We start from the raw sequence: 143340 nt of genomic DNA, 5'->3' as shown, positions 1-143340 counted from the left end.
TGGGAAGCCCGTTTCCGTTGAAGAAGCCCCAGACGACTCAGACGGGGGTGGGGGGCGGGGTGTGGGGAGCCGGACCAGGGACTGGAGCCGCGGGCGGCGAGTGGCCTCGGGACCTGGGCGGGCCCCTGGCCGCTCAGCTCACACAGTGTGGACGCCTAATAAACGTTTCCTGTTTGCTTGAGCAGTTTCACTGCTTTCGCGCTCCTGGGAACCAGGCCTGTGAAGTGCAATGAAACGAGGGGCGCAGGCAGAGCTTCTGACAGTAAAAGCACCGGGGAGATTAATTCGGAAAAAGGGCTGGCGGTTTGGGAGGCGGAGTGCCGGCCGAGTGGGTACGAGCGGGCTGGTAGAGGAAGAATCACCATAAAATACAGGAGTGGATGGAATTTCAGCAGAACAGGAGGCTTTCTGAGGAGTGATTGCCCTGAGCTGAAGATTCAGACAGGCGGGGTGGGGGGGGGGGACCCGACCCACCCCACCCCAGGAAACCTGCAAGGGAGCAGTTTAACCTGGAGAGACCAGTGGTGTCAGAAGGGGAGCTTTTTCCTCCGTGGGCCATGTGGGCTGAAGATCACCAGCCAGAAGGTGATCAGTGGATTCAAGGTCATGTCTCTTTGGACATTTCTTGCATCTCCTCTCGCCTGATGGCATTCTCCCCTGCAGCCTCCATACTTGGTGGTTTTCACACGCTCATCCTAAATCCAGAAAACTGTGGGTCAGGGGGCTGGGGTCTGTCCCTTTAGCGGGAACACTCTCCCCCCTGCTTCCTCCTGGGGCCAGGATTCTCAGCATGTGTGTCCGGCCAGCATTGTCCCCGCGCTGGTCTGAGTCACCCACCAACTGCCCAGGCGTGAGAACCAAGGGCGTGGGGGGGTGGGGGGAGGGGGTGGCCAAGGAGCCCAGAGACGGGTCATAGGCAGGACCCCGGCCGGGGACCACTGAGTCGTGGGAAGGGATGATGGGATGGGCATGTGGGGCCCGCCGGTCCCCCGGGATGACATTCATGGGCGAGTAGGACGTCCTGGCCCCTGATGTCTTTGCATTTACAGCACGGGGAGGGTCAGTGGACTCCGAGTCAAGGTTTGCGTTTATTTTTGATGGATTTCCTAGGCTTAGGTTTTCCGGTAAAATGATTTTACTCGTTCATCCTCATTGAGTAGATTTTGTCATTTCCTCCCTATTTGAATGATTTTCATTGTGTTCATGTCTCTTAAAAATATCTTTTAAAAATTATGGAAAAAAAAAAAAAAGGAGTTCCCGTTGTGGCGCAGTGGTTAACGAATCCGCCTAGGAACCATGAGGTTGTGGGTTCGATCCCTGGCCTTGCTTAGTGGGTTAAGGATCTGGCGTTACTGTGAGCTGTGGTGTGGGCTGCAGACGCGGCTCAGATCCCGCATTGCTGTGGCTCTGGCGTAGACCAGTGGCTACAGCTCTGATTCGACCCCTAGCCTGGGAACCTCCATATGCCACGGGAGCGGCCCTAGAAAAGGAAAAAAAAAAAAGACAAAAAAAGGGACAAATATATATATCTTTTGAAAATTGAAAAAAAACGTTTTGGCCATACCTGCAGCCTGTGGAAGTTCCTGGGCCAGGGATTGAACAATACCCGATCCTCAACCTGCTGTGCCACAAGCGAACCCCCATGTCCTTTGTTAAAAGGCACCTCCAGCATCTTTTGGGTGTGGGCTCGGCTCTGGTCCAGCCCGATGTTTGTTCATCCTTGCCCCCGAGGTGCCCCGTCCGCTCCCTCCATCTGAGAGGCCCTCCTCCTCCTCCTCTTGTATCAAAGACCCCTTTTCCTCAGCGTCTTCTTCCTGTGTGTGGTGGACGTGGGGACGGGCTCTGCCTCTGGAAACTCTGACACTCACTCTCCAGCCTTCTCCTTTGACCCACAGACACAGGTGCCTCTTTTAGGTGAGACATAGCCATGAATATCGCTGAGGTGTGGGGTTCAGACCAACTGGGGTGCGGCCAGAAGGCATCGGTCCAGTCTGAGTTGTGGCATTCAGTTTCATAACTGAGGTAAATTTGATTTACAGTATATATATTTACACTATATATTTCACTTTTTTTTTAAAGGGCCCTGCGGCTTATGGAAGTTCCCAGGCCAGGGGTCAAATGGGAGCTGTAGCTGCCGGCCTGTGTCATCGCCACAGCAACTCAGGATCTGGGCCACGTCTGTGCCCTACAGCACAGCTCACGGCAATGCCGGATCCTTAACCCATTGAGCGAGGCCAGGGATCAAACCCACAGCCTCGTGGATACTAGTTGGGTTCATAACCCACTGAACCATAAGGGGAACTCCCTGATTTACAGTATTAGTTTCATGGAGTTCCTGTTGTGGTGTAGCAGAAACGAATCCAGCTAGTATCCATGGGGATTCGGGTTCGATCCCTGGCCTCTCTCTGTGGATTAAGGATCCGGCATTGCCGTGAGCTGTGGTGTAGGTCACAGATGTGACTCAGATCCTGCATTGCTGTGGCTCTGGCATAGGCCAACAGCTGTAGCTCCCATTTGACCCTTAGCCTGGGAACTTCCATGTGCGGCGAGTGTGGCCTTAAAAAAAAAAAATAAATAAATAACCACCCCAAGACAACAGTAAAAAACCAATATTAATTTCAAGTGTACAACATAGTGATTCAAAATTTTTAGGGCTGATACTCCATTTACAGTTATTATAAAGTGTTGGCTATATTCCAGGTGCTGTGCGATACCTTGTAGCTTATTTATTTTACGCATAGATATTTGTACCCCTGTCGCCCCTCCCCCTTCCCTCTTCCCACTGGTGACCACTGGCTTGTTCTCTGTATCTGTGAGTCTGCTTCCTTTTTGTTATAGTCACTGGTTTGTGTTATATTTTGAGCTTCCACATATAAATGATACCATCCGGTGTTTGTCTTTCTCTGGCCTTTTATTTCACTGAGCATAATACCCTTCGGGTCCATCCATGCTGCTGTAAATGGCAACATTTCTTTCCTTTTTATGAGTAATATTCCCTTACAGCCTTCTTTTAAACTGTGGTATCACCTTTGGTTTACACAAAACACTAGCAGAATATCATCTGTGCATCATGCAAACTGCAAGGCTCTGTTTTAACGAATGAATGGATCGGTAACAATGATTTGTATTTGACTTTGGCTTATTGTATATTAACTGCTTCTTCTAATATTAAAAAATAGTCCGTTCTATTCAATTAGATACATGTATTAATTATCACAGATAACATACAGTAAATATGTCAATTATTATAATTAAAGTATTAAATATGCATCCTGACATTTTGCTTATACTCCCTCTTAGCAAATTTCTTTTTTTAGTAATAGCACACTTACAACTTTCAGAAAACTCAAAGCTAAGTTTTGTATTTAATTTAATTTTATTTAAATTAGAAAAAACTTTTTTTCTGCTTTTTAGGGCTTCTCGTGTGGCCTGTGGAAGTTCCCAGGCTAGTGGTCAAATCGGAGCTGCTGCCGCTGGCCTACACTACAGCCACAGCAATGCAGGATCCAAGCCGTGTCTCAGACCTACACCACAACTCATGGCACCTCCAGGTCCTTAACCCACGAAGCGAGGCAGGGATCGAACCTGCACCCTCATGGATATTAGTCAGGTTTGTTACCCCTGAGCCACAATGGGAACTCCTGATTTTAAAGTTAAGGTTAGTGTTTTAGGAGCCAGTTAAGGGCAATGGTCACATATCTCAAATGAGTCAGGTCTGAGAAATGAGAGCTTGTTGTCCCAGTTCAGGCTCTGAAAAGGAGGCCAGGCTGGGGAGCTGGGGTGTTTACATCTGGTTCTCTCCTGCTCTCCCCACGCTGAGCCGATCCCTTCTTTCTGCACTGAGCAGATCTGAAGGCCACTAGGCGCCTTCTGGGTCCATAAATGGGGACGTGTCTGAGGGGACCTTCCAGGAAGCAGGATCCCACACCACGTGGGGCCCCAGGATTGCAAAGACCCAGCCAAAGGCTGCTCTCATGGCTTCTTCCCCACAAGGGCGTCTCCTCATTTGGGGTGTCCTAACTGTGGCCCAGCAAGGAACACTGCGCTGGCGGTCTCACCCAAGTGCCTCGTCTCTTCTCCCGGGTCTGTTCTGGCTGCTGGAGGACACATGGAAGTGGCCGGGGCCGGTGTGCGCTTGACCGGCGGGGCGCCCCTGGCAGCCCGCGAGCTCCCATCAGCGTGGGCGCAGAGGCTCCCACCTGACCAAGAAACACCGCAGCTACTTTGTCTCCAAACTGCCTTCTCAACAGCAGGAGCTGTGGTTGCCTCCGCTCCTCCCAAAGGCCCTTCTGTGGTTGAAGCAAAAGAGAAGCAATTAAACAATAAATACAAATTACCGGCTCTTTGGGAGTTCGTGGTGTATTGATTGGGGTCCTAGACGCACAAACTGTCATATCCTCTTTGACTTATTTCAGCGCTCATTAAAGTTCACCGCAGCAACGTCCCCTTGAGCGGAACGCGCACTTGGACCCTAGTAGATTCTAGAAACTGTCGCTTTGCCAAAGGAGGGTAAGGACCTCTTGCAGCTGAAGGTCTCTGGTTCCGCAAGCCGCTTGCACGCGTGTGTTGTGAGCCCTTGTGGGTTATAAGCGATGTGTGTTGTAAGCATTTGTGCATCGAGTGACACTGTCGACATTGCTCGTTGCTGCTTTCTGCGGATTCCAAAAAAGAGGTGATCTAACCAAATGCACCCAGCGTCCTCAAAGCACAGGGAATTTTCTTGGCCCACTCTGGCTGGAGGTTGTGTCACTGTTGATAGAAAGCCCCGCTGCCGGATATTTTTTCCGCAAATGGTGTTGCCATCGTATCTAAATGGCAGAGGCGATAAAGTCAGCGCCAGTTGGTGCTGGCCATAGGCTGTCTCGTTATTGGCAGGAGAGACTGCTTCGAAGAGCCGGGCCGGGATAACGTCACCCTCTATTTTGTCAGAGCAGTGATGGCGCCTTGATGAATTTTAGCACCATTCGGTTTACACGCAGCTGTTAAAATAAATAATTGCTTTGCTGCGGGCCGAAGTTGAGCAGGCTGAGAATAGCACCCTGTTAAGCACATGGAGAAGATGGATGTTTTAGAGGAAAACGCGGCGTGTTATCAGTTATTTCATGTAGAAGAATTAGCAGAAGAAATGCGCGTTATGGTGATGGCCTCTTCCCCAGGCTCGGACGAGGAGGCCGCTGTTCACCTGACCTGCAAGGCGGCGTGATCCCTCCTGTGCCCGGGCTGGGTCGTGTTCTCACACTTAATGCAGTTTCTTAGGCACAACATGGCTCCTCTGTGTGTGTGAGCTGATGAGCAAAGACCTCGATTTATGTGGGGTACGCCTGTGTTTTCTTTCTTCCCCACAAGACGCCATCTTCTAGGCAAATTTCATTTCTATTTTCTTGTTTTTTGTTTTTTTTTTGTCTTTTCTAGGGCCGCTCCCACAGCATATGGAGGTTCCCAGATTAGGGGTCTAATCGGAGCTGTAGCCACTGGCCTACGCCAGAGCCACAGCAACGAGGAATCTGAGCCGCGTCTTCGACCTACACCACAGCTCATGGCAACGCCAGATCCCTAATCAGTGAGTGAGGCCAGGGATCGAACCTGCAACCCATCGGATTCGTTAACCACTGCACCACGACGGGAACTCCTAATTTCTGTTTTCTGAATGTGTCTTTCACCTGCAGGCTTCCTATCTGCACAGACGGGGGCAAAGCCCTTGGGGACCTGCTCCATCTGAGTCCTTCTTCTGAATGATGTGCAGACCATGCCTAAGGGGACCAAGGGGCAGAATTTCAAGATTCAGTTGACTAACTTGCCTTTTTTTAAAAAAAGTTTTTAGGAGTTCCCGTTACGGCTCAGTGAAAACTGCCGAGACCAGCTCCGCAGGATGGGGCTGAAGAACAGGTGCTGTGGAACTTAAGGAAAAGAGTTAACATAAAACAAGATGCAGAGACAGTAAAGGTGGGAACCGGGGGGACTCAAGGTCTCAGGGACCAAGAGCCCCGCCTCCAGAAACCACACCGCTTTTATTGTGCTCTTCAGATGAGATCAAGTGAGGGTATAGGGTTTGTTAACTATTTTGTAAGTTCTGCCACTTAGGTGGTAAAAGGTTAAGCTTTTACTCTGACCTTTAGGCACATAACAGTCTTTGCTCTTAAGCTTAAGTCATTTACCAGCACTGTGAGTGTTTTTCCAAAGCAGGAAGATGGGATAAAGTAAAGAAGGACAAGGTGGAGATTTCAGAGAAACATGTCTGCGACAGAAAACCCTGCTTTGTGTCCGTGAGGATGCAGGTTCAATCCCTGGCCTTGCTCAGTGGGTTAAGGATCCCGTGTTGCAGTAAGCTACAGCGTAGCTCGAAGATGTGGCTTGGATCCAATGTGGCTGTGGCTGTGGCTGTGGCTGTGGTGCAGACCAGTGGCTGTGGCTGTGGTGCCGTCCAGCAGCTGCCGCTCTGATGCAACCCCCTAGCCCAGGGACCTTCCATGTGCTGCAGGCACGGCCTTAAAAGAATCATTTAACAACATTTTTGTTATAGTTATTTACAGTGTTCTCTGTCAATTTCTGCTGTACAGCAAAGTGACCCAGTTATACATATATGCATATATATACATTCTTTTTCTCATATTTTCCATCCTGTTCCAACACTAGTGAACAGATATAGTTCCCTGTGCTATACAGCAGGATCTCATTGCTTATCCGCTCCAAATGCAATAGTTTGCACCTACTAACCCCAATTCCCAGTCCATCCCACTCCCTCCCCCTCTTTTTAAGTTTTTTTTTTATTATAGTTGATTTACAATGTTCTTGCTTTTTATTTTTACTTTCATTTTTTGACTGTGGCGTGCAGCAGATTGATGGCTTGACGTGGGATCTCAGTTCTCAGACCAGGGAATGAACCTGGGCTGAATCCTAACCACCAGGGAACTCCCATTTTTTAAATTTTTTTTTTTGTCTTTTTAGGGCCACACCCATGGCACATGGAGGTTCCCAGGCTAGGGATCTAATCAGAGCTGCAGCTGCCGGCCTATACCACAGCCTCAGCAACGCCAGATCTGAGCTGCCTCTGTGACCCACAACACAGCTCACAGCAACGCCGGATCCTTAACCCACTGAGCACGGCCGGGGATTGAACCTGCAACCTCACGGATGCAGCCAGGCGGTGCTTGGTCTCTGAGCATCTCCATCCCTCTGACTTGGTCCTAGGACTCTCTACATTTGCCCCCAGGGAGCCCTGGGGGCTGGGGGGTGTCCTGGCTCTGCGAGGACCCACCCCCATTCCTGCTGCCGGGAGCCAAGCTGGGATGTCTGATGGTACAACAGGAAGGCCAAGTGTGGGCTGGACGAGCCCTGGAGAGCTTGGCTCTGGGGAGGGGCCTGAGCTGGCGTGTGCGTCCGGGCGGTGTGTGGGTGCCTACAGGCTGCCCCTGCGCTCCAAAGCCCGATGTTACCATTATTTGCTCATCTGACATCGTCTCCTCTTCCTTTCTGGATGTTTCTTCTGCTCCTCGGCCTCTCGCCATCCTTTCCTTCCTCTTGCTGGCAGATTCCCCCCATTTCGGGAGGTAGGGAGGGGCAGGGTGGGTCAGTCTGGGTGAGAGACCAGAACCAGCCATGAACGGATGGGGCATGGGGAGGCTTCTGAGTCCAGTGGAACTTGAGGCGGGTTCCTGGGGGATCAGGTGAGGCAAACAGGCAGAACGTTGTAGGTGGAGGGCCAGACGTAGGATAAGCAAAAACACAGAGAAATATGCATGGGAAAGTGATGAGAAGAGGGAGAAAACCAGTTGCTTAAATCTGGAGCAGAACCCAAAACATCAGTAGAAGGTGCCGCTGGAAGGACCAGCTCACAGCCTCCTGCTCTTTCCGCAAGGCATTCCCAGTCTGTCCCCAGGGCTCAAGCTGAAACAGTGTCGCAATTGCAGAGAAAAAGCCAATGAGCAAAGAGACCTGGAAAGAAAACCCCCAGCTCCTGAAGCCTTTCTCATTAGACGAGCTGTACTGGCAAAGGCGAGCTCGGCAGATGGAGTAAGGAAGGCCCTATGCCCGGTGCTGCCAGAGGATGCAGGTTTGATTTTTTTTTTGTCTTTTGTCTTTTGTTGTTGTTGCTATTTCTTGGGCCGCTCTCGCGGCATGTGGAGGTTCCCAGGCTAGGGGTCGAATCGGAGCTGTAGCCACCGACCTACGCCAGAGCCACAGCAACTCGGGATCCGAGCCGCGTCTGCAACCTACACCACAGCTCACAGCAACGCCGGATCGTTAACCCACTGAGCAAGGGCAGGGACCGAACCCACAACCTCATGGTTCCTAGTCGGATTCGTTAACCACTGCGCCACGACGGGAACTCCCAAGAGGATGCAGGTTTGGATGTCCTCTTCCGCCGCTCAGCCCCTGCCATCCTTCGGGGAGCCGGGCGGCCACCTGACATTCTTACGGTTTGGGAAAAGAACAGGGTGCCGAGGTGGCCCAGCCAAGGAAACTCTGGACCGCTTTCTTCCTGATCCTTGGCCCCCGGCTTCCCCGGCATTGTGCATTTACCTGGAAACTTGCATTGGTAAGTTCTTGCGTAATTGTAAATTCTTCCTCTTCCTGTTGGAGATACAAGTCTTTCCAAGGCCTTTTGCTAATTCACAACCCAGGACCAGAGCCATCTTTGAAAGGTCACCTTCAAGGGAAATGACATCTCTAGCTTTGGTTTCCGTGGGAGGGTGGAGTCCTAACTTCGGTAGGCACCTTGCCCCACGGGGTGGAACCACCTCCTGCCATGAAGATGCGAGAAGCTAACTTTCCTTTTGGGTGGAGGCAATCGCAAAGAGGTGGACCAGGCGTCGGGGCTAGGGTTCCTTCACGCCTGTCGGCCCTTCTTCCTTGCTTGTTCCTGCACTGTCTGTACCCACATTCCTGGCCCCGTGGCTCCCCATCGTGTTCCCCAGCCTGGCCCCATCTTCAGAACTTCCGCATGGGAATCCCAAGAACCACCAATGCCTGGCCTTGCACCTGGGCTCCTCCTTCTGCCCAGTTTTGCCTGGCACCTGCCTGGACTTCGGGAGTCTGGAGACCCCCTCTTCTATTCTTTTTTTTTTTTTTTGTCTTTTTAGGGCCGCACCTCCTGCATATGGAAGTTCCCAGGCTAGGAGTCAGATCGGAGCCGGCCTACACCACAGCCACAGCAACGCTGGGTCCTTAACCCACTGATCGAGGCCAGGGATCGAACCTGCAACCTCAGGGTTCCTAGTCAGATTCGTTTCTGCTGCACCACGAAGGGAACCCCCCTGTCTTCTGTTCTGACGTGACATTTTTTTTTTTTTTTGAAATATTTAGATGGAAGAAACGCTCCTCTCATGAGGCAGCTGTATTTCACGACAGTACAACATTTGGAATTATTTTCTTGTAGGTTTTGGATTTGCTTTCAGTTGAACAGATTGAAAAATAATGGGACAAGTGGGGAAACAAAGTTTTGTTGCAGTCCGGAGGGAGTTAATTTATCCCTTCGTAAAGGAAGATTAGATCCAAAGAGTATTTTTAGCCGGAGGTTTTCTTCCACCTTGTAGAATTCTTGGCAATCAGACATTTGAAGTGGTTTTTTTTCCTCTCTTTGTTGAATTTCTTTTTGTTATTTCCTCACTGGATTGAGGCACAAACAGATGGAGTGTTTGCTAATGGTCTGGCTCATGCCTGAACACAATATGCCTTTTCTTCTTCTTCCGAGGAGTGAAAACAGAATCAAAGTGCCTTTTAGGAGTGGGGTAAATTTACAGTCAGATCAGTGGGAGTAAATAACCCGAGTCCCCGAGGAGGTGTTGAGGCTGGTGCTTAAGAGCAGACTCTGTGGCCAGAATGTCTGGGTTGGGGTTTTCACTGCTTATTCGCTGTGTGACTCTGGGCAGACGATTCCTTTCATTTCTCGGTTCTCAGGTTTCCTCATCTGTAAGATGGGAATACCCGTGAGGCTTCTCTCACGGGTTGTTTTGAAGATTAGAAGTAATACTTATGACTCTCTTAGAATGATGTCCAGCAACGGCAGGAATAGAATAAGAATTCTTCTTTTGACCACGTGATTGCTTTTGCGGGAAATGCTCCCGAAACTTGGAGGACTAATCACCGAGGTTGGCAAATTCCCCGACGGTGACCTGCCCCAGAGCCACAGCCATGCCCGGTCCGAGCCCCGACAGTGACCTACACCACAGCTCATGGCAACACCAGATCCTTAACCCACTGAGCAAAGCCAGGGGTCAAACCCGGGTTCTGCCGGACACTATGCGGGTTCTTAACCCACTAAGCCACAATGGGAACTCCCAGTCGACTGTTGAATTTAGAAATAATTACAGTAATTCCTGACCTGACTTGCTCTCCAAGTTATGCCTGTTCTCAGCCTCATCAGCTTTAATTAAGGAAAGTCCACGGCAGGGAGCACCTTTGTTCCATTGGAATAACAGACGGCCCGATGGGGAGAACCGTTGGCCTGTTTACACAGTGCTCCTTTGTTCCTTTATTCCATCAGTGTGGACTCTCCACGCCTGCTGAGTGTGCTCAGGCCTCGAGTCTGCAGCGGGGCGGGTGGGGGGAGGCAGAGAAGGGTGGGCTTTGTCCCTCCTTGTGGCACCTGCCACACGAGCAGAAATATCTTCAGTGGTGGCCAGATTCTAATGAATTTGAGGAATGGGGATTTTGGTCCTACCTTTCTGAATTCCCACAAACCAAGCCATTTCCTGAGAACTGCTCTCAGCATAGTCGGCTAAGCCATTCCCACTGGGCCTCCAGGTACGGAATTTCCTTGCCCTCACGCCCACGGAGCTCTGTGGAACGACGGGCCAACGGGGACCTGCTGTGAAGCACAGGGAACTCGATCTGAGGTTCTGTGGTCATCCGTGTGGGAGAAGAATCCGAAAGAGGCTGGGCGTGTGTGCGTGTATAACTGGATCCCGTCGCACAGCAGACATGATCACCCCTGTAAGTCGACTCTACTTCAAAAATATTAAAAAAAAAAAAAGAATTTGGTTGCCTTTCAATGTTTAGGTTTGGGAACGAGCAGTATTTCCTGGACGGTGGGGTGTGTTCCCTGAAGCGGCACCATTTAAGGCTCCTGAGGACCCAATGACTGCAAAGGCGGATTTCCACCGTGCAATTCTTCCCTCCACGTGGCTTCTCCATGTGGTCCAGGCTTCCTCCAGACATTGTGGCTGAGTTCTAAGGGCAAGAAGGAAGAGAGACAGAGAGAGAGGAGGCCAAGAGAGAGGAAAGAGAGAAGAGGGGAGAGAGAGGGAGACAGAGAGAGGAGAGAGCGAGAGAGAGTGGCCTTTTCAGATGGCTTGCCAGGCACAGAGCATCGCTTCTGGCTTCCATTTCTTTCAGCAGGCACGGAGTCCCTCCCAGGGTCAAGGTCACAGACTTGCCCACTTGATGGGCAGCAGCAAGACAAGGCGGTGGAGTAGCACATGGGACTGGAACTATTTTGTGGGTGTTTCATGAGTGTTTTGGAGGCTGCGTCCTGCCACGCACGTACCTGTGGCTCCCATCGCTCCCTGAACCTGCTCCCAGCCTTGCATCTCCTTCATGCTCTGTGACGGGCTCAGACTCACGGGATGGATGGGGCATGTCTGTTCTTATGGCCTCATGTCCAAACAAAGTGATCAAAGTGACAGCATCAACCTGACAGCCACTGGTGGGGCATGCCAAAGCCAAGGAAAAATGTCTGCTAAGTCTGGGCCTTCCAGATTTTCTTCTCTTGTCAGCAAAACAGTTAGATTTAGGGACTTGTAGTTAACCGTGAGATTTAAGATGTTTGGTCCCACAAATCAAAAGCCACAGCCCGTCTTGGGTTAACCAGGACAAATTTATGATGGAGAATTATGTTTTTTTTTTTTTTTAAAGAAGACTCTGTGAGATGAACTAAGATTCCTCTGCCAGCAGGGCAGTTTTTCCTTTTGAAATTTTAAATTTCTCAAGGTGAGAGGCCCAGTGGGCGACCTTGTTTATGATGGAAAAAGTAATATATTTGCAAAGGGAAGTTCTTCCCGGGAAGTGAGTCTGTCCCTGACTCTTGTTGCAAAGTTGCTTTGATTTATATCCACAAGCCAAACTTTCCCAACAGGAGGGATGATTAAACCGGCCAGCCACTGAAACATGATCCCGAGGAATCCTGGTTGGGTGGAGCCATGTGATGCGGACAAAGATTCTCCACCAGCACCTGGTGACCCTGGGCCAGGTGTTTTGAGAACATGGGTAGGATGAATGGAAAAACAAAGAAGATGGATGGAAATGGAAAAGAAAAATCCATGTTCTGAAACCCCAGAAAGCCAGAGAGTTGCAAGAAAATTCTGAGATAAAAATGAATGCCTCACCAACATGTTTCTAAGTGATGATGCAACACATGGTATAAAGCAAATGATATCTTTGTATGGAAAAGCGACCAAGGACCAGCCAGGGACACTCAAAGGTAATGGCCTTGATTATAGAAGTAGGGGTGCATCAGTTCACTCATTTATCAAACTCTGCTGAGTGCTATTTATCTTACAGGGCTCTGTACAAGGGTCCTGAATGTACAGAGTTCCCTGGTGGCACCGTGGGTTAAGGATCCAGCATTGTGGCTGCTGTGGCTGGGGTTCAATCCCTGGCCCAGGAACGTCTGCATGCTGTGGGCATGGCCAGAAATAACGAAATCAAAGCCTGTTCTTGTCCCTTAGGAGCTCATCGTCTTGCAGGGGAGCGCGTCAGCTGAATCATGGCCCCCAAACATACCCTGATCCCGTGGCTCGTACCTTAGAGCAAAAGAGGCTCTGCTGATGTGCGTGGGCTGAGGATTTGAGTTGGAGAGGTTATCCTGGATGACCTGGGCGGGCCCAAGGGCGGGACCACAGTATCCTTATAAAGGGAGGCAGAAATGAGGCTGGAGGAGGGGGAGGCATCAGGACTGGGCAGGAAGCCTGCTTATGGGGGTCCCTAGAACTTGCGGATTTTGCTTAAGGTCGTACGATGTAAAATCCAAGCATCGCATCTCTGCGAGGGCCCTATTGCAGGCATTGTAATTTATCATGTCGTGAATAAATGAGAGCCAGAGAGCAAAGGAAGTTGCTTAAGGTCAGACATGTGCAAGGACATCGACCCTTGACCCAGAGTCCGTAGGGCTATCATTCTGATCTTTTTTCTTCTTTCTTTTTGTGGCGATGGGATGCATGGCAGCGTGCTCTTCCTAACAGTGTTTGAGAAGCAGAAGCCTGTGTGTGCATTTCAAGCAGGCAGACAGATCCTTCTGCTCACCGTGGCGGTCCCTGCATGGTGGGAGATAACTGCCGAGGAGGCGGTTATGGATGTGCAATTCCAGTGCCCCAGCAGAGGGTCTTTGTGTGTTCAGGGGAGCGTTTTCCAATGGTAATTGACTTTGCGGATGGCCCAAGACCATTCTGTTTCCTTCCTTTACTCTCTCCTACTTGTTAATTTATCCTCAAATGTTATCCCCAATAGGAATGAATCCCACTTTTTTTTTTTTTAGAGCCCTTTGAAACGCTTTCATTTACAAACCTAATTTGCAAGGACTGTTGATTTAATTAGCCCAGGTCACTTATTGGATTCCTAACATCTCTGTGTTCTCTGCTGGAAGCGGAGACGTGGGAGTTTTGGTGGAAGGCGAGTTTATTAGCTCGGCTCTGGTGAGCAGTTCAGCAAAGGTCTCTGGTGACGTCGACCCTGCTTTTCTGTCCTTACCGAAATGCTTTATTTGCTGACGCCTGCAGAAGGCCCATGCATTATTCGTAAGCACTGAAATGCATGAAGGAACAAGGGTGTCCCAGGATACCTTGCATCCCGCTCACGAGCAAGTTGACGTGGGCAACCTCATCCTGAATGAGCTATAGCCGAAGAATCTTAAGAGGATTTGCATTCTCTAAAGCTTCAAGTTGCCAAGGGTACTAGTTTCCTAGAAGGCCATAGCCAAGTACCATGAAGTGGGTGGCTTCAAATAACAGACGTTTCTTCTCTCTCCATTCTGGAGGTCGGAAGTCTGAGTTCAAGGCGTCGGCAAGGCCGTGATCTCCGAAGGCCCTCGGGGAGGATGCTTTCTGGTCTCTTCTAGCTCCCCACTGGGCCATCCGTCCTTGGTCCTCCTTGGCTTGTGGATGCGTTCTTCCATTGGCTGCCTCCATTGTCACGTGACCTTCTCCCCTGTGTATGATGTCTGCCTCCACATCTCTCATTCGTTATGAGGTCACCAGACGTTAAATTTAGAGTCCACCCTCATCCAGTATGGCCCCATCTTGGTTACACCTGCAAAGCCTCTTGGCCGTGAAAGGTAACATAGTCACAGCTTCTGGGCATTAAGAGGTGGATGGCCTTGTGGAGGCGGGGGGCATGGTTTTGCTTGCTGGTCCATCTAATATCAAAGTAGAGAAATACCTAAAAGCAGCAGCATGATGGCCATCGTGGTACCTTCCCCGTAGTGGACACTGGATGTATGTTTTTGAAGGGAACTGGAGTTGATGCTGATCCTGTGCTCTCAGGCTCCCTTGGCAGGAGGAAAGTTTGGCAGGAACTTGTTGACTTTCCTCCTGGGAAACAGTCGTGGGTGGGGCCATGCGGGTCCGGCCTTATGGGTTGTGAGATGGGAGCTGAGATCCCTAATGGAACAGTGATGGAGGGCTCTGGGGAGAACAGGTACAAAGCATAGGGACCACGGCCAAGGCAGCGGAACAGGACCAGGGAGGGCAGGAGAGCCAGAGGAGGGCAGAGTCTGGAGTGATGAATTAGAATGTCGGTAATAATAATTCATCGTTCTGTGCAAGTCCTGCGGGAACTGCTGTACGTTATGATATCGAACCCTTGCAAGGACTTTATGGGGGGAGGTACGTCCGTATCTGCCCTGTACAGATGAGGAAGCCGAGGCGAAGAGGAAGAAAATTAACTTGCCAGAGATACAGGGCCAGAAAGTGGTAGGATTTAAATTGAGGTCCGTTCACCGCCGAGGTCATAAGATCAAACCACTTCCGCATGCCTTGGTCACATTTCTGATGTTCTGAGTCTTTGTCTATGGTACCTGCAGCTTAAGCTTTTTGCACAGGCCAGGCCCCCCAGAAAAGCAAGCCTGAGGGGGCTCCATCCAAGATGCCTGTTCTCTTTGCACCAAATTCTAAACAACTGAGCTGACTGCATGCAGCTCATTGAGAGTCATTTGGTTTGTATCATAACAGTCAGTTCTGTATTAGTATTATTATTATATTATTATTACTGTTTTTATTGTTGTTATTTTCCAACGGCAAAATGTCTCTTACAGTGTTATTTGCAGCTCTGATAAACCAGTATCTTTTAAATTAAGCCCAGCCCAGGCCGGCTGTTACGAATTCTCCTGGCACTGCCCAGTGCATTTTGGCAAGAGCACCCAACTGGGGTGAGCCCTGTATTAGCATTTTAATTGCTGGCTGATTGCTTTCCTGTTGCAAGACTCAGCCCACAAAGGTATAGCAAGCAAGTTTCAATTAGTTCTTATCCTTGATTTACTGGGCCTGTAAAGAACATCTCCCTGTAGCTTGGAAAGAAATACCCTTAATGCACTGAAGGCAATACGGAACATGAAAAAAAAAGAATTGCCTTTACCAAAGGAAGGGCATCCAGGGTCCCATGGAAAATTCCTGTTTGAATGATATTAAGTTTTCTTGGGTGGGGGTCTCACTGAAACAAAACAAAACGAGCAAAAAAGAATCCCGGGACTCCTCTAAATGCCACGCTAGGTCTTATCTCCTCAAGGCTGACATGGAGACACCACTACTGCGATTCCTCACCTGCCTGCTTTATTATACAGGGGAGATAGTTCATCAAAATGACATTTATTAAGCTCAGCAAATTAATACACCAGATTTCTAGTTACTTGGGCTATTAGACGTAAGCCTTGGAAGTTTGGCGCCTTTTGGAAACATTCGGATAGCTTGTTAAAAAAAAACAGATTCCGGAGTTCCCGTCGTGGCGCAGTGGTTAACGAATCCGACTAGGAACCATGAGGTTGCGGGTTCGGTCCCTGCCCTTGCTCAGTGGGTTAACGATCCGGCGTTGCCGTGAGCTGTGGTGTAGGTTGCAGACAAGGCTCAGATCCTGCGTTGCTGTGGCTCTGGCGTAGGCCGGTGGCTACAGCTCCGATTCGACCCGTAGCCTGGGAACCTCCATATGCCGCGGGAGCGGCCCAAGAAATAGCAACAACAACAACAACAACAACAACAAAAGACAAAAAAAAAACAAAAAACAAAAAACAGATTCCTGGGCCCCGTCCATGCGAATCAGGTTCGAGAAGTCTGGGGAGGGACCCAAGAGGGCCTTCACGTTCCCGTCAGTGTGACAGACCTTTAGACAGCTCTCTTCCTGGCTCTTGCCTTCTGCCCTCCCTTCCTTAGAGCATTTACTTCAGCAAACATGTCATTGTCATTCTTTCTCTGCCCCTTGAGATATGTATCTTCTTCCAGCCTCTTGCCAGTTTCCCAGCCCAGGCGTGTCCTGCTCAGGACCTGGGAGACGTCCCTTTGAAATGCCATCGTCAAGAAAGAGCGCGCTCTATTTCCCACTCTCCTCGGGAGGGTGGGTGTCTCACCACAGCAAGTGCAAATTAGCAGCCTCAGAGACCTCCTCGGGTTGACCAGCTTCCCCCTAACTTCTTCCAGTGCTTTCCTGCCTGTTCACCCCAAGGCTTAAAAACTCTGCTGCCGTGGTTTAGCTGAGTTTGTTCAGTCTCCCTCCCTGAGTGCAACAGTCTTGAAAAAAGTCTTCCTTGCTCATTTAGTTCTGTCAAGGGCAACTTTTCTTTGATGTTTTAGCCGGAGTGTCTGTGTTTCTCATACACGCCCGGGTGATGCTGGGCCATGGGCCACACATTAAAGAGCAAGAGTCCAGAGATGACACACAATGGAAAGAAACACTGCAGTGTCCCGGTGAAGGTTTAGTGCCCGCGTCCCGCCTCCTGCTCTCAGGGCGTGGGTAGAACTGCTTCAGCCGCTCCAGCCAAAGAGAGGAGGCATCTGTGAGCGGGGTGGGTGAGAGGCGGCCTCACCTGTGCTGTGAGCTCACCACTGGTGCATCATCCCGGAGACAGTACGGCTCACCTGGTAGGTCAGGCGGCCCTGCTAAGACGTCTCATTGGCTGGAGGCCCTTCGTACCACCTGACGTTTTTGGTTCTGGACTTTTCACTCCTGCTGAGGAATAACTGCACCTACTACCTTAGTAACCGAAGCCCTTTTATTTTTAAGACTATGAAGAGACCCGTATCCCAGGGCCTCCTTTCTGCAGACTTCTTAGGTATCCTCCCGTCTGGATGGGAAACAGGTGCTTGTTCATGGCTTCGTCTTACTGTAAACTTTTATTGCTGCCTTCAAAATATCTACTGATCCCCTAGAGACCCCCTCTGCCGCAGCCAGTCCATGACTTGGTGCTCACGCTGAGCTGCAAGGGAAAGGGAAGAGAAGCGTCTGCATGTATTGAGTTAAGTGATGTTTAGATAAGCTAATAAAGAGGGGTGGTGCTTAAGACGATAGCGGGTTTTGTTGTCGTCGTTGTTGTTGTTCCAGTTCTCGACTTCTCTTTGAGAAGTGATCACAAGATCTCCTTAACCACGGAGAGTTTAAGGGACACGAACAACAGTGGTGAGAGTGATTTTGTATAAGTTAATCTTCCAAATTTGGATTTTCTTCAAATTACAACTATAATTTATTTTTTTATTGATTTACAATGTTGCGCCAATTTCTGCTGTACAATATGCTATATAGTATATGTATTCCTCGTATTACCTTCCATCATGTTCTATCCCAAAAGACTGGTTGTAGTTCCCCGTGCTGCACAGCAGGATCTCATTGCTGATCCATTCCAAATGTAAACAACTGTAATTTAATAATACACGATTGGGGCTTGTCGGTAAACACCACAGCACCATAATCAGATTTGTGTATTGATGGTTATGGCCAGGGGGCCTCTGTGACTAGGCCAGTTGTGATGTGTGAATAAGCTATTTCTAGGTCATTTTCTCTGTACTAGTCAGACCTCTGGATGTGTTCATATATGAGTGGCTGAAGATAATCCTAAGTGGTTGAGTGAGAACCAGTTCTAAGAGTAAAAACTATAAAACTTGCAGGAGAAAAATTTTGTTCCATTGGGGCTAGGCAAAGATTTCTTTAACAGGATACAGGAAACATGAACCCAAGGAAAAAAAAAATAAAACCCATTGCCCATAAAGGCACAGTTAAGAAAATGAAGGGCAGGAGTTCCCGTTGTGGCACAGTGATTAACGAATCCGACTAGGAACCATGAGCTTGAGGGTTCGATCCCTGGCCTTGCTCAGTGGGTTAAGGATCTGGTGTTACCATGAGCTGTGGTGTAGGTTACAGACGCAGCTCGCATCCCGTGTTGCTGTGACTCTGGCGTAGGCTGGCAGCTATAGCTCCGATTAGACCCCTGACCTGGGAACCTCCATATGCCGGGAGTGTGGCCCTAGAAGAGACAAAAAAAAAAAAAAAAAGAAAAGAAAATGAAGGGCAAATCAAAGACTGGAATAGCATACCTGCAAAATACATATTTGACAGGGACTTTTATGTAAAATATATTTAAAAACTCCTGCAACTAAATCATTAAAATTCAACCCCAGAGTTTCCTGGTGGCTCAGTGGGTTAAGGGTCTGGTATTGCCACTGCTGTGGCTCTGGTTACTGCTGTGGTGTGGGTTTGATCCCCAGCCTGAGAATTTCCACATGCTGTGGGCAGGGACCGCCCCCCCCCCCCCAAAAAAGAGTCAATCCCGTGAAGTGGGCAAGAGATTTTCATAGACTCTACACCAAAGAGGGTATTGGAAAAGGCCAATCAGCATAGGAAGAGCTGCTTAGTTACTGCTGGTAATCAGGGTATGAAAATGCAAAACACAGTGAGCAGTACCTGGAATGGCAACAAGAAGAAGACTGACGATAGTCAGTGCTGGCGAGGATGTGGCGCCACCGGAACTCCCATCACTCCCCCTGGAGCGGGAAGTGGTGCAGCCGCTTGGGAAAACAGGCTGACGCCTCTCTTAGGGTTAAAAACACACTCACACGCGGGCCAGACATCCCACATGGAAACGTGTCCACACAAAGACTCGTGGGTGGGTGTCCAGAGTAGCTTTATTGATAAGGGCCCAAGTGGGAATGACGCAGATGTGCGCCAGCCGTAGAACACGCAACCACGTTCAGTAGAGCTGCACGGTAGGAAACGCCCAGAAAGAGGAGCTGTGCTACTGACCCGCGCAGCAGCACGGATGAGCTCAAAGTGCTTTAAGACAAGGGAAAGGAGCTGGACCCAAAAAGCACCCTGTGCTTCCCTTTATGAGAAATTCCAGGACAGGCAAAACTGCAGTGGCTGAAAAATCAGCTGCTGCCTTGGTCCTGAGACAGCAGATTGATGGGAAGGGGGCGTGAGGGAAGTTCTGGGGAGACAGAAATGTTCTCTTTCTTAATGGTCATGGTGGTTTTATACCTATATAATTGTCCAAACTAATGGATGGCGTACTTAAAATGGATGGTTTTATACTGTATTTATTTATACAAATGAATCTCTCTAGACCTGGGAAAACACGGAGAGGAACTGCAGCCTGAACATCAAAGAAAGGCTGCCACAGGAGTTCCCTGGTGGTGCAGCGGGTTAAGGATCCAGCATTGTCCCTGCTGTGGCTTGGGTCACTCCTGTGGCATGGGTGTGATCTATGGCCCAGGAACTTCTGCATGCCGCAGGACATGGCCAAAAGGAGAAAAAAAAGAAAGGCTGTCAAGAGAAGCAGTTGTCACTATACATAAAATAAACCGGAGCTCCTGTTGTGGCTCAGTGGTTAACGAATCCAACTAGGAACCATGAGGTTGCAGGTTCGATCACTGGCCTCGCTTGGTGGGTTAAGGATCTGACATTGCCATGAGCTGTGGTGTAGGTTGCAGATGTGGCTCGGATCTCACGCCGGTTGCTGTGGCTGTGGTGAAGGTCGGCAGCTACAGCTCCGATTGGACCTCCGGCCTGGGAACCTCTATATGCCGAGGGTGAAGCCCTAGAAAAGACAAAAAAAAAAAAAAAAGAAAGAAAGAAAAGTCACAAAGATTTATGGAGAACTACAGTCACTAGTTTGCAATAACCTATAATGGCAAAGAATCTGCAAAATTCATATATACATAGGCTGGATTCTGCAGTCCTGATTTCACTGATGATTTATATATGATTTATATGTTACTTTGCTCTACACCTGTAATTATCACAACATTATAAATCAACATTGTAAACCCAACTATACTTCAATAAAATAGAAGAAAAAAACCTCTTAAACTCAAAAAAAAAAAAAAAAAGAAAAGAAAAGAAAAAGGAAGCATTTGTCAAAATCAGCTCAGTGGTCAGGGTGAAGGCCTGGAAGCGAGGCTGCTGGTTTTCTCGTGCAGGTGTGGCTTTGGGCACGTTTCTCACCTTTCTGGGCCTTAGACTCTCAATCTGCAGAATGAAGATAATTGTATCTGCCTTCTAGGGTTTCCTAAGGATTAAATGGATTAACACATGCAAAGCACCTAGATGGAGCTTGGCCTCTCTGGGCTGAATAAGGTGTGACCCCTGTGGGCTAGTTTCTTGACAGTCTAGAGGTGAAGGCAAATTTCCCTGGGAGCTGGGAGGAGAGTTGAGTGGACATCTTTTCTTTTCTTTTCTTTTTCTTTTTTTTTTCTTTTTTTTTTTTTTTTGCTTTTTAGGGCCGCACCTGCAGTATATGGAAGTTCCCAGGCTAGGGGTCTATTTGGAGCTACAGCTGCTGGCCTACATCACAGCCACAGCAATGCCAGATCCGAGCCCCATCTGCGACCTACACCACAGCTCATGGCAAGGCCAGATCCTTAACCCACCGAGGCCAGGGATCAAACCCGCAACCTCATGGTACCTAGTCGGATTCATTTCTGCTGCGCCCCAATGGGAACTCCTGGATGTCTTGTATTAAAAACGTTGTCTCAAAGCCAACTTTTGGTTTAGAATGAGGAAGAAGCTGCCTGTAAGGTGTGCAGACAGATTTTATCGTATGCAAATGAGTCTCTCTTTGTTTAGAGAAATCTTTTTTTTGTTTGTTTGTTTGTTTTTTGGCTTTTCACCATTTCTTAGGCCGCTCCCGCGGTATATGGAGGTTCCCAGGCTAGGGGTCGAATTGGAGCTGTAGCCACGGACCTACGCCAGAGCCACAGCAGCATGGGATCCAAGCTGCATCTGCAACCTTCACCACAGCTCACAGCAATGCTGGATCCTTAACCCACTGAGCAAGGGCAGGGATCAAACCCGCAACCTCATGGTTCCTAGCTGGATTTGTTAACCACTGAGCCACGACAGGAACTCCGTTTAGAGAAATCTTCACTAGAGTTTTGGGAGGCAGATAACCAGAGACGCTGGGTTTGTAAAACCTTGGCCATCCTTGCTCTAGAGCAGAGTGTCCCAAACAGGCAACCTTTGAATCACTCGTTCATAGAACCCTTTGAGAAAGGATTTGTTGCCCAGAGAAATTTGGAGACCATCAGATTAAATGGAATTTCAAAGGTTTTCTTTGCGGCTGGATCCTACAGTCCTGATTTCACTGATGGATATTGCAAATCTGCAAAAGGAGCATGAGATAGGCAGCCCTTTCCAAACTTTGAGCTTGTGACTGCTTTTTCTTAGAAAATCTCCAGTGGAACATTGTCTGGGAAAACCGGTGCCCTGGAGATGCCTAGATGGCCTACATCTACCTAGATGCACTTTGTAGTGTCGACAGGGATTCCGGGTCATTAGGAATGTCCTGCTTCCATCAAGATGGAACAACTAACCACGAAATTCAGGGACTTCCCTAAAGAGAAGAATCTACATGACACGTAACCACAGGAATTCGTAGAGAAGCGTCCTTCTGGTGAAAGGGATTTTCGGTCATTTACAAAATCACCACCTGGCACCTTTGGACCTGGGCGCGGGTAGCTATGGGTGTACATGGGTGGGTGACACCTGAATGAGCATGCGTTGTGTGTCCGGGTCCTCTGTTCTTTTAATCAGTACTTTCATCATTGATCCTGCCTTTTTTCACATGTGCAATAGTTCCTCCGTGCTCAGGTGTCTATACAATGTGCCTTTAACAGATACTACACAGTTTCCTGCCACCGAATATGTCTCTTGCTACAATGTCTCCCATCAAGCTCTTCCTGGGTTAAGTGATCATTTCTAGAAGGCTCGGGGAAGAAGCACACCTTTGGGCACTGTTTCACATGGGATGGTTGATGGGGTCAGCCTGGGCAGAGTGACTGCTCTTCAGTGGAAGAGAAAGGGATGTGGGTAGGGGGCTCTGCATCCCGAGAAGCCTGGGACAGCAGCAGGCCTCCCGTCCTTGAGGGAGGGGTCGGGCACGCCGTCACCTCTCGCCATGATCTTGCTTATCTCCACCGCTCAGGACCCCCCAGCTTCACACCTGCCCTCCACGTCATCCCGTGTGCAGAGGTCACCCCTTGACCACTTCCTATAGGATATCTATTCTTGGTTGCTGTGCTCAAGCCTTGGGTCACTGAAGACTCAGGTTTGGGGAGGAGATACCAGCTTCCGGCTCCACCCCAGGCTCCCCGTGGGCCAGCACCTGCCTCTCTAGGGAAGAGACTCGGCCCGCACACCTGGACCTGGCTTCTCACCTTCTGTCCTAAGTGCTTCTCAAGGATTTTTTTCCTCCAAGCAATTATCATTCCTTTCCTACAAGCACCTCTGGAGCCAGCTACGAAAAATGTGACTGCGTCCTCCACCCTGTCCGTTAGGATCGGCCAGAGGAGGGGAGCACTTAGCTTGGTCAAAGTAGGAGGAGACCTCATTCCGAGAATTACAGGATTCAACTACCATGAGAAGGCTGAGGAGCCGAGGATCAGAGGGGTTTTGTTCAGGACGTCTCCGAGCACAGAGTTTGCCGGAAATCTCACCTTCAATAGCATTAACATGGGAAACTGCTGGGAGGACCCCCCAGAGAGGTGGGGGGGGTGTGTGCTCCCAATGACCTCAGGACAATAGCAGAGAGAGGTGACCTCAAAGTCCCACCAGGGTTAGTCTGTCAAAGTACAGCCACAGAGAAGAAAGGCTTTCGCTGTTCAGCCGGTGCGAGCACACCTCCTCCGGGAAATCACACCAGAATCTGCCAGGAAAGGCAGTCTGGGAAATGTAGTTTCCAGTACGGGGAGGGGGGCTCAGGCAGGGCGGGGGTGCTGGGGATCCCTGCACAACAGCCAACACACCTACTCCTTTACACACAGTCTCAGCAGGTGAAGGAAAGGATGGGAGGGGTCCAGGCAGGTAGCCGGTCTTGAGCACAGGAAGGTGAGGTGTAGACAGGGCCGTGCTATCCTGACAGCAGCTGAAGTGCCTACCCAGGAGAGGGGGCTGAGCTTCGGGGGGTAACTGGCTAGTGGGGGCTCCTGAATGCCGGAGTCGGGTCCATAGAGACCTCTATGGATTAGGAGGGTCTTAGGAAGACGCACCTGCTGGGGTTCGGGGAGGCCTGGGCGGCTTGGACGGTGCTCGAGGAGGGGCTGGTCTCCCTGAGCGCCCTCCAGCCCGGACTGGTCCCTCCTCGAGCTTTTGGATTCCTGGTTTGGAACGCTTCCCTGTGCCACTCACCGAGGGGGTGACCACTTGAAGGCAACAGTGTCATCTGAGCCGGAGCCGTCAGGGCTGTCGTGAAGCCCCATGCATGGACATCTGTGGACTTGTCGCCAAAGCAGCAGGGCTGTGGACAAGGTCAAAGGAAATAGCATTTCCCCCCAGTGAACTGCTGATGCGCAACACCTGTTGCAGTCGTGGGCGAGATAAATCTACTTTTATAGGCCGTTGGCTTTCAAACGCAGAAGCTCTTGGAAATTACATTTGGGTCGATTTTTCTGTCGCCTTTTGACAGGGCCAAGTGAGCGTTTTAAGGATTGCGTCGCTTTCCTCATCGGGTCCCTGATTCTAACCCAGCCCACCAACTGGTCAACCAGCCCATCCTGCAAAGCTTAGAAGGATGCTATTCCCTTTGGGATAAAGTGGGGTGAACCACCTTATGGATGGTTTTGAATCTCCCAGCAGCAAGGCTAGGCTGAATTCTGATGCGGTGCTAAGCCTGGGGCAGGGGGGCAAGGGGCAAGGGTGGGGGGGGGGCGCATCTCTGTCGGATGCTGTGCCATGAATTCTCAGAAGTGGTGGGAACCCAGGTTCCAGAGCTCTGTATGACCTCGTTTAGGTTAATGAAGAAATGAAACGGGGTGCAACAAAACCAACCCAAACAACCAAACCAAACCCAACCCAACTTGCCTCTGTTGGCTTCCCTTTGCTTGTTTTCTACATGTATCCTCTTCTTCCGCGCTTTTTAAAATCCAGTCTTTGTTTTCATCCTGTTTTATTTACTTAACCCCACCTCACTGAGTTAGCCACGACCTTTTTTTCTCCTATTCTTATTCCAGTTTCCCCTTAATTTCTGTGATGGTTTTATTTTTTCTTCAATTTATTTCCCAAGTTTGCCCACGGATGATTCATTCTTTTCTTGCCTTCTCGTTTTCTCATTGCTGGATGATTTTCATGTTTGCCGGATGCTCTTCCATGACAGAGGCAATTCTTAGGATTTAACAAAATACGTGTGAAATGTTAGGTCACTATTTTTGACTCTTCCACGGCAACGTTTTTCCAGTTAGTGTTCTTTTTTGTTAATGTATCTGGTTGCTCGTTTCCTTGTCACATCTTTGAATGTTAAATCTTTTCGATTCTCTTGTATTACTCATCCGACACTAGCTAGGCTTTCCTAGAGACATGAGGGGTCTTCTAGACTCTTCTCTGCTATGACGGAGGCTAATTGGTTCCTGAAAAATATGACTTGTCCACCTGGTGAGCTTTTGGCCTTAACCCCAGGCAGTTGATACGTAACTGTGGATGGAATAAATAGGAGATTCTAAGAAGGACCTGGTAAAAGCGTCGTACTCAGTGACAGCAGCTCAGCACTGATGGTTAGGATCTGGGTTGGGCTCTTCTTCTTATTAGAATGACTAAACCTCCGAGAATAAATAATACGGTAAGAGCATTTCGATAATATGTACGTATGTGTAAAAATAGCTCGAAATCGTATTAAAAAGACAAATTTAAAGCATTTTCTTCTCCGTTTGTAACATTAAAAATGGGAGATATAGGAGTTCCTGTTGTGGCTCAGTGGGTTAAGAATCCGACTAGTATCCACGAGATGCAGGTTCCATCCCTGGCCTCCATCAGTCGGTTAACCATGCGGCTGGGATCTGGTGTTGCCATGGCTGTGGCGTAGGCCCACAGCTGTAGCTCCAGTTTGACCCCTAGCCCGAGAACTTCCGTATGCTGCATGTGTGGCCCTAAAAAGAAAAAAAAAAGGGAGATATAAAATTTAGCAAACAGGAGTTCCTGTTGCGACGCAGCAGAAATGAGTCTGACCAGCATCCATGAGGATGTGGGTTTGATCCCTGGCCTTGATCAGTGGGTTAAGGATCTGGTGTTGCCCTGAGCTGGGGCATAGGCTAGTGGCCACAGCTCCGCCTGGGAACCTTCATATGCCATGGGTGCAGCCCTAAAAGGACAATAAATAAATAAACAAAATAAAATTTAGCAAACAAATAATTAAAATCAACCCTCAGGAGTTCCCATTATGACTCAGTGGTAACAAACCCGACTAGTATCCGTGAGGATGGGGATTCAATGCCTGGCCTTGCTCGGTGGGCTAAGGATCCAGCATTGCCGAGAGCTGCGGTGTAGGTCGCAGATGCCACTCGGATCTGGCATTGCTGTGGCTGTGGTGTAGATCAGCAGCTGCAACTCCGATTCGACCCCTAGGCTGGGAACTTCCACATGCTGCAGGTTTGGCCCTAAGCAACAACACCAACAAAAACCAGCCTTCATATCCGTGCTGAGACTAGTTAACAGAAACTGAAGAACCAGAGGGCATGTGGAAAGGGATGGGAAGATGTGTTAGTTTCCTGGGGCTCCTGGCGAAGGTTGATTGTGGGTCTGGTTGAAGTTGCTGTGGTGTCGGGCTCAGTGAAAGCACTAGATTTCATTAGGAGGTTTTCAGGAAAAACAGTCTAAAGCTTCCAAACTGTCAAAAATGTGGCTTCCTGAGCTTTGATAATCACACGCAAGCGTTTAATAAGCCCACCTGACAGTCGTCCTCCTGTTCTGGACCCACAGTTGACTAAGATAGAGATGTTTTACAGCCTAGAAACCGAGAGGTTAATTTGCAGAAAACGGATGAAGTGTGCCCATCATTTTCCTGACTCGTAGTGAAGATAACCTCACAGGTTAGAGTTTTATTGATTTGAAGATAGTACCCTGGTTTTTTAAAAATACGTAACTCAGCAATCTTATTTCAGTCTATCCTTTTCCCGCTGATGGCAGAAATTCCATTTGTTTCATATCCTCATTCAAGCAGCTCTTTGATCCTGCAGGTTTTGTTTTGTTTTTCCTCATTAATGAGTTAAAGGGGGATTTCCCTTCTGGCTGAGCGGGTTAAGAATCCAGCATTGTCACTGCTGTGGCTGTGGCTCTTGCTGTGGTTCAGGTTCCATCCCTGGCTCAGGAACTTCTGCATGCCTTAGGCCAAAAAAAAAAAAAAAATTTTTTTTAATAGGAGTTAAATAAAACTTTGACCCAGGCTGGTGATCGGCTGTATATTGGGTTTTTAGCAGGCCATTAGGGCAGGCATTGGGATAGAAGGGGCACTGGCTTGACCCGGGTTTGCACTTGCTTTAGAAGCCCCTTGGGGAGGGGGTGCTAGGGGGAGGGGGGAGGGGAAGACCCCTCCCCTGGGCCCCCCACCTCCTGGACCAGGCTGTGCTCCCTCCCCCGCCCTCTTCCCCTCACCCCTCCCCCGATTCCCTCCTCCATCCTTTGCTCTCTTCCCCTCTCCCTTTTCTCCTCCATTCTTCGCCCTCCCGAGCCCTCACCCCTCTCCTCCTTGCCCCGATCCCCCCCATTCTGACTCTGCTTCCCAGAGCTCACGCCGCCCTCTCAGGGAACAGCCACCCGGTGGCCTGACAACTCTGACTGCTCCTTACGGAGCCACGGTGGAGGCGGATGTTTCCAGTTCCAGAAGGTCAGCGTGTCCTGGAGTGGTAATTGAAAAATAAGGATAGCAAAGAACAGGGCCCGGCTGAACCCTGGCGCATTGAGTCCATACGCACCATTCCCCGGCAGAGAGCATGAGGGGTCCGTGTCCCTAACCAGCCCCCGCCGAGCAGGGCAAAATAAGAGGAGGACAGCGAGGAATAAATTGCAGGATGGATGGAAATAGACATAGGACCTCTGCGGTTTTGTCTGAATCAAATGCTAGCTTCTAATCAATAGAATGTATTTTTTATTATTAAATAGCCCATTATAATATAATAGAGCAATAAATACTGATAAAAGTGTTCCTGGTGAGTAATTCCTTTTGGAATAATGACTATTTGATTATGGGATGATTTGGCTTTTAATTTACACCAGCGCTTAATGGGTTCCTCTCAACTTAATATTCTCCCAGCTCCGACTGCAGTCCGTCAGAGACAGTGATGAATGGGGACCACTGGGGAACTTCATTAAGGAGCCTCCCATGGGGGGCCGCTCTGATTCCCACGGTCCACAGGCTTCCCGCGCCATCCCAAGTGAGCCTTGCTGCTGGGGCCTGGCAGGGGCCTGGGGTGGGGCACCGCATGATTCTGTGCTGCTGATCTTTCTTTATCCCTGGACTCTGCAGAAGGTAACGCCTGGACATCCCATCATGCAAAAGAGCTTCTTTAAGAGCTGCTATTGCCAGGCATGGACGAAGCACTGTTGAAGGGCAGATAAGCGTGGCAGGGCGGGAAGGTCGTTTGGGAAGTTGGGGCTCTGGGTATTTACCATCGGGTGTCTTAGTCCATTTGGACTGCTTGAACAAGTACTCCAGACCGCGGGGCTCGAACCAGACCGTCTAGAGGCTGAGAGTCCAAGGTCAAGGTGTTGGCAGACTGGGGGTCTGACCAGGGCTCTCGTCCTTGTGGGCAGATGGCTGACTTCTTGGAGAGACTGCGCTCTGGTCTCTCCATCCTTGTAAGCGCCCTGACCTCATTCCCGAGGCCCCGCCCTCATGACCTAATCACCCCCAACCACCCACCTTCAAACACCATCCCGCTGGGAATTCGGCTTCAGCATGTGGGTTTGGGGAGGATGCAGACAGAGGACATAGCATCTGGTAGGGGAACATTTCACTATTTGATCAATAGGTACGGCTGTGCAGGTGAATATAACCCCAAACCTCACCCCGACACCAAATCTGGGACCGAGCTCTCGGAGTATCTTGGGGTTGAGCCAAGGCTGTGGTCGTGGAATCCAGCTGCTTGCGCCTCATGGGGCCTTGCCCTCTAGGGGTTCCCAATGCCCAGGGGTCCCTGGCTTGTCCATGCCATTGGCTTTGGCTCTGGTTCCTATGGCACTGCTGTGCCTTCTGGAGACTTAGCTCGCCGTCAGGTGCTGATTTATGGTTTTATTAAAATGTGATTAAGAGGTGCCCAGCAATGATGAATCACTCCTGCCACTTGCCATCCAAACCCACACAGCAGCTGCCAACTGTACGGAAAAGACATATGGCGTCGTGCTAGGCAGGCCTGGGCAGCCTGGGCCTCGGCCAAGGGGTGGCTCTGTTGTCCCTCGAGGATGCCTTGAGGGCAGGGAGCTCCGTTCCCACGGCCCAGCCCTCCATCCTGCCCTGACCTACAGGCTTTGACCTTTGAGCTTCCGCGTATGTCAAATGACGTCATCTGTACAAAGGTACCAGGATGTCCTGCTCATCATTCATGACACTTTTCCTCTGTAGAAACAATTTTATTTATATAAAAATAAAAGTTTAAAAACCAAAACAGCTCAAGAGAGCAAAAGGTAGACATTTTTAAAAGGCGTATTTCCTTAGATAAATATCCAAAGACATCTATTTCTTGTGTTTACTTTGGTGCCTTTCCTTTTTTTAAAAAATATTTTCTTGAAGTATAGTCACTTTACAATGTTGTGTTAATTTCTGCTGCGCAGCAAAGTGACTCAGTTATGGAAACATATATTCTATATTCTTTTTCGTATTCTTTCCTATTATGGTTTATCACAGGGTATTGGATATAGTTCCCTGTGCTGTACAGTTAAACCTTGTTGTTTACCCATCCTGTAATTTTTTTTGTTTGTTTTTTTAGGGCTGCACCTGCAGCATATGGAAGTTCCTGGGCTAGGGGTTGAATCGGAGCTGCGGTTGCTGGCCTACACTACAGCTGCAGCAATGACGGATCCAAGCCAAGTCTGCAACCTATACCACAGCTCACAGCAATGCTGGATCCTTAACCCACTGAGTGGGGCCAGGGATCAAACTTGCATCCTCATGGATACTCGTTGGGCTCTTAACTCGATGAGCCACAATGGGAACTCCTATTCCTTTTAGTTTTGAGCCTTGAAATGTGCACTTGCCACAGCCAAACCTTTTCAAAGGCACTGAGTTTGTCCCATGGATCCAGTAGCAACTTCAGTTGCTTAAATACACACCTTTGGACCAGGTATCATCTAGCATCAGGTAGCAGGTAGCAGCTGTATCAGCCCCATTCAAGGCCCCCCTTCAAGCTGCCCTTGCTCCTACCCTTAACTTGTCACAGAGCAGCCTCCACTCTGCTTCTGCCCTTCCTCCAACCCCTCTGTTTTGTATCCACCACTTCCTGAACCCCAGGCTGCGATCCCCGTCTCCAGAACTGCACGCGACCTCCTGGTCTATCAGTAAGTTCCGTCTGGCTGCCTTGTTGCCCGGCAGGTGCTCCTTGGCTGCGACTCTACCCACGTGTCAGGTCTTCCTTATCTTCCCGGTAACCACAGCCCATGAAGGCTGAGCTCACAGAACAGAGTTCAGTGTTGATATCGAATACAACTTACAACAAAGCTAATCAACCATGTGATTAATTACATGCACTGTGGTTAGTATGCACTGTGGTTAGTAGGCACACATGATAAGGGCTCGTAAGCGACTGTGATTAGTTTTACTCTAATGTGAGTCTTGCGCGTGTGTGCACGTGTGTGCGTGCGTGCACGTCTGTGTTGATGGGGGCAGAGAGGTTGGGGGAAGGCCTTTTGGAGAGATGGTGAGTTAAGGAATAAATGGAGAGGGAGGTTGTGACCCCCGACAGCGGGAGGGACGGGAAGTGTTCCTTGTGATGGTGCAGGTACGACTCGGTCCTCTGTCTCCCGCCTTCTGCCTGCCTCCCCGGATTGCACACCCCCAGGGCCGTTCCCCATCCTCTTTCTTTTATTTTTCTTCTTCTCTCCCGTGACCCGGACAGAAGGGGCGGGGGCTGTAAATGCCGGAGTTCCTGCTGGCTGTTACAGTGAAAGACCCTCTCCACTTAAAAATTTCTCTGTGCAGTCGCCTGAAACTCTAGCCACGGATTTCGCTGGTCAGCTCCAATGACAAGTGTCGGCAGGGCTATTGGCACCTCAGGCTAGATGATGGGACATCCTAAAACAGCAATCCCAACCCGCAGGTGGAGGAGTTATTGCCTGGGGTGCAAACAGTGTCTAATTTGAATAACCGTCTTGCCCATATTTACCCAAACGAAAGAAAATATGCCCAAGGATGCACGGTGATCAGTAAACTCTCTGTCTAAAGTATTCATTGAATTGATTTATTTATCTGTCTTTTGAGGGCCGCACCTGTGGCATATACAAGTTCCCAGGCTAGGGGTCAAATTGGAGCTGCAGCCGCCACAGCCAGGGTGACACGGGAGCCGAGCAATATTTGTGATCTACACTGCAGCTTGCGACAACCCCGGATCCTTAACCCACTGAGTGAGGCCAGGGATCGAACCTGCGTCCTCATGGACACAATGTCGGGTTCTTAACCCGCTGAGCCACAACAGGAACTCCTATTTGTTGAATTTGTGGTGACCCTTGGGGCAATTAGTCAAGAGCAAGTAATCCCACTCCACAGCCCAGGGTCACGGAGGTGCAGTCACATATTTTCAGTGGCTGCGTGAACACCTGTGCAGTTCCCCTACGTGTCTGCAGGGAGGTGCTGGGGTCAGCTTCCTTTAGGAGGTCATTACATGGCTTCTTAGAAATTTCTCTGGCCAGTTCTGGGGAACAGGGTTGGACCGATGGCATGGCCATATCTCACCCTCATGGCCACTCTCAGCACCAGAGCCACACAGATGACACCATCTGTTCCCTAAGGGAGCCCAGGGCCACAACGCCCATGGGTCACAGCAAGTCTGTGCCCGGTTCTTGTGATGCTGGACTGCAGCCAAAAGAACAGGACGCATGGCAGGTGCCCAGGAATGAGCTGTTTCTCCTGTTCAGGTGTAATTGAAACCCTCTGGCTGTAGCATCCTGTCACCAGAAGTGATGGCAAACAGCTGGTTATCCTGTCCTGGTCCTCGTAAATTTAATCACACTCACACCAACATTTTTCTTCCTTGTCCACCTGTCAGTTAGTGAGAGGGACTGAGCCGCACGTGGGAAGGGACCAGGGGGCAGCCTGGAAGCGGACAGATGTGGATTCTAAACCAGCAGCCTCCTTGCCAGGTGGTCACGGTGTAAGAGGGAAGAATAAATCTGACTCCACATCGGAGCTCTTTCTTTGCCGTTAACCTTTTTTTATTCCGTTGCTTTTGCTGCAGGAGTGCTGCCTGGAGCCAGAAATATACAGGAGCGCCCATGCTCCAGGCCCTGGCCTTTAAAGGGATAACACATTTCCATTCATAGCTTCTAGACTCGCTGGAGGCCAGAGGCAGAGTTGCCCTGATTCTTGTCTCCCCCTTCCTGCCCCTCCCCCATTGAAAGCAAGAGTGTCTCAAGGAGGCAAAGACTCTAAAAACAGGTACAAAGCTGATTGTTAGAGACACAGTCCCGCATGTGGGAGAGCCCACAGAGAACCATCTATTCATCTAAGGCAGAAGCAAAGCAGTAACACCCCCCGCAAGGAGCGCGGGTATGGGTGCCCCCTGAATGAGGTGTGCGCCAGAGAGGCGCTTTAAATCGCTTCCATGGGGCACTTCTTCCAGGTCCTTGTCTTCCTTTGGCCAGTCAGCTTGTTTTATCTTCCACATGGGACCAGAGCCAGGGCCCTCCCTAATCTGCATATGCATTTTTGACCAAGATGGATTCCAGAGCAAAGCATGGTGGGAAGGTTGTCTAGACTTATTATGGGCTGGTGCCCCCTCCCTTTCTGACCCAGCGGGGTCTCTCTGCACATGTGGAGTTGGGGTCTCCCTGACCCTGAGGATGGGGGGTATGTGACCTCTTGGTCTTTTGCCCAAGCAGGGCTCAGCCCCTCTCTGCCCTGGTCATGACGTTTGTTTAACAAGTGCATGGACGACAAGGGCCAGGATTTTGCCTTGTGCCTGTTGTTATTTCTGTCCTGAGACAACCGCATAGGTGGCCCGTATTTCTGTGTGGTTCCAGTGTCTATCCTGGAGCCCACCTATCTCCTGCCACACAGGAAGCTTCTTATTCTGAGTGGTTACCTTACAGGTACTTTCTGAGGGTTAAAATGGCCTCCTTGAGTTATGTGAGCTTCTCCGAAGGTGCCATTTGGACGGAGGGTAATTTTTCCCCACAATATAAGTTGTTTTGACATGAAGCGTGTGCTTTTCTAAGACACTTTTGAACCGAGTGTTTGCCATCAGCCTTTGACAAAGCTGCATATTATGGGACATACCAAAGCAGCAGGCTCACACTCCACTATAACTCAGGGAGCATATTAGGTCCTGAAATTCGAATGCCTCGTTTTCATGACAAACGATGCAACAAGAGCCCAGAATGGCCGCCTCGAAGCTCTGATCCTGCCCGCAGCTGCCCTGGGAGAAGGAAAGTGCCAGACACTTAACCTCCTCTCTGTGGCGTGCGGTTGCACCAAGTGCATGGGGAAAGTTGCCCACAGGCTAGGGCTGTTGCCAAAAATCTTGGCTGCCTCTGTGCACCCACGCCAAATAGAAATGTGGAGACAGAGTTGGAGGAATTGGGAAAAGAAGCTTTAATTGCCAGGCGGAGAGGGAACACAGTGGGCTAGTGCCTCAAGGACTGTGCCCCTCCCCCGGGGGTGGGGTGGGGAGGTGGTGAGTCAAGGAGTCCAACGGTGTCAAGGAGCAGGGCGTGGTCAGCTCACGGACCTCTTCCTGATTGGTGGGAGGTGAGGTCATTGCGAGTCGGCATCATCAACCTTCTGGGTCCAACCTGTCTGGGGTCTGTGTGCTTGTGGGCAGCACACAGTTGACTTCTCCCACCTGGTGGGGGCTTCCGCACCTGCAACACAGCCCCAAGGACATGGCTCAGGAATTTATCCGTAGTCCTTAAGGAAGACTTAAATGTCCTTGGCTTTATTGAATGGCTCCATTGTTTTATTCTGTCTTGCCTGACTGTTTTCCTTTTTCCCTGTATTTCCTCACGTCTCCGATGGAATTGATGCTTTGATTAAGTTCTTCTGTGGACACAAGTCATGTGGAGCACAGGAGTGGGAGGTCCCTCTGGGAAGGCCTCGCAGGGTCCTGCTCGGTTACAGGGCTGCCATTTGTGGGATGCTGGCGCCCTTGATACCATGGAGTGGACTCCGTCTTTAAGCATGGGAACGCGTCAAGAAACCAGGATTTTAACAGTAACACTTGGCATTGCCCTGAATACAGAGGCCTTGGTGAAGGGGCAGTTGGCAGCCACGGGCGTGGCAACATCCCATCCAAGTGAGCACGTTAATCACAGTTAAAGTTAGTTCTCCAGGACTCGGTAGGACTATCAGGAAGTTTGTGAGCCTTCCTGTCGTGCTCCCTTGAGGTGCACGCGGGAAAGGGACTCGATGGCCCCAAGCGCGTTCAAGCTCAGTTATGACGATTTTCACTGCAGAGCAGGACGCAGAAGTCGAAAGCAGGCGAACCTGACCCCCGTCTAGAAGATGCTAGCAACGAACATCCAAGGGGCTTATCTTAGGTTTCCACAGAGGAGCGGCACTGAGAGGATGTGTGTGGGGTTACATGGGCGTGTGTGGACATGTACGGAGTTGGGGCATGCGATTCTGGAAGCTGGCAAGCCCTCAGAGCTGCAGCCAGCAAGCTGGAGGCTCAGGAAGAGTGGATGTTTCAGTTCCACTCCAAAGGCAGGAAACAGCTGGATGCTCTAGCTTGCCAGCAGCCAGCCGAGAGAGACGCCCTCTCCCCCAGCCTCTATGCTCCATTCAGCGTGCCCTCTTGACTGGGTGAGGCCCACCGCATGAGGGAGGACAGTGGGCGTTACTAGGTGGACGGGTTCAAACGCTAACCTCATCCAGAAACATCCTCACGGAAACACCCAGAAGAGCGTCTGACCCCCGCATCTGGGCACTCCATGTTCGGTCAAATCGACCATGCAATTACCCATTCATTCCAAGTCTGCCCTTTGCCAACCTGGCACCCATACGCATCTCCTTAGCCCATCCTTAACCTCCAAAGAAAGACTAATTCTGGTCATGATTCTGCCTAACGGGATATAACTGTCCTGATCACGGGCTCCAAAGGCACTGACACTCACCCCAGAGGAAGAGGTAGAGCCCTTGAGAGAGGTTTATTCGCCTTCAACACTGAGAGATAATTTAACAACGCCTAAGCGCTGTGATGTTACATGATAAGAGATAAAGGGCCGGAAAAGAAGCTCCTGTGCTTGACACACGCACATCCTGACAACGTAAGGCGGATACCCCCAGGGCAATTACATCCTTATTTCTGTAATAACCGGTGACCTGGTCCTACCTGGGCTTTGTAACTCCCTTCTTCTCCTTCCCCCGCTGTAGTCCCTTTGCCTTCGGCCATCACCTCAGCTGGTCATGGCTCTTTACCTCTTGGGGTGAGACTCGAACCTTCATTCCTCAAGGGTCTGGGCCATTCATAATTCTGCCTGCATTGAACCTTTGTAGTTTTGCCCTGACCTTAATCACAGGCCATGGAAATGCTAAGAGACGCCCTCGGGAATCTCCCGCATTCCAGACCTGCTATTCCTTGCCTCCAAGGTGGAACCGGAATCCAGTTTCCCCCCAGGCAGTCAGCATTCGGTCACCTCTGCCAGCACAGCAACTCCCTTCCTTCCCTGTAAATCCAGAGGCATGAGGGACCCAAAGTGGCCGGTGGGGTTGAGGGGGTGGGGGGCACCCTTAACCTCGGGTTCAGTGGGATCATGGTTGTGTCTCCTGGTAGAAGCTTTGCTCCCCCTCTACCCACGCCCCTAGACCAGCGGAGCAGAAGTCGTGGGTTCAGGAAGTGGATATTTTGCGAGTGGGCCATCAAGGATGATAGTGGTGCCACTTCGCTTCCACTCCTTGATTCCTGGACCCGTGGATCCAGGTCACGGGAGGATAGACAGTGATTCAGAGCACGTACAGCCTTCTGGAGAACCTGGCTCCAGCCGTGCAAGGTACTGCCATCCAGCTGGTGCTATAACTGAGTCTTCAAATGGCTCTTCCACCATTCTGTCGAGCCAGCTGCTTCCGGATGGTGGGAAACATGTTCGATCAGAGAATTCTATGAACTTGGGTCCATTGCTGCTCTTCTTTTGCTGGGAAGTGAGTTCCTTGATCAGAAGCAATGCTGTGTGGAGTGCCGTGTTGGTGGCAAGGCATTTGGAAATCTGCAGATGGTAGTTTTGGCAGACACGTCACATGCAGGAAAAGCAAATCTGTATCTGGTGTAGGTATCTGTTCCAGCGGGGACAAATTGCTGCCTCTTCCACGAGGGAAGTGCCTCAGTACCTTCAACCTGCCACCAGGGGGCTGGCTGATCACCGTGGGGTGTGGGGCCTTCTTGGGAGCTCCCCGGTGGTCTCTGTGCTGGCAGACGGGGCACTCGGGGGTGGCTGGAGCCAGCTCAGCTTTGGTGAATGCCAGTCCATGTTGCTGAGCCCACTCGTCGTCTCCGTCCCTGCCACCATGGCCGCTTTGTTCGTGTGCCCATTGAGCGAAGGCAGGGGTGGCTGGGGAACGAGGCTGACTGGTACTGACAAAGCAGATCATCTAACCAGTCGATTATTAAAATCTTCTCTGCTGGGGTCACTTTCGGTGAGTGTTCACATGGGACGCAAATATCTTTAGGTTTTTGCCTATGCAAAGAGTTTGATCCCTGTATCTCTTCCCCAAATGTCCTTGTGACGAGTTTTCCATTCATGTTCCTTCCAAGTCCCTGACCATCCAGCCAAACCACTGGCCACAGCCTGTGAATGTATAATTGCACATCTGGCTAGTTTTCATTCCAGGTGGAGTGAGCAGCCAGGCGCAGTGCCCAAGTCCTGTCCACCGAGAGGATTCTGCTCCGCTGCTGTCCCTGGGAAATGTCCCAGGGAGAGGCTGTGGGGCTTAGCTGTCCACTTGGGGGCAGTGTCTGCACATCGTGTGGAACCGTCTGGCCCCAGGCCCAGTCTTGGGTCCTTTGCTGGCTGATCGGGAGGAACTCCCCACGAGGCCATGGGTGCAGGCAGGGCGGGGGAGAAGGCAGAAGAGCTGAGAGGGGCCATGGACATCTGGGCCACTTCTTCCTGTGACTTCCTTGTGCCTGTGGGGCCTGCTCAGGCATGACCGTGTGTACACCACGTCCGGCTGATGTCACAGTGTTGCTGCACATGCCCTCTTTGTGGCTTGGTGGGTCAGATAAAGATAACACCCAGTTCATGACGGGCAGCTCGGGTTGCATGGTAACTTGCTGGCCATGGCCAAGTGTTCGGTTTTTGTGAAGGCCTGACAGCAAACCAAGAGCTTTTTCTCAGAAGGAAGAGTTATCTGCAGAGGATGGCAGGGCTTTGCTCCAAAATCCTAAGGCCCTATGCTGTGATCCACCTCGAGGGCTGCCAAAGGCTCCAAACAGCATCCCTGTCTGCTGCTGACACATCAGGCACCGTTGGATCTGCTGGGTCATAAGGCCAAGGGCAGAGCAGCCTGGACCTGCTGCAGAGCCTTTGCCTGTTCTGGGCCCCACTCCAAACCAGCAGCTTTTCAGGTTGCTGGGGAAGTAGCTGGAGCAACACATCCGGCGGGGGAGTGGGTGTTGACATCAGTACCCACGGGTCTAAAGTCGTCACCCAGCTCCCCGCCCCCACCCCACAGAGAAGGGGGCCACACGGTGACGGATAAATAAGCGAGTCTTGGCCCAGGCTGGCTAACAGTGGGCTCACTGAGTTTGGATTCACCCTGCAGTTAATTTCCCTGTCCTTGAATTTATAATGGGACTAGGTAGGATATATGGTAATTAGCAGAATTCCCTATAGACATTTCATCCCACGGGTAAGAGCTGCCACTGAGGGGAAGCCAAGCCAAAGCTCTGACACTGTCCTCCTGTGGCCAAGATAAAAATACCAAAAGCAATGTCACACCCTAGGAGCGTGGTAGGGTTTAGTGGAACCTTAAAAACCGAGAAGATGCACAGGTTGTGATACCCATCATGTGTTCATTTAGCAGCCTGGCCCTTACTAAATATCTATCTATCTATCTATCTATCTGTATCTCTCTATCTACCTACCTACCTGTCTGTCTCTGTTTCTGGGAGTATGAAAGTGGGCAGTTGCAAAATTAGCCAAGTCATAGCCCCACATGCAACCGCTGTGCTGCACACAGCGTCAGTGCTAGAGCAGGTGAACACCGTGCATGCAGGTAAAAGTTGGCCTGCAGTCATTGATCTGCATTGGTCCTTATCAGAAAAGGAGTATCAGATCTTCTTGCCATTGACTTGAGAAGGACAGTGGTATAGAGTTAGTCTTATCACATGGTTACATTAACTTCCTATTTTCTCAAGGAACGTGAAGGGTCCCGAACCAAGTGGCAAGTGGCTTGGGTAGTTGGGGCTCTGGCACTGTAGTGGGGAGTCAGGAGCACGGAGCTCTGAGTAAGAGGTGAGTAGATGGACGTGGCAGAGGACAGGAAGTGTGAAGAACTTTACACAAGGCAGTGCTCACCAGAGAGAAGCTACTTCAGAAGACTCATTAAGCAACTGGCTAGACAGAGGCACGTGGCTGGTTGATGTCAGCCAGGCTTTGTCACGTGCATAAAATGGCCATGGAAGCTGGGGTGGAGACCAGAGAGCATGGACTCCTACTGGCCAAGGCTGACCGAGCCTCTGCTGGGGTCCCTCAGCAGCAAAGACAAAGGCTAAACCCCAATACACGCCCATCCCTTAAAGAGAGCAAACAGGATTTTGGTAGCAAAGTGACTGCGTTGTCCCACATCTGTCCCCGAGAGGGGAGCCATTAGTCTTTCTAGAATTGACACCCATCCTACGTACGTGTTTTTCTTTCCTGCCTGCAGGGTCTCAGTACCACTGGCCAAGGCCTTGCAGAGTATTTGACCCACCACATCACACAGTTCCAGACCCAAGGACTCACTTCCCAGTAAGGGAAGCACAGTAGTGTCTACACTGCAGACACTGGAACATGCATCCAGATGAGTGATGCATTTTCCAGGTCCAGGGTAACTTGTCGCAAATGTATCAACGTATGAAATGAAATCATGGACACTGGTTGTGGGATAATAAAAGCTGGGCCTTGGCATCCAGCTCGGATACCCCACCTGCCCACACCTGGGGTGGGGTCTGCCTCAACCCTTGCTCTCATGCACACGGAACTCAGCTCCTGTCCCAGGAAGGGTGAGCACAGCATCCTCTGCTCAAGGTGCTCAAGGGACTTGGGCCCCCTCGGGGCTCCTCACGGTTCGCAGTTGCTTTTCTCCATCGCTGTTTGTCCTCAGCATCACCTGCGAGCACCTTCACAACGGAGGCCCTGTCGATAAGTCTGGAGAGACGGAAAACGCATTCGTTATTTCTCAGCCCCGTTCCAAAGCTTAGCTGAGTTTATTAGATTTGATAAAAGGATTGTATGTCTGGCTGATGGGAGAGACAGGGATTAAGCAGCAAGGCGCTTTTCCTCCCCGGGGTCTCCAAATCCGTCACCAGACTATAGGGATGCTCTGGCTTCTTGGCTGCTTTTCTTAAACTGCCAGCCTCTTTCCCTTCATTTATATGAATGAGATCAGTCAAAAATGATGAAGCCTTGTGCGGTTTTGTAAGCCATAAATGATTGAATACCAAAGCTGGAGAGAAGATTAGGAAGAATCGCAGCCCCAAACTCCACTCTATAGATATGAGAAACCGAGAGGTTCACTGACTCGTTCGAGGTCACAGGGCAAGTTCCAGGCGGAGGAGTGAGTAGAGGCCAGGCCCCTTTTCTCCTAATCAGTCTGCATTGTGTACTCTCTTGCCCCCAGAAATGGAGACTGAGCCACACAGGGACTGGACGGCGAGAGGAAGGGACAAAGGGAAGGTTCTTCCCATGCTTTTGCTCTGCTTGAAACAAGATAACACCGTTTCAGCAGCAAGCAGCTCTGACATCTTACTAGAGGCACCAGGGGAGTGGCGTTACGGGGTTATGAGCCGGGAAGAAGGGCAAAGGACGACGTGAAACTGTGATGAGAAAGTGCTCCTGGGGATCGAGAGTCTGATGGCTCTGATTGGGTGTCCTGTATTTCTGGCCACCCCCCCACCACCTCCCAACAATGGACTCCCTGCATGAGGAGGTGCCCCTGCCAAGCTCATGGGAGTCTTTCCTCCAGAGAGCTGAGAACAAAGGCACATGAGAGCCTCAGACCTGGGAGGGACTTTGGATTTTAGACAAGACTCATTGAGATTTCTGTCTCTTTCACTGTGGTTTTCCTAGCTGTGTCTCTCTCCAAGTTATGCTGTCCTTGAATCGGCTTGCCTCATGGTTCCAAAAGGGCTGCTAGTAGCAGTCAGGGCAGCATGCTTCCTTGAGCATCTTCAGCAGGAGAGAGTGTAGTGTCCCAAATCTGTCAAACAAAAATCCTAACCTGCATTTTAATGGGGTCATGCCTGAACCCACAGCAGGCTGATAGTCTCGGCCAGAGTTAGGGGATGCTAGGAACTGATTGGAGCTGGGTGTGAAGTCAAACTGCATGGCGTGAAACAGTAGGGAAATTGGAGAGCATGCTGGAGAAACATCACGACTTGGGCTAGGTAAGAACAGGGACTTGAATTCGGTCTTAAACAGTGGATAGGATTGGGGGCTGGCCCTGACACCATCGACCCCGATCCACCTGCCTTGTCTACTGAGGACAAATTTCCATCCAATTGATGTTACCTTAATTTTGTTCAGCCCATGCTCATAGTGAGCTAATCAAAGCCAAGGGAAGCAGATGAAGCCTGGGCAGGTGGTGAAGGAAGAACGGAGAAAACTAATGACATAATCGGATGGTTCTCTGGCTGAAAAAAAACCCCTTCTTCCCCCCACCCCTTCAGAACATTATCGTGATTGGCCAATTACATGCTGGAAGATCAGACTAAATTCCACAACGAAACACTTGGATGGAGAGAATTGTAGGTAGAGTCATTTTATTCGTATTCCTAAAGACCTCCGATGAGGAATAATGATGGTAAATCATTAATATATATTTTCGGCTGCTTTAAAAATTAAATCTGTTCCACAATGTGTTTCACGATTTTATAGCCATTATACCGAGCCCTTTGGGAGAGTCTCATAAAAGGCATTCCATAAATTTCATCTGTCCTTGTATTGCATTCATTTTATAGCAATAATCTGGCATTTGAAAGGGCTCCAAGCTATCTTTCAGAAGCAGCAATGGAGGGAAACGCAGGAGGAGGAACAGACAGCTTCTGGGGAAGGCAACGCCAGTCTTCCTTTAGAGCAGTATGAGAAAGAGGTCAGGTGTCATCAGTGGTTTTTGGAGAGATATATTCTGCTATTCCCCGAGGCTTCCTGTTAAACCTTACTGGATGTGTCTCTTCCTCAATCGTCTCCCCTGCCACCCCCCTCCCCAAATCCACCAGAGATTCCTCTGTAAGACAGTGTGTAACGTGGATCCCTCCTGCCTTATTGCAGGGGGGCTGGAGGGACATAGTTCTGATGAGCCCAGCCCAGAATGGAGGCAGGAATTCATCGCCTTGGTTGCCTCAGCCTGGGGTTTATGGCGTCACTGCTAGTCCCCGCCCAGGCTCTGTTTCCATAGTGACCGTGATGCCTGGCACACGTCTCCAGGCAGTTGGAAATTCAGATACGAAATTTATGGAGTACTGGAAGGGGAGGTGAAGGGGGTCCTAATCTAGGGCAGTAGTGCATTTTGTCCCTCCTCTAAGTACTATTTTAATTTTAAAATAGTTTGGAAAACCTAAAAGGTGTCCTTGAGTGGAATTGAAGTCAATTGAATCACATATTCCTTTTTTTTTTTCCTAGACGCAAGTGATCTTTTTTTTTTTTTTTCTTTTTCTATTTTTAAACTTTTGTTAACGTGGGAGTTCCTGTTGTGGCTCAGTGGTAACAAACCCGACTTGTATCCATGAGGAGACAGGTTCTATCCTTGGCTCTGCTCGGTGGGTTAAGGATCCAGCGTTGCCGTGCACTGTGATGTAGGTTGCAGGTGCAGCTGGGATCTGGCATTGCTGTGGCTGTGGTGTAGGCTGGCAGCTGTAGCTCTGATTCGACCCCTAGCCTGGGATCCTTCATATGCTGCGGGTGCAGCCATTAAAAAAAAGCAAAAAAAAATTTTTTTTTAAATTGAGGTTGCGATAATTTCTGCTGTACAACAAAGTGATTCAGTTATACAGGTACCCACATCCATTCTTTTTCAGATTCTTTTCCCTTATAGATGATCACAGAATATTGGGTAGAGATCCCTGCGCTCGACAGCAGAGGGCATCACGCATTTCTAAACAGAAGGGCCCTGAGGACAGTGCCTAGGAGACCGGCACTGACTTAATTTGAGTTCAGAGTTGATTTATGCATCAGTTCTTGGGGCTACAGTGTTGCCAAAGGAACTCGGGCTCTCCCAGAGACCTGAGCAGCATTCCTCTGACTGCGGTGATTAGAAGAATGAGTGAAAGAAGATGGGAGAAGGAAGCAGTTCATGGGAGGGAAGGTTCACTTCAAGAATCTTAAATGCAGGAGTTCCCGTCGTGGCGCAGTGGTTAACAAATTCGACTAGGAACCATGAGGTTGCAGGTTCGATCCCTCGCCTAGCTCAGTGGGTTAAGGATCCGGCGTTGCCGTGAGCTGTGGTGTAGGTTGCAGATGCGGCTCGGATCCTGTGTTGTTGTGGCTGTGGCATAGGCCAGTGGCTACAGCTCTGATTAGACCCCTAGCCTGGGAACCTCCATATGCCGTGGGAGCGGCCCTAGAAAAGGCGAAAAGACACACACACACAAAAAGAATCTTAAATGCAGATGCAAACTATTGCCTTTGGAATGGATAAGCAATGAGATCCTGCTGTACAGCACTGGGAACTATATGTAATCACTTATGATGGAGCATGATAATGTGAGAAAAAAGAATGTATACATGTATGTGTGACTGGGTCACCTTGCTGTACAGTAGAAAACTAACAGAACAGTGTAGACCAGCTATAATGGAAAAAATAAAAATCATTATAAAAAAGTCAAAAACTAAAACAATAAATAATAATAGATGAGGAAAAGAAAAATCTTAAATGCTTCATGGGAACAAGACCTGGGCTTTACAGTGGGAGGGCTGCTGCTTGTGAATATATGGGTGGCTGTGGCCTGGGGGTCTTACGGTAGCTGATGTGCGCTTTTGGGCTTTCTCCACGTGTGAGCTTTCACTAGGCTATGTGGCTCTCAACGCCAGTACTGATGCTCATCCCTAATGAATATGCTGTAATTCAAAAAGATACCTGCACCCCAGTGTTCATAGCAGCAGTATGCACAAGAGCCAAGCCATGGGAGTGTCTATGGACAGAGGATTGGATAAAGAATATATGGTGCATATATACAAGAGAATATTACTCAGCCATAAAAAGAATGAAATAATGCCATTTGCAGCAACATGGATGGACCTAGAGAGTCTCATACTAAGTGAAGTAAGTCAGAGGGACAAAGAAAAATACCATATAAGATCACTCATGTGTGGAATCTCATAAAATGATACAAAAGAACATATTCACGAAAGAGAAACAGACTCAAAGATTTTGAAACCAAATGTATGGTTACCAAAGGGGAAATACTGGGGGGAGGGATAAGTTAGGAGTTTGGAATTGGCATATGCACACTGCTAGATACCAAATAAGTAAGTAACAAGGACCTACTATACAGCACAGGGAAATCTACTCAGTACAGTGTAATAACCTTTATGGGAAAAGAATCTGCAAAGGAATGAACATAGACATATGCGTAACTGATCGACTTTGCTGTGCACCTGAAACTAACACAATGTTGTAAGTCAACTACACTTCAATAAAATTAAAAAAAAAAGCAGGCATATCTAATGCTCATCTTCTTAGGCTCGTGGAAGTTGCTACTTCTCAGACCCCCTGCAGTTAGGCAGGGTCATGTGACTAGTTCTAGCCAATGAACTGTCGGCTGTGGTGACGAATGTCATTTCCAGCTCAACGCAGTGACCTTCAGCTTTCCCGTCATCCCCTCACCCAGGACCACGAGGGTCTTGTGCTGAAAGAGACAGAAGCAGCTGAGGCTGCTGAGTGTCTGTGTGACGTCCAGCCCTCTGGACCATGGCCCGCACGCTCAGAGGATTTTAAATGAAGGCAAATTCATTTTTGTGGCTTAAACTCACGAGATTTTGGATTTTTTTTTTGGGGGGGGTTCCTTTAGCATAAACTATCTTATCTTGACTAGTTTAATAACTGTGTATAGGTTGAGATTAAAATAAGAAGGGGAGTTCCCGTCGTGGCACAGTGGTTAACGAATCCGACGAGGAACCATGAGGTTGCGGGTTCGATCCCTGCCCTTGCTCAGTGGGTTAACGATCTGGCGTTGCCGTGAGCTGTGGTGTAGGTCGCAGACGCGGCTCGGATCCCATGTTGCTGTGGCTCTGGTGTAGGCTGGCAGCTACAGCTCCGATTCAACCCCTAGCCTGGGAACCTCCATATGCTGCCAGAGTGGCCCAAGAAATAGCAAAAAGACAAAAAAAAAAAAAAGGGTAAATTCTCAACCGAATATGTAAAGTAGCTGAGTGAAACCTTGACTAATAACTGATTCTTGTTCATTTCAAAGGCTTCCGAGGGCAACAGGGAAGAGATCTCAGACCCCTAGGGGTGAGATGCTGTCTCGTGGGCCCTGGAAGTCGCGTGGGAGCAGCAGTAAGGACCACATCTTGAGGGAGGACAGAGGGAGAAAGCCCGAGTAAGTCTGGCTTTTAGTCCCACTGGTGACGGAGTGAAGGACAGCACCTGGGGAATCGCCTGCTTTAATACAGCTCAAGGCACCAGCCGAGCAAGGTTGCAGGTCAGGCTGGTTGGTCTGGAGCTCTGGGAGCCCCAAGAGCTCTCGCCCCTGTTAAGAACCTCTTGATAGGGGTTCCTGTTGGCTCAGCCGGTGAAGAACCCAACGTAGTATCTGCGAGGATGCGGGTTGATCCCTGGCCTCGCTCAGTGGTTTAGGGATCCAGCATTGCCTCAAGCTTCGGTGTAGGTCGCAGACGTGACTCGGATCTGGTGTTGCCATGGCTGTGGTGTAGCCCTCAGCTGCAGCTCCAGGAACGTCCGTCCATATGCTGCAGGTGCAGCCATAAAAACGAACAAACAAACAAATAAAAAAACACCTCTTGGCAGTCTGTCCTCGCAGTGGTCACCTCTGAGGCTCTGCCCATGTGTGTGACCCAATGTCTGGCACTCTGTGGCCCTGGAGCAAATGACGGATGCACACAACCAAAGGCCTAAGCCTTGGAGGAAGTTTCTGTAGCACTGGTTTACAGGTGAGTGGTCACCGAGGGGTCGTTTCAGCCAGGCCATGGGTGGGAGGTGAAATGGTGCAGGTGTGGCAAAGAGAACAGCTCGTGGTGACATCCACGTCAGGCTGGGTGGTGACTCCGTCCTGCCGTCTCAGCGATGCTCTCCATGCGATTGTGTCCTGTACCTGGCAGCTTTTATCCTTGGAACAAACCCTATTTTCCTTCCTTTGCTTCCCCACATCCTAAGGTTGTGTTGGATTTCCTTAGAAGCAGCAGGAAATTCTTAGAGGAAAAAAAAATATTCTCTTTATTTATGATACTATTACTCTATTCTGGGGACCCAGCAGAAATCAGTCAAGAGAAGATTTTGCTTTCCTCCCGAAACTGACCACTGGTGCGCAGGGGCTTTTAAGGGGCGTTTCAGGGCTATATAGGTGGAGGGAGGGGGCTGCAGGCAGAAACAGCAGTCAGCTCCGACAGACCTCATGAAGTTGGACATGGGTGGTCTCCCGGGTCGTCCTTATTGTCTCCAGCCCAGTTCATCTTCACTTCCAAGGTCCTTTTGTTTCCCTTTCCTTGAGGCCATTTCTCGGAATTGTGGCAGCGTATGTCTTGGTTATACTGGCCGTCATGGCACTAACTTCTCCCACCTGGTGGGGGTTTCAGCCTCTACAAGACAGCGCATGGGACATGGCTCAAATATGATCTGTAGCCCTGGAGGAGGAACTAAAGGTCCTTGACTTTGCTTAATGACTAAACTGTAACTATGTGGTCTCATTTGACTATTTTGCCTTTGCTTCTGCATTTTCTTATTGCTCTGATTAAACGTATTCTTTTCTGGCTGCTCCTCGGCACATGCAGTTTCCAGACCAGGCATCAGATCTGAGTGGCAGTTGCGACCTAGGCTGCAGCTATGGCAACTCCTGATCCTTTCATCAGGATGTGGCTATAGCTCATATTCGAGCCATATCCTGTGCGCTGTCTTGTAGAGGCTGAAACCCCCACCAGGTGGGAGAAGTTAGTGCCATGACGGCCAGTATAACCAAGACGTAAGCTGGGTTGGGGATTGAACTTCCCTCCTGGTGCTGCAGAGATGCTGCTGATCCTGTGGCACCTCAGTGGGAACTCCTGATTAACTTACTCTTTTTCTTTTTGAAAATGAAAATGTATGTATGTATTTATTTATTTTCCCGCTGTACAGCATGGGGACCAAGTTACACATACATGTATACGTACTTTTTCCTCCCATTGTTGTGTTGTGATGTAAGTATCTAGACACAGTTCTCCATGCTACCCAACAGTACATTTATTCTTTGACTCAAGTTTTTCTACAGACAAAAGGCCCGTGGCAGACATGGGGAAAGAAGGGAAGGATCTGAGGCTCCTGCTCGGTGTCAGTAGCAGGACCGGATAAAGTGCCCCCTTGTCAGAAGAGACGTGAGAGGAGTGTTTATGGTGGAAAAGGGGCTCAGAGCCCTGGTAGGTAGGGGCTTGTGATGCACATGAAAGTGACCCTGCAGGTGCCTTTCCTCGGCTATTGTTAAAGTCAGAGTTATTTATTTATGTTTTACATCAGAGCATAGGTCACGTCCGGCATTATGTTTCAAGTGCACCATGTAGAGATTCGACATTTTTACAAAATGATCCCCAAGGTACATCTAGAAACCGTCTGTCATCAGACAAAATTCATACAGTGTTATTGACTCCATCCCCTCTGCTGCACGTGCCGTCCCTGTGACTTATTTATTTTATAGCTGGAGGCTCGTGCCTCTTAATCTCCTTACTCTCCTATGAGTCCGTTTCCCTTTTGTTTTATTCCTTTGTTCTGTTTTTTGGGTCAAGGTGAGATGATATGGTCTTTGTCTTTGACTTAGTTCACTTAGCGTAATACACTCATCAGGTTATTCTTTTTTATGACTGAGGAATATTTCATTGTCTGTGTACATAAGACAACTTCTTATTCCCTTGCTTACTTTTCTCTTGCTGTTATCCAGGGCTCTGAGCTCGCCCAAAGGGCTCGTGCATTCATCTGTGGATGGACTCTTAAGGTGCTTCCACTCCTTGGCCACTGGAAATGGGCTGCTATGAACACTGGGATACAGCCATCTTTTCAAATTCGTGGGTCAGTAGGCAGGAATGGCATTTCTGGGTCAGAAGGTGGTTTTATTTTTATTTTTTCCCCAGTGGCCGCACCAATTTGCGTTCCCCCCAAAAGTGCAGGAAGGGCCTCTCTTCTCTGCATCCTGGATAACACTTGTCATTTGCTGTCTTCTTGTTGATGGCCATTCTGACAGCTGTAAGGTGGGTCTATGGTTGTGATGTGTGTTTCCCTGAGGATTAAGGATGTCGAGTATCTTTTCATGTGTCTGTTGGCTGCGTGCACATCTTTTTGGAAGATACATCCATTTTAAATCACATTGTTTTCTGAAATTGAGTGGTATGTCTCCTTTATATAACGAAGATCAGGAGGAAATGATCAAGAGGATGAAGAGAATGACCATGAAAAAGATGAAGGAAGGGGAAGAGGAGGAAGGAGATGAGGAGGAGAATGAGAAAGTAATGCTTGAACTTGGGACGTCACTACAGCTTTGAACCTCAGTTCCCTGATCAGCCACAGGCTACTGTACTTGCCTCTCTTTTTGTGATGATAAAGCGACGCTATGTATGAGAAGGGAGCTCAAAAACTGTGAAGAGCTACACCCATGGAGGCAGGATGATTTAGTAAAGACCGTATGTATCAGTAATGATATTACGTATCATGTGACCTTCCTTTTTCTTTTTTTTTCCTGCACCCACAGCATCTGGAAGTTCCCAGACCAGAGATTGAACCTGAGCTGCAGCAGTGACAACACCGGATCCTTAACCACAAGGCCACCAGGGAAGTCCCATCATGTGACCTTTCATAGCAGGTCACATGTGACATAGCAGGGGGCGTGCCGAAATGCTGTGGGGGTTGGTGTTCACCCTGTAAAGTGATGCAGATTCGAGCCCGCTGCTTTGGCTCTCAGATTCCATAGGCTCGCACCTGCCCTGCAATAAACCAATTGGAGTCCACCGTGTTTGCCACGTTTCACCCAGTCAACCAGAACTTTCCATCCTTGTCAGTAGTTTTAATCGGAGCGATGAAGCCAGATCAAGACTGTTTAAATATGCTAGTAGGCAGACAGGAGATTAAACGGGTCCCTAAACAAATGACTCTCCATCCAGCCCCCCAGTGTCCCCACCTGACATAGCCACACCTTAATAGCCCTGATATTCCCGCCTGAAGGAGACGTTCCACACACCCCCAGGTCGTTGCCCTTGCTGTCCACCCGTGAGCCTGTGACAGGCGGAGAATTATCATGCCTTCTTTGCATGTTATCCCTCTCTTTCTCGGTGGCCATGGAGGTGGCTTCGTGAGGCTGCCCAGAGAATCACTGCCTTGCTGATCTATCTGTTCCTGGGCCACTTTCCTGGGCTAGTGACAAATTGCTCTCCATTGGGAAAAACCACTTAGAGCATTAAGACAGTGGTGACAAATTTCTCAGATTTGGGGTTCATTTAAAAAGCTCTAAGAATGAAAGTTTCTCCCGAAGCCTTGAAATGTACAAGAAGTTGAGTACTGAAACTTCAGAGGTCCATTTGGAGTGATTCCTGACGCATGCCCGATATTTGGGGAAAGATGCCGTGGGGTAACTTAACTAACACATCTGCTCTTCATTTCGCTTTGGTTGGTGATCAGGCTGATGGGCTCTGTGCTCCAGGATGGTGTGCATGACGTGGGCGCCCTATTAAGCATCTGCTACTCCCCATGTAATCCCCACTTCCTCTTCCACTTTGAAATCCTAGGTCCTCCTGCAGCCCCCAGGCAGGAAAAAGCAGTACAGTCCCTCTTCCCAGAGGATGCTTCTACCATCTCCCGGGGACCATGCGGAAAGCCTACCTGCACTGATGCTGGAAGATGCTTTTCCTCCTCGAGACTTGCCCCTGCCCCCGCCTGGTCTCCAGACCAGTAGCCACATCAGAAACTGTATGGTCCAACTGGGGAAACACAGTTTCTGCTATGGGAAGAGATGCCTACTCAACAAAAAACTGTAGGACCTGGACCATATGCACGGATAGGAAGCAAGAGAGCACATGGGAAGGGGTCTTGAAGGTGATGGTGGGAGTGAGCGAATACAAGGGGAATGAGGGCAACTGATGAATGTGGGAGCATCCTTGTGCGATTCATAACTAAAGCCCTGGCAGGAACTCTTGGACCTCATCCTAATGCACGGTCACCATGACCCCTTGAAGTTTGAATATAAGGAGGAACACAGGCAATAGGAGGAGGCTCCAGACATCCTTTGTCAGGCATTTATAGGGCAGGTCGGGAGGCCCAGACAAGTGTGCGATTTGGAGCAGATTTATTGCATGAGAAGGAAATCCTATTCTTGTTCCCTAAAAGAGCCCAGAGGACACCCATTCCCCACGGCGATAGGGCGGCTCGAGTGAGGGGCATCATTGGCATCTTTGAGAAGCCAAGGGTGGCTGTCTTCGGTTGGCCAAAATTAATAGTAGAAAATACTGCCCAGGAGCTGGGGTGCCTGTAGCCAATAGGGTGATAGGATTCTGGAAAAGCAGAGGCCAAGCGGCAGCGTTACCTGTTAAGGGGCTCGTGGACCTAAATACCATAAGGGGCAACACGGCTGAACAGGTGACCGAGTGACCCAATCCCCAGGGGGCTCTGGGGATGAAAATGTTGGACTGGCCACCATTATTCTCTGACCCATAGAAATCTGTGGTGATGGCCAGTGTCTCATGATTATCTTAGGATAAGATGTGTTGCGTCTGACTGTACTCTTTGACTTGTGTGGTCAGAAAAAAATATGAGTCCCCCTCATGAAACACTTCGATCCCTCACCGAGTTTCCATATGCGAGCCAACTCTCACGCTTGGATCTTACAGATGGCATGGGAAAGTTGAGTTCTTTTGAAGAGAAATCTTGCGATTTCTTTACACATATTTAAAATCATATTCCCTGACCCCTCTCCGAAGGGACGTGTGGCCATTTCCTAGAAGAGCTGTACACGGGGGTAAGAGGAATACGCAGTATGGGGCCGACACAGATGGGACGTCTAAATAGACTGGAGGTGCGGGAAGCCAGGTGAGCATGTGGGGTTGCGCCCAAGTGTATCCACCTCACAGCTCACACCTCAGACTCACTCATCTTATCTCCACTCTTTACACGGGGGCCACCTGCTGAAGCCACTCAACCTCCCACTGTTAGACAGAGTTGGATGATGACACCAACTGCTCGGTTCCCAGTTTTGGCTAATTGCGAACTGACCTCTCAAGGGCAAGTGTGTGGGTAAGCGTGAGGGTGGAGCAGGTGCAGGTGAGGTGGGGAGAGATTTTTGTTTTTTACTGAGATTTCACTTACCTTAAGGTTAAAAAAAAAATCCATCTTAAGGAATCTTTCCCTCTTATCCATCAAATGGCAGCAGAAACAAAGCTTGTTCTTCTCCTTTTTTTTTTTTTTTTGACCTATTAGGGCCACACCCATGGCATATGGAGATTCTCAGGCTAGGGTTCGAATCTGAGCTATAGATACCGGCCTACACCACAGCCACAGCAACGAGGGATCCAAGCCACGTCTGTGACCCACACCGCAGCTCATGGCAACGCCGGATTCTCAACACCTGGACCCAGGCCAGGGGTTTGAACCTGCGTCCGCATGAATTCTAGTCAGGTTCTTAACCACTGAGCCACGACAGGAACTCCACGAAGCTTCCTCTTGAATTAAGCTTTCTTTTCTTGGAGTTCTTGAATGCATAAGAAGATAATATTATCTGGCCGCAGGCTATTAAGAGAGCTCTTTACAACTGATTCTCACCCGAGACCTTAGCCACCAGGAGTATCACCGAATCTCATTTGTCATTCTTCCATGATGTGACAAGCTCTAGTGTATTTAACTGGCAGTCATGCCAAGGGGAAGCTTCCTTATTCATTCTGAGGGGAGGTTAACAAAGCTCTTCCCAGCACACTTCTGCACCAATGCAGTTTTTTGGGGTGCTTATGTGTAAGGAGAGCAGTGGATCCACGTTGGGGAGACAATTAGCCGTTCCACTTCGAGTGCCCTCTAGGGAGGTGGAATGAATGACCTTTGATGATCTTGTCCAGGGGTTTCCAGAGGTTTTTTTTTTTTTTTTTTTTTTTGGTGCTCTGCGTTTGTTTTCCACTGGGTGCAAGGCCCAGAGTTATGGGGTATCAGAAAGGCTCTCGTGTGGCTTGGGATCGTGAAGAGCCGGGTTCTCTCACTTTCTTTTTGGTGCTGTTTTGTTATTAAAGAACCCAACTGCTGCCTCTGGCTGCAGCCCTTTAGTCTCAGGAAGGGGAGTGGAGGGGAGGGGCTCTGATGAGCCCAGCGCCTTGGAAGGAAGCCTGGCAGCTGGGGGTGGCAGATGGTGGCGGCCGCTCAGGACGGAGGCCTGCAGTTGGGTGTGCCCGGCTGGCTGCCAGGTTGCTGCTGCCCCACCACTTCCCGAGCCAGGTCGCAGGTGATCCTGTGGGGGAGGCCCCGGCAGATTCCGAGGGCCCCGGGGACTCCGGCACCATGGCCAGGAGTGGGAGCGTGGGCTTCCCGAAAAAGAAGCTAGCCCACCAGTGTCCCGGGTCACCTTTGGGGAGACCTGAGAGCAGCAGAGTGAGGTCAGGCTGCTGCAGCCCACTCCCCCGACAGTCCCACCGGTACAAAGGGGAGCAGAACTGCACTCACCCGGGGGGCGGGGGATGGCTTCTCCGGGGCACTGGGCACGGCTGCAGGAGCTGTTACTGCAAGTGGCGCCCAGGTGGCAGCGGTAGTGGTTGTGGGTGGCCACGAACGAGCGGCTCGAGGGGATGGCTGCCGTGCTCTTGCTTGTGGGCTGCTGGGAATCTCGGCGGCGACCCCTCGCGGGCCTCAGCGCAGGATCACCGACAGTGGGGCCGGGGACACGAGGCCACGGAACCCATCTGCGCTGGAGACCGCAGACGGGCCGCTCCACGACTCAGACGCGCCGGCCACACACGCGTGGATGCGCCCCGCCCCCGCCCGCCCCTTATCTTCCAGATTTTTTTGGTCTATGGTGATAATACCAAGTTGGTCATTGTGACAGTGATTTCATACATACTGATTTCTGCCTTAGGTTTGCTAGAATTTCCACTGCTCAGAAGGGAGAGGAGGCACTGCGAGAAATGTTATTTTGAGAACAGATGACGAGCAGACAGCACCTGGGGCCAAGTGCCTGCGTCTTGGAGAAATTCATAAAAGTCTAGGAAGGGCATTGACCCACACCTGCCCTGGAGCTTAGCAAAGCAGCGCCAAGTTATAGTTGATCTACACTGTCGTGCCAATTTCTGCAGTGGCAGAAAAGTGACTCAGCCACACATTCTCGTCTATACTCTTTTCCATCATGGTCTATCGTGGGAGCTTGGATGTAGTTTCCTGTGCTCTACAGTAGAAACTTGTTTATTCATTCTAAATGTAATAGTTTGCATCTACTTACCCCAGACTTCCAGTACCTCCCACTCCCTCCCCCTCCCCCTTGGCAACAAGTCTGTTCTCCATGTCTGAGTCTGTTTCTGTTCCGTAGGTAGGTTCATTTGTGCCATATTTTAGATTCCATATATAAGTAATATTATATGGCATTTATCCTCTTTCTGACTCACTCTACTTACTATGAAAAGCTCTAGTTGCATCCATGTTGCTGCAAATGGCATTATTTCATTCTTTTTTATGGCTGTGTAGTATTCCATTGTATATATGTACTGCATGTTCTTAATCCATTCATCTGCCAATGGACATTTAGCCATGTCTTGGCTATTGTGAAGAGTGCTGCAGTGAACATAGGGATGCCTGAATCTTTTTGAATTATAGTTTTGTCTGGGTATATGCCTAGGAGTGGAATTGCTGGATCATATGTAGTTCAATATTTAGTTTTCTGAGGAACTTCCAGAATGCTTTCCAGAGTGGTTGTACCAGTTTATACTCTCACCAGCAGTGTAGGAAGGTTCCCTCTTCTCTGCACCCTTTCCAGCACTTGTTATTTGTATACTTACTAATGATGGCCATTCTGACCGGTGTGAGGTAATACCTTACTGTAATTTTGATTTGCATTTCTCTGATAATTAGCGGTGTTGATCATCTTTTCATGTGCCTCCTGGCCGTCGTCCGTGTGTCTTCTTTGGAGAAATGTCTATCTAAGTCTTCTGTCCGTTTTTCGGTTGGGTTGTTTTTTGGTTGTTGGCTTGTAAAGACTTAAATATGACATAACACCATAAAAACTCTCAGAAGAGAACATAAGCAAAACATTCTCTGACATAATCCATAAAAATATTTCCTTAGATCAGTCTCCCAAAGCAATGGAAATAAAAACAAAAATAAACAAATGGGACCTTGGAGTTCCTGTCATGTGCAGTGGTTAACGAATCCGGCTAGGAACCATGAGGTTGTGGGTTCGATTCCTGGCCTTGCTCAGGGGGTTAAGGATCTGATGTTGCTGTGAGCTATGGTGTAGGCTGGGATCTGGTGTTGCTGTGGCTCTGGCATAAGCCGGTGGCTACAGCTCCGATTAGATCCCTAGCCTGGGAACCTGCATATGCTACGAAAGCAGCTCAAGAAATGGCAAAAAGACAAAAAAAACACCCAAAAACAAAAACAAAAAAAACCCCACAAATGGGACCTAATCAAACTTACAAGCTTTTGTACAGCAAAGGAAACTGTAAACAACACGAAAAGACAACCTGCAGAATGGGAGAAAATATTTGCCAACCAGGCAACCGGCAAGGGTTTAATCTCCAAACTATGGAAACTTCGTATTTTAATTTAGTCTTTTGCAGATTTCTGATGATGGAAGGTAAGTTGAATGAACAGGTCACGGGGAGCAAAGACTGAACACTCAACTCCTCTTGCCTTCAAGCTCTTGTTTGCCCTTGAAAGTGATGGCACGTTGGAGGCCCACGTGAGCGGCTCTGCATCTTGACTCGACGACGGTGGCTGTTATGTGACTGCTCTTTTGATCCTCAGGGCCTTGGAGAATATGCTGTTTCTCAGAAAGGGTGTGAAAGGTGTTCAAGTGAGTTTGGGGTGGGGCTTCTCTGAGGGGAGGAGGTATATTCTGGGACCAGGGTTTCTTTTTTGAGGACGTAAGTGGCAGGCAGTTCCTCAGGATCTCAGGGCTGCTGCTCCCTGTGTCTGAAGGTGTTTTGCCTTCTCGGTTGGCCTGAGAAACCCACAGCACCGCGTATAAGCTTCTAAAATGCAGCTAGCTTTTAGGGAACTCCACTTTCAAACCTACAACAAGTGTTCGGCAGAGAAAACCCCCAGTTCTTTGCTGTACATACAGAAGGCAAGGCAGTCCGGCAGCCATGCATCTCAACCTGCGAGGAATGAAACCTAGTTTTTAGTGGGGGGTCCTTTTCTTCCCTCTTTAGGGATCGTTTAAGAAAGAGCCCTGTAGTCACCCCGAGATGCTTTTCCACTGGGCTTCTCAAATGTTGGTGGACGCATGAACGCCCTGGGAACCATGTTAAATGCAGGCTGTGACCTAGTGGGTCTGGGGGCGACCTGGGATTCTGCATTTCCATCAAGCTCCTGGGTGACACCAGTGCTGTGGTCTTGGGACCACTCATTCATCAGTAAGGCTCTAAAGTGCTGCTCTTGTCCGTGTGTCTCCTAAACTTCCAGGATTTGTCAGCCTGTGACTAGCAAGGCAGCTACTGTAGCACCATTAATTCCCAAATAGAAATCTATTTGTTAATAGGTTAATTCCCCTGAGGCTTGTGTCCAGACCTTTATCTCCGTATCCCTTCTGTTTGGGGTTAAATCGTGAGCCAACCTTAAGGATATGTTTGATATTAATGCCCAGTGTCCCCAAATAGGGTCTTTGCTGCTGTCATCAAGTTAAGATGAGGTCACTGGGGCGGGCTCTAATCTGCAGGGACTGATGTCCTAATGAAATGGGCAAATTTGGGCAAAGAGACAGCACAGTGGGAGGATGATGCGAGGAGAGACAGGGAGAAACGCCCCGGGACCATGTTCTGGGCGCCCCTGCATGAAACGCCTCCCGCAGCAAAACTGTGAGTCACACGCTCCGCTGGGCCCCTCTTTTCCTGGGTCCGTGGGGCGTAACTCCCTGGCCGTCACCCTCAGTAGTGGCTCTACTAGCTTGGGGCTGGGAGGGGAAGGGCTGAGAGTCTGACTCTGGCTTTGGGGGGCCTTTTAGGGGGGCAGCTTGCTTCTTCCCGGCATCTCACAGTCACCTTTTTTCTCTGCCCCCCTCTTTCCTTGGGTGGTCATTCCCCTCACCCCCTCCAGCTTCACAAAACCCCTCCCAGCTCCTTCCTTGCTTCTTAAAATACTGTGCAGAGTCATTCATTTACTCAAAAAGTATTGATGGATCACTTGCTACATTTCAGGCACAGCTTTAGGCATATTGCAATTAAACAGGACACGGGGAGGTCTCTGACCCCACTCATCAGAATTATCCAAGCCCAGGAGTTCCCGCTGTGCTGCGTCTCTGCAGTGCCAGGATGCAGGTTTGATCCCCAGCCCGGCACAGTGGGTTAAAGAGTCTGGTGTTGCTGCAGCTGCAGCTTTGATCACAACTGTGGCTCAGATCTGCTCCCTGGCCCGGGAACTCCACATGCCCCAGGGCAGCCAAAAAAAAAAAGAAAGAGATCTCCAAGCCCAGACCCCTGTTGACAAGGTTTGGGGTCCTCAGCCGAGTAAGTTATTCTCTGATGGTTGGACTTTGAGATGCAGACGCTGGTCCAGGGCTGTGCTCTGGGCGTGAGGTGGGTCATTGACTTGCAGTCAGGACATGGGCCACTCAGTGTGTTCACACCCGCCTTCCAGGGCCTGCGGCCTTGAGCTTGTCCAGCGCGCGTGCGAGCGCGCGCGCACACACACGCACACACACGAATAAGTCTTAGATACTTTTGTTTCTTGCTCTTAAAAATACTTAAATCTGTTCATCTTTTTATTTGTATACGTTTCTCAAAATATTCAATGAGGAATCCCATCAAGTGTTTGATTAAATTTAATGTTTCTTTATTGATATTAAAACTCATTTCCAGGAGTTCCCGTGATGGCTCAGTGGTTAATGAACCTGAGTAGTATTCACGAGGACGTGGGTTCGATCCCTGGCCTCACTCAGTGGGTTAAGGGTCCCGTGTTGCCCTGAGCTGTGGTGTAGCAGATGCGGCTTGGATCCCGCATTGCTGTGGCTGTGGTGTAGGCCGGCAGCTGCAGCTCCGATTCGACCCCTAGCCTGGGAACCTCCATATGCCAGAGATGTGGCCCTAAAAAGACAAAAGACAGAAAAGAATTCATTTCCAGGACTGATGTTAATATTCATCACATCAGACATCGTGACCGAAACCCCAGTCTGGAGTGCGAAGTGTATTAATTGTTTTAGGGTCCTCACGGTTTTCTTCTTCTTCGAAATCTTAACAGGAGGAGTTCCCTGGTGGCCTAATGGTTAAAGATCTGACATTGTCACTGCTGGGGCATGGGTTTGTGCCCTAACCCCAGAACTTCTGCATGTTGCAGGCAGCTAAAAAAAAATCTTAAAAAGAAATACGTTTTCGTTCTTTCTTTTCTTCTCTTTATGGCTGCACCTGTGGCATATGGAATTTCTCTGGCTAGGGGTCAAATCGGAGCTGCAGCTGAGGCCTAGGCCACCGTCATGGCAAGACCAGAGCCAAGCCACATCTGCAACCCATGCTGCAGCTTGTGGCCACGCTGGATCCTTAACCCACTAAGCGAGGCCAGGGATCGAACCTGCCTCCTTACAGAGACAACAGTCAGGTCCCTAACTCACTGAGCCACAATAGGAACTCCTACATTTTCTATATTCAAGACTTTTCTCTTTCTGTTTCACTGAATGATGACGGTAGATTTTAGTTCCCAGTGTCTGCCCCAGGAACCAGGCCTGGAGATCGTAAAAGTACCACCTTCTGGAGTTCCCGTGGTGGCTCAGCAGTAACAAACCTGACTAGGAGCCATGAAGACTCGGGTTGGATCCCTGGCCTCGTTTAGTGGGTTAAGGATCTGGCGTTGCTGTGAGCAGTGGTGTAGGTCACAGGTGTGGCTTGGATCCAAAGTTGCTGTGACTGCGGTGTAGGCTGGCAGCTGTAGCTCCAATCAGACCCCTATCTTGGGAACTTCCATATGCTGCAGGTGCAGCCCTAAAAGAAAAAAAGTATGACCTTCTCCTTCCCCTAACACTCCGTATCTCTCTTTCCCCCCGCACAGAGGAAGGTGCTGTTTTACAAGGATTTGAGATGTGGAGCACGAAGGGGGGCTTGGGAGGAGGTGATGGGGTTGGATGGAGCAGAAGGGGCGATCCTGGTGTAGAGTAACTGAGTAGCCCTGGAGATGCACTTAGCTGTGAGGTGTGGTCGCTAATACTCCATCCAGCCGGGGAGTAAATGCCTCATCTTTGGAAGGGAAGCAGATCAGTGCGGCAGAGCCTCCACGACAGGGAGAGCCAGGGCAACTCCACCGAGCACAAGGATGTCCTGTCCTTGGTGGGACCAGGGGCTTGTGTCAACGCAATGCTTCCTTCGCGGGGGGTCTGAAAGTAGGTTAGCCGAACTAAATAGCGTTCTTAGGGATGTGGTTGACGTAGTCTGCCACAGACTCCTTATCTCCTCGTGAACTGGAGGAATTTGCAAACCGGCACGGTCAGCAGGCCACTTTGAGTAGCAGTGCCGTGGCCCAGCTCTGCTCCCGTCCACTGGGTCATTTCCTATCAGCTCTCTGTGCAGTTAAACTTCCGCTGACGTCCAGCGTCTGGGAGCATAAGCTTTGCCCCCACTCTGCTCTCCTAACACACTTTTTCTTTTTCTTCTTTGTCCCCCCAGGGTGGGGAGGTTGATTCATCTTAGTAGATCTTGACAGGTTGCACCTGACTACGTGTATTTCGTCTTCCCAGATGTCCAATCTGTGTCAGCTAAGAAACATCTGAAGTGCTGACAAGGCTCTTACAAACATCACAGCTATCACTTCAGAGTCGGGAGGATTAATTCTTCTTAATTATGTGTGTGCCACGCCATCCTTCATATTTATTGATGCTGTCTGGTCATGTCCGGGAGATTTATAGGCATGTAAAGCCATCCTGCATAGAAGAAACCACAAACAACCTGGCTACCTTTGCTGTCTTTTTGCACCAGACAAACATTATGCAATTATTACCGAAACTCCTTAATAAATAGGCACTGGCTTCTCTACGTTTCCTCTTGGGGGCCCTGGAAGGGGAGTTTGGGAATTTAGGATTTTCTTTTCTGCAATTCTTATTTCTTTTCTCCTGTGGCGGAGGTAAAAACCCACTCTCTCCTGTTAAAGCGTTTCACTTCTGGTTCCGGGAATATTCTTGAGAATCATATCCAAGGTCACTAGGTAGAACTGAATTTTTTTTTTTTAATATAGAGGGCCACAGGTTTTCAGATCCTCAGGTGTGACATGGCCGACTTTCAGACAATCGGAAGGAAACAGACTGTAGGATAACAGCCTCACGGAGATTGGAACTGAAGTGAACATCAGCCAGCCCAGCGTTTCTTCCTCCTGGCTGCCTGTCACCACCCTTCAACACCGAGGGATTCGGAGTCAGGAGTGATGCCCCAGCATCTGCAGTCTTTAAAGCCTGATGGAGGGGTCTTGGGTGCATCTGGGTTTAAAGACATGGATGAGAGCCTCTCTCCCTCTAGGGAGGAGAGGGGCTCTGGGTGTATGTGCCGTGATGTATGAGTCCAAGCTTTTATCAGTGGGGAAGCCCAGGCCTTGGAAAAGGACCATGCAGCCGAGGTGCTGGGGTTCGTCCGGTCCAAACATTCTCACAGTAAGCACTTGCGTGGAAACGCTGTGCTAAGTTCTTAATGTGTTATCTTCCAAAAGATCACTGTAATTTATGTAATTCTGTGCAGTGGGAGTCCTTGTCATGATTTTGTAGATGGGAAAACTGAGAATCAGAAAGTTTTGGTAACTTGGAGTTCCCGCCATGGCTCAGTGGTTAACGAACCTGACTAGTATCCATGAGGATGTGGGTTCGATCCCTGGCCTCACTCAGTGGTGTTGCCGTGAGCTGTGGTGTAGGTCGCAGATGCGGCTCGGATTCCGAGTTGCTGTGGCTGTGGTGTAGGCTGGCAGCTGCATCTCCAATTCTACCCCTAGCCTGGGAACCTCCATATGCCGTGGGTGCAGCCCTCAAAAGACAAAAAAAAAGAAAGAAAGTTTTGGTAACTTGACCAAGATGACGTAAATCATCTTAAGCAGGAGTCAGGGTTTGAACCCACGCCTCCTGTTTGAAGATTCTTGTTCTTACCTTCCTGCTGGGGGGAAAAGACCAGTTAGGGGGCTTGCGGTGGCGGCAGCAGGACCCCGGGGCTTTTCCTTGGAGGGCAGATCATGTAAGGTCTGCGTGTGAGCAGGCACACACACTGAAGCGTGGTGGTTTGGGAAGTACAGTCTGATTATCGTTGCGGAAGAAAACAAACCCAGATAATGGAACGGGAGGAAAAAGAAGGGCTAGAGAAAAACAAGTGGGGGGACTATGATGAAGGGTGCGGGGTCACAGGGAGATGATGACCAAGAAGAGATGGACGGGGGGCCCTGGACCCACTAGGTCCAAGCAGTTTCCTGGTCCCGCAGAGTCTCAGCGAGGGTGGGGGTCGGGAGGGATGGGGGGAGGACAGCACACCCCATGCAGGGCCACCTGGGGCCGGGGAGGGGCAGGTGCAACCTGGGAACAGAGTGGCCACACAGGGGCTGCGGGAGGCAGGCTTTCTAGTGACAAGAGGGTGGGGTTCCCCCCATTTCCCATGAAGCCATGAGGTTGGCTTGTCTAAATCATTCCCCGGGCAGGTGGGGAACCAAAACCCCCTCCTCAAAGGTCAAGCAGCCACCCAGTCGCTGTTTGGCCACAGGACCTTCTCTGCGGGAGCTGATTGGTTGGGTGCTTCTAGTGAGGCCACTGGAAGCCGGCCGCCCACTTTCACCAGGGGTCACGTCAGCACATCCCACTGCACCTGCACTTCAGGCCTCAGCCCTCAGCTGGTCCTTCTTCAGAGGGTTGCGCTGATGACAAAGCTGGGGTCACTGACGTGAAACTAGAAAGCACACCATCAATGGAGAAGGTGTTGAGGAGGAGAGCTGGAAGCTGGCTAGTTGCTCATTTGCTTTCCTCCCAGAGCTGCGCGGAGTTCTTCAAGTCTGACGTTTTAATTCTGCTTTACAACCAGGCATTAATTTTTCCAAGTCTACCCGGTGTGGGTGAGATTGCTCAGGCCCACTCACTCCTGGCTCATCTGTGGGTCAGCTCGTCCTTGTGCCTGTCGGCCAAGTCGGCGCAAGACCGAGGCCGTGATGGTATGGAAGGATTCCATGCTTAGATTTATTTTTTTCTTGAAAAAAATCCTACCTGAAGAACTGGCGGGAGAAGTCACATTAGTACCAGAGGTAAAATATAAGGACTAAATACAATTTCAAATTTTCACAAAAAGATCATTTTTACGTTCAGTCGTCATGAATCTTTCCCTTATTGGAGTATTCTTTTGGCGTGACCACGGGATGTGGGAGTCCCTGGGCCAGGGATTGAACCCACGCCACAGCCGTGACCTGAGCCACAGCCATTACAATGCCAAGTCTTTAATCTCCAGGCCACCAGGAAACTCCTAAACCCTGTAAAATGAAACCTAAAGTGTAACTCTACTCCCCAAACATGATGGCCCTTGCGATCCTCTAAAGGGTGGCAGCTGCTGATGCATTGTGTGGCCGCGGGGCTGGGCGCGATGGGGGCATGTGCACAGGTGTGGAGCACAGAGAAATCGAAATGTAAGCGTTGGTGAAGCATTTTATTCCGGCTGAAGGGGAAGTGATTCAGAGCCTTGTGTGGAATCTGCAGTCACGATTTATAAAGGGAGATTAAAAAAGCAAGAAGCAGTGAAGCCAGGGTTTATGGATTCGTAGATGAGGGGATAAACGGGAATATAAAATGAGAAACATTGCAGTCCAAAGTCACAGGCCTGGATTGGAGTCTTGACTCCATCAATAACTCGCTGGTCAGATATTTATCCTCTGCCAGCCCCAGTGTCCTTATTTAAAAAATGGGTGCATCCCCCCCGTCTGCCCTGTAACCTCCCTGGACTGGGATCAAAGGATGAACGATAAGAAAGAAATACTGTTTCAGAGACTGTACACCAGCTTTTATTTTTTATTGTATTATTTGCAATAGCAGCTGCGGCGGTTTGGGGGGGGGCTATTCGTGTGGGAGTCGGGGGGCCGGAGGCGTGATGATTTCGTCTCCACCTAAAGAGCCTCAAGCATCCCCACATCAGGTGTTTCCAAAGGACGTTCACTTGGTGGGGGAGGCGAGCAGAGAACGGTCAACACCGCGGTGCGCAGGTGACACCTGGGCACTTACCAGATTGGGGGGGCGGGGGCGGGCAGCCCTATCACGTGTCCCCGGGGCCACGTGATACGTCGGGGGCGGAGACACTGCACGCGCAGGAGGCCATGTTCCAGCAGGGAAGCCTGCCCTCTGGTCTCCCTTCCGAGGGGACCCCGCTAGTACCGCACGTCGGGGAGGCCAAGGCCATCCCGGGGCCAACAGGCTGGCCTCAGAGGCGGCGGTCGCGGGAGGAACCTGAGAAAACCAGCTGTCCCAGCCCCTCCTGCCCAGCAGGGGCTCCCCGTCCCGCTGACGGCTGATGGCGGAGCGTCCTGCGTGGCGCCCCACGGGTGCCCCGGCCACTGGGGCTCCGGGACTCAGGGCTAAGGAGGAGGGCCGATGCAGGAGCCGCTGCAAGGGCCCGAAGCCCGCACTCCGAGGCTTGCACACTGGCAAACGCTACTTAGCGGCCGCGTGGAGGGCTGTCCGCAAGGTGTTTATTCCTGCCCCCAGTTCACCGAGCTGCCCACTGGCCTGCAGGCTGGAAGGTAAGTGGGTGGCATGGGCTCCTGCTGGAAGAGAGTCCCCGGGGGTCTGGATCCCAGCTAGGAGCAGGGGGAGCAGCAAGGCACTGCAGCCCTGACTCCCCATCTGACCTGGCCTTGACCTTGAGGCACTATCCAGAGGCAAAGCACTGGGAGGAGTGGACTCTGGGTTTTCCCTTCTGGAAACCACAGGGCACATCAGCACAGCAGGGAGCCAGGGACGCAGAAGCTCAGGCCCAGGGGTGCCGTCCCCCGACCCTACCCACCCCAATTGTGATCTGAAAGAAAGTCCACACCGGAGTTCCTGCTGTGGCCCAGCAGGTTAAGGATCCAGCGCTGTCTCTGTAGCCACTGGGATTGCTGCTGAGGCACAGGTTCGATCCCCACTCTGGCGCAGTGGGCTAAGGATCTGGTGTTACTGCAGCTGTGGTGTAGCTTACAGCTCTCGCTTGGATTTGATCTCTGGCCTGGGAACTTCCATATGCCACAGGTGCGGCCATAAAAAAGAAAAAAAGAAAAAAGAAAGGGCTGACATTTTCAGGTTTGGTACCTTTCTGATAGGACTTCCTGGATGGCATGAACTTACCCACTTAACCCATTTGGGTTTCCAAAAACTTAGGGCGTTGCTGGGGAGAGATGATGCTCGTTTGGCTGCAGTACGAAAGGTGAGCAGGAAGCCACAGGAACTAGCCATAAAGTCAGGTCTCCTGGGACCGTCAAGGCCGCACCCTTCTCATGATCACACATGCTGAGAAAATGACGGGAGAAAAGGGAAGTGCTTTCTGAATGAGTCCACTGACCAGGTGAACCCAAGATGGGGGTTTGAGTCAAGAATGACTGCCATGTCGGTGTGAGGGACTGGATCATGCCGCCCCCAAGTTCCCACGTGGGCATCCTAACCCCACACCTCAGACAGGGACCTTGTTTGGAAGCAGTGTTGCTGCAGGTGTAGTTAGTTGCAATCACATTGAAGTAAGGCGCATCCTTAATATGGCTGGCGTCCTTGTGAACCGGGGGTTTGGACACAGACACCCACAGACAGGGAGGCCTCCTTACAAAGATGAATCCAGAGAGGGGTGATGCTTGTACAGGCGAGGAGTGCCCAGGATGGACAGCAAACCCCCAGAAGCTAGGAGAGAGAGTCCCTCCCACTCCCTACAGCCCTTGGAAGGGATCAGCCCTGCTGGATCTTAAACTTCCGGTCCTGAGAATTGTGAAAGCCAACTTCTGTTGCTTAAACCACGCAGTTTGTGGTACTTTGTTAAGGCAGCCCTGGAAACCTAGCACGGCTGGGACGCTGGTTTACATCTGTCCCCTGGCTTTGAGAACGGGTTGGGGAGTCAAACTGAGGTCTTGGTTTTACTAAGTGGTCCATATGGTGCAGAGAAATGAATCAGGAATTCAGGGCTGGGAGATCTGGGTTTACTTGGTCAAACAGTCCCTCAGATATTTTCAAATTGGCGCACAGTGGCGCTTAATAAATGAGACAGCTATGTGAGATTAGAGGAGGATGTGGGAAACAAAAAAGCATGCCATGACGATGCCAGATGGGAAAAGCGATTCATGTATTCATTTACACGAATGCTTGTGCGCTGCTCAGATGTGGGGCACTGTTCTAGGCGGAGTGAACACAGCTGCGTCAAAACACAGAAGATCTGCCTTCGTGGGGTAGACAGTACACAACAAAGTAGACGCTCTGGTTTTCCGTTAGTGGTCAGTGTTAGGGAGAAAAACCAACTCAGGAAAGGGAATAGGGGGTGTGGTGCTGATGGGAGGGTTCACATTCCCGGAGGGTTGTCAGGAGAAGAGAGTGCTGGGGTGCTGGCCTGTCTTTAAGTGGGGGTGGAGCCGAGGACTTTTCCGCAGACAGTGAATGGGACATGTGACCCTGCCCGAGTCAGCGGGGGCCCTTCACTGATTCCACGTGGCCTCATCGCCTTCATCCTTACCTGCCCACCTCCCTCACCCCACCCCCGCCACCTCCCTCACACGCCCCGCCCCTCCCCACACGCCCCGCCCCTCCCTCACACGCCCCGCCCTCCTCCCTCCCCTGCCCGCCCACCTCCTTACATGCCCCGCCTACCTTACGTGCCCTTCCTTCCTCACCTGCCTCACTCGGGACACAGGACACCCAATGACCTGAGGGATGAGAGAGTGTATTTGAATGTCAGTTACCACTAGAGCTCGACTTTGACATCTGATGAGAATAAATGAAAATGTTGAAAGCCAACGACATGGCCCTGCGGCTGTTCTGAATGTTTGAGTGTAGGTGAAAGAATAGGGCCCCGAGAGAGTTCAGTGAGGAGACGCATCATGAAACGTCTGCTTGAAGGAGGCTCGCAGGCCCGGGAGCAGGACTGGCCGTGGGAATGTGACTCTGAGAGGAAGGCAAGAGGGGTCAAAGCAGGGAGCGAGTACCCGGAGCCTCTCTTGCCCAGAGAACCCGCGCAGCTGGAGTCTGGAGTCTAGGGAGACCCTGTAGACACCAGCAGGGCAGTTTAGCTTCGCCCTCCCTTCGTCCTCATGCTAAACCTGGGGTGTGCCTGGGGGTGACAGTTTGATGCCCGGAGGGTAAGGGTGGGGGTGTGCATAACGGAACGTGTAATGGCCACAGACACGCTCGGAGGAAGCTGTTTGTCTCTGAGCCCGGGATTTTTCATCTGTGAAATGAATTTCCGTGCCTTGCTCAGGGTGGCAGCTCTCCTAAGTGGCAGGCAAGGCCTGTCCAGCTCATTCCACTATAGTCAAGGGCTTGCGTTCCAGAAGTTGAATGTGAGCTGGGGCAGAGCCCTCAGCAATGAAACAAGTCTGTTGAAGGTGGATTTTTAGTTTCTGTGTCTGGTGTCATTGCCTGCTGACTGGGGAACCCCACAGGGCCCATGGCTGCGATTTACACGGTTCGTGGAATGTGGTCTGCACGACAGCACAGAGGAGAGGGGCTGAAGGGACAGGACTGGGGGAGCCGGGCATTGGGGGCCAGGTAGGTTTGGATGAGAAGCCGGAGGGGCAGGCCGTGGGTGTGGGGAGGCGTGAGTTTGTATGCAGGATGTGCACAGAGCTGTTTTTCTGGTCCCAAGACTGTTTCTCCAGTGGATAATTCAGGTCGAAGTGGCAGCAGCGGGGTGTGTGTGTAAGTGTGTGTTCACTTGGTTGGGGATGTCCCAGGAAGGCACGCACACCCCATGGGCCAGTCCCCGCCATTCCCTTTGTGGAACACCTGCCCGTCCAGTCATTTGTTGCCTTCTCCGCTAGGCTTTCCTTTGACTCAGGACCTGGTCTGTTTATAGAGCTTTGGACAATATCCTTCTGCAATAATGTTTTCTTTTTTTAAATTGAAGTATAGCTGATTTATAGTGTTTCAGGTGTACAGCAAAGTAATGCAGTTACACACATGCACACATATATATTCTTTTCCAGATTCTTTTCCATGATAGGGTATTACAGAATATTGAGTATTCTGGGCTATACAGCAGGTCCTTCTTGTTTATCTATTTTGTATATAGTAGGGGGTATCTATTAATCCCCAGCTCCTAATTTTTGCCTTTCTCTTTTCCCCTTTGGTAACCATAAGTTTGTTTACTATATCTGTGTGTCTATTTTTTTAGATTCCACATATAAGTGATATCATATGATATTTGTCTTTTTCTGTCTGATTTACTTCACTTAGTATGATAATCTCTAGGTCCATCCATGATGCTGCAGATGGCATTATTTCATTCTTTTTTAGGGCTGAGTAATATTCCACTATATATTTATATATGTATATATATGTGTGTGTGTATATATGTGTGTGTATATATATGTATATGTATATATATGTGTGTGTGTGTGTATATGTATATGTATATATATGTGTGTGTGTGTGTATATATATATGTATATGTATATATGTGTGTGTGTGTGTATATATATATATATATATATAGATACATACCACATCTTCTTAATCCACTCGTCTGTTGATGGACACTTAGGTTGCTTCCATGTCCTGGCTACTGTAAATAGTACTGCAGTGAACACTGGGGTGCATGTATCTTTTCAAATTAAATGCAATAATGTTATTTTTGCCTCAGCACCTGGGTTGGTATTGCTGACTGGTCCTTGGCAAAGATTTTCCCTTTTCCATTCCTAAAAGGATCTCAGTTTTTACTCAAGTGTTTTGATCCCTTCATTTCATAGTCCAAGTGGTGGAGGGAAAGGACACCGGGGCTGGCCTGATGATTCTCTCCTCCTCTTCACCCCATGATTGGCTAAGGAAGGGCCGTGATGTGATTCTGGCTAGTGGGACCTGCAGAAGGATTTTCTAGAGCCTTCTGGAGAAGGCACTTCCTCACTCGTCCAGGAAAACTACCGAGGTCTCTTGACAGGCATCCCAAGGAAGCATTTAGCGGTGGGTCCTGCTGACTCACAGACAAAGGAAACAGTGTCTTCCTTGCAAACAGGTGAGAGAAAAGAACCTGTGTTTCACCAGTCAGAATGGCCATCATTAATAAATCCACAAATAACAAGTGCTGGAGGGGCTGTGGAGAAAAGGGAACCCTCCTGCACTGTTGGTGGGAATGTCAACTGGTACAGCCACTATGGAGAACAGTTTGGAGATACCTTAGAAATCTATACATAGAACTTCCGTATGACCCCGCAATCCCACTCTTGGGCATCTATCCGGACAAAACTCTACTTAAAAGAGACACGTGCACCCGCATGTTCATTGCAGCACTATTCGCAATAGCCAGGACATGGAAACAACTCACATGTCCATCGACAGATGATTGGATTAGGAAGATGTGGTATATATACACAATGGAATACTACTCAGCCATAAAAAAGAATGACCTCATGCCATTTGCAGCAACATGGATGGAACTAGAGACTCTCATACTGAGTGAAATGAGCCAGAAAGACAAAGACAAATACCATATGATATCACTTATAACGGGAATCTAATATCCAGCACAAATGAACATCTCAGAAAAGAAAATCATGGACTTGGAGAAGAGACTTGTGGCTGCCTGATGGGAGGGGGAGGGAGTGGGAGGGATCGGGAGCTTGGGCTTATCAGATACAACTTAGAATAGATTTACAAGGAGATCCTGCTGAGTAGCATTGAGAACTTTGTCTAGATACTCATGTTGCAACAGAACAAAGGGTGGGGAAAAAAATGTAATGGTAATGTATACATGTAAGGATAACTTGATCCCCTTGCTGTACAGTGGGAAAATAAAAAAAAAATTAAAGAACCACTTTTTTATTTTAAACACTAAAGCTATTATAAATATAATAAAGTATAAATAAATATTAAAAAAAAAGAACCTGTGTTTCCAGCACAGCACTGAGCTGCCATGCATCGGTTGTAAGATCTGCCCCGCCAGCAGACCTGATTTGGAGAGTGAAGTAATTTCCTTCCTGTTCATTCAGACGAGCTCAGTTTTGTCCCTTGTGCAGCCAAAAGTATCCTAACATTCATCACCCTGGTCATAGATCAGGAATTTTTTGTGCTCCATGCCTCAAATCCTCCCGGACGTTTCTCCTCTGTGCCATGTGTGAGGTAGGAAAAAAGCCATCACGCAGTTGTCTGTTTGCCTCTAAGAAGCTGACATAGAACTGGACGTCACATAAACCATCAGCCAAAAACACAAGATCACTCCAAGTGCTAGAAGTCCTCTCTGAGAACAGCAGGAAAAGAAAATTTAAAACCCTCAGGTTTGGAAAAGGAAAATAATTGTATTTCCACCATGTTACTAGAAATCTTATAAATACTAGTTTAAAATCTTAACAGCTCAGATGTTTACAATTCCACCAGTAATTTCTGAAGCAAAGTAACACCTCTAAATCAAAACTAGGTTTAGGGAGTTCCCTGGTGGCCTAGGGGTTAAAGATCCAGTGTTGTCACTGCTGTGGCTGGGGTTGCTGCCGTGGTGTCTGTGCAGTCCCAGGCCCAGAAATGTCTGCCTGCCAGGGGTGTGGCCAAAAGGCAAACAAACAAAAAACGGGGTTTAACTCTGTCAAGTAAGTGTACATGTGCGTGTGTGTCTGGGTAGATGGAAGGATAGAGAAAGAGACTTAGGTGTCCTCTCAGAAAATTAGTGCAAAATCAGGGTGTTTGTAAACTGTAAGAGGTTGGGAATGTCTAACGACTGAAAACTAGATCATTGCCTGTTGATTAAAAATAACCCCTTTGCCTTCCTCTAGGCTTCTCAATGGAATATACTCATTTATAGCATAAAAAGTAGGCTGAAACCATTCAAAGCTGCATATGGTCACTCTTTCTCATCCAGAGACCTTCTCTGGCAGGTAATTCAGGTCAAGGTAGCAGCGGGAGTATGTCTTTGCGAAGAGAAATTAGGTTTTCTTGTTACCGCTCTCCCAGATGGGGCGATCGCGTTTTATTTCGTTTTATCCATCCCAGAGTGAAGGAGTCGACAGCTACGTTGGTGAGCTGAAAATGCCAACAAGCAGTTTTATGACTTAAAAAAAGTGCTTCTGAAACAGCAGAGGAGGACGTTGGAGCACAGGTGCGCAAGTCTGCCCAGGATTCTTCTTGCAGTTTGTTGCTGATGCTGGTTCCCACTCGCTGTGCACCTGGGCAGAGGCAGCTGGTGGTTTCAGCCACAGAGCTCACCTGCCAGCGACAGAGTCACGCCGATGGACGAGCCTCGGGCGAGACAGAAAAGGGAAAGGGCAGCAGCCTGTCCCACTCCCATGAAGCACAGTGTCTTAGGAAGCTCACAGAGCCTGTGGGGAGGCGGGGGAGCTCTCCTCCATCAGCTGAAGCCCCACGATGCCAACCCTGCAGCCAGTGGTCCACCAGGAAGGTGGAACCACACCTGAACCTCCGTGGGCGGGACCTGGGCCCCAGGAGCTGCTCTCTCCTCACTCACTCCTCCTCTAGACTTAGAGCCAACCCCAAACTGCAGAATTTTCCATGGAAATTGACCTCGGTCAAGAGCATATTGAAAAGGGGCAGGGCACGTAGTTTTCTTTCTTATTACACACAGTGTAAAGCACTGCAGCGGTCACATCTGGTAGTTTATTTCCACTTCCACGTCAGAAACCCTTGACATTTGGAACGACTGCTTCATCTTAAATCCCCCAAGTATGTTTTAATCCCCGAATTCAATCACGCGGAGAGAGCTTCCTGTGCCATGGAGCCTTTTATGTCAATCCCTGCTCATGTGTCCATGGCCCAGTGAGTGAAATGAGAATGAGACCTGTCACACATCACATCAAAGATGTGGGTAGTCCACACCGAGGTATGGCTGAGGCCACCCCTCCCTCAGACACAAAGATGGAGTTAACATGAAAACCAGAGGTGCTCCCAGACTCACGGGGCATCACTGCCCCCCAGGTTCAGCTGAGAATGCGTGATTCGTGCCGTCTCTTCCTTGGAAGACAGAAATCTGTATTGAGCTTTTAATAGTAAACACGCAGTGCTTGGCTTCACAGTGTATGAACCTAAAACAAGGCATTTGAAGGAGAAAGGGAAACGATGGCCTTAGGATCTGGGCATAATCTGATCTTAGAGGCGGAAGGAAATTTAAGACTGAGGCAGAGGACTTCCTCCAGGAGATGGGTTTCGTGTGGCATTCATTCCCTCAGAACCAAGGCACGTGGGAGCAGCTTCGGATCCGTCCACGTGTTTTTATGATCAAGGGGAGAGCAGACCGACCTCATGTGAACCTCTAGTCACCGCTTTGAATGTCCATCACCCATGACCCAGCATCTTCTCCCCCTGCTCTTGCCTTGCCTGGGCTCTTCACAGTACTTGGCTCACAGTCCTAAATGCAGGCCATAGACCTCATGGTGCAGAGGAGGCAGCAGTCTGCATGATTTAATACGGTGTTCGAGCAAACTCTAAACAGTGCTTGCCATTCTTTACTTGGCCGACATAGCCCTTGGGGAAATTATCCCAGTTGAATTAAGCATTTCCTTTTCTTGGACACAAGCATCACTAGAAGGAATTCAGTATTATGCTTCCCTTAGCAGTAATATGTACTTAAAATGAATATAAGTTTAATCCAGAGTCTTAAACTAGGAACCTTAAAATAAGACTTATAGACAGGATTGTTACTATTTTTTAATGCATGTAATTGGTTTTTTTTTGTCTTTTTTTAAGTTTTATTGAAGTATAGTTTTTTTCATATACTCAATTTTATTACATTTGTAACTGTACAGCGATCATCACAACCATGTTTTATAGCATTTCCATCCCAAACCTCAGTGTATCCCCCCCCCCCCAACCTTCTCATTTGGAAACCATAAGTTTTTCGAAGTCTGTGAGTCAGTGTCCTGCAAAGAAGTTTATTGTGTCCTTTTTTTAGATTCCACATGTAAGTGATAGCATTTCATGTTGGTGTCTCACCGTCTGACTGACTGCACTTAGCATGATAATTTCTAGGTCCATCCATGTTGCCACAAAGGCCATTATTTCTTTCCTTTTCATGGCCGAGTAATATTCCATCGTGTATATGTACCACATCTTCTTTTTCCACTCCTCTGTTGATGGACATTTAGGTTGTTTCTATTGAAAATAGTGCTGCAGTGACCACTGGCGTACATGTGTCTTTTCGAGTCATGATTTTCTCTGGATAGATGCCCAGGAGTGGGATTGCTGGATCGAATGGTAGTTCTAGTTTTAGTTTTCTGAGGCATCTCCATACTGTTTCCCACAGTGGTTGCACCAATTTACATTCTCACCAACAGTGTACTAGGGTTCCTTTTTCTCCACACCCTCTCCAGCGCTTGTTGTTTGGAGACTTTTTGATGATGGCCGTTCTGGCTGGTGTCAGGTGGTACCTCATCGTGGTTTTGATGTGCATTTCTCTACTAATGAGTGATGCTGAACATCTTTTCATGTGTCTTTTAGCCATCTGTATGTCTTCTTTGGAAAATTTATTGAAGTTTAGTTGATTTACAAGGCTGTGATAATTTCTGCTGTATAACAAAGTGATTCAGTTATACATGTACACACATCCATTCTCTTTCAGATTCTTTTCCCACATAGATTAGCACAGAATATTGGGTAGAGTTCTCTGTGCTATACAGCAGGTCCCCGTTGACCAGTCATTCCATATCCCTCAGTGTGCACGTGCCCATCCAAAACCCCAGTCCATCCCTCCCCACCACGCCCGCGCCCCCCCTCCCCGTCCTCTTGGCTAAACACAAGTTTTTCAAAGTCTGCAAGTCTGTTTCTTTCTCTCTCTCTCTCTCTTTTTTGAATTGTTACTGTTTTTAGATAGGTGGAATTTACAAAATTAGTTTGCATACCGTCATGCTACTATGTGTTAAGTGCGTTGATCAGCTAGTAACTGTGCGTTACTAGCTAGGAATGTAACTCAACCGAATCAAGCTGCTCCAGGAGAGTGCTGTGGCTCCTGCTGGCAGCGACCCTAACAACCATGAGATTCTCTGTTCTCCATGCTGCCTGCTTGGCCATCACTCACTAGATCCCTGGTGTTTGACGTTTGCTGAGAGGAATCAAATGTATTGTGAAGACAGCAAAAATGAAATCACTGGAATGGTGAAGTGTGGTGCAAACACCAGCGATAGTCTGATAACTGGACTGCACGATTTCTGATGCAATAGGTGGATAGACGCACTTCGCAGCTGAGAGAAGCCCACCATCAGCTCCCTGATCTCTCAGCTCCCGTCTTGATGGCAGGAAGGGATAAGGAGGGAACTTGTGAAACCCACTCACTTTTGGAGTAATTGTAGTAATCAGCATCCCTAAAAACCAAAGGTTCTGGGTGGTGTCTCAATCACACGCCACGAAATTCACCTGTCAGGTCCCTGTGAGAGCAAGAGCCATCGTGGCAGGTGGCGTTAACCATTTGCGTAACTGGGTGGTAGCCCTGTTCCTAGCTGCCGAGCCGACTACAGCATCTTCACTGGAAGCTACCAGTGGGCAACTTCTGGGCTTTTGGCACCTGATTCTTGAGCTATAGGCGTTACCTCGCTCCTCTCCTCCTCTTCCTCTTTCCCCACTACTTCATCCTCTCCTCCCCCTTCCTCCCTCCCCTCGCCCCTCCTTCCTCTTCTTCTCCTTCTCCTCTTCCTCCTCCTCCTTCCTCTCCCCCCTCCTCCTTTTTCTTCTTCTTCTTCGCATATTGTATACTTAAGCCATCCAAGTTGTGCAGGTCAACAATTTCCAGTCTCTTCTGGATATATGCACCCATCACCACAGTCAGTTTCTGAGGAGACGGCTTCATTATCTCAAAAACAACCTGTGTGCCTTTTATTTTTTTTATTGTTTTTTTTTTCCCCCTGTGAAAGGCCGATTTTTGTTGTTGTTGTTGTTGTTGTTGTTGTTGTTGTTGTTGCTATTTCTTGGGCCGCACCTGCGGCATATGGAGGTTCCCAGGCTAGGGGTCGAATTGGAGCTGTAGCCACCGGCCTACGCCAGAGCCACAGCAACGCGGGATCCGAGTCGCGTCTGCAACCTACACCACAGCTCACGGCAACGCCGGATCGTTAACCTACTGAGCAAGGGCAGGGACCGAACCCGCAACCTCGTGGTTCCTAGTCAGATTCGTTAACCACTGCGCCACGACGGGAACTCCATGTGTGCCTTTTATTCTTCTGCTTCCTGAGCCCCTCCCCTCAGACCCGAAGAACCCACTGTTGTCATTTCTGTCTCTGTAAGAGTTCCCTGTTCTGGACATTTCGTATGAATGGAATCACACAAGATGTATTCGTCCGTGACTTTCTTCCCTCAGCATGTTTTGAGGTTCATCCACGTTGCAGCATGTATCAGGACTTGACTCCTTTTTATGGCCAACGGGCATCCCATTTGATGGGTGTATCACATTTGGTTCATCTGTTTGTCAGCTAAGAGGCATTTGGGTTGTTTCCACTCTTTGGCTATTGTGAATAATAGTGTTGTTATAAACGTTTGTGTGCAAGCTTTTACATGGACGTGTGTTTTTATCTTTCTTGGGTGTTTACCTAGGAGTGGCATCCCATCCTCTCTTCTTGAGTCATTGATGAGGAAGGTAAACATCACCTTCTCTCTGGAAAGTAGAGGCAGGGATTCCCATTCATTGTCTTGGCCCCTGGCTGGGTGGACCCTCAGCTGTTGGGCATCATATGGTCCTCGGAGAACCCGGACATCTCAACCTTCCATTCAGTGCCATGTTGGTCCGTAGTATTGATGACAAAGTGCTAATGGGAGCTGACCAATGGCAAGTACCCTAAATGTCCTAGTAATTGACAGGGGAGCCAGGGGATGAGAGCTAAAACCCTGAAAATAGTTGGAAGCCTGTCCCATTGTAAGGTTCATGGAGTCTGATGCCCTGGGACATGCCAGGAGACCTCCTGTAAGGTGAATGAGAGCTTACTGTACATTGGCATGCTACTGCCAAGAAAGAGGCACTGTGCTTGGTACGCCGCTTCAGGTTTTGATGGCAGCGCATACCACTCTGTGGATTTTGCCCTGACCCATTTATTGGGTCAGGTTCCAGAAAGCCAGACCAAGAAGGACCAGCAGAGGGTCCAGGCCAAGTGCAAGCTTTCCTGTCACTGGAGCCACTGAACCTTGTAGGCTTGGTGGTGCTAGGAGCACCCATATCAAATAAAGATGCTCGTTGAAGGCTTACAAGCCTGGTAGAGGAGCAGTGGCCCAGAACCTGGGATTCTAGAGCAAAGCATGCCTCACAAAGCACAGAGCTACTCTCTGTGCACCAAGAGTCATCTTGGCATGAAGTTGCGTGATTCCTGCTTTTTGTGTCACACCTTTGAGTCAACTGATGGATGGGTGCAGTAGCTAAGCCGAAGGCAGACCTGCCTGGGCTGGACATGAGAGCCTTCAGCAGCCCTCCAGGCAGATGGTCTTGACCTCTGTCCAGTGGGAGTGCTGTGTGTTGGACCAACCAGAGACTTCTTAAGAAAGAAAATGGTTCTGGAAACAAACATAGATCCACGCCACCTGCTCATGCTGCTGGTTTGTCTCACCAGGTCTTCCTGAGGCAGAATGCATGTCCCAAGTTTCAAAACGACTGTGCAGTGAAGGAGGAGTTAATATTCTGTCTTACGTCACATTTCTTTGTGTCTTTGCCACTAAACACCATTCGTGGTGATCAGCCAGGCACTTCTCCTTGTCCCCTTAGAGATGGAGTGGCTGTGAGACCCCGTATAGGAAGTGTCTGCAAGCATTTTACCAACCTTGGTTGAACTGTCTGCAAGACACAAAGACTATTCATTTCCTAGGAGGAGGTCTAGTCAGACCTTCAGTTCAGTCCTCAGTGTTGTGGTGTTGTTTTCACTTTGCACAGAGTGACTGCACATTACATTTGTACCCGGGTCAAAAGGTTGATTTGTTTTGGAAAGTGAAGAGGCTAGGATGCTTTCATGCACCAGTAACTCCAGTTTTAATTCCCCTAATTAAGAATGATTGGGTGAACTAACTGATGCTTCCAAAGATAGATTCAGGCATGGCTGGATCCAGGAACTCGCATAACTCAGCCATTTCCCTTCCCTTTGAAGATCTGGATTTTTTTTTTTTTTTTTTTTGTCTTGGCTGTTCACCTAACAAAGTATGGCACATCCAGCCTTGTTGTTAACATTTCTAGTAGAAAGAGCATCTTGTCGCTGAAAATGCCAACATTGTGTCCCTGAATTGGAACTGTTGGGTCCTGTGTCATCTGGCCTTGAGGGCTGAGTGCTTCCTTTGGCCAGGCCCAGGTTGCACGTTTAGCCCTGGAGCAGAGGGTTGAGACAGCCCCACCCAAACAAGAGACAGAGAACGGGGGGGGGGTGGGGGGTGGGGAATATGGTGTCCGGGGGGCCAACTCTTTGTTTGTCAGAGAAGGGGAACGTGGGTACTGGGTAGGCGAGACGTCAGTGCTCACGAAGCAGCCCTGTGTCAGCTGTGGTTTGGGAAGGCCTTGCTCCATGTCTAAGCAAGCTAATAACGACCATCATTTGCTGGGGGAATGCTCATCTGACGTGCGGAAAACCACTTTCAAGCAGCAGCTTTGGGCTGTCATCACTTTGCTAATTATACTAATTTTCATTAAAGCAGGTGCTCAAAGGCTTTCCACTTGGTGACACATCATTAATGGTTGGAGTTGTTGTTTGCAGTTGGGAGCTTCCAAAGTTGTATTTCTTGCTGAGTATTTGATCAGTAGTTTGAAGCCATTAGGGGCAAGTTTCACCCTAAAGTAGTTTTGCTCTTTGGCGTCACTTTTGGTTCTTTTACTCTGTGGACGTGCAGCTGCTCGGTGACAACCTTGGGGAAGCCGTGTGGGGCTGGAATGGCAGAGCGGCCCCTTAAACCTTGCTCGTAGGGAATTCAGAATCTCCAAATCTCCTTCTATTTATTATTATCATTTTGGCTGTGCTGCAGCATGCAGAAGTTCCTGGGCCAGGGAATGAACCTGTGCTGTAGCAGTGACCCGAGCCATAGCAGTGACAATGCTGGATCCTCAACCACTAGGCCACCAGGGAACTCCCTCCATCTATTCACTGGGGAAGCGGAGGTGCCCCCCCCGCCCCCGCCACAGGGAACTGGACCATGAGGGTGGGAATACCCTGCCCAGGGTCAAGTGCACGGTGGGGACTCAGTTTATCTAGCTGGCCTGAAGCTGGCCGCTGCGGCCAGCGAGGGGAGCTGGTACTGCCCAGGGCAGCGCCCATTTCTAGCTGTTACAACCGCGTGACTTGCAATGAGGCTGATGGTCCAGGGAGAGGCATACGTCTACCTAAATGTAAGACGGTTGTTTTCAGGAAAAGGATCCAGTTGTGCAGTGAGGTTTGATCTTCATCTTAGCCTTTGTGCTCTGGGCATGGTCTCTGCCTTGGATTTAGTGGGAAGAGGAGGTGACAGCTCCCCAGGCGGGGTGCCTCCTTCATGCTGTCACCAGCTCCGTCTCCATCTCCGTTTCCAAACAGGACGAGAGCAGGTCACCTGAGGGGTCCCAGGGCACACCGCCTGCAGGCTCCAGGATGGTTCTTTCCCTGCCACCCCTGCCTTTCAGGGAACTTGAGCTCACACGAGATTTCTAGCCTCTTGAGTGTGCGGTCACCAGAGACAGGGCAGGGAAGTGTGTGGAACAGGAACCGTGCTGTTTTGTTGTCCAAGGAAAACCTGTATTTGCCAATATCTGCCACGGAGGCTGAGGATACTCCCTGTACCTGGCGGTGGTGCAGACACTGGAGAACAGTATGGAGCTTCCTTACACAACTAAAAATAAAACCACTTACTATATGATCCAGCAGTCCCACTCCTGGGCATATAATATAACCAGAAAAGGTGAAAACTCTAATTTAAAAAGATACATGTGGGAGTTCCCATTGTGGCTCAGGGGTTAATGAACCCAACTAGTATCCACGAGGACTTGGGTTCGATCCCTGGCCTTGCTCAGTGGGTTAAGGATCCGGTGTTACTGTGAGCTGTGGTGTAGGTCACAGACACGGCTCAGATCCCATGTTGCTATGAATGTGGTGTAGGCCCGCAGCTTCAGCTCCGATTAGACCCCTGGCCTGAGAACCGCCATATGCTGCAGGTGTGGCCCTAAAAGACAAAAAGAAAAAAAAAATGCATGCACCATGTTCATTGCAGTGCTATTCACAATAGCCAAGACATGGAAACAGCCTAAATGTCCATCCTCAGATGATTGATTTAGGAAGATGTGAGATATATCTATAGATATGGATAGATAGATAGATATGATAAGATATAGATATATAGATATGAATATTACTCAGCCATCAAAAGGAATGAAATAATGCAATTAGCAGCAACATGAATGGACCTAGAGATTATCATACTAAGCGAAGTAAATCAGACAGAGAAAGATAAATACCATATATCATGTATGGAATCTAAACTATGACTCACTCAGGAGTTCCCTCGTGGCTCAGCAGGTTAAGGATCCAGTGTCGTCACTGCTGTGGTTCAGGTGGCTGCTGCTGTGGTGTGGATTTGATCCCTGACCCTGGAACTTTCACATGCTATAGGTATGGCCAAAAAGAAAAAAATGACACAAATGAACTTATTTACCAAAAAGAAATAGACTCACCTAGAAGACCAAGTTATGGTTACCAAAGAGAAAGCGGTGGGGGAGGGATACATTAAGAGTATGGGATTAACAGGAGTTCCCGTTGTGGCTCAGTGGGTGAAGAACCCCGACTAGTATCCATGAGGATGAGGGTTCGATCCCTGACTTTGCTCAGTGCATTAAGGATCCGGTGTTGCCACAAGCTATGGCCTAGGTTGTGGATGCAGCTCTGATTTGGCGTTGCTGTGGCTCTGGCACAGGCCAGCAGCTGCATCTCTGATTTGACCCCCTAGCGTGAGAACTTCCATCTGCCATGTGTGTGACCTTAAAAACGAGAGAGAGAGAGAGAGAGAGAGAGAGAATAAAATTTGCATAACGAGGACTCCCTCAGTCCTGTGACCTCATTTATTTCTTTTACCGCGTTTACCCCCTCGACAGGTCGAATGCTGGCCGTGGTCATGTCTCTGCTCTTTCCTGTTTGCTTCCCCAGGAAACAGCCGCTCCTGAAGGCAGGGGCTTTTCACTCTTTTGGGCCCCACCCTAGGTGTCCGGAGGGCTCCCTGCCGAGCAGGGGCTGTGTGCTCGGTGCGGGCTCTGGTCGGGGGAAGTTTTCCAGAAGCAGCACGACTGCGGAGAGCACACAGGGACAGAAAGGAAGGCAGGGCTCCCGCGGGCTTGGTCATAAGCAGACCACCCGCAGGCTCGGCAGCGTACCTGCCGGCCGCCTGCAGGCATCCCGGCGGCCCACGTCCCAGCAGCCCCGTTTTGGGAAACCCTCTGCCCGGGCAGGACTTCTGCTGTGGCTCGAGGAGTGAGATGCGGAAGCCGTGAGCGTCCAGCCCTTGACGTCGTCCTGACCTTTTCTGTCTCCCTCCTTCTCTCAGTGGCAGCCTGGGGACTTCAGGGAAATCTCAGGAGACGCGCCAGGGAAACCGCTGGACTCCGCCACTGTGCAGAGGGGGTGTCCGCAGCCGCACCGGAGCCAGTGCCTCGGGGCAGCGGTGTTTTATTCACAGCCCTGGCCACTGTTCGGCGTTTGTAGCTTGACGGGCAAAGCTTCTTGTGGGAAATTAGTTTCCAACACGGTTAGGAATTGGGCTGCAACACGCTTGGGCCGTATTCCCGCAGCTGTCCTTGGCCTCCGGGATTCTGCCGCTGCTCCTGGGAGCTCGTGTGGGCACAGACGCACCCAGGGCGCGCTGCAGCGCAGAGGCGCGCTGTGCTTTGTCGAGAATAAGGCCAAGACTCTGAGTGTTTTGCGATGTTGGCGCCTTTTTGAAAACCCTGCAGCAGCCCTCAGATTGACCTTGATGACAGCATATGGCTGGCAAACACGTCACAGCCTTCGGACGGCTTTGGCCGCGTGCATGTGTACCGTGTGAGGTGCTTGATTTATTAAACGTGTCAGTAAAATGTTTATTTTGGTCTTCGCGATGCCAACCCCTGTTTCACCAAAACTCACTTTTCAAATGGCTGCTTTTGGCGCCATTGAGAGAACGCGGGTGTGCATGTTATTCTTTATTTTAAGGGGCAGGGGTGAGCGGTGCAGCTGACAGTGGTCGTTGCTGAGCTCGGCAACTCAAATGCAGACGCATCTAGAGAAATCTACAAGGGAGAGATTTTTTTCTTCTTTTTTTCTTTCTAGGGCAGCACCCCTGACCTATGGAGGTTCCCAGGCTAGGGGTCGAATGGGAGCTGTAGCTGCTGGCCTACACCACAGCCATGAGCAACACAGGATCCGAGCTGGATCTGCGACCTATATCACAGCTCATGGCAACGCTGGATCCTTAACCCACTGAGCGAGGCCAGGGATTGAACATGCGTCCTCATGGATAGTTGGGTTCGCTACCGCTGAGCCATGACAGGAACTCCTACAAGGGAGTGATTTCTAAGGCAGCCACTTGCTGGGTGAACTAGGAAAATTACTCGACTTCTGTCCCAGTATTTTATCTGGCACATGGACCAATTTCTGTCTAATTACCTTGCAAGATTTTAATGAAGTCCCTACTCCATAAAATTCAGGGACACAAAGTGGCTTGTCTGTGGTCACATAGCTGGGTCGTGGCAGAGGCAGCATCTGAGCTGGGGTCTGTCTGTTGCAAACGCGTCTTTGCTCACACTGCCGTGTCAGTGCCTTGCACCTGGATGCCTGGTGACAGTGATGTTGGACTTGACCGCATGAGTAGAATGGAAAACAAGTGACTTAGCCTTTTCCAAGGTGGCAGACGCAGGCAAGGCTTAATCACAGGTGGGCCCTGGAGGGACCTTCCCAGGGCAGAGAGCGATGGAAGAGGGCAGTGAGGGGGAGCTGGGAGGAAGAGCAGGTCCCACATACTGTCCCTGCCCGTGCTTCTCACAGAGCTACTAGGAGACACCCAGTCACCATGCTGGGTCCCCTGCTTGGCCCATGGATGGCCGTGGACAGGCTGTTCTCTTGGGAACAGTCCCTTTGAGGGAAGGAGGGGGAGTCTCCTGTCGCTGGTCAAGGGTGGCTTCATGGAGATTTGCCTGCCCTTCCCTCTGGGTTGACCTCTGGCCCCACAGCTGCCACTGCGACATGACAGTTCACCCCAGAGGCTCTGAGAGCCCTGCTGGAGTCTAGGCAGATGCCCGGGTTCTGACCAGAGCCCCGGCCCCTCTGAGGAGTGGGCCGTACAGGAAGGAGGAAGGAGGTGCAGGCTGACCGGACCCTGAGTCCTCCGCTGAAACGGATAAGCCACCTGGACCCTGGGGTCAGCGGAGGCTGAGGGAACTGGAGGAGCTGCACGAGGCTGACATTTCAAGCCACTAAAGAACAGGGTTTATATTTCTGCGTGTCACACATGTCATGTTCTGAGGCTGCCTGGTAGAGTATAGACCAGTGGGTAAAATTCTGTTCTTGCGACAGCCTGCGGAGCGTGAGCATTAAGTCTCAAAAGCCCGATGCCTGTATTTTATGTAACTTTAGGTAGAAAAATATCTCCTGGCACTTTTACTTGATAGGGAAGGGGCTCCAAAGGATGCAAATGCAGTCTGCATCTGGCCATGGGCGTAATCAGAGCTGTCCCTGTGCATGCAACTGAGGAGAACTTTGCCCCCAAACATACCCTTGGTTAAACAGCTTCCTCGCCCGTTCACTGGACTGCAGAAATACCCTCTGGCCACAATGAGTCAAGGCAAATGTGTCACCTGGAGCAGGGGTCACTGGGCAGTCTGCACTCTCATTTGTTGTAAAGATGCGGCATCTTATGCTTAAGGCACTGTGCTAGGTGCCGGATGTGGGAAGAGGTATCAGGAAGCTTGGTATATGTGGTCCTTATGTCTGTGAAACTTACACCTGGTTAGCAGCAGTACTAGTAGGCTGTCAGGTTAGCTTCAGCCTCTGGAGTCCTTGGGGGTCAGATTAGAAAGTTTGACGGGAAAGGCGGGCGGGGCAACCATCATTTTACTCCTCGTTTCTGTGAACTTGACTGAGATTCATGTCAGTGGAACCAGGCTGTATTCGTCCTTCTCTGTCTGAATGATGTCATTTAGCACAGCGTCCTCCAGGTTCATCCAGGTTCTAAATGGCAGAATGTCCTTCTTTTGAGGTCCGAGATTCTTTTGTACGTATGCACATGTCTCTTCTTAATCCATTTATCCATCGATGGACGTTGCCTGGGTGGTTTCCGTATCCTGGCTACTGTGAATAACGCCGCAGTGAACCCGGGGTGCAGACATCTCTTCGAGATTCTGATTTCAACTCTTCTGAGTAAACACCCAGAAAATGAGATTTCTGGAAAAAACGGTAGTTTTATTTTTAAATTTCTTAAGGAGCCTCCGTACTGTCTTCCATAGTGGATGCACCATTTTGCCTTCCCGTCAGCAGGGCACAGGGTGGGCACCATGTTCTACCAGCTCCCTTCTGTCAACCGCTGGAAGATTCCCATGGGCCTGGTGTATGATATACATGTCTGTTCAGAATCAGAGCTTGGCAGCTTTTTTGAGATAAATATGTGACTTCCGCTTGCCTGTGCCCTTTTGGTTTTTCAGTTGTTCCCGGGTTGCTAAGTCTGTCTTAAGATTGTAAGCGAGATGCTTGACTTTGTGCCATCATCCAGCGTTAGAAAGTTTAAGTCTTAAGATACCTGTCATTTTATTATTTATTGATGAACTTCCCCAACCGAACAGCTGCCTCCAACTTGCTTTTAATGGTAATGATCCTGAAAGATTCAGAAATCTCCGAGGGTAGAAATTTTTCATTTGGGATGCCAACATCAACTCAAGACCTTTTGTAAATATTAGTGCTTTCCAAATAATGAAGTCTTGAATTTTCTCACTTTCATTAAAACCAACCACTGAAACAGAGCTTAATGCCTTCAAACTTTGCCCTTCCGCCAGCGAGGTTACGGCAGCTCCGTAATACTGACTGTGTAATTTCTTTCCAGGAGGCATGTAAATAAATTCCTACGTTCCTACTTTCATGTCCTCCATGAATTTGCTAACTTGCGATCACTTGCTCACCTCTCTTGAAAAAGCTACTGTGAGGTGGAGTCACTTGCAGAAAGTCACACAACTGCATTAATGCTGATAGGCTCGTCCTCTGGCAGCTAGGGGATTCTTGGAGAATTAGAGAATTCTTTTCCTCATGTAGCTCGGAGAATAGCTAGCCCACCACCAGGTCTACCAAGAAGTACACCCAGAATACTGTTTAACTTACCCAGTTGAAAATACTCAATTGCTCTCCTAGGGGACCACTCATCCCACAAGACACCCTTCAAACCAACATATTTCACGATATTTCTAAATGCACAGGGTGCGTGAAAAACCAGTTGGCTCTAATTCCTGTGCCTTTGTGGCTGTGACTCTTTTTTTTAGAAAATAAATTGTGTTGGACTATAGGTGACTTGCAGTGTCGGGTTAGTTTCAGGTGTGTGGCAGAGTGACCCAGCCATGCATAGACATGTATGGCCATGCTTTTTTCAGATTCTTTCCCCATATAGGCTGTCGCAGAGTATCGAGTAGACTTCCCCAAGCTAGACAGTAGGTCCTCGGCACCCATCAGTTTTGTACGTAGCAGTGGGCGTACGCCAGTCCCAACCCCCAATCCACCCTCCCCGCAGTGTTTCCCCTTTGGTGACCGTAAGTCTGGTTACTCTTCTTGCCTGGAATACACTTGCTGCTTCTTTCTTATTCAGAACATCTCCTACTCCTGCTTCAAGGTCTGACATAAATTCTGCCTCTTCTGTTACACCCCGTCTGCTAATGACCCCCTTAAGTGAGTTTTTTTTTTTTAACTGAGCATGTTAACTACCCTTCATCTCTGTTCCATCCATCTGAGCCCTGAAAACAGCATGTCTCACAAGACAGCACCCTCTCCGCAGGTTAAAGATCCGGCATTGTCACTGCAGCGGCTCTGGTCGCTGATGTGGTGTGGGTTCGATCCCTGGCCCGGGAACTACTGCATGTCTCGGACATGGCCAAAAAACCCAAAACCAAAACAAAAGAGAACAAAAGACACCACGCTAAACACCTGGAGACAGGAATGGCATCCCTATTCCTGGTTGAACTTGGCCATAGAGACATTGAGCATGCACTCATGTAATTTTTTAACCTGCAGAAAATTCCAGAAGGATTTTACCTTCCTGTGCCAAAGTTCAAGTCTGCTAGCTTTAAGTTATTAATCCACCTCCCCGATCTGCATCTGTGGCCTTGACTCATGAAGCACACCGGGCAGGAGCTGCCGCGTGCTTCTCGGCCGAGGAGCGTTCCTGCCTGTGCGATGTCACAGGTGCACTTGCCTGTCTCCCTTTTATCTGTGGTCTTCATTTTAATTTGTTTTTAATTGCCTATTTAACACACCTAGCAATTAAGGTGAAATGGCTCTTTGACAAATGTGAGAGCTTTTTAATTAGTGCTAATTGCTTTCGTTAATTAAAAGTAATGCTTTATATTGTGTTATTGGTATTCTCTTCTATAAAACTGGATTAATGACTTCCCATCAATCCTGCTACAGAGGATTTGGCTCAGGCCTCACTGGGACTTGAGGGCACGCAGTTCCGGAGATGAGACAACGTGGCAAGGATGTCAGGATAAGAGGGGAGGCGGGCGGTGTGCTTGCTGGCTCAGCCCCTCCATCAGTTTGGAAGTTCCCTGAAAGCCCTCAGTGAGGGGGGGTCGGGCCGCTGTGTCAGGAGGGTTTCAGCCAGAAAGAAGAACATCTGTAATTAGGAGAATTTCAGGAGGACTTAGTAATGGGATGATTTATATAGGGTCTGGGCTGGGTGGTGGGGGGGGGAATCACAAGAGAGGCCCCTGTGACCATTCTCAGGTCAAAGGACAGGGGAGGAAGAGTTACTGGAACGCAGTGCCTGGAATGACAGTCACTTAGAGAAGCTGCTTTTAGAACGTCGGTGACCATTGGGGAGGGGGCGCGTTTTCAAATTGAAGCAGCTTTGCAGGGATGCATGCAAGGACTCATAGCCTGACCTCCCCTTCCTCTTCCCCCCCTGAGCTCTTGCCAAGGCTTCTCAGTGGCAGAACCCTCTGGAAGGTCATTGATGAGATTTATGTAAGTTAGGCTTCCAGGGCAGAGAGCAGAGTGGAGAGGGGATCTGTATAACTGAACAAATGCAGGCAACCGTGCTGCCATAGTTACATCAGAAATTCCTGGCCCTCTAGACAGCCCCGGGCTGCGTGGAGCCGAGGGCCGGAGGGGAAGGATGGGGGCATCCCTCCTGGCATGCCTGCCAGGTTGCAGCATCCTTTCCTCTGGGGGCACAGTCTCCCCTAAGCCAGTGGGCTTCAGGCTGGGGCAGTGGCTCAGGAAGGAGACAGGGTGGGGGCAGTTTGCCTGGGCAGGAGCTCTCAGGCGCTCATGGCTTTCTTGTGGTTGTGTGGACGGAAGGACTGCACGGAGGAGTCCATTTATATTTCTGCTGAGTGTCCTCACCTCTGAGCTCCTCCCTTAGTGCTCAGGGCCAGGCTCCTGGGTACCACCTGACCTCGCTGCTCATGGAGGTGATCCCACATCCACATGGCTGACAGGGAGCCTGGTTCTGTGAGGGTGTCTGTGACCCTGTAGAGCCGGGTATCACACAGCTCCTCAGCTGTGCTGGTTCTCTTGGACCAGGTCTATTATTATTATTGTTATTATTATTGTTATTGCGTTTTAGGGCTGCACCTGCAGCATGTGGAAGTTCCCAGGCTAGGGGTCGAATCAGAGCTGCAGCTGCTGGCCTACGCCACAGTCACAGCAACGCCAGATCTGTGCCATATCTGTGACCTATACCACAGCTCACAGCAACTCCAAATCCTTAACCCATTGAGCAAGGCCAGGGATTGAACCCCACATCCTCGTGGTTACTATTCAGGTTCATTATTGCTGAGCCGCAATGGGAATTCCCTATTATTACTTTTTAATTGTAAATGAAATATCCTCCAGTTCACCCCTCCATGCAGCCTAGACCTCTTGGCAGGGGGGTGGGGGTGGGGTTCTTGCCTGCACAGCAGCCCACGCCTCTGAGTCTCCCCATCTTTCGTGCCACCATCTACCCTGACGGTTCAGGTGACTGTCTGTCACCAGGAGCTGAGAGGAAGCAATCCCCCAGGAAGCCCTGCCTGAGCAGCCTGCTTGGTCCTCTGCCATGGAAAGATTCCCATCTGGGGACACCTGTGTCCCCCCATCTCCATCCAGGACCCTCAGGTCCCACACGTGTTCTCCCCGCTCCTGTCAGTCCCGTGGCTGTGCCTCTGGTTCTGGGGTGAACCTTCACACCGACCCTGTCATGGAGGGACGAGCTGGGCCCTGGTCGTCTCATCCGTCGGTCACCAGAGGCAGCCTGACCCCACCGCCACCCCCAGGAAGAGCAGCGCTGGAAGTGGGTCCAGGCTGGGTCACCAAAAACTCCCCACAGCCTTGGGAATGAGAGCTTCTGTCCCAGGGGAGGGAAGCTGGACCACGGTTCACCACGCCCCCGGCTCTTGTTTATGTAGATGATTTGGCGAATGCAGACAAGAAAATTCTTTCATCCATCATGTCAACAACCAGAGAGAACCATATTTTATTTCCATTCAGTTTGTCTGTCATGTCTTAGACATGTGCGAACATTTGATATAAATGAACGCCTTCCACACACACCTGGCTTGTCCGTCAAGCTAGTCATTTGCCCCTTTGTTCCCACAGCCACCCTGTCCTTATCATGGGGACCCTATTTTTCTAGCGTGTCTTAGATCCTGGCTGGGCCACTGGGTGGCACGGTGGAAGATGAGGGGCAGGTGGCATGAGACCAAATAGTCTCTCCACCCCATTGCTCAAGGGGGGCTACAGCACTCACCAGACGGATGACCCCAGCCCCTGGTCTCTGAGAACAGGATCCTACTCCCCCTCCAGCCATGCAGCAGTAGCCTCTGCCTGCCTTGCTACTCTTTGGATTGCCCCACCATTCCCACCAGATGGAACTGCCAAAAACCAGTTTCTTGTATTAAATATCCTCTGTCCATAATTCAAAAAGATACACGCACCCCTATGTTCATTGCAGCACTCTTTACAGCAGCCAAGACATGGAGGCGAGCTGGAGGATAAATGGATAAGGAAGATGTGGTACCTACACACAGTGGAATATTACTTGGCCACAAAAAAGAATGAAATGATGCCATTTGCAGCAACATGGATGGACCTAGAGATTCTCATACTGAGGGAAGTATGACAGAGAGAGTTAAATATCCTACAAGACCACTACTGTGTAGAATTTAATACATGATATGAAGAACTTTTTCACAAAATAGAAACAGACTCAAAGATCTTGAAACCGAACTTGTGGTTACCAAAGGGGAAACACTGAGGAAAGGGTAAGTTGTGAGGCTGGCATTGGCATCTACACACTACTCTATGTACAATAGGTAGGTAACAAGGACCTACTGGGTAGCGCAGGAAATCTCAGTGCTCCGTGGTAGCCTCTATGAGAAAAGAACCTGAAAAATTATGGATAGGTGTATAACTGACTCACGTTGCCACATCTCTGAAGCTAAGACAACATTTTAAGTCAACTACACTCCAAGAAAAAAATTTACAATCCTCTGTCTAAAATATTTATAATGGCTTTAATTAATCCCCAATTTTTGGATACTGAGGCTGTTTCTTGTTTGTTACTAGAGCCCTGAGGCATGACCATCCTTGCTACTAAATCTTTGTGCATATCCATGATTATTTTATAAAGTTAAATTCCCAAAGGCAGAGGAATTACTGGCTCAGAAGATTGAAGTCTCTGGTTCAGTTACAGCTAGCCTTCCTTCCAGAAGGTGTTACTAGTTGCTAATCTTTTCTTGGTCACTAACTGTAACTCAAACCCCTGTCTGGGCCCTCTGAGCCCTGGTTCTCCGGTTTGCAGCACGGGGCTGCAGGCAGTGTACCACGATGCCAGTGGTGATCATAGCATTGTGCTGTGCAAAACCTGTGCAGCTGTCCCCAGCGGTCTTGCTGACCTGAACATGTGGAAGAGAATGGGAACAGGCTTTGCCTAGTGTGAAAGAGCAGCTGAAAGTTAAAAGTGCTGAAAGGATGGGAGTGGTGATACCCTGTTGCCTCTCACTGCCTAGGTGTGTACCCTTCTTCCTCTGTCTTCTCTGATATCTGGCCCCAGTTTCTCCTCCTCCAGGAAGCCTTCCTTGACTTCATCTGGGAATAAATCATGTGTTTGTACCATTCTCCTGTCCCACACGCATGTGCCTTTCTGTTCCTGTCTTCAGGTGAACTTTCTCACTCGGGGCGCATCTATTTCCGCTGCTCTCGTGGCCCCTCTACACCTCCCACAGTGCTTGTAATGTGCTGTAATGACCGGCTCAGGTGAATAACCTGTTCCTTTTGTTGGAAGTATGGGCTCATTCCCCCCCCCCCCGCACACCCCTAGAGTCAATAAGCTCCTCTTCCCCAAGGCCCAACACTTTGTTCATCAGACCAGGATGCTGGTCACATCTCAGCTCCTTGCTATTTCCCCTAGGGCACTAGTCGCAAGCACGGCTGGTGAGTGTTAGGCTTGTTTGTTATGCCCAGGACTCCACCCTTTTGTTTTATTTATTTATCTCCTACACTAAGTGTACGTGCCATTTCATGTTCAGTATGAGGGGTAGAGTCGCCAGATCTAGCAAATAAAAATACAGGACACCCGGAGTTCCCACTGTGCCACAACGGGATCAGCAGCATCTCTGCAGCACCAGGATGCAGGTTTGATCCCCCGCCTGGCATGGTGGCTTAAAGATCTGATGTGGCCGCAGCTGTAGCTTTGATCACAACTGCAGCTCGGGTCCGATCCCTGGCCCAGGAGCTCCATAGGCCACGGGGCAGCCAAAATAGAAAACAAAACAAAACAAACACATACAAACAGGATACCTAATTAAATGTGAGCTCCAGGTAAATAAAAAATAAGTTTTTAGTGTAAGTATGGCCCATATCATATTTTTGGTATGTCTGTGCTAAAAAATTAGGCATCGTTTATCCGGAATTCAAACTTAACTGAGCAGCATCCTACAGTGTGACAACCCTACGGAGACATTGTACTGTTTTCCCGTGGTATTGATGAGGCCAGGGAGCCATGTGCTGTGCACATTTGCTTTATATGAGTTAATAAGGCACAGTTGTTTTCTTAAGGGAATTTACTTATTTCTTTGCCTCCCCTCCTCCACGCTTTGTCTCTCAGCTCCATTTGTCTCTGTGTTTTCTTTAATGCCTTCACTGTCTCTGAGGATTCTAAGGAAGTCTCACAGTATCTTAAACCATTACGCATGGCATCTAGAATAAACCTAGAAAAATGCACAGGTGTTCCACCCGTTGTTATAAGTGGGACATTGAAATCTCCAGCTGTGGAGTTCCCCTAGTGGCTCAGTGGTTAAGGAACTCAACTAGTAACCATGAGGTTTCGGGTTCGACCCCTGGCCTTTCTCAGTGGATTAAGGATTCGGGGTTGCTGTGAGCTGTGGTGTAGGTCGCAGATGAGGCTCGGATTTGGCATGGCTGTGGCTCTGGTGTAGGCCTGCGGCTACAGCTCCGATTCGACCCCTAGCCTGGGAACCTCCATGTACTGCCGGTGCGGCCCTAAAAAAAAAAAAAAACTCCAACTGTTACTGTTAAATTGTCTATTTCTCTTTTCAATTGTGTCAGTTTTCACTTTAATGTATTTTTCAGCCTTTTTGTTGGGTGCATGTGTGTTTACAATGGTTATAATTTCCTGATGAACAGGCTCTTTTATTATTATAAAATGTCCTTCCTTAATTCTCCTAAATTTCTTTGTTGAAGTCCTTTAGTTTGGTGTTAATGCGGTACCTCCGCCCCTTTCATGGATGCTGTTGGCATGCCTTTTTCTATCCTTTAACTTTCCACGCTTGTACATCTCCTTTCAATCTAAAATGTGTCTTCTGTGTTAAGTATGTCCTTGAGCCTTGTGTTTTAAGAATCCAGTTTGGCAGTCTCTGTCTTTGGATTGGATTGCTTGATCCATTCGCATTCTGGTCTGCGTCCCCTGGCGTAATACACCTGCTGCAGGAGTGTGCTGGGCTGCGGGGGTTCCCTGGTTTTCTGGGCTCGTACTCCTGGTGTGAACCCTCTGCCTGCGAATGAGCTGGTGTGACGTCAGTTGAGTCCTCAGTCCTGTTGTACTTGGGGTAGATAGTCTGCCCTCCAAGGTAGGGCTGGGGGCTGGAGAAGGGAGCCTCCTCCTTATAGTCCTGCCTGCCTTCAATTCTGAAGGTGTGAGAAGCCCCGGTCACCTCCCCTTTTCACAGTGAATCTGTAGCTCCACTGGGAGTGAGGTGAGGAAAGAGCTCCTGTCTTCTTAGCTGCACCTGCCCATGGCTGGGGGTGGGAGAGCAGCTCAGATTCTAGACTCCGACTGTTCTTTCTGAGACTTAGTAGATTTTCTCGAATGGGTGTTTCTCCATTTGCTAAATGCCCTTAGGACAATTTCCTGAGGCTATAGAGAATTGTTTTATTTTTTATTTTTTAATTTTTATTTATTTATTTTTTTTGTCTTTTTGCTATTTCTTGGGCCGCTCCCGCGGCATGTGGAGGTTCCCAGGCTAGGGGTCCAATCGGAGCTGTAGCCACCGGCCTACACCAGAGCCACAGCAACGCAGGATCCGAGCTGCGTCTGCAACCTACACCACAGCTCACGGCAACGCTGGATCGTTAACCCACTGAGCAAGGGCAGGGACCGAACCCGCAACCTCATGGTTCCTCGTCGGATTCGTTAACCACTGCGCCACGACGGGAACTCCCGAGAATTGTTTTAGAACATAATTTTCACTAGTTAAGTAGTTGTGTTTCTGGGAAGAGTGTGGTCGCTGGGCTCCCTAAGCTGCCATTCCAGAATTCCGCCTCTCAAGGTGACTCTGAACTACATGGAATAAAACTCTGCTTTTTTTTCCCATTGCCTGCATTGGTCTGTGGGCTGCAAATCACCACGGTCGCTTGGTGGAAAGGTGGAGCCCAAGTATCTTTATTTGCAATATGTGATGCTTCCCTGATGTTACTCATTAAATATTTGCAATGCCACATTTTTGATCCAGAGGAGGAAACTCACTGTTAGAGCTGCAGTTTTTGCTCCATGAATATTTAGCCCAACAACTTGTGAATTGTTATTACCAAATGCCTTTAGACCAGTGGTCTTGTTCTCGATTTAAATCCTCGGCTTGGTCTTAGAGATGCACTTGCTATTTTGCATTTGTTCCCTGGGGAGACATTTCGTCCAGCCAGGGTTTTTATGGGGTTTTATGATGAGACGACAACCTTCTGCAGGTCCTAAGAGAGTTTGGTCATGTGTGTATTCCGTTAAACTCTTCGAGATTTTGGTGTTTGATGGACCATGTCTCCAATCTCCCCTACCCTCGCTCTTGGTGGTAGACCAGTACGCCAAAGAAACCAACGCAAGGAGCCCAGTCACCTTTACGCTGTGCTGCGTTCTCTGATCTTTGGTGAAACTTCGTGGAGCGGGGGTGTCGTTTCTTCCCTTTGCCTTCAAGGATGCCTTGCAGGGACTCGTTAGTGTCCTTCTGCCCGAGTCCAGCTCCAGCAGCCAGGGTGTTTCCCGAAGAGGAGGGGCGGCAGGTGCAGGAATGACGGAGACGCACACTCTCGAGTCGTGCTCACGCAGTCTCAACTCTGTTGGTGGATAGCAGTGACTTAAATAGGAGAACAGACTCTAACTTGCAGAAGCAATAAGAGTTAAAGATGAAGAAGCACATTATCCAGGCAGGGTACTCTCTAAACCCATTAAAAGATAACCAGGTGGGACCAGTCGATCACACTGGCCACAAATGTCAGGTGTAAGACTTCTCGTGGCCTTTGTGATGAACACAACTGCCTTGTGTTTTTAGGGCAGGTGCTTGGTTAGTAACTCAACAACCACAGCCTGTTTTACTAACTTATATTTAACCATCAGCAACAGGCCTTTACGCCTATTTTCTTTTTATAGATGAATAAATCAGCCAAAGAAAAACAATTTATCGAACTAATTAACAACTCTAAAGCTTCAAACTATATCTATAAAACCTAACAATTTCTTCTAAAACTACAAGTAGTAAATACCATTGTTATCTATGATTCTCTTAGAAGGAAAAGGAATCTTTCTAAAAACTCACGTAATTTAGGTGTAGATAACGAAGAGTTAATTTCCCAAATATTTAGCAAGCGAGAAGGACTCCCAAGATTTAGATAACAATAAGTTTTTTCTTTAAGGCAGGGAAGGAGGAGTTAAGGCACGGTAAGCAGAGCACAGAGTCATTGTTAAAAACAGGAAGGACAGAGATTTAGAAACATGTTTTCTCAGGCATTACAGCCTCATGCTTTCTGTGTGCTGGTGGACGTGCTGCTTTGCAGCCTTTCTTCAGAATCCCCTGGACTTTATCATCAGGCAGATTCTCTTCTTGAAAATTCTCTTCGTGGAGCTCGGCTCCCGGTATCCTTCACATGTCTCATGAGCTACACTGTACATGTCTATTTCCCATCCAGTACTCGAATCCACATCCACCAGGGAAGTGGCCCATTAGAACTGGTTCTTGTGGATCCCAGCTTTTAACCAGATATAGTTTAGTTTAACGCTTTTGCTCATGGAAACTGATTAGTCACTCCTCACTTTCTTTTTTTTTTCTTCCTGGCCTCACCGGAGACATAAAGAAGTTCCCCAGCCAGGGAATGAATCTGAGCCACAGCTGCAGCAATGCCAGATGTTTAACCAACTGTGCCACCCCAGAGATTGGACCCACGCCTCTGCAGTGACCTGAGCCACTGCAGAGACGATGCTGGATCCTTACCCTCTGTGCCATGGCGGGAACCGCAGCCCTCCCTTCCCTCTGTCACCCCAAAGCTTATTGCAGACTTACTGTGGGTGACACTCCAAGTATCTCGGGGACACAAAGAAATATTAGCGTGACTGTCTCGTGAGGACCCCTAATTCTCCCCATCAGATGGAGCTCCATGTGTTACGTTATGAAGCAGACGAAGGTTTGTTTTTGTCCTTTCGAGTCTCCTTTTGAAATTCTCTGCTGTATTCCTTCCTTCTCTCAATAGTGACTGCCTTTTATCTTGCCCTTCCTTTCATGCTTCCAAACAACACCCCCCCTGCATGGATCTAGGGCAAGGCTTCTGTCTTCCGAGGGAATCTGTGGGGCCAACACTTCTGGTTTATCGACTGTGCCCTGTGCAAGGGCCTCTGGCCGAGGGGGTGGTGTCGGGGGCAGAATTCAGACCTTACTGATACCCAAAGTGCTGAGTCCCTGTGGACTCTTCTAGAAAATGGAGTCCTGTCTGTAACTTCTCTGCCCTAATCCTAAATGGACCATCTTTGTCTAATTCTTATGAGGGTACAGTGTGCCAGCTGACATCCTGAAGATATCTGAGTTTTAGGGAAAGGACCAGTCCTTTATTATGGATTTTCAAAAACTCAAGGAGAAGAGAGGCTCTTTTAGGGGGGTTGGGGGAGCCGCTTTGTGATGACGAGGTCCTAAGATGAAGCTTGAATTTGCCCCACTTCCGGGTAGAGTGGCCCTCGGGCCCGCTCCTCCTGTAGCCTGTGTGTGTGTGAGAAAATGAAACTGGCTTCTCCCCACATGGGTTGAGAAGTTAAGACTGAAGACCCCTGATGAGCGCTTTGCGTGAAGGTTTGAGCTGTGGATGTTGCCGGAAGAGAGAGGAAGACACTGCAACTCACACAGCAGCTTAACGTCAGTAACCTGGGGGGGGGGGGGGGCCTGGGCTCGGGTCCCTGGGAAGAATGAACCCACGAGGATCACTCAGGTCAAACCTGGGGCCCTGGAGTCCAGCATCTGGAGGAAAAATGTGCCGGCCACAGCCTCCAGCTGAGACCTGAAGGAGAACAGTGCTCGCAACCACCTGACAGCCCCGCAAGGGCAGCCTGTGCCTCTCAGGTTCAAGGTGAACGCAGAATGAGAGAAAACTATTAATGAAGCCGGAAAGCACATGGGCCTTTTATGGAAACGCTGGATGGTGTCTGCCTGTTAACTTAGGGAGAGAGAGAAAGAGGCCCGGGACTCTTAGCAGAGACGAGAGCCAAGCCGGTCGGCAGAAGTGAGGAAAGACAAGGCACCCGGGACGTCCCTGGCTGCGTGGACGGAGCCCTTGGCACTCTCCTTAGCTCTGGCCACAAGGAAGGGGACCCTGCCCCAGCACGCACACGTAGGCAGCCCTTCCTTTTTGGTTTAGGGTTTCTTGGGAACCCATGGCCAGGGTGCCCCTGGGTCCCAGGTCTAAGATCTTCCTCCTGTCGCCTGTCCCCAGATGGCAAAAGGGGAGAGTGAGCGGGAGAGTGAGTGAGCTCTCGTCGTGATTCTGTTGGAGTTTCTGGAGAGGATTTGTACACAATCAGAAGCAATGTTTGGAGGGAGCCAATGCATTTTATAACCTTGTAATATTTAGGAGGATTTTTTTTGGTCTCTTATTTCTGTGACTTTTGAAACAAAAGAAGTTTATTTGGCCCTCATTTTGTGGGAGAGAACAGATCACATATGCAAATTGAACCTCACATGATGAAGTCTTGGTGATTAGCATTTTAAAATGTAATTTATTAATGGCTAGGTCTTGCAAAGAGACGTGGTTGCATTGCAAAAAGGGCAGCTCATGAAACCACTAATGATGAAATTAGTATGCATGGAGGTGGACCACTGTTTTTCCTTTAGTGATGTGCTCTCCTGTTTATTATAGTAAATAATATAGTTAACAATGGCTCTAAGAATTTTGTTTTGTAAAATTTTTCTGCAAACCAGATAACGGCTTCATTTTTGAGCCCCCCCCTTTTTTTTTGCTTTTTAGGGCCGCACTTGTGGCATATGGAGTTTCCTAGGCTAGGGGTTGAATCAGAGCTATAGCTGCCGGCCTAGACCACAGCGGTAGCAACACCAGGTCTGAGCTGCATCTGCAGTCTACCTCCCAGCTCATGGCAACACCAATCCCTAACCCACTGAGTGAGGCCAGGGGTCAAACCTGCAACCTCGTGGTTCCTAGTCGGATTCATTTCCGAGGTGCCATGATAGGAACTCCTTGAGTCGCTTTTTACTGTTACAGGAAGGAGTGGAAGTTGACATTGCCGTGAGCTACAAGCACGCGCTGGTACGTGTTGAATTCCACTCAGCCCAGTGGCAGACCCGCTGCGTATAGTAGGGCGTTCACGTCGAGACTCTCATTGGCAAAACCGTCCTCCGTACTTTTCACACAAGGGGTGTTTCGTTGGGTGGATGCACGTCAGGGTGGGTCTTGGGGTTGATCGGCGTGTGGTTTCACCAATTGCCATCCCCCTCTCCCCACCCCCATGATAGAAGAAGGCTTCATGGAAGACGCTTCATGAGATACGGAGCACGGACGTCTGCCAGGCTTAGTCCTACAGATACGATGTGTCTGTTTAATGGGCGTTCCCAAGCTTGTCTTTGCAGCAGATTCATCTGAAGAACTTACTAAAACGCAGATGCTGGGAGTTCCCTTTGTGGCTCAGTGGTAACAAACCCAACTAGTGTCCATGAGGATGCGGGTTTGATCTCTGACCTCGCTCAGGGGGTTAAGGATCCTGTGCTGCCGTGAGCTGTGGTGTAGGTCGCAGGTGAGGCTCGGATCTGGTGTTGCTGTGGCTGTGGTGTAGGCTGGCGGCTACAGCTCCGATTCGACCGCTAGCCTGGGAACCTACATATGCTGCAGGAGTGGCCCTAAAATGACAAAAACATAAACAAACCTCAGAAAATGCAGATGCCTATCTCTCCCTCTGATGAGTGTGTTGTGTGTGTGTGGCGGGTTCGGGTATCTGTATTTTTTTAAATAAGCTCCTCGGAAAGTCCTGATAAATACTGTATGTTTACCAATAAACCTTCAGTGTTCTAGTACAGTAATTTTAAAAAGCCACATCCTGAATTCTTTTTACCATGAAAACTTGTAAGTCTTTACAAGGTCTCCTTACTGGACTCTTTTCTGTTCATTGCAAATTACCCTGGACAGTAAAGCGTGGTGTAACACACCAGGGAGTCAAATGCAGATGATTAATTCTGCTCAATAACTCAGTTTATCAATTTCATAATAGACGTCAAGTGTTTAAATATTGTAATAAGTGATCTTTGAATACTAAATGTGTTTACTATTTTAACAGCCTTTATTTTATTACCTGGAACTGAGATAGGCTCCAGGATTGTTCAGTAACTATTATTTATAGGATTCTTGTTGAATCAATACAGTGCCCCCCTCATGCCAGCTCACACCTGTGCTAAAGGTTTTCGGGCCCCAGGAAAAATGGCCTGAGAGAATGAGCTTACTCGAGAAAATGTAATTGAGATGAGAGTTTTAAATTCATTGATTTTGGAAACTTGGCTTTCCTTAGCGTAAAAATCAGTTTTAAGTGTTTTTGAAAAAGGATTATGAGGGATTTGCATTTGTTTAATGTGAACTAAACTTCTGCAAGTTGCCTGAAATGTCACCATTACAGATTTAATCCTGTAAATTATAGTCTCTGGCGTGTCTGTCACAGTGAAAGTGCTAGTTGGTGTCAGTCTAATGACATTTTGGAGGTATTGCCACTGAGTGAACAGGCCCCTGTGGTTGAAACGGAAGATTTGCAGTTATTAACTTTGTGTCCTGGGCCAAGGCATCTGACTCCCTGAGCTCTGCGCGGAGTTGACACCTGCGTAGGATGTAACAGTATCTAAGCATCCCTCTTCTCAAGTGTAGCCCTTTTTCTCTCTGCAAAACGCAAATTCATTGTCAGACATCCAAAGTGGAATCTACTCGAGAGCGTGGACACCCGGTTTTTCTCGAGAGCGGCCCTCGATGGGGAAGGAGACAGGACTGGTCCCTTGGGCGTCAGCACTGCTGCCCGTGGAAGGCGCTCTTTCCCCCCCCCCCCCCCCCCCCGTATTCCCACCTTCTCTGCTTTCTCATCTCGCCTTTTCTTTTTTTTTTTTTTGTCTTTTGTCTTTTTGCCATTTCTTGGGCCGCTCCCGCGGCACATGGAGGTTCCCAGGCTAGGGGTTGAATCGGAGCTATAGCCGCCAGCCTACGCCACAGCCACAGCAACGCGGGATCCGAGCCACATCTGCAACCTACACCACAGCTCACGGCAACGCCGGATCGTTAACCCACTGAGCAAGGGCAGGGACCGAACCCGCAACCTCGTGGTTCCTCGTCGGATTCGGTAACCACTGCGCCACGACAGGAACTCCTCATCTCGCCTTTTCTCTGGTCCTTCCTTGGGAGCCCAGGGCTGGGCCAGAGACCCCCCTCGGTGCTGTTCTAGCCCCGCATCCCTCCTGGAGAAGTGGAGACAGGATTTTTCTTCTCCCACCAAGCTGGCTGCCGTCTTTGTAGGTTATGGTGCCCTTCTCACCCAAACCCATGTCCCAGGGGCTCTGAGCTGTCTCCCGACTGAGTTTATCATTCTTAATATTTAGGGTAAACATGCCTCATGCTGGAGGAGAAAGGACACAGGGGCAGAAATGACAGTGGCTGGAGTGGGAGCGGGAGAAGTCTGGCCTCATTAAACGTCTGCATTCGGAGAAAGGAGTTTGAATTGGATGGAAAATGGGGCCAAGAGTGCTCCGAGCTGGAAGGAGGTGCTTCTCGCTGGCAGGAAGTTTGCCAGGGCGCGCTTCCAAGGTCATGGCCGGTGGAGGGAGGAGAGGAGGGGCGGCTGAGGTGATGCTGGCATCGCGGTGTCGACAGCGGCCCCAGCAGGCGGCCCCCGGGTGCTGGGAGGCTGGTCCCATGGTGCCTGGGCCTTTTGCTCTCACGCTGGTTGTTCACTGGGTGTGGCTGCCCTGCCCCAGGGTGGACCTGGGTGAAGGAGGTTTCTTTGTCTGAGGGCACTTTGCAGAGAGGGTGGCAGCCGAGGGATGCCAGCCCCCTGGGGGTGGGGGGCAAATCCTTCATCCCTGAAGAAAGAGCCGGGTGGCGCCCATTACGGGCCATCCCTCCTGTGTCTTAGGGATCTGTTGTCCTTGGCAAGATGGTTATTTGAAAATGGTTAGGTGCCTTGGACACAAGACGGTCCTTCGGGCTGTAAGGTAGGAAGCTACGTGAAGGCGGTGGGTTGACCGCACAAGGCTCTTCGGGAGAGTGAGTGGCATAAACACAAATCACCATTCCGCCTAACGGCACCTGCTCCCGTACAGTTTGCACTCGACTGGCACCGCAGCAGTGCTGAAACGTGCCACCTTGCTTTGCGTCTGGAAACCCCTGCTGGTGGCGGGCCGTGTTTCATTCCCATTCTGCTGGTTGTCAGCAGTTTTGTGATACAATTAGAGGCATGTCATTCCCAGAACAAATGAGCCGTTTTGAATATTGGGAGATGCGTAATTCAGTGTGGCACGAGACTGTAGAGCAGTTGAGTTTAGAGGGACGGATGTGCCCGAGTGTGGCCCGAACACCCTGAGAGATGAGGAGCTCGGCAGCCCCCCTCCTCCCTGATTGACTGTGGAGTGAAGCGGCGTCCGAGGAGGACGACGGCGCAAAGCCACGCGCCCGCGGCTCTGTGGCCGCCCGCGCCTGTGGAGAGCCGGGATCGCATGTCCCCTTGGACCTGGGGACAGTACAGTTGGAGGAAGCGAGAGCTGTAAGTAGAAGCTCTGTTAAGACCAAAGAACATCGCGGTAGTGAGACTGCTGTTTTCCTGCGACGGAGGTTCAGCCGGAAGTGAATGGTTTTCCTCTTCTTTCAAGAAAACACACGTGGCTTTGAATCTTGGATTTCTCTCTCTCTCCGCTGAACTCATCAAACGGCTTTACATGATCCTTCAGGCTGAGTGTGATTACGGAGGGGAGACGGCAGCAGGGGTCGGTCAGCTACAGGGAGTGTTTAAACGTGGGGAGGGGGCGAGAGAACCCAGCCACCTTGCTGAGCAAAGAGAAAGCCATTGGCTGAGCTGTGACAGGCTGGACCCAGGTCGCAGGACGAGCAGGCTCGGCAGCGCCCCCGTCACTGGCCCTCTCCGGCACTGCCCTCCCCACGATCCACGTTGTGTCTTAGGGGGCCGGTGAGAGGTTCACGTGGCTGCTGTACCCCTCACGGGGTGGGGGGGCTGACGGCCTGCACGGAGCCTCCGATCCCGTCTCCCAGCGTGCACTCCTCTGTCCCTGATTCTTACCCACCACCCGTTTCACGTTCCCTCAGTGGGTTAATCTAACAAGGAGCCCAGCTGATACCTTCTTTAAACACGTGTCTCTGTGAGATCTGCAGCGAGAGGATGGCTTCTACGGTGGCTTCTAACAGGTCCTGACAGCCCGAGAGCGCGCTCTCTGTAATGCTGACCTTCCTTAGTATTATTTTTTTTTTCTTTGCTTTTTAGGGCCGCACCGTTTCCAGACCGGGGTCCATCTGAGCTGTGGCTGCTGGCCTACGCCACAGCCACAGCCACACTCGATCTGAGGCATTGTCTACGACCTACACCACAGCTCACGGCAACGCCGGATCCTTAACCCACTGAGCGATGCCAGGGATCAAACCCGCAACCTCATGGTTACTACTCAGATTCTTTATTGCGGCGCCACAAGGGGAACTCCAATACTGACCTTCCTTTAAAGCCCACCTCCACTCAGTATTCCGCAGTCGTGGTTTCATTCTGCATGAGCCCTGGGCACACGTTAGAAGGGTCCTGAGGACGAACCTGACGATCTGACACCTGCAGGCTCGGCGTCTGTTCCACGAGGTGGGGGAAGGGTCCCTTTTTCAGAGGGAAGCCGACCAGCTAGTGTCTACACATCCCTGTGGCCTCTTCTCAAAACACTTTGTTGGTTTACACTTTATAAATAGTCGCTGACCAACCCCCAGCCATCAATTCCTTTTCTTTGTAAAATGCCGTTCCCCAAGGGACGCCAGCTGCCAGTGTTGCTGAAATGAAAAGAAAGCGAAACAGTCTAAAAAGGCAAAAAATGGTTCTTAGAAAATGTAACCCAAACTTCAAGTATAGAATGCCAAATTGAATAAGGACGTAAAGTTGTGGTGTGATGACAGCTGCCACACATCGTGTCTGTTAACAAGAAAAACCCGGAGTTCCCATCGTGGCGCAGTGGTTAACGAATCCGACTAGGAAGCATGAGGTTGCAGGTTCGGTCCCTGCCCTTGCTCAGTGGGTTAAGGATCCGGCGTTGCCGTGAGCTATGGTGTAGGTTGCAGACGCGGCTCGGATCCCGCGTTGCTGTGGCTCTGGTGTAGGCCGGTGGCTACAGCTCTGATTGGACCCCTAGCCTGGGAACCTCCATATGCTGCGGGAGTGGCTCAAGAAAAAGGCAAAAAGACAAAAAAAAAAAAAAGAAAAAAAAAGAAAAAAAGAAAAACCTGTGTGAGAAACGCGGTGGGTATTCCAGGCAGTGCGCTGGTTCAAGCGAAAAGGAGACTTGGATGAAATAGAATCCCAGGCGTTGGTGCAAATGATCCTGTGATGTCACCAGTGGTGCAGTTTCTAGGGTCCTATTAACCAGCTGCTTATCGCAGGTCAGCAAGGATGGGGACACTGGCTGTCCGTGCAAGTGCACTTCCTCCAGGGCCCAGGGGTTGCTGGAGGAGTGGGCGTGGGGGTCACGTGTTGAGTAAAAGACCAAACCTTATATTTAAAAGAGCCTGACAGGAGTTCCCACTGTGGCAAAGCAGGATGGATGGTGTTTCTGCAGCACCAGGACACAAGTTTGATCCTCAGCCCAGTGCAGTGGGTTATGGATCTGGTGTTGCCGCAGCCTCGGTATAGACCACAACTGCAGCTTGGATCTGATCCCTGGCCTGGGAACTCCATATGCTGCGGGGCAGTCAAAAAAAAAAAAAAAAAAAACCCGACACAGAAAACAAACATATGGTTATCAAAGGAAAGAAGTGTGTGTGGGGGGGAATAAATTAGGAGTTTGGAATTAACAGATAGACACTACTGTATATAAAATAGATAAACAGCAAGGAGCTGCCGTGTAGCACGAGGAACGATATTCCATGACTTGTAATAACCTATGATGGAAAAGAATCTGAAAAACTCTATGTAAACTGAATCACTTTGCTGTACACCTGAAACATTGTAAATCAAGTAAATACTCCAATATTTACTTATTTATGCCTTTTTTAGGGCTGCCTCTGCAGCATATGGAGTTTCCCAGGCTAGGGGTCGAATTGGAGCACCAGCTGCCTGCCAACACCACAGCCACAGCAACGTGGCATCTGAGCCATGTCTGCGACCTACACCACAGCTCAAGACAACACTGGATCCTTAACCCACTGAGGGAGGCCAAGGATATAATCTGCATCCTCATGGATCCTAGTTGGGTTCAGTAATCGCTGAGCCACGCAGGGAACTCCCTCTTCTTCTTCTTCTTTTTTTTTTTCTTAAAACGCCTTGGCAAGGAGAGTTCTGAGTGGCCAGGACTGGGAGCTCGTCCAGGTTTGGGCAACAAGGCAGGCTCCATGACGGAGGACCTACTCTTTTTTATGAATTCCAAAATACTCAGAGGAAAGAGCAGAACGTTTCCGATGAGTTTAAGTTTGTTTGTCAGGGTGCTTTTTATGAGTCTGGGCACTGGTGAGTTGTGTTTCATGATCAGTAGAGTTAATAGTCGTGAGAGATTTGTCGGTCTTTGTGTACAGAAAACACGAGCACAACTGTGAACACAGAGTGGGAGGTGGGGTGGAAAAGCAGGAGCGAGCAAGAAGCAGCAGAGTCATCACAACCTACTCGGGAGACTCTGGCTTCCCGATGATGAACGGCAGGAATCGAACCAAGCTTTCGCCCGATAGCCGCGAAGCTGGGCGCAGTGCCGAGAACAACTGTTTTCAAATGTCCACGCTGCAGCAGGGCCCGTGATCCCAGAGAGAAGGAAAAACCAGGGCAAGCTCTGTAACCACCGTGGTTTCCGGAGGCAGCTTCTGAGCGGACGTAGGGCACAGAGCCCAGGGGAGCACAGGAGTCTTACCACCAAGGAGACTGAGGGCTGGGGTTGGGGGGCTGCTGGGGTCGGTGCATTTTGCCAAGCAGAGTAGAAAGAGAGCTCCAGAAATTTGCAGAGAGGCCCCCGCCTCTGAATACTAAGCCGCCTTTTCACTGGATGAGGCGACACGTGGCCGAGCACACGAACAACTCTTGGGGAGCTTCAAGCCCCATGACTTCCCCTCTCTCGCTGCACAGGAGGACCTTGCCGTCTGACCGGGCATAATGGGAAGGCCATGTCCAACGCCTCGGGTCCTCTGCCGACTCCCCAGGAAGGCCAGGATTTGGGAGAAAGTCTCACTGAGCCATCGAGGAAAGCCTGCTGCTGATCAGAAACCCTCAGCCTGGGCCCCGCTGAGATTTCGGGCTGAGAATCCTCTGCTGGGAGGGCCCTGTCCTGTGGATGATGCGATGTGCATCCCGGGCTCTACCCACTAAATGCCAGTAGCAGCCCCCAGGTGTGGCAGCCAATGCATTGTCCCCAGCTGAGTCCCACTGCTAGAGGCCCTGCGTGACAAAATTTTAAAATAAGCCTAATGTAAATCAACTATCATAAATTTTTTTCAAGCCCCAAAGGGACGAAGGCGATTGGCAAGTCAGCCTGGGGAAACAAACCTCAATGTTCTCGAAAGAAAGAAGACAAAATCCATGCAGTAAAAAAGGCTGAATTTCTAATGTTCGCTGGACAAACTGATCTCAGGGAGACAGACAGCAGTGGGTGATGGCTGGAAGCGAGATTTTAATTTTCTGCTCAGGAATTGAACCTCGGCAGCCTGGATAAAAACCAGGAATCCCAGCCGCTAGACTAGGTAGAGGCTAAAAGCAGAATTGCCCTGATTCTTGCCCCTGTTGAAAGCAAGAATATTTCAAGGAGGCAAAGACTGTAAAAATGGGTATAAAGTTGATTGTTAGAGACACAGTACAGCATGTGGGAGAGCCCACAAAGAGCCTATTTATCTAAGGCAGAAGCAAAGCAGTAACACCCTGCCCCCCCGTCCCCAAGAAGCGCGGGTGTGGGTGCCCCCTGAATGAGGCGTGCGCCAGAGAGGTGCTTTAAATCCTTTCCATGGGGCACTTCTTCCAGGTCCTTGCCTGCCTTTGGCCGGTCAGCTCGTTTTATCTTCCACCTGTGATGCTGCCCTGATCTGCGTGCACATCTTTCCGCCAAGACGGGTTCCAGAGAAGAGCATGGTGGGAAGGTTGTCTAGACTTATTATGGCCTGGCACCCCCTCCCTTTCTAACCCAGAGGGGTCTCTCTGCGCACGTGGAGTTGGGGTCCCCCTGACCCCAAGGATGGGAAGTACGTGACCTCTCGGTCTTTGGCCCAGGCCGGGCTCAGCCCCTCTTCTGATCCGTCATGACCACTGTTTGCACAGAAGCCAGGGACCAATGACTGGCCTTGTGCCCATTGTTATTTCTAACTTGAAGTACTGATGGGTGGCTGGTTGTAAATGTTTATTCCGGAGCCCAGCTGCCTCCCGCACCAGGAAGTGTAAACAAGAGGCCAGTTGTCGATGTCTGTCCCGGAGCCCATCCAGCTCCTGCCTCAAGTCCATGGTGAACACAGCTGCACAATCACCTGATAGGAACAAAGGCCTTGCCTCCCCCGCTGCTGCCCGTGCTCAGCCCCCTTCAGGACCTGCCCCAGGTGGGGAGTCCTTCTGCCCCAGGCCACAGCCCTTTTCTGGGTGATTGATATGAGGGTACAAACACCTGGCCCCCTCGAGTCAAGCTGGGAAATCGCTGAAGAAGTTGAAAAATGACTAATAAAGGTGATGACAGCCAATCAGTAAAATCTAACAGAAGCAGGTGAAAAAAAAGGAAATAGGAGAGAAAGCTAATAAAAAACACATCACAGGGTGATTGACTTAGACCAACCACATCAATCGTTATCTTCAACAGAAATATACTCAGTGCTCCGTTAAAGGACAGATTATTCCCTGAGAAAAGCAGCAAGATGATATAAATGCCACTTGCAAAAAATGCCTTTTAAACAGGAACCCAAGGCGGCTTTAAACGTGGGACAAAAAGGCGCATCATGCAAAGGTTCGTCACAGAAGGCAAGCTGAATGCTCCTCCAGGTCTCGTGCTGAAGTTCCAGCCCCAGCCTGACTGTGTTTGGAGATGAGGCCTTGAAGGCGGCAGTTAAGGTACATGACGTCTGAGGGGTGGGGCCCGGGTCCCGAAGGGTTAGTGTCCTTGGGAGAAGAGGAAGAGACACCAGGGCTCCCTCCCCCACTCTAACCCGCACCCAGAGGGAGAGCCGTGTGAGGACACAGCGGGGTGACAGCCGCCTGCAGCCGAGGAGAGAGTGCGCCCCAGAATCCGACCTGTGGTCGTGGTCTTCCAGCCCCCAGAACACTGAGCAAAATACCCGAGTCTGGGGCATTTTGTTACGGTGGCCCAGACAGGCTGATGCCGCTTCTGTGGCGATGTTAATATCTGCCAAATTAGACAACGGGAGAAATAGAGCATGTCATCAAGGGTCAGGACATTGCATCGTGAAAAAGGAATCGATGCTTCAGGAGGAGAAGCCTAGACGTGGCAGTTCTCACCCAGACGCCCAGCCCGTTGCCCAGCTGAGGGCAGTGTGGTCAGCCCGTCTGGGAAGGTTCGCGCCACCTTTCCCGGGGCAGCCCACATACCGAGTGAGGCAGCAGGGACTTGCACACTTGGACCCCACGCGGGATCCTGTGATGGGCCATGCTCACCCCGGGACTCCCTGCTAATGGTCAAGCACCTCCTCTCTGCTGTACCCGGGGACCACTTTTCTATTCAGGATGCTCCGTGTAGCCCAAGGCAGCGTTATCCTCTGGAGTGGTGGGGGTCTGCCGGAGACGCACCTGCTCTTGGAATCCCAGCACCTGGATCTGCAGGGCACGTGGCTCACCTGGGTGGGCAACTGGATTTGCTACAGAAATCTCTTCTGCCCCAGGGCACACCTGAAACAGGATTTCGGAAATAGCCTGTGTCAGACTCCAGAATATTCTTCTACCCTGCCATCAGTTGGATGGAAAGGCTGCAGAAAAGGCTGCTGTGCCTTTTTTTTTTTTTTTTCTCTCCAGTGGCAGGTGATACAAGTTTCAACAACCTGTCCTGTAAGGTAGATGGGGCATTTTGACCTGCCCTGGACCATTGGATGTAAAACTTCACTATTGTGGCAAACGGGTGAGACCCTGAATCCCCATAGAATTTTCCCTAACAGCTGGCAAGAAGAGAACTCCCTGGCACCTCTAGACATAACACTGATGGTTTATGTTTGATGATTCTGGACAGGGGTTTAGAAACACCTCTGGAATTAATAGGTTAGAATTCTAGATCTTTTTCTTGTATTCAAGCTGCCATTGTGTTTCCTTTTTATTTGAACCGTTGTCCTGGAAACCTTTGAAGCCAACTTGGAGCTGGTTTGGATGTGGGTCTCTCGAGAGCATCCGAATTTGCTCCTTCGATCTCTGCAAAGGAGAATGGCCGTGGGAAATAGGAAGGAAGCTGACTTGTGTTCCACCTGTGGCCTCTTTTCCCTGCAGTGAGTCTGTAATGGTAGATGTGTTTAAAAATCCATGGAAGCAGTGGCGCTTCTATAGATGGAAGATTGTTTTGAATGCATGTCAGCATCATACACAATTTTGCATTTCAAATGAAATGTCTACTAAAACACGCATGCCAGGACACAGTGGAAAAAACACAGGCCGATTTGAACAAAATAGGACAGTGCCGCTTGGATTTAAAATAGTGGCATAGATAAAAATGTATTATTCATATTGATGCTTTCCGTTGCCTTGAGATGGAAAATGGTTACTGCCAGCTCTGAGTAAATACGTGAGTTGGTACCTTAGCAACTGTGATGTGTTCACCCAGCTTGATGGGAAAGGTGGAAATCCCTTGTCACCCTCCAGTTGTCCCTTCTCTCCCTCAGGGTCTAACTGTCCTTTCACCTGCTCTTCTTTGTACATCTATTCAGGTCGGGGGGTGGTTTCTGTCTTTCTTCAGAAGGTTCTTCTTTGTATGTATCTTCCAGAGACTCTTGTGGCGTCAGGACAGTGGTCTGGTCTGGGATGAGGGATGGGCATGAGATTGGGCTGCTCGTGCTCAAAGTCAAATTGTGCAAAGGTCAAGTTCAAAGAACTTTGGCTCAGGCAAGATGATGAAATGAGGCCTTGTGGACCCAGGAACTCGTGGAGGTCAGATAGCAAACGCTGGACAGGAAACTGAGCAATAAAATGTCCAGAATCTATGCTAACCAGTCAGCAGAAGAAGAGGCCAGAATTAAAGCAGGAAACGTAACTGTGCTTGTCTGGGGAGTGAGGGCGTTCCTGTGGAGGAGAGGGGAGGAGTTTGTTTGTTTGTTTTTTCGTTTTTAAAATTTCATGGAAGTGGAGTTGATTTCCAGTGTTGTGATCGTTTTTGCTCTACGACAAAGTGATTCCGTTACACGTATACACATACTCATCCTTTTTCAGACTCTTTTCCCACCCAGGTTGTCTCAGAATACTGGGTAGAGTTCCCTGTGCTGTAAGGTCCCCATCGACCACCTATTCCATATACAATGGTGTGCAGATGCCAGTCCCAGACCCCCAACCTTTCCCTTCCCCCAACCTGTGCCCTCTGGTAACCCTACGTTGTTTTCAAAGTCAGTGAGTTTGTTACTGGTTTGTAAATAAGTTCACTTGTATTTTTTTTTTTCTTTTTTAGATCTCACATAAAAGGTGTATCATAGGATGTTTGTCTTTCTCTGACTTGGTTCACTTGGGATGAGAATCTCTAGGTCCATCCATGCTGTTGCAGATGGCCTTATTTCCTTCTTTTTTATGGCAGAGTAGTATTCCATTGTGTATGTGTACTCCATCTTCTTGGTCCAGTCCTCTGTCGATGGACATTTAGGCGGCTTCCATGTCTCGGCTACTGAAAAGAGTGCTGCTATGAACATTGCTGTACGTATATCTTTTTGAATTACGGTTTTTCTCCAGGCAGACGTCTAGGAGTGGGGTTGCAGGATCATATGGTAGTTCTATTTTTAGTTTTTTGAGAAACCTCCGCACCGCTTACCAGTTTACAGTCCCATCACCAGTGTAGGAGGGGTCCTTTGTCCCACATGCTCTTCGGGATTTCTTGTTTGGAGACTTTTTGGCATTGGCCGTGCTGACCAGTGCGTGGTGGTAGCGCACCGTGAGGTCATCATACCTGAGGGCAATTGACCGCAGACAGAGTTGCGCCCAGGGAATTAAATTGTACTTACACTGTGCTGTGTAATTTGTGGTTTAAAACCAAGCCATTGTTAGTAAATACGAGTCTCAGACCCCAGCGATTTTAAATGTCTGAGTGTAATCTGTATTCAAGCTCTCATTCCGCCAGTCGCAGTAATTGCAGGCTTCCCCTTCTCGCTTTTCCCAGGACGATGTCCCGTTTCTGAGGGCGAGCACTGATTGGAGCTGGGGTTCTGTGTCATCAGTCCAGAAGGACAGTGACGGGACCTTCTTCCCTGCCACCCTTCCTGCCCCCCCCAGAGCCAGAGTCTCCCGCCGCCTCCGGCCTCTCCAGACCAGGCCTGGGGTAGGCTGTCCTCGTGATACACCAGCAGCTCTTAGAAGGTCTCCGTGCTCTTTCTCACTGCGATGGAGTGTGCCTTCTCCCAGCGTCCCCACCCCCCCCAGCCCTTCAGTGGTCACGGCCGAGGAAGGGGCGGGGCCTTTGGTGGGAAAATGCATCTCAGTGGCTGGACCTGATCATGCGGAGCCACTCTTCTCTCCAGGAAGAGGCTCGAGACGCGGAGGATCTCTTAGTCCCCGTAAGAGTTTGTACGTCTCGTTCTTCTCCTCTCAGGTGACCTTCTGCTCCCCAGAGAATTTAATCTCCAAGAACTACAGCAGGCTGCCTTCCTTCTCGTCTCTTCCTTTGTGGGCAGGATGACCAATCTTACTGAATGTTGTTGTATTTTTTCACTCCCAGCTTCCTCCCAGCCCACGATTCTGCCAGCCAGCCATGGTGTGTGAGTCTGATCATCCCATGGTGTGTGAAGCCACTGATTGCAGGGGACGCGGGTTAATCTGTAGGGCTTTGTATCCATTCGTGACTCTATGAGTCTTCCTGGAGGTTCTAGATGCGCTTTCACACAGTCTGGGCTCAGATTTTCATTTGCACATCAGATGCCTACAAAATGTAATCTATTTTCCAAAATTTAGTATCTGATTTGAGGCACCATTCCGTCGGGGTGATAGAAATTTCATATCCATTTGGGGGCTCTTCCTTCCCCACTTTCCCAGGGCAGCATCTAAGGTCTGTGGGCTCGTGATGACAAGACATGGGGAGAAGGATGCCCCAGGAGTGAGTCTCAGAGTCATTCACAGCAGGCCAGGAGGTCCTAGACCTCTCTGGTCTTTGGTCCAGTCTGTGTCTGCACCTGCGGGCTGTTTCCATTCCATGTAACTTGTGAGAGTCTAAGGACGTTTTCACTTACACGTGAACGGTCATGGCTTTAACGTTCTGAGCACATGGATTACAAAGACAGAGGAAAGTTAAAGAGATTGCTGGAGTTCCCTGGTGGCTCTGTGGTTAAGGATCTGGTGTTGTCAGTGCTGCGGTGCTGGTTCCATCCCTGGCCTGGGCATTTCTCCATGCCATGGACGTGGCCAAAAAAAAAAATAAAAGATTGAGGATTGTAGGTGTAAATAGTTTATTTTCAGGAAAGGGCCTTCAAAGGAAATTCTCACTCTTTCACCACTCTCCCACTGCTCCTAGAAGAAAGTGCAGCCTCCAAACCCTGAGCAACCGGGTCAAATCTTCCTAAACGCGGGTGAGACAGAATATTAACTCAGGCAGTCCGCGTAGGAGCGTGGGCTCCGATGGATTCTCTGGTGTGGATATTGATTAACTTTTGTGGCTTAAGGGCTCCAGGGAGTGACACCCCCACATTTTATTCTAGGAAATGTGCATGCCCCACAGGCTTTGTTTCCAATCGGAAATGCGACGCTCTAGCCCACTTCTCAACTGATGGAAAAGGAGTGAGGGAAGTGGTGACTTCATCTAAGGAAAGGACAAAGACACCTTAAAACTTGGGGGCCATTTCCCCCCCTAAAGCCCCTGTTGGACAAGGACTGAAATAGGTAACAGTAAGGCCCATGGGAGAAAACCACATCTTTCTGGACCCCCGTTGGTGCCCCTCCCCACCTTTAAGGGATAAAAATCCCTTTAGAGAAGGGGGGGTCTTCCCCCCCCCCCCCGCCACAGCCCTGGGAGCTATTTGCTTTCCTTCTCGTAAAGACTTTGCTTGCTTGCTGCCTGCGCCGTGGAAAGGAATCTGACTAGGAACCATGAGGTTGCAGGTTCGATCGCTGGCCTCGCTCAGTGGGTTAAAGATCTGGCATTGCTGTGGCTGTGGTGTAGGTCGCAGACGGGGCTCAGATCTGGCATTGCCGTGGCTGTGGTGTCGGCCGGCAGCTACAGCTCTTATTGGATAGAGAAGGGGGGGTCTTCTCCCCGCTCCCAGCAGCCCTGGGAGCTATTTGCTTTCCTTTAATAAAGACTTTGCTTGCTTGCTGCCTGTGTGTTCTCAGAAGTCATTCTTCAACTGCCATGAGCAAGAACTGGGACTCCGCTGTCAGTGGAGTGGGGGAATCATAAGAGGAAGGAAGCCCACGAGACCGGCATTTTTATTCCTGCTTTCATATCCCCAGCCGTTGATCTGAGTGCGGTTTCTACGGAAAATGTAATGAAGAGATGGGTCCTCTTTCTGCCTCTTTCGTTCCTGGTCTTAGCACCCGCGGCATATGGAGGTTCCCAGGCTAGGGGTCCAGTCGGAGCTACAGCCAACGGCCTACGCCACCGCCACAGCCACGCCAGATCCAAGCCGTGTCTGCAACCCACACCACAGCTAACGGCAGCGCCAGATCTTTTACCCACGGAGCGAGGCCAGGGATCGAACCTGCAACCTCACGGGTCCTAGTCCGATTTGTTTCTGCTGTGCCATGACGGGAACTCCATGATTTTAAAACATGACTTATTTTTTCCTGTCAATTAAGGGAACTTGGTTGATGTGGTGGTTCGAGGTGCTGCGGTGTCTCCTCCACGGTAGACGAGCTGTGCTCGGGGACACCCCTGAGAGATTCAACAGTGTAGTCTGCTCGGTTTCTCTTTTGTTTTACTTTTTCTGTTGTGCCAAGGACACGCCGCGTGACATCTACCCTCTTAGCAGGTTTTACGCGTGCAGCGTGATGCTCGTACCCACAGGCAGCGCGTCTCTAGAGCTCAGCCCTCTTGCAGAAGGGCCGCGGTGCCCGCTTCTCCCTCTCCCGGCCCCAGGCGGCCACCTTTTCCTCTGGTTTCTGCATTTGCCTGTTAGATGCGTCCCAGAAGTGGAATCGTGTGGCGTCTGTCCTGTGGTGATAAAGGGGTCTGAGCATCCAATAAGGTAGTCATCCGCCTTTAAAAAGAGAGGCATCTGTGTTTTTTTCAACCTGTGATCTGAAGCCCTAGGAAAGTCTCGGAGCCACCTTGGGGGGTGGGCGTGGGGAGGGCACATGGGGGTGGTTTGAGGAGCCCAAGGGCTGGTACCCTCCCCCCATCCCTGCCCACCCCCATTCCTTATGTCGTTGGGCTGCCAGGGGAGAAAGCGCCCGGGACTAGGTGATCTGGATCTGGTGATGGTTGTTACTTTAAGTGTTTCGCTCTGTTGGTGAAGTATGTGTCAGAGAGTTGTTTTTCTTGGTCACTGAGGAAAAGTGGCTCTCATTTCTAACGCTCTCTGAGGGTCTAAGATGGGACAGGGAGGTCCTGCTGGGGCTCAGCGGGTTAAGAACATGACATAGTGTCCGTGAGGATGCGGATTCGATTCTCGGCCGTGCTCAGCAGGTTAAGGACCTGGCATTGCCGCGCGCCGCGGTGTCGGTCACACGCGTGGCTCAGACCCAGTGTTGCCGTGGCTGTGGTATAGGCCTGTGGCTCTGGCTCGACCCCTAGCCTGTGAACGTCCACAGGGCGCAGGTGCGGCCCTAAAAAGAGGAAAATAAGATAAAACAAAAGTAAATGGGATAGGGGCTGAGATCTGCCTTTCCCGGCAGGTGCTTGGGCAACACGCGCTGGTGACGACACCCAGGAGCTATGACCGTCGCAGCTGCACCCCGGAAGCAGAGTCAGAGAAAAGTTGCTGAACCGCCAGCTGGACCCCCACCTCAAGGCAGCTCGTCCGCCTGTGAAGCAGGATTTCCGAGGGTGAGCGAAAGGAAATTCGTAAGGCTTGTTGGTGAAGCGTTGTTGTGAGATTCTATTGCAGTCACGGGCGTCTCAGCCGTCTCGCACCCCTCGGGTGCTTTTCCAGCCCCCAAAGAATGAAGCAGAGCGCGCTCCCCGCCCCGTATTCCCTCTTAGAATCAGCCGCGTGTGAGGGACGCCACAGTGGGTGGAAATAAACATCATGCATCGCTGATTCCTCTGGAGAAGCTGGGGTGAGAATGTGTGTGTTTTGCAAGTGCGAACTTGCCCTTCACAGGATGTCGCTGTGCTCACAGAGCCCACTAGGTGGTGCGTGAGCTGCGGCGATGGTGACCGGCTGCGCTGGACCCGTCACCGCCCGCTTCCCAGGACCCCCTCAGGCCAGAGGCCCCCAGAGCTCACAAGCCGGCCCTGAATCATCCCTGTTCCTGGGCCCGTCTCCCCGTCCTTCCTCTGGGAAAGCAGGGCCCAGGCTTCTGCTCCCTCTTAACACAGCACATGGTAGGTGTTTGAATTCTTTCTTTCTTTTTTTGTTTTTCTTCTTGCGTCCACACCTGCCGCATGTGGCAGTTCCTGGGCTAGGGGTCGAATCAGAGCTGCCGCTTCTGGCCTACACCACAACCTCAGCAACACCAGATCTGAGCCGAATCAGCTAACTACACCACAGCTTTCGGCAATGCAGGATCCTTAACCGGCTGAGCGAGGCCAGGGATTGAACCCTCCTTCTCACGGAGACTACATTGGGTCCTTCACCTGCTGAGCCACCAACGGGATACAGTATGATACATGTGATATAGATAGCATGTATACACACATACACACACACACACACACGAGATATAGTACACGAGGGCATGAAAGGATGTGTATGTCCATTAGTCATTAAGGAATCTAATCCAATCACAACGAGGTAGCTATCTCTTCAATTAGAAAAAAATCAGTGGGGACGCAAAATTCTGGGTAGATTGCATAAAAACTGGGTCTTTCATACACTGTTGGTGGGAATGTAAACTAGTACGTTTATTCTGAAAAATAAACGTTTGGTGGTTTCCCTTAAAACTGAGAATGGGTTTGCCATACATCCTAGCAATTGCACTTTTGGGCATTTTTTCCCAGAGAAATGAAAACTTATTTTCACATAGACACACAAATTTTCACAGCACACTTGCACACAGATGGTTCATAGCAGCTTTATTTATTTATTTGTTTACTTTTTCAGGGCCACACCTACAGCATATGGAAGTTCTCAGGCCAGGGATGGAATCCGAGCCACAACTGCAGCCTATGCCACAGCTTCCGCAGTGCTGGATCCTTAACCCAGTGCACCACAGCAGGAACTCCCCATAACAGCTTTGTTTATAATCACCTCTTAAGTGGGAGCTACCAAATGCTCTTCAGTGGATGAGTGGTTAAAAAAAGTGGTACTTCCATTCCATGGAAGGCTATTCAGCAGTAAATGGAAACAAACTACTGCGACATATGCACTAAGTTGGATGGATTTCTAGGAAAGTATACTGAGTTAAAAAAACGCAAAAGGGTATATATTGCGTGATTCTTTTTGTATAGCATTTGTAATACGGTTCTGAGTATTGAAATGAGTTCTGAATCTTGGAGTTACCTAGTTACAGAAATGAAAAAGCAGATGAATGCTTGTCAAGGCTTAGGGATGGGTGACCGGGAGGGAGCAGGTGTGGCTGTAACGCAGGGGCTTAAGGAGCCTTGTGGTGACACAGTTAAAATGCTTGACTTGGCGATGGCCACATGAAGCTACCACGTGGCAAAATGTCATGGAGAGACGCAAACACGCACAGGCGAGTGAGAGCCGGGTGAACTCAGTGGGCTGTGCCCATGTCGATTTCCTGGTGTCGATGCTGTAGGTTAGTTAGTTACAGAAGATGTTGCCCTTGGGGGAAACGGGGAGGAGGGATGCAGAGGGGCTCCCGGTCCGTTTCTTCCTCTGAAGCTTTAACTATTAAAAATTTTTACAGTTTAAAAAAAATGTGCTGTCTGGAGTCTTAGAGTCTTCTAAAGTGTGATGGAGACAAAGATGGAAAGAAATAAAGATGTTTACCCCAAAATTTGCATGGAAAAACACTGATGAACAAGCGAAGGGAAAGCTCACTGAGCTGGACCTAAGAAAGCCCTGGCGTTCAGGTCCCATCCTGGCTTTGCTGCCTGGGTGATTCCGGGTCATGCGCTGGAGATCTTTGGGCTTTGACTGTGGATGCAGTGGGGATTATAGCAATTGCTCTATTTCAAAGGCTTATTGTAAAGATTCAAGTGAGATATTATATATAAAGAACGTTTGGGGTTCCCATTGTGGTGCAGTGGGAACGAATCCGACTGGTAACCATGAGGTTGCGTGTTCAATCCCTGGCCTCCCTCAGCGGTGTTGCCGTGAGCTGCGATGTCCGTTGAAGTCGTGGCTTGGATCCCATGTGGCTGTGGCTGTGGCTGTGGCTGTGGCTGGCAGCGGCAGCTCTGATTTGACCCTTAGTCTGGGAACTTCCGTTTGCTGCAGGTGTGGCCCTAAAAAAGCAAAAAAAAAAAAAAAAGAAGTTTCATATTTCTTAGAGCATAGCACATGCGCAATACATGTCGACTTCCCATAAGATGTTATAATTATGATATTTATTTAAACTTATACACGTGGAATGAATTGTAAGGACAATACTGATCATCTTCCCAGAGAAGTGGCCGTGTTTTCCGGTTTTGGTATTTGAGAGACTATTTGGAAGATTCCCAGGTGTCATGTCGCCTCTTGAGTCTCTTGGTAAGGGTACCTGAGTGTCTGTAGGTGTGTGTATGTTTGGATAGGAAAACTATTTACTGCTAAGGGCTTCACCGTGTCCGTAGTTCAAGCAGAGGGAAGTTGCACCGTGCTGTCTCCGTGTCTGTTTTCTGCAGAGCCTCCACCATGGCTCAGCCCCTAAGCAATCACTGCCATAGAATTTCCCTGCTTTACCCCCATGTAAGGACAATTAATGAACGTCCAGAAAACCCTCATTTGCCTGGTAGCTTTAATAACTTTACCACATCATTTGGGAGGCTCTCGATGGTGAACTCTGCAGAGTGGCGGGGTGGGGGCATTACGGGGGTGAGGTTTCGCTGCACGCCAGCCATTCGCCAGCTCATGTGCTGGGTACCCGCCGAGAGTCCTGAAAGTAGCCCACCCTGCCTGGCATCGGTTCCCTTTGGGTCTTTCATGAGGTGTTCAGAAGTGGCGTGTGTTTTGGGAGATCCTGACCCGTTTGTGCTGGTTCCGACTGTTCGGGCAGACCCTGGGTCAGCAGCGTGGGTATTTCTTTGACATTTTGTTTCCCTGTTTCATTGACTTCCTGATGCGCTAGTAGTAGTTTCTCCTACCTTTGGTACCTAAAACCATGGTTTCTCTTTTGGCTTTGGCTTTGGAGTTCTAGATCTGCGGTCTTGGGGTTAGAGAAGCTTCCACATATCGAATGAGCAACTTTCCGGTCCAAGGGAAGGGAGCTCTTAGGCTCATCACTACATCCCTATGGATGCCCTGACTCGGGGAGATGCTTTTTAACAGGGCCTGCGAGGATGCTGACGCAGACACAGTCTGCTCCCATGGGGGGGGCATGTCTGTTCCAGTATTCACTGTGGAATCTAAATGAACCAGGAACATCCTTGGATGCTTGAGTGTTGCAACCATTCTCCCCTTTGCCTGCTCTCTCTCACCCCCAACGTGGTTCTGCTCTCTGTTTCCAAGCCTGGGGTCTGGTGGCCAGCCCAAGATTTTCTGGGTGCCTTTGAATCCAACCTTCCCCCAAGACACTGATCTATTAGACTTTTTTTTTTTTCTTTTTTCTTTCTCTTTTTCTCTTTTCTTTCATTTCTCTTTTTTGTTTTCTTTTTTGGCCACCCCGGGACATGTGGAGTTCCTAGGCCCAGGGATCAGCTCTGAGCCACAGTGATGACCTAGGCTGCAGCTGTGGCAGTGCTGGATCCTTTAATCCATTGTGCCTGGCTGGGATTGAACCTGTGTCCTTGGTGCTGCAGAGACACCGCTGATTCCTCCATGCCGCGGTGGGAACTCCAAACTCTGTTCTTCTCTGCTGGAAACATTTCCTGGTTTGTCAAATGTATTCAAGTTTAGGAGTTCCCACTGTGGCTCAGTGGGTTAAGGACCTGACTAATATCCACGAGGATGTGGGTTTGATCCCTAGATCCAGCATTGCCACAAGCTGCAGTGTGTTGCAGGTGTGGCTTGGAGCTGGAGTTGCTGTGGCTATGGCATAGGCTGGCAGCTGCAGCTCCTATTCGACCCTTAACTTGGGAATTCCATATGCCATAGGTCCAGCCCTAAAAAGAGAAAATGAAATGAAATGAAATAAAATAAAATAAAATGTGTTCAAGTTCACAGATTCCAATCAAAACCTATTGATGTGCACTTTGCTCTTCCAATCTCTTGCTCTCCTCTTTGTTCCTCCTGTGCATTTGCACGTAGGTTTTTACTTTCTGCACCCGACCTGCCCTGGCTCCCCAGTTCTCTGCAGAAAGGTGCGACATAAAAACTGTTCAGCAGATTGACTTTGCAGGATATTTACCCAGTGAGGCAGCCAAGGCCATTCAGACAGAGCTCTATCCTCTAATTATGCATGATGTGAAAAATAAATGGGGCTTAATAGCATCAATGCTATTAGCTTGTTAAGTTACTTTAAAACCATTTTGATGATGATTAAGTAACAACTGGATGTTGCATTATCAAGGGGTCTCTGTGTTTTTGTGCATATTGGCTGGTTCTTAATTGACTCATTTCTGAGGGTGGGGCATGAAGGCAGGAGATGACCAGGCTTGGTATGCTAAGAGTGGTAACAGAGCTTTCAACATTTTGTAACTGAATTTACAAGAAAATTAGCTCCCAAATCCTTACTGGGCCTTTGAGCTCACTCCCTTAACATAAGTAACTCAAATAGTATTTTCTTTTCTTTTCTTTTCTTTTTTTTGTCTTGTTTTGTCTTTTTAGGGCTGCACCTGCTGTGTATGGAGGTTCCCAGTCTAGGGATCCAATTGGAGCTGTAGCGGCTGGCCTACGCCGCAGCCACAGCAACGCCAGATCTGAGCTGCATCTACTACCTACACCACAGCTCATGGCAATGCCAGATCCTTAACCCTCTGAGTGAGGCCAGGGGTCGAATCCGCAACCTCATGGTTCCTGATTGGGTTCATTTCTGTTGCACCATGGCAGAACTCCAGACTCAGCTAGTTTTAATTAAGGCAGAGCTATTCCTTGGCATAGGTGAGCTCTGCTTACAGGCACGAACGGAATTGCTTACGTGGATCCATCTGGAGAAGGTGCGGAGAAAAGGGAACCCTCTTATGGTGTTGGTGGGAGTGCTGGAAATTACTGAGAAAATGGGAGCAATAAGTTTTATCCTGAGACTTCAGACCTCAGAGGGTATTGATGCTTTTTGCCTTTACTAATCTTTTAGAGCCTGAACTACTTAATGCCCTCTGAATTTTTTTACATACTTGTGACAAACGATGACTCTTTTGGAGGTCGGGCCCCAGTCCCTTACATTCCTGTTTTCAGGAGGGGATTTATTACTATGTATTCATCCAGATCCAGAAGGAAAACAGACACTCCCCCCCCACCCCACCCCCACTGCCAGGCCTTTGAACAGAGGGAATTCGACACAGGGAACTGTTGGGTTGTTGGCAGAAGACGGTAAAAGTCAGATGAGTCAGGAAGCAAGAGTGAGATGGGGGAGGGGAGCAGGAAGATTAACAGCAGGAGGACCCATCGGTCCTGCCATGTCTGGAAGAAGCAGGGTGGGCAGAATCCAGAAGCTGGGCCATGTGGCAGGTTCTAGACGCATGAGGGCTTCGGTCAGGAAGGAAATGCTGGCTGCAGCCCGAGGCGGCGTGAGGGGGAGAAACACCCGGCACCCCCCGCTTCTTGCTCCTTGGGGTCTGCAGGAGCCTCTCATTGGCCAAAGTCACTGGAAAGCTGGTTGGCCAAGAAGGCTGGGAAGCGGCTCCCTGAAATACAGAGCAAAGGGGGGAAACGGGCGGGATGCAGCTGCGAGCAGAGAGGCAAGTGATGCGTGTAGATCCCTCCTCAGGGAGAAGGATGGTCCACTCTCCACTCCTCCACTCCGTGATGGAGCTGATTCAGCCCCTCCGGTCCATGCCGGCACCTGCTGGACCATGATTATCAGGGGGAGGGCCCTCTCCTCCCCGTCGTCTTGCCTCTCAGGCCCTTTCCTGTCCAGCATGCGAGCTCCCAGCTCAAGGGTCCAGGCAGTGTCCGTCTCACAACCTCACACCATCAGGGCTGGGCTGACCCTACCTTCTAGCTTCAGAGAAAGAGGCCAGAGATCTACCCATCCCTCCATGTGGGGAAGATAACTTTCCCCTCCTTGTCCCAGGAGCCCATGGGTCTCTAGGTCACGTGGTGAGGGAAATGAAGGTTGCAGATGGAATTACAGGTGCTAACCAGCTGGCTGTAAAATAGAGAGCCTCCCGGGTTATCCAGGTGGACCCAGTGGCATCACAGGTCTCCTTAAATGTGGACGAGGGAGGCGAAGAGGGGGCCCAGGGGGCAGTGGGTCCCAGGGCTCAATATCTGATAAAGGCCGCCATTCAGATGAGTTAGGAAAAGAACCCCCCCCCCCCCCAATTGGTCAACCTTATAAAACTGACTTTATCAGAAGAGGCTAGGACTCCTATGCCAAGCATAAATTTCAAACATATTAAAAATATAAATGCTCTTCAAAATAGGGAATTTTAGGATCATATGTTTATAGCTTTGAGGAAGGAAGAGCATGGACCTGAGCAGCACTAGACACTGAGTAGAACTCGAACCCATGAAGAAAAGGTGAAGGGTCTTGGCTACACAAAAATGTAAGGTGTCTGAATGCGCGGACACCACACAACGAGTCAAAACAGGTGGGAGAAACTGGAAGAACAAGGCAGCTCGTGGGATAAAAGCGTCCCCGCTTCACAACCAGCTCCCACGGATGAGAAGCCAGCCTCGCAGCAGAGGGCCGGAGGAAATCAGCCACCAGGCAGGTCACAGGTGAGAAAGCCCCGAGAGAAAATGTGCCGGCTCTCGTCTGGCCTGTGGCCGGCAGGGTTCCTGGCGGTTGGTTTCTTTCTTTGACAAGCTGATGAAAATACTCAATCCACAGTCAGTAGTAAGAACAGAAAAGAGCTTTATCTGAGCCAAACCAAGGACCAGCCTGAAAGCTTGCTTCCCAGGTGCCTCTGAGAAACTGCCCCGGAGAAGCAGGGTTTGCAGCACAGGTGTATATTTTGTCAGAGCAAAGAACAGTAAACAAGTCAGGGATGCCTTTCTTCAAGGTTTAAAAGTAAATGACAGACCAGAACGTACACGTCGAGTCAGTGTGGCCTTGACACCCGGGAAGCAGGTCTTCTCATCAAAGGAGGACCAGGCAGAGGGGCATTTAAACATCAATATTCTTTTTTTTTTTAATATCATTTTTAGTGCTGCACCTGGAGCATATGGAAGTTCCTGGGCCAGCTGCCAGCCTACACCACAGCCACAGCAACAACGAACCCGAGCTGCATCTGCAACCTGCACCACAGCTCACGGCAATGCCAGATGCTTAACCCACTGAACGAGGCCAAGGATCGAACCTGCATCCTCGTGGATACTCTCTTGGGTTCTTAACCTGCTGAGCCATGAGAGAAACTTCTGGACTTTTCTTTACTTCTGGTCAGTGTGCCCTTTTCTCTAGCAATGAAAGCAGGTGTACAGCGCATGTTTGCTAGGCCACAAACAGACTACTGTAGTTGGCATGAAGTCCAGGTTAACTCATGTATAAGCCAGGGCGATGGCCCCAGATCTCCATGTGTGAACACTTCTTTTATCAGAACTCACGGTTTGAAATTTTACTTGTGTTTCTCCTTTAGCCCCAAAGTCATATTTGAGTGTTTGATATTTTCTACGCGGTTAGATTTATTCTCCCTGTCTTCCTGTCCTCTCTGGTTTTATGTGCAGCCCTCAGAAGGGTGTTCTGAATGATCTCAGGTTTAGGGAGGGGCCACATGGGGAGGATGCTGATCAACTAATGGCATTTTTATTAAATCTCCCGCTAGGACTCAAAAAAATGTTTATTCTGGTTTGGGGTGTAAAAATTTTATACATAGTGATTCATTGTCATGTCAAGATTGTTAGGTTATTCAAATTCCTAAACCTCATGTTTATGATTTAACCCATTTCTGAGAAGTGTGTTTCCAATTTTCCCATTTTCTCCTTGAATTTACCTATTTTTCACTGTATCTTTTTTTTTGGCCACGCCCACAGCATGTGGAAGTTCCTGGGCCAGGGCTTGAACCAATGCCATAGCAGCAGCTTGAGCCAAAGCAGTAAAAACACTGGATCCTTAACCCACTGTACCACCAGAGAATTCCATCTTTCTCTGTATTTTGATAGCTTTATTATGTGCCTCAGGATAGATTGCTGTTGGGTTTTCTCTGTGGATTATCTCTGTAATCAACACAAAATTACTTCTTTGTCCCATTTAAGAATGTTGGCTCTGAAATCTTGCATCATCTGGGAGTTCTTATTGTGGCTCAGTGGTAATGAACCTGTCTAGTATCCATGAGGATGTGGGTTCGATCCCTGTCCTGGCTCAGTGGGTTAAGGATCCAGTGTTGCTGTGAGTTGTGGTGTAGGTCATAGATGTGGCTCAGATCCCATGTTGCTGTGGCTGTGGGATAGGCCAGCAGTTGTAGCTCCGATTTGACCCCTAGGGGACTTCCATATGCCGCAGGTTCTGCCCTTAAAAAAAAAAAAAAAAAAAAGCCACTCCCCCCAACAAAACTATCTCAAATGTGAATTTTTCTAAAGAGTTATACTTCCATCAAAAAGTAAGAAAAAACTGGAGTTCCCGTCATGGCGCAGTGGTTAACGAATCCGACTAGGAACCATGAGGTTGCGGGTTCGGTCCCTGCCCTTGCTCAGTGGGTTAACGATCTGGCATTGCCGTGAGCTGTGGTGTAGGTTGCAGACGCGGCTCAGATCCGGTGTTGCTGTGGCTCTGGCGGAGGCCGGTGGCTACAGCTCCGATTCAACCCCTAGCCTGGTAACCTCCATATGCCGTGGGAGCGGCCCAAGAAAAAGCAACAACAACAACAACAACAATAACAACAACAAAAAAGACAAAAAAAAAGTAAGAAAAAACTGGGTTGGAGAATAAGGCTTAGCCCTGAAGGTAGCTGGGGCCTTCCTCAAACTGAAGACCTCAATGATGAATCCACGTGGGATTTGATGACTCCTAGCTTGATGACTCCATCTCCGTTGCATGCACAGGTGCTGGAGGAGAGAGAAAGAAGACCCCTCCAGCTGGGCTGGCGCACCTGGGCAGAGGGGCACGTGGAGGGAGGGCGGCAGGGGCAGCTGCCCTGATGCTCAGACGTGGAAGCTACCTGTCTGGTTCTTGCTTCTGAGACTCAGTGAAACAGGAGTGTCAGGTCCTGACCAATCACACGACTGCATCGTCCTCCCTTGGAGAGGGGACGAAGGACGGAGGTGAGCTCGACCTGGTGAGAGTGGGAAGAATGGAATCTCTTCTTTGTGAGTCAAGGTGTCCGCGGTGGGGTGGGGTGGGGGGGGGCAGATGCCACCCCCCCCCCGCCTGGCTGTGGTGTTTGCACCCTAATCATCTCTGACGATTCGGAAGTGTCTCGAGGACATTTTTCCATGCTAGCATCCTTCCTGTTTTCCAGTCCCTCTAGGCTCTTATTTTATATCTCCTTTATTTCAAGGGGATTTAGAGACGAGGAGCTACTAACATTGACTGAGTCCATCTTCATGGACTGAAAAGGTGACAGAGGGGGTGAGAGGGGGACTCGGAGGGAGACATTAGAGGGAGACAGAGGACCTGAAACCAGCCGTTGACCAACAGTTCAGTAAGTGGGAGGCTCGGGAGAAGACAGGGTAGAACCATCCCTGCCTTCAAGGATTTTACGTCCCCAGCGTGGAGATGGCACGAGGACCCGGACTCATTCGGGACTCAGTGCGCAGGTGGTCACTGGAGACAAACGATGCCCTGGTGTGAGGTCTGTGTCTCGGTTCTTCACTCCAGCGCCTGTTTCAACATGACCGCCATCCTAGCATTTCTGTGTTTTCCTTTTCAACTGTATTCTCATTGTTAAAGGAAGGCACTTCTTCCGTGTCCTCTTTGGACATCTGTTCGGTCCATTTTCATCTACACTGGCAAGCAGTCCAATAAATACCTTTGGAAAGAGCGCCTTTCATGTACTGGGGTACAGCCATCCCAGCTCCCTTTGAGAAGCAAATGGATTTCCTCTTCTCAGTGACATGGGTGCCCTTTGTTCCATCCTTTTGGCACCTTCATGGACTTAGAGCATCCTTCAAATGTGTGCATCGCACGGATCCCTGGAGGCGGGAGCTTACCCTTGAGCTATTGGAATCTTTGCGGCCACCCCTGTCTTCTCTGCCCTGGACCAGGGCAGTTCCCCTCCTCAGGCTCCCTCGCCCTTTGCCAGCAGAGGCTCTGGTGCAGGACAGGAGGGAGGAAGGACAGGAGAGGCGGAGTCTTTGCTCTGTTCCAGGCAGCATCTTCTTGGTGCTCCTGCTCCTGTGCAGCAGCCTTTTCCACCTCGGTCCTGACTTGGGCTGGTGGCCCCGCTGTGGCTCACTCCGCTTCTGCCCCAGGAGGCCTGCCTGTCACTAGGGTGGGATAGTTGAGGGTGGGGTGCTGGGAGGATGGGAATTCTGCCCCTGTGCATATCCATGTTGCCTCCTGCCCCCGCCTCAGCATCTCAGTTCTTGCAATACCTGTGTTCATTTCTTGTGTTCCCTACCCTGGCTTCTTTTTCTGACTGATACAATGTTCATCTAGTGTCTCAACAATGTATTCACCGGGAGAAAAAGTAATCAGCCTGCTTCTCCATCCCAGGAAACTGTTGTGGATGCTGGGGATAGGAGAAGGAAAAGAGAAGCGACCAAATAAAGATCTGTTGTCTGAAATCCAGTGACTGAAGATGTGTATAAAGGACATGGTTCCTGCCTTGAGCCCCTGGCGCACCCTCAGGCACTGAATATTTTGGACATCATTGTGTTTTGATCCAAGACTGACAAGGCTCCCCAGGGAAAGTATTTCACGTAGAGGCAGCCATGTTTCCAAAGACTCCAAAGAATGTTGGAATCTTTTCTTTTCCGTTTTTTTTTTTTTTTTTTGGTTATTTTTTTCAGCCGTACCTATGGTATGTGGAAGTTCCTGGACCAGGGATCAAATCCAACGTCAACCTATAGCACCGTTGCCGCAAGGCCGGATCTCAAGCCGCAGCACCACAGCCGGAATCGAACACATCAGATTCTTAATTGGACTTTCGTCCTGGCTCTGTGGTGACCAAATCAGGGGGCAGCGGCTGAGTAGTCACCCCTGAATTTGATGGGAGGGTGAACTTTGACATCCGACATGCGTGGCGTCCTGCGAGGAGCGTGTACTCTGGGAGCGCGGGAGAGCCAAGCCGTGCCCCACCTCCAGCATCTTCAAGAGCATCATGTTCTAAAATCCTTTTATGCCCTTGGAAGACGGTCCCGTGTCACCGTGGAACGTTTCTAGCAGCGGAAGCCCAGGCATTCCCAGTAGAGTGGAGCCCTCGTGACGCCTCTGATCCAATCAGAATGCCGAGTGCCACTTCTGGGCTGCTGCTGTCTCTACTGTCTACTGTCTCAGGACTCGCTGATGGGAACTGCTTTCAGAAATTGGGTTGGGAGGACCTTTGTCAGACACTCCTCTGCTCTCTGAGCCCCGAGCCCTGTGGCCCCACCGAAGCTCTGTCCTCCCACAATTTGGTGGATTGTGGAGCGTTTATCAGCAGCCTCTGAAGCCTTCATGTCTAGAAGTGGTATTTCCTCAGAGTCAAAGCCTTTAAAAGAGGAGGGCTCAGTGGGATGGGTGGTGATTTACTGGGATGCTGGACCATTCGTGGTTTCTTGACGGAGCTGCAGAAGTTGCTCAGGGCCCTGGTGATGACAGATGATGCGTTCACAGGCATTGGTCTCAGAAAAGGTCTCTCTTGGTCTGGCCTGGGGAGTTCTACAATTTCTTTGGTGTAGAACAAAGTTCTTAGTATCTTTTTTTTTTTTTTTTGCGAGAGAGAGACGTGCACACTGAAAACTTTTTTGGTCTTTTTTTTTTTTAGGGCCACACCCACAGCATATGGAAGTTCCTAGACTAGGGGTCAAATCAGAGCCATAGCTGCCGGCCTACACCACAGCCACAGCAATGCCGGATCCCCAACCCGCTGAGCAAGGCCAGGGAGTCCTCATGGGCATGAGCTCGGTTTGTTACCGCTGAGCCATGACAGGAACTCCCCCATTAGGAATGTGATGAAAGGTATGAATCCTTTCACTAGAAAAACATATCTGCACATCCTTTTGCCTCTAGTCTTTCAACCTTGTAGGTCCACAGGCCCCAGATCAAAACTCCTGGTATAACACACACACAGCTAATGTGTGCTGAGGTTTGTCCTGTGATGCAGTCCTGTGCCCTGCGTTTATAGTCTTTGGGGGCATAAATGCCGCATGTCCTGAACAGTGGCAAAGGCCGCACATTTATGGTCACTGCAGGTTTCAGTCTGTGCCCCGGTGAAAGGTCCCACCTCTGCGGCACAGCTTTCTTTGGAGATGGCTGAGGTGGGTGACGTTTGGGGTCTCATTCTTCACCAGCATTTCCACGTGGCCTCTAGTCCTGTCACTACACAGGACCTGGTCTAGGAGTTCCCACCGTGGCTCAGAGAGTTAGGAACCCGACAGGGTGTCCATGAGGACTCAGGTTCAATCCCTGGGCTGCTTGGTGGTTTAAAGATCTGGTGTTGCCACAAGCTACAGTGCAGGTGGAAGACACAGCTCGGATCCAGCATTGCTGGGGCTGGGGTGTAGGCCTCAGCTGCAGCTCTTATTCGACCCCTAGCCTGGGTACTTCCATATGCTGCAGGTGCGACCCTAAAGAGGAAAGAAAAAAAAAGAACCAACCTCAGTTTTTATTCCTTTTTCAGGACAGCTTAGCAGCCTCTGACCCAGTCGGTTGTTCCTTCCTTGAAACTGGTTTCATCCTTGATTTCTGGTAGGATTTTCTCCTACCGCTTTGGCCTCTTCTCCTCTGCCTCCTTTGCTGCCTCTTTCTCAACCATCAGCACCGTAAACGCTGACGTGTCCTCCCGCAGCTTCCTGGGGTCTTCCTCCACGGCTGCATTTATTCTCTAGGTGGTTTCACCCAGTTCTGTGGCTTTAATATTCTGCTGGATGCTGATGATTCCTGGCTGGACCACTACCCTTAGTTGGTTTTTTGTTTGTTTGTCTTTTGTCTTTTTGTTGTTGTTGTTGTTGTTGTTGTTGTTGCTATTTCTTGGGCCGCTCCCACGGCATATGGAGGTTCCCAGGCTAGGGGTTGAATCGGAGCTGTAGCCACCGGCCTAAGCCAGAGCCACAGCAACTCGGGATCCGAGCCGCGTCTGCAAGCTACACCACAGCTCACGGCAACACCGGATCCTTAACCCACTGAGCAAGGGCAGGGACCGAACCCGCAACCTCATGGTTCCTAGTCGGATTCGTTAACCCCTGCGCCACGACGGGAACTCCTGTTTGTTTGTTTTTAAGGCCGCACCTGCAGCACATGGAAGTTCTTAGGCTAGGGGGTGAATCAGAGCTGCAGCTGAGGCCTACACCACAGCCCCAGCAACACCAGATCCGAGCCACGTCTTCGACCTACACCACAGCTTAAGGCCATGCCGGATCCTTAACCCCCTGAGCAGGACGAGGGATGGAACCCGCATCCACTGAGCCACAATGGGAACTCTGTACCCTGAACTCTGATACCTATATCCAGCCACTTCTTTGAATTCCCCACTTGGCGAATAAGCATCTCAAAATTGGTACGTTCACGATTGCGATGAGATGCCATTTTTCTCTGGTAGGAGAGACTGGAGAGAGCCCTTTTGGGGTCCAGTGGGGAGGTGGCCAGTTATCAAGCTAAATAGTTGCAGAACACCCTTAATTAGTACTTTTCTCCTTGTCTTGACCCCCCCAGCCATCAGAAAATCCAGTCAGAGTTCCATCTCCAAAGAGATGATGACTCTTCCTTTGGAATTCTCCCTTCCTGTTACTCTAGACTAAGCCGCCATCTCCCGTCACCTGGGGTGACGCAGTAACTTCCTTCCTGGCCTACCTGCTTCCTCTGTCCCTTCCCCACCATCTTCCGTGAGCCGCAGACACAGATCAGATCGCGTTACATTATTTCCATCCTCAAACAGGGCTTCTTGTTGGGATGATCAAAGCTCCTATCGTGGCCGCTGTCGCCCCCATCCCCTGCCTCTCTCATACTTTCAAATTCTGTGCTGTGTTGGATGCAGGCTCAAGGGTTCCTTCCTATTTCTTAAATACATTCAGCTTCCTCTGGGCCTAGAGAAGGATTCTAGAGAAAGTATGATATTAATTCATTTTCATGTGTATGCTGCCTATTCCTCCCGTCAGATGACATGATCCCGAGAGCAGGGGCTCAATTTTATGCTTCTTGTCTTCAGCGTCCCCACTTCTGCCTCCATCCTACTCCCTGTGTCTTTATCTAGGACAGCATCTTAATTTACTTAACGCATCATCTTTTTTTTTTTTTTTTGTCTTTTGTTGTTGTTGTTGTTGTTGCTATTTCTTGGGCTGCTCCTGCGGCATATGGAGGTTCCCAGGCTAGGGGTCGAATCGGAGCTGCAGCCACCGGCCTACGCCAGAGCCAGAGCAACGCGGGAGCCGAGCCGCGTCTGCAACCTACACCGCAGCTCACGGCAACGCCGGATCCTTAACCCACTGAGCAAGGGCAGGGACCGAACCCGCAACCTCATGGTTCCCAGTCGGATTCGTTAACCACTGCGCCACGACGGGAACTCCAGCACATCATCTTTTGAGCACCTCCTACCCATGGGGCTCTGTGTCAGGTACTGGGAGTTTGTATACAGTAGATGTGGAGATTGTGTGTCTCGGTCTAGAAATAGGAGCCACTGCACGGTGAAGATGGGAGTGGGAGGTATTTGCCATAACAAATGTGAGATGTGTCAAGGCAGATTTTCAGCTCGGGTAGAATTTTGTCATCCTAATGAATTTTGAAAACTATCTCAAGCTAACTTTATTGCTTTGGATTAGTAATTGGCTAAATGGTGCCTTAGTTGCTTGCAAGAGTAAATATGATTTCCCAAAGTGCTGAATTCACTCCTACACTGTAGCTGAGAGGATCAAACTTAATGGAAAATAATGATATTCCTAATGAGAAGAGACACCAAGCAGAGTAAAGCCTCGTTCCTCTTCCTTCCCCCTTGATAAACATCTTCTACTTAGAGTTTTGCTTGAAACACAGCAGAACAATAAATCGAAGCATGTTTAGGGAGAAGGTGTTGCTCTTTTAGCAATCGATTCTTCCTTCTTGTCTTAAATAGAACCACCACAAATGCCGGGCGTCAGGCTCTTTGTGTTCAGGGGTTATGGTTGGTGTGGTGAATCTACTTGACAGCTTTGCTTCAAAGCTTTGTTTTAAAATTTAAAGCAAGTCTTGCCAGGTTATAACCACAAGCTTCCTACTGATGCAAGTGCAGTTAACGCCCAGGCATACACATTGCATCAACACTGCATTGTATAAACTTAGTTTATGGAGTTTAGTGAGCAAGAGGAAGCATTCCTTGTAAATGTTGAGATTTCATTCCAGAAGATGTTGCAGTTTGGTTCATCTTAGATGGAGCTGGGCTCTTCTGTGCTGGTTAAGAATCCCAAGGGGCTTATGGAAATGAATAGAATGATGTTAGTTACTTTTTTAAAAAGTATTTTTTTTCTTTTTTTTGCTCAAATAAAAATAGAAGCAGGGAAGAGGAAACTTAGGCCAATAGGAGCTCTTTCTTGATGTCAGGGAAGTGAAGCCTGTGGTGGAAGCTGGAACCCAGGGCTTTTGAAGGAAGCCGCCCTGAACCTGAGAACTAGGGGGCGGAGCTTGCACACCTGCAGGAGGGCATCGCGCCTGTCGCGCCCAACTGTCGTAAAAGGACCCAGAGTGACAGCCTTCCAACAGCCTATGAGAACTATGCAGTGAAATAAATGATAGTTATAGAACTGTCTTCTTTGTGGGGTAGGGGCTGCAAAGACTGGCTTTGTCTTTAAAAAAAAAAAACTAAAACAAAAACCTCTGGACATATTCCTAAGAAAGTATGTAAACCAAATCAGTTTTGCTAGTTAAATTTTCACCAACTAAGTAAGGTATTGGTTCATCTGAAAATGACTCAGAATGACTTTCGGTTGCTTCTAAAGATCCCATTTCCCCTCAAAGCACAAGGATCTGGCACCACAAAGGATATTGTAGTGGCTGGATGGCTGTTCCAACAAGGAAGTTTAAAAACTGACTGTCGTATTGCAGCATCAGAAGGATGCGTTTAGACCCTTCCAAAGGGTGTGCTCCAAAGTGACCAAAACTCTGTCGCATGATTCAAGTACCAGCCAAGCCACCTTCTGACTTCACATCCCATACAGATTCAGCTGGTAGTTGCAACAAGTATTTTATTTAAGCCTCATGTAAAAACTGAGTCGAATTGGAAAATTATTGCATCGACTTAAAAATTGGATAGAAGAGGGGCTCTTTTTCGTGCTATGTGTTTTTTCATTGAGTTGATTTAGGTCTCCGTACTATGAAGTTATTTTGAAGTTTTTAGGTGGGACTGAGTGGAAGGTGTTCCAGTTTCCAGCCCCGTGCTTTGCACTTAGTTTGTCATTCTTCCCACGATGCTCCGCAAAGTATGAACCACATATCTCGTAGGTAAGAAAGACTGATATTTTTCATTTGCATTACATTCAACGGAAACACGTATTACTGAGCAGCTTCTAAGAGCTGGAGGACCATGACTCTTATTTCAGGCTCTGCCACTTCCCGCTTTGGATGAATACATACTGTTCTTGAGCTGTCGGCATCAGTGGAATTAGATAATGTCCTAGTCATGTCCTGGCATTACCAGGATCAGTTGTCTATTAAAGTTCCTTGTCCGTTTGAACAACCACGTGACCCGGGTCTCGGTGGTGCTATGTTTATTACAACTGCCACCTGCTCTTTCACTCACCCCGTGATAGCTCAGTCCATGTGCGTCCTAGATACCCAGGCAAGTAGCTGTTGTAGCTTTGCAGACCCTGAGGCGATCCGAACGTCGTCCCAGGTCCTTCTGTGTTTCTCTGTGGTATAGGAAATAGGATTAGGGTGAACAGGGTTTGAAAATAAACAAAGCCCAGCCAGGCTGGCCCCTCCTGTGCCGTTTCCCGTTCCTCTTCTCTGAGTGCGTGAAGGGTGCAGCGCCTCTCTTTCTTTCTGATACATCGTGATCCCAGTGTCTGGGCAGGTCATCTAAACTGCTGGAATCCTCCGTCTACACGCCGACTCCCGAGGATGTGCTTTCCGCTCCGTGCCCGTGGAAGGAACAGCAGGAAGGCAAACACTGAGGGCACGCCTGGCCATCTTGTCAACCAGCGCCTTTAGACCTGAACGCTGCCACGCGCTCTTAGCTCTTGACCTGGGGGTTCCCGTCAAGCCTCCTGAGTGAGCTCTGTCATTACCAGTGGGTCCCAGCACTGACTGAGGGAGGGCACGTAAAACAGACGGGCGAGCCCTCTCTCTGGTGTGGGCATCTGTCTGCCTTTCCCCCTCCTAGGCCTGCCATGCCTCATCTGGATGGGTGCCTGTGGAGCCAGCCTCCTGCACCACTGAGGAAACATCCTGAGCTGCTCTTCGATAGATAATCTTCTCTTCCTAATTCATCACAAGGGGACTAGCTTCCTAAGTCAGTTTCTAGTTTTTTGGGTTTTTTAAAACCCTCTAACGCATGGCAGGCAACACAATAAAAAAGAGACAAATGGAGCCACATCAAACTGAAAAATTTCTGCATGTTGGAGCAGACAGCCAGAAGACTCCAACATCCTCTTGAGGGGGAGGGACCAGTCCCACATAACAGAAGGAAACTCTTCTTTTTTCAGGGGCTGGCAGGGGAGAACTCCTTGGGCTGAGGCCTGGATGGGGTGAAGCTAGGCCAGCTGATAGGCGGTGGAATTCACAGGTATTTTTGCATTTTTCAGCACTTCCAAGATTTCTTGCCAACACAAGGATTAATAATATCCTGTCTGAGAACAGGTTCCTGGCCATAGTGGGGAGGAATTACGTATTTCTTCGAGTCCCTGTGACTTTTGGCAGTGTTATCAACATCAGGTATAATTAAGATGTCTACTGAGGTCTATAAGCTATAACCTAAAGCTTCATTAAACACGATGAATTGAAGCATCTGCCACCCCTGTAGGAGGCCCCCCGAAGAAAGGGACCGAATGTCAAAGCCTTACCACCTTTGGTTGAGCCGTCCCTGTGGGTGAAATCTTTATTCTGTTGAATTCTGGGTCTGAGAAACTTTAGTATTTGTCTGCTGAGTTTTTACCTAAGAATTCCAAGGAAATTATCCATATCGGTGCTACTGTTGCTGCTTGTGTTGTTTCTACAGATTCCCTCCTTGTGGTGGTGGGTCAGTGTTTTACACTTTGCGCTTGCGCATACAGCTGGCCTTCGTGGGCAGCAACAGTGAGCATCCGGACCTGAGGAGGGGGTTTGAGCTTCATGGTGAAGTCCGCCTGCAGGAACCTTGAATGTCATCTGAACGCTTCTGCCTGCCTTCCAACGGGGACCAGGGAGCCACTGCCTGCTCTTGGGGGGAGAAGGGCATTGTCGAAGGCAACTAGAAGATGTGTTTTGGGTTGTCCAGCACACTAAGCAGAAGAACTAGCACTCATCGAGGAGTCCAAACCTGCAGACGTGGATTCACCCAGAGGCAATCCTTCCTGGCCGAGCCGCTTTCTTTAAGTCTGCAGTGTTTCTGATCCCGCTTCGTCGTCCCCTGTGCAAGGCCGTTGTACTCTTAAAGGCACGACCTGCGACACTTGTTTGTCTGCTGCTGGTGAGGCACATGGCCAGCCACGGTGCCTGCTCAGGGAAATGAATGCCCTCATTTGTCACCAGCCTGCACAGCAAAGCACTGGCTCCTTTTCTCGCTGATGGAGTAGTGGTTTTGAGGAGGAAAAGTGGTAGGTAGAATGCTTCTCCTGGAAGGGAAAACTGATGAAGAAACTGACTACCCAAGTCTCTCCCATGTCAAGGAGATGGTCCTTCTGCTCACATGAAACGAGCTTGTCCACATAAATAAGGGGGCGCAGTCACCGTGGGCGGTGGAAGCTGGGTGCTTCGTAGAGGAGATCCGTCTGGAAAAGGAGATTTTTGCCTCTCGCTCACTTTCTGCTCCACGCAGCCCTGTCTCCCGTCTCATTCACCTCTTTGTCTTGCTGAGCGTGCAGCCCTTTCCTTCTGCCTTTGATGCAAAGCCTACGTCCCTTCAGAGGCCAACTTTATTCTCTTCTCGATGTCAGAACAGCCTCTTCTGGTTTCCTGCCATTTGCAGTCTGTGCTGCGCACTTTGGTGTTGCACTAACATCTTCTTTCTGCGAGAATTCTCACACGGTTCCGGGTGTGTTCGCCTCACCATTTAGATGGTCTGAGCTTTTTGTGGCCATGAGTCATGTCTTACACGGCGCTCTGTTCCCCTGCACAGGGGACCCTGTTGGGGTGCCTACATCACGGCTGGTTGGTCTGACCTGGCGGGAAGAACATGCACCTGCCTTTGCTCCCCAGCAGCCATTCTTTCCCTTCCTGGGAATGATGACGTGGACTCATGTCCCAAATGACTTGAGAAGCCACTCCCTCCTCCATTATGACCGTGAGTTGTCTTATGGGATTGATGGTTTTCAGCAACCGTCAGTTCATCTCATTCTGGTGGCCGTGGGGATTGGTTCAGGGGTGGGTCGGTAACCTAAGGCAGTACAATCCGGGTGAAGCTTGGAGCCTTTTCCTGGCATTTGAGTTATGGGTCACATCCAGCTTCTAGCCTTGGAAACTACCAGCAGCCATTCGGTACCCCGAGAAGAACCAGCAGCAGCAGGAAGGCAGAGTGGAGCGAGGTGGGAGGGCATCCTTGAACCGCTGGACCAGGGCTGGCCTGTGGACTCTCCGGTTGAAGGAGTACAGTTGCTTCTACCAGTCAGGCTAGTTCCAACCATGTTTTTGTTAATGAGGAACCAAATGGATACACGAGATGCTGGGTAACTATTTCCGTGCAGCTCCCATCCGTCTCTCTTTCGATGGACACTTTATACCCTCGTGGAGATGGGATTGAAGTTTGGGCAGTTTCTCTCATTTTATTTTAATAATACTAATATTTACAACACCGCTCCTCAGGAGGGGGACATGCCTTCCAGCTGCAGGAATAAGTATGGAGCAAGGAGAATGGAAGGCAAAGCAGGTTTCCCCTCCATCCTCTCTCCCTTCGTGGGCGTCTCCTGAAAGCTGTCGAGGAGGATGGAGGATGAGCCGCCGCGGGGGAGGGGACGGCCCCCGATTGGTTTTCACCCTTTCCAGGTTCTTCCACCTCCGCTGCCGGATGGTTCAGCTCTGACAAGGGATTCTTTCCACCTCTTTCGCAAAGATTCCCACGCTTAATTCTACCTCCACGGTCCACCCCATCCAAGAGCCAGATACACCGGCTTCATGTCACCGCTCATCGCACATCTGTCCGTCTCAAGACTGTGATTTTTGGCCAGAGGCGTCCTGGTCATGGGGGCCGCCCTGAGCCCCGCAGGAAGTTTACCAGCATCCCTGGCCTCCCTCCCTCGATGTCAGTAACCCTCCCCCCTCTTCCCAGGGTTTTACAACACAAGCATTTATAGCATTTGCCAAATGGGGCCCAAATCACCCCACCCCATCCTGTTGAGGACCTCTGTGCTGCAGGGCGTGGGGTGGGTGTCCGTCTTCGGAGATTCTGATTTGTCCCATTAACGCGCCGAGTCCATGCACTCAGGGTCCCCACAGTGTCGTGAGGGAAGGGTCAGGACACCGGGGCTGTCGGGATTAGGACCCAGTCCCACAGGTCTTGTGCACGTGCTCTGCGCCTGCGCTTGCTGGTGGTGATTCAGCGGTCTTTCGAAATCGTTTGCCAGCCACAGTCGTCGTCGCAAAGCAAGGGACGGTAACCCAGGACTCCTAATACAGCACTTCCTTGGACTGTCTTAGGAAAAGAGCAGCAGTGACAGGTCCCGTTTATGGGTCATCTCCTGTGTCCTGCCATGTACATCACCGAAGGCTTTGGACTCATCCAGCCGAATCATCACAGACGTGGTCCAAGGTCAGCGTCTTGACTCCATTATATCGCTTCAGAACTTCACCTTCCTGGAGTTCCCGTCGTAGCGCAGCAGAAACAAATCCGACTCGTATCCATGAGGACGTGGGTTCGATCCCTGGCCTTGCTCAGTGGGTTAAGGATCTAGTGTTGCTGTGAGCTGTGGTGTAGGTCACAGATGAGGCTTGGATCCCGTGTTGCTTTGGCTGTGGTGTAGGCTGGCAGCGACATCTCTGATTCAGTCCCTAGCCTGGAAACATCCGTATGCTGTGGGTGCGGCCTTAGAAAAAAAAAAAAGATCTTAACCTTCCTGAGCTCGACACTACCTGCCAGCCAGCAGGTGACAGCTCAGTGTGTCTGAGTCAATATCATACCTTGCGCCTCGGCCAGGCCGACTCCCTGAGGCTGAGCCCTGTCCCCTCCATGTGGACAGGGCAGGGCTCCAGGCCGGCTGAAGGCCAGCCTTGCTTTTGTTTTATACGAAAGGGAACCATACTTTCTCTTGCCCTGGACCCTCCCTCGCGATGCTTTGGGTCCCAGGAAGCTGACCTTTATGAGCTGTAGCAACAAGGCCCCCTGGCCTCTGGATCCCAGTTAACTGGGGATGATGGGGCATCTGGAGCAGGAAAGGTTGGGCTCTCTCTCCCTTTCTCTGCCTGTGTCTCTGTCTCTGCCTGTGTTTCTCTCTCTGCCTGTGTCTCCCAGTCTGTCTGTCTCTGCCTGTCTCTCTATCTTTGCCTGTCTCTCTGTCTCCCAGTCTGTCTGTCTCTCTGTCTCTGCCTCTCTCTCTCTGTCTCTGCCCATCTCTCTGTCTTTGCCAAGCTGCCTAAAGCAGTGATTTTGACCCTCCGCCAAAGCCTGCGGCCCCTTGTGGGGGTGGGATGGAGTGCCCTGCTCCAGCTCCAGCTCTCTGGATCCTGGTAACCGACCTGCCCCTTCCCTCCAGACTGAGGAGCCCTAAAGGTCCCTCTCTGATGTCCCCATGGTGCTTTGTTGTCACTTACTGGTTTCTTCCAACCTGAGTCCTAAGCAGCTGGTATCTCTCCAGATCATCCAGTGCTACAGTTTAAAATGAATTTGCTCTCAGATACACATGTACAACAAGTTAAAAAAATCAAGGTACCCGCAGGCTAAGTCCTCAGTGACTTATCTCCGCTCTGCCGTGGTTTTTACGCCGCATGATCGTGGCTCAGTGTGTCCTTCTCTCCAGAGTGCACTGCTTAGTCACTAGTGGATCCCTCTGTGACCTCTCCTCCTGAGTTCAGAGTCTCACTGACACGCCGAGTTCACCTGGTGTCACGGTGAACAGTGTGTGTGCTGAGCTTGCTTCTGATAATTTCCCCGGGGTTTGCAGGCAGACATGGGACCAGAGTCTCCAGAGGGTGCGGGAGGGGGGATGAAAGGCTCCCTGTGATGGGAGGGAGTGGGCTCTGGAAGGACCCGATGGCTCTGTTGGGTGGTGGGCCCTTTGCATGAAGCGTGTTCCTCTGATACCTCAAAGAATCAGGGTTAAGGATCCAGTGTTGCTGTGAGTTGTGGAGTAGGTTGACGATGAGGCTCAGATCCCACGTTGCTGTGGCTGTGAAGTAAGCCAGCAACTGCAGCTCTGATTCGACCCCTAGCCTCTCTGAGGTGGGAAGGCTAGCACTGGCTGCACAGAGGCAGGGTCCAGGAGCCCCTCGCTCCACACTTGCCACTGACCTCAGCAGTCCCATCAGCCATCCCTGTCTGCAGAGGCAATTGGTATGGATTTGTGGATTACTGGATTTGGTTTTTTCATCTTTTTGCTTTTTCTAGAGCCGTTCCTGCGGCATTTGGAAATTCCCAGGCTAGGAGTCTAATCAGAGCTAACCCCACAGCCACAGCAATGTCGGATCCGAGCCTCGTCTGCGACCTACACCACAGCTCACAGCAATGCCGGATCCTTCACCCACTGAGTGAAGCCAGGGATCAAACCCATAACCTCATGGTTCCTAGTCAGATTCGTTAACCACTGAGCCACGAGAGGAACTCCCAGATGACTGGGGTTTTTATTTGTTTTTGCTTTTTTCTTTTTACGGCTGCACCTGAGGCATATAGAAATTCCTAGGCTAGGGGTCGAATCAGAGCTGCAGCTGCTGGCTTACTTCACAGCCACAGCAACGTGGGATCTGAGCCTCATCTTCAACCTACTCCACAACTCACAGCAACACTGGATCCTTAACCCACTGAGCGAGGCCAGGGATCGAACCCGCAACCTCATGGTTCCTAGTCAGATTCGTTTCCTCTGCGTCACAACAGGAACGCCTGTAGTACATTTATTAAGTAAACATGACCCAGCATAAAGGCCATCGCAAGGCTAAGATAAGATTAACCAAGGAGCCAGAGTGCAAGGTACCTTTAGGAAATATATTTATTTAGTTTGTTTAGTTAAGATACTTTTGTGTTTGGAAGTCAGTACATTTTAATCGGGGCAGTGCGGCTTCATCTAACTAGAGCAGGGTGCTCCGTAGATAGGGTGCTCCATGGGGTAGGGTCTTCCATGGTAGTCATTTTCAATGTCTTGATTGACTTTATTATTATTGTTTTTTCTTTTTGGCTGTGCCCATGGCATGTGGAAGTTCCCAGGCCAGGGATCAAACCCTCACCACAGCAGTGACCTGAGCCACTGCAGTGAGAAAGCTCGATCCTTGACCTGACGTACCATGAGAACTCTCTTGATTGACTTTAAATTACCCAAAATAAAGCAAGTAAGGAAATGTGATAAAGCTCTTAAGAGGGGCTTAAGAAAGCTGGATATCGAGATCCATATCCTTCTCTGCATCTTTCTAATGGATGATGGAGAACTCTGGAGAGAGTTTTATCTTACCTTCCAGTACTGTTATCTGCTCATTTATTAATTGAACAAGCAGGAAGTGGGACCAGTTACTTCAGATGGGTTCTGACCCTGTGTGACGTGATGACGGGATTCTGGTCGTTTGATGGTATGTTTCGACTTCACTTCTTCCCGTATTTAGATCCACGAGTCTGGGGCTGGGTTGGGCAGGGATAGGTACCCTTAAGGGGCCTTGGCTGTGCTCCCGGAGTGCTCTCAGACCTTGGATGGTGGTACCCAGCTCTGCTCTCATCCGCAGCGTGACGGCTCGCCTGCCCCTGCCTGCCCGGGCCTGTGGTGGTGACGCGTAGGCGCGGCTCCGCACAGAGGCTGGCGGCTCTAGCTTTCCATTCGCTGCTGTTCCCTGGGTGACGTCACAGTTCCACCCGGAGCGCTGTGAATGCCATGTCCCCTGGCCTGGCTGATGAGCCCCTCCTGCGAAGGTCCTCGGAGGATTCCAGCAGCAGGCTCTCAGGGGACGCCTGTCTTCCAGCTGCATTTCTGGCTCCAGCTTAGTCTTCCTTCCTACCTTCATTTTTCTTTTCTCTCAGTTTCTTCAAACTCTCCTTTCTGACAGGTCACAGACGTGGAGATCAGACTTGGGTTCGCCACGGGGGAGGGGGGAGAGAAGGGGCCAGACGGGGAGTTTGGGGTTGGTAGATGCAACCTATTACACTTGAAACAGACAAGAGGTGGGGTCCCACTGTACCGCACAGGGAGCTGTGCCCCGTCTCTTGGGTTAGAACATGATGGAAGATAGTATGAAATAAAAGTTCGTGTGTGTATGTGTGGCTGGCTCACTTTGCTGTACAGTAGAAAGTGATGAAACATTGTAAATCAACTATACTTAAAAAAAAAATAAAAAAACCCTCCTTTCTGGCGTTGTCACGGCAGCATCTCAGGTCGTTGCTCTAGCTCAGGTTTGATCCCTGCCCCAGGAACTTCTGCTTGCCGCCAGCGTGGCCAAAAAACCCCCAACTCTCCTTTCTTCTTTTCAATGCCCTGCCTATAATCACCTCCATCCCTCTGCTCCCGGCTTGTAGACGTCTTTGGGATTCTCGTGTGTGGGTGACCTTGGATGTGGGCAAGTACACGCAGAGCCAGTCCGAGCTTGTGCGGAAGGTTGCCTGGGAGGACGGAGCTGAGCGCATTGACCCCATTCTTCAGTAACAGTCAGAAAGCAGGACTGAGGGGACGGGAAGCAGGTGACTCTTCCCGGGGAGGGGGGGGCGGTGGCGGCGGCGGCTGGGTGGTGGTGCGGCTGCGGAACAGGACAGCGGCTTGGAGAGGGTGCGGACAGGCTGTGAGGACGGCGCCGGGCAGCGGCAGGGTGGAGACACACGCCTTTTAGGTCTAAGGCGCTGTAAGAGCAGACCGATCCGGAAGCGTGGAAGGTGAACCCCGCTCCCCTCCGCATCCTCCCGTGGGAGATGCTGCAGCAGGTTATCGTCGCGGATTAGTCAGCCTGTCCTGATCGTGCAAGGCGTCGGTGAAAATGCAGAGAAACCAGCTGCTTCCGTACCCAGGTCTGGGAGAAGTCCCGGTCAGATTATTCCAGGATGTTGACCTACTGCTGTAGATACCAGGTGATTCGGGCAACAAAACCCCAAACCTTTAGCTTTCTAGCTTCATGATGAGTCACACACGAATGATCCCAAGTGGAAACCCAAGCTGCTCTCCAAACAAAATTTAATTACATTCAGTATTTTGGAAAATGATTTAGCGGCTGGAACTCCACACTCCTGAGGGGACTAGCATCTTACGAGTCCTTTAGACCTAATTTGCAAGTGGAAGGCACTGCGAGGGGATAAATAGTACTTAACTCGCATCATCACGTTGCAAGTTTGCTTAACAGTCTACACAGGGGGACTTCGCCAAGAGCTCACTTGAGTGTTTTGTGGGACTTGACAACCCATTCCAGGCCTTTCCTTCAAGAATTGCAGTCAACATAAACAAGACTGTACTGCACAGCACAGGGAACTATATTCAATATTCCATGATAAACTGTAAAAGAAAAGAATATTAAAATAATGTATATACATGTGTGTAACTGAATCACAGCAAAAATTAACACAACATCACCAATCACGGACACTGCAACAAAAAATGAGCTCCCACTGTGGCTCAGTGGGTTAAGGGTCTAGCATTGCCGCAGCTGTGGTGTAGGTGTAGGTCAGAGTTACAGCTTGGATTTGGAGTAGCTTGAAGTTTCCCGATCTGGGAACTTCCGTGTGCTGCTGTTGTGGTGAAAAAAGGAAAAAAAGCAGGAGCTCCCTGGTGGCTCAGTTAAGTTAAGGATCTGGCATCATCACCGCTGTGGAGCGGGTTTGTTCTGGGAGCTTCCACATGCCATGGGTGCAACAACAGCAACAACAAAGAACTGCAGTCCAGACTAAAAACTTAAATTGGATTTATGGTTACTGGGGGAAGAGGGGCTGGGAAGGGAAGTAGTTTGCAGGCCGACAGTCAGAAGTCCAAGCAAGTTAGGTTTGGAGTCCTCAGGACTCCCCTTGCCTATTTCCAATGCCAAGTATTTTTCTGGCTTAAAAGTCCTGCCTTGTTCTCCACTTGCCCAGTCTGGGCTGGCCACTGTCAGAGTCCCCCAGCCCAAAGCCACCAGGAGCACCTCTGCTGCAGCCGGGAGCGGGCAGGACCGGGCAGGACCAGGCAGGACCGGGCAGGAGGGTGGGCAGGCGGAGAGCAGCTCAGCACAGAGAGCCCTGCACAGCAGCTGAACTGCTTTTGCATCGTCTATATTTTTGTTTTGTTCCCCTAACAACCTGCAGAGGCAGGTCTCGCCGGTGGACTGTGCCCATTTTACAGAGGAGGAGAGCGGGTCCACGGTCAGGTCTCTGGCCACATGGCTTCTCAACACCAAACAAGGGCAGGCGTCCCATGGCTGGACTGCCAGGATCCTGCCAGGGTGCATGTGGGATGGAGACCTGCCAGGTGCAGGTGGGTGAGTGGTGGGTGGGCTATTTTCTCACCCAGCTGTGCGCAGCTGCGCGGAAGGGAGGGTCTTTGAAGGTCAGGAGACACTCGGGAGCTTGTGGGAGAGGAAAGCATGGCCTCACCACCCCCAGGCTTTTCTCCCTTGCTGGCCGTCTGCCCACCCTGCTTGTTGGTTCGTAAGCTGCAAACCACAGGATCTCTGGTTCGGCAGCATTAGTGAAGTCTCACAGCTCTGCTCCTGAAGGCAAATAAAAATGAGGGGGGGCTTGATCTACTGTGACGAACACGGGAAACTGGGGTTGGCTCCGGTGGGTCCGAAGGATGTGCCCAGTACACACGCCAGTGTGCGAGTGCCTGTGTGTGCCTGGACGTGTGTGTGCCTGGGTGCACGTGTTGTGTGCATGCACGCCTATGCCTGTGTTTGGCAGGATGGGAAAGCGGTGGCTAGTTATCAGGCCCAGCAGGTGGCCTGCCTGAGGCCACGAGGTGATCAGACTGAGGACGGGGTGGGCCAGGTACAGTCGGAACGCGGTGGCCTCTGCTTGTCCGACGGAGGAGGTGGGTGGTGGTCTCACAGTAGGGCGCCTTGTGTCCGAGTTTGTCCCAGACAAGTTTGGTTCCCGGGTCCTTATTCATAGCCTCGCCCTTTGCTGTCGGCCGTGTCTCCTATACATTGATTGGTCATTCTCTCCAAGAGGATACGGAAACCCTTGTAGCGGCGAGTGTTCCAGGCTGGACAGCTGAGTAGAGGCTTCTGTTCCTGGTTCCGTCCATGAGCCCAAGACTGGCTGTGACCTTCTTTGGTCTCTGGGTCCGGTTCCTAATTTTGGCTGAACATGTTTTATTGAGTTTGTAGAAGATTCAGACATTGCCATAGTCAGGTGTCAGGGCTGGGGTTGCTTCCTAAGACGCACCTGTTTGTCATCCTAAGTGACAGTCCCAAATCACGTGCCTCTCCTCCCTCAGAGCATGCACCCTCCCCTGGGGAGGGGACCCACAGGCAGCAGAACAACCACCAGGGAGCCGCGGGCATTTCCCAGCGATTGTCTATTCACGGAGCTCAAGGGCCCAGTGCTCTTTCATGTTCAGTAGGCAAATCGCTATGTCTTTTGTTTGTTTGTTTTTTAGGGCCACACTTGCAGCAGATGAAAGTTACCAGGGTAGGAGTCAAATCGGAGCTGCAGCTGCAGCTGCCAGCCTACACCACAACCACAGCAGCATGGGGTCCGAGCCACATCTGCAACCTACACCACGGTGGGAAGCAACATGGGATCTTTAACCCACTGAGCGGGGCCAGGGATCAAACCCGAGTCCTCATGGATACTAGTCAGATTCATTACTGTTGAGCCACAGTGGGAACGTCTAGCTTGTGTCTTGACTGGCTTCAAGGAAAGCTTTGAAAGCGTCAGTGCACAGCTCCATCTGAAAAGGCACTTAAAGCGCTGTCTCCAAAACATCCTGAGTATCTAAGCCTCTCTCATCAGAACGGTTTTCTTTTCTCTTCCTTGGGTGGCATGACCACGACCCAGTGTGAGCTTAGGTGCTCTTCTTGGCACAGTGGGGACGATGCAGGGGCCCCTCCCACTCCTCTGGACTCTGGGCAGGCTGGGAGGAAGCACGCAGGCGGCGCCCTTCGAATGCAGGGTGGACTCTGCAAGCCGCGGGCGTTTAACGAAGCCCCTGTGATCACGAGGCGAGGAGAATGCAGCCATCGGGGATCCTGGGCCTCTAGACGGAGCCAAGGACGTTAAAGGCAGAGCAGGTCAGGGAACCCGAGAGGCAGACCAACCACATGGCCGTGCTCTTGGGGTTTTTCTGCACAAGGAACTACAAGAAAATAGAAACCAGGACAAATGTGCACTGAAATCTGATTCGAAATATACACTCGAGCTGGCATTCAACATCTGACAGGTTCTGAGCCAGGCATCCCAGCCTCATCTCCTGCTCTTGCTTTGTCCCAAGATTATACCGTGTCCAGGGTTCCCGTTGTGGGTTAAGAACCCGACTAGGAACCATGAGGATGCGGGTTCGATCCCTGGCCTTGCTCAGTAGGTTAAGGATCCAGCGTTGCCATGAGCTGTGGTGTAGGTCGCAGACGCGGCTCAAATCTCACGTTGCTGTGGCTGTGGCTGTGGCCAGCAGCTGTAGCTCCGATTCAACCCCTAGCCTGGGGACTTTCATAGGCCGCAAGTGAGGCCCTAAAAAGCAAAAAAAAAAAAAAAACAACTTAAAGAATGAAAAAATAAATACAGCAATCACCTTGAAATGGGGCCAACCCTGCCCCCCTCCACCTCCCAAGCATCCCCATTACGTCAGCCAGAGTTCATGGGTATAACCCACGATCGGGGTCTGGGTTCAGGAGTCTGGGTTCCTCTGCTCTTCCAGGGACCCCGGTGCCAGTAGTTTCCCCCCATGTGTTTCATGCTCTCCCAAGATCTCTTCATGATCCGCGTACTGTTCTCCAACTCTATTTCTGAAAAACTCCCTTAAGATCTGCCCTTGGTCCTTTGGACTTTCTGGAAAGCTCCTCCCAGCCCTTTCTTGAGGAGGTGTATGTATAGGCTTTGATTTGGAGATTTCTCTGCCCAGCACCCAGGCCGGCCCATTCTGCAGATGAGGGTTGGGCTAGTTTACGGGAGTTTGTGGAGTCATTGATGATAAGCAGGTGGGACTTCTTGGGGGGCGGACATGGCATAATTGGGGTGGGACATGGCATAATTGGGGGGACACAGCATAATTGGGTGACATGACATAACTGAGGGTGGGACACGGCATAATTGAGGGGGGGTCAGGGCATAATTGGGGGGGACACGGCATGATTGGGGGCAGTGACTGCTGTCCTGCTGGAGAGCGATGGTATCATGTATTTTGTTTCCTGGCTGCACAGTTGATCATTTTAGGAGGTCATGGTAAATGTCTCTTTTGAAGAAAAATCAAGGCATATTCCGTATTTGATAGGACTCGATATCCAGCACCTGGAGACTAGATCATAGGCAATTTTTAAGTCATGCACATTCCATTTTTTCTTAAATCAGATAAGGGTACTTTTTAATTAAAGAAGTGACAATGGGAAATCCCTCACTCCCCAGGCTAATCACTGTAAACAGTTTCCATGGGCTGGGAAAAGCGTGGAATGAAAAATGCATGCCCAAACCGAGATGATCGTTCTGTAAATTTTTTTGGAAATTTGCTTTTTTTTTCTCCTTCTCAACACTGTATCATAAATTAAGGTACCCAATGCATTTTACACGACTTCCTAATTTCTCTTATCTGCTTCCTGGACACACAGCTACATCCTACCCTCAGCTGCCAACAGATTTTGCTCGGACCCATGTGTCTTGGCTGCTGGAGCTGACCAATCACCCTCCCCTTTGCTGCCACCAAGCAGCTGCACATCCAGCAGTTCTGGCTTCTCCTGTCACTGCTGGTATTTTGAGTGGCTCAGAGGGGCCCCGTTATGCAGGGAGGTTATGCAGAGGACTTAACTCCCTGCCAGGTGGATGCTGACCAGTTACAAACAGACGCCAGGAGGAAGCCAGGGGAATAGGATAAATTCCTCCTCCTCCTGCTGCTGCTCGGAGACGTGCCATCTCTGTACTGCCTGTCTCAGACACGTGACATCTCCTGCAGTGACCTGTCACTCCAGAACTCCTTGGGAAACCAAGCTGGCCAGGTAGCAGCGCGTCTGTATTGCTTCATATGACCACCAGGTGGTGGTGTCACACACAGCTTTAGTTGGGTGATGCTTTGCTAGGTTTGCAAAAGGTAGAAGTCCCTAGAGGAGTGACCCCTTCCAGAGGCTGCGTCGTGGGGCCACCCTTAGAAAGGGGAAGGACAAGGGAGCCCCCAGGAGACAAAGAAATCGAGGAGGGGTATTCCGCGTCTAGCAGCTCCATGGAGAGACTCTGGGTCAGAGAGTTCCAAAGGGCAGGAGCCTGGGCTCTGTGAGCCTGGGCTCTGTGGCATCTGTGGTTGGCAGATGTCAGGTGCAGGTTTGTGGGGTGCACTAAACAAATGGCTAAAAGTGTGCTTCTTTGGTCTCCAGGCAAAGCAGTTGATATGCAGATGTTGAGTTTGGCTGCTGCAGGGAGGAAACAGCCTAGGGGCCAAGGGACAGAGAGGCTCTTTGGCCAGAAACGTCTCCCCCTCATGCGCCCTCCCCATCCTCTGCAATCTGTGGTCCTAGAAGAGGATACGACCACAAGGTGGCGGTGTCACACACAGCGCTATCTGGTGAGGCTTTGCCAGGTTGGTTTGCTGCATAGGATTACAAACTCCGGGCGCAGCTCAGAGAGTTGGCTGTGACGTTCCTCCAGGCATGAATCCTGTCTCCTTTGATAAAAGCAGAGCTGCGTGGTCACACAGCTCTCACCTGGGGGATCAGGCAGGAAACCATCTGCTCTTGTCAGAGGTCACCGTTTAGGTTTGTTTGGGGCGTAACCCAAGTCCAGAGATACCCTGGACCTCTGAAAGAGATGGCGTGAGGCTTCTCTGGGGTTCTGATTCCTGTCTGGTTCCTGGCCACCCGTCACATAGAAAGGGACAAGGACTTAACGTGGCTTTAGGACTTAACCTTTTCTTTAAAATTTTTGAGGAGTCCCCATCGTGGCGCAGGGGTTAACAAATCCAACTAGGAACCGTGAGGTTGCGGGTTCAATCCCTGGCCTTGCTCAGTGGGTTAAGAATCTGGTGTTGCTGTGAGCTGTGGTGTGGCTATGGCTGTGGTGTAGGCCAGCAGCTGTAGCTCCGATTAGACCTCTAGCCTGGGAACCTCCATGTGCTGCAGGTGCGGCCCTAGAAAAGACAAAAAAAAAGTAAATAAATAAATAAGTAAATAAAATTTTTGAAAAGAAAATGTGTGGTATCTTTTTGACTTTGATTATGATAAAGGGTTCTTGCTTTTGTTTGTTGTATTAAGTTTTACTGGCATATAGTTGACTTACAGTGACATATTAATTTCAGGGGTACAGGAAGGAAGGTGATTCAGTTATGCATATTCGTTCTTTTTCCCATATAAATGATTACAAACTCTTCAGTAGGTTTCCCTGTGCCACACAGTAGACTCCTGTTAGTTACCTGTTTTATGCAGTAGTGCGTGTATGTCATTCCCATTCTCCCAATTCCTCCCTCCCTTCCCTGCCCTCCTGGTTTCGCCTGTGGTAGCCACAAGATAGGTTTGGAAATCCATGAGTTTGTTTCTGTTTTGTAAGTTCTTTTGTATCATTTTTATTAGATTCCACGTGTGAGAGATCTCATATAATATTCACCTTTCCCTGACTCACTTCACTTAGCATGAGCATCTCTAGTTCCATCCATGTTGCTGCAAAGGGCATGATTTCATTCTTTTTGTGGCTGAGTCATATTCCCGTGCATATATGTGCCACATCCTCTTTACCCACTCCTCTGCTAATGGACATTTAGGTTGCTTAGGATAAAGTTTTTTTTTTTTTTTTTTTTAAAAAAACAAGACCCAGAAATGCTCACTATGAATTAAAGGAATGATAAATTTAGTTACTTTAACAGTAATTTCTATTCATGAAAAAGCGTTATAAAACTGGGAAAAACCCCACAAACTGAGAAGATTCTTGCGACACATATAATAAAGTATGATTATCAGAATATATTAAAACTTTACTTTTTATAAAACAGAAAAAGATAAAAATTGGTCCGAAGACACCAATGGACCTTTTCGTGGACGGGGCACACAAATGGCCAGTGACGACCGAAGACCTGTTCCATCTCACTGGTGAGAAGATTGCCAGCATTAAGGAAGCTGGTGTCCTGCAGGGGAGAGAGGACTTGAGCCGCGAGCTTGTTCTCGTTGCTGGTCGGAACATCCTCTGGGACAGTGACTTTCGAAGAAAAGAGTCGTGTTTTCGCGTACGTTCAACCTCTGCAGATGTGGCGATCGGAAGCCATCCTATCCTAGGAGAACTGCTTTGACAGGTGCGCCAGGAGACCTGCAGTAACGGTTACAGCAGCAGCACGATGCATAAGGTGGAAACACCAGAGGCAATCCGAGTTCCCACTGACCAAAGGATAGACTGCAGGTTGACCTCGAGCAAGAAAATTCATACTTCGCGGGACGGTCTCGTGCGTGAGGGCCGCCCCGCAGTGTCACGTGTGGGCTCAGCTGAGCCGCGGAGCCGGAGCCGAGCCCCTCCCGTAAGAGCTGAGAACGTGAGCGGGCTCGCACACGGTCGGCAGCCTCTCCCTGGCTCTTTTACAGACTTTGTGTAAAAAGTTCACTCACCAAGGCACCGCCTCTGAAAGGCACTTGAGACCCCAGTCGGTGGAGAAAGCGCGTTTCCTGGGTTCAATGCGCCAGAGGACTTGGCACTTCTGGCTGGCCGCCCTGCTGTGTTGCTGGCGAGCTCAGAAGTACTTCTTACTTGAATCCAATTACCAAGGAACCCAACTGACTTGTTAAAAGCGAGTCGTCTCAAAGGAAAGGTGGCACAGAAACACGGAACACAGACTAAATGGTTCGCGTGATGATATTTTTTGGCTCAACGATGAATGAATTCTATTTCTCACTGAGGCGCATCTCAAGGATTAGCAAAGGAGGCAGAATCATATATTAATGGTCAAGAGCTCACAAGCACCGTAGTTAATAGCCAAAATGATCCAGAACCTTCCAGGGAATAAAGAGAAAAGAAAATTCACAAGCCCTGTAGTTAATAGCCAAAATGATCCAGAACCTTCCAGGGAATAAAGAGAAAAGAAAAACAAAACCATGAAAATTGAAGCATGAGAATGTGTGGTTCAGATTATCTGAATCTTTTTTTTTTTCAAATGACTTGCATTTATGTATATACAGAGGATTTGAATACTATTTTTTATTATTCTTTAAACTTTTATAAGTTTTTTATTTTTTTGACTGCTCCTGGAGCAGGCACATGTTTGCGGGCCAGGGATTGAACCCAAGTCCCTGCAGTGACAACACTGAATCCTTAACCACTCGGTCATTAGGGAACTCCGTCAGATTATCTGAATCTTGTTCAGTGGGTCTTGGTTGAATTTGTCTGCTTCTTGCAGACGTCCACCTGACCTGAAAGTCTTTGATGGAAGCTCTTTCTTCCAACGAATACCTGCTTTTAGAGAATTCTAATCAATGTTCAGCT

At 49.8% G+C, this 143340-nt stretch overlaps 1 pseudogene; it reads right to left on the bottom strand.

Moving 5' to 3' along the window:
- Positions 1-51088: 51088 nt before the first annotated feature.
- LOC125117759 (pancreatic progenitor cell differentiation and proliferation factor-like) lies at positions 51089-127807 on the bottom strand (annotated as a pseudogene).
- Positions 127808-143340: the final 15533 nt, after the last annotated feature.

The sequence above is a fragment of the Phacochoerus africanus genome, chromosome 16 (genome assembly GCF_016906955.1).
Source record: "Phacochoerus africanus isolate WHEZ1 chromosome 16, ROS_Pafr_v1, whole genome shotgun sequence".
NCBI classification, from domain to species: Eukaryota; Metazoa; Chordata; class Mammalia; order Artiodactyla; family Suidae; genus Phacochoerus; species Phacochoerus africanus.
This window is presented reverse-complemented; position numbering and strand designations above follow the sequence as displayed.